The 115,648-nt window shown below is 43.6% G+C and overlaps 2 protein-coding genes across 4 annotated transcripts; both read right to left on the bottom strand.

Annotated features, from left to right (window-relative positions):
* Positions 1-2,830: 2,830 nt before the first annotated feature.
* Positions 2,831-74,480, bottom strand: LOC126543828 (armadillo-like helical domain-containing protein 3). Of its 3 annotated transcripts, none has more exons than XM_055061295.1 (25): positions 74,258-74,480; positions 73,684-73,792; positions 73,559-73,615; positions 73,437-73,502; positions 73,253-73,333; positions 69,160-69,267; positions 66,365-66,457; positions 57,442-57,516; positions 57,277-57,363; positions 56,903-56,959; positions 55,885-55,928; positions 54,377-54,437; positions 53,541-53,593; positions 43,928-44,003; positions 42,556-42,631; positions 40,780-40,878; positions 39,275-39,333; positions 35,053-35,118; positions 33,224-33,354; positions 31,674-31,762; positions 25,116-25,325; positions 23,634-23,709; positions 18,130-18,208; positions 15,103-15,219; positions 2,831-6,413 (listed from the first exon to the last, which is right to left on the bottom strand). In XM_055061295.1, exons 2-25 carry the CDS (start codon positions 73,753-73,755, stop codon positions 6,321-6,323), a joined length of 2,025 nt encoding a protein of 674 aa, XP_054917270.1. In that variant the 5' UTR covers positions 73,756-73,792; positions 74,258-74,480; the 3' UTR covers positions 2,831-6,320. The 3 variants fall into 3 exon arrangements, with proteins under 3 accessions (XP_054917270.1, XP_050046906.1, XP_054917271.1); XM_050190949.2 differs by having other exon boundaries at positions 74,262-74,480; XM_055061296.1 differs by lacking the exons at positions 2,831-6,413; positions 15,103-15,219; positions 18,130-18,208 and having other exon boundaries at positions 23,633-23,709; positions 25,099-25,325.
* Positions 74,481-80,818: 6,338 nt separating this feature from the next.
* Positions 80,819-114,029, bottom strand: LOC126543830 (uncharacterized). Its single transcript, XM_055061293.1, has 5 exons — positions 113,804-114,029; positions 112,236-112,349; positions 108,532-109,636; positions 98,003-98,461; positions 80,819-81,163 (listed from the first exon to the last, which is right to left on the bottom strand). Exons 2-5 carry the CDS (start codon positions 112,319-112,321, stop codon positions 80,957-80,959), a joined length of 1,857 nt encoding a protein of 618 aa, XP_054917268.1. The 5' UTR covers positions 112,322-112,349; positions 113,804-114,029; the 3' UTR covers positions 80,819-80,956.
* Between the last annotated feature and the right edge of the window lie 1,619 nt (positions 114,030-115,648).

Below are 115,648 nucleotides of genomic sequence, written 5' to 3'. Positions count from 1 at the left end.
CGTGCGTGTTCTAAGGCATCCTGATCTCACTTCGAAAAGTAATGAGCTTCCCTTTGAGTTATAAATTATTTCCCGATTTCGTTTTTTCTTCTTAAGTAGTTACCCATAGCATGTTTCTTTTCCATTGCCGCCACCCATGAGATTATCTCGGCCTCTCTGACTTTCTGCTCGACGTTCTTTGTTGCCATGTTGCTCATCATACCGGTCGCATACTTGCTAGTAAGCTTCCTAGTTATTTTCCTCCACTGTGAATCGATGTTTTTCGTGTATAAATATCTGAACACTCTCCCAGCCCATTCATTTTCTGCCATAAATCTCTATCGTGATTCATAATCAAATTTACTATGAGCTCTCCTCACTTTAAAGCTTGTGAAAAACTACCTTTGGTGCACTCACGTGGTGAAAGCATGATAAAAGATAGGATATCCAATCACGTGACCTCCTATTCGTGTACGCGGCTCGTCGGTGTTTTTTTTTTTTTTTTTAATATTGAAATGCAATAAATCTTTTTTTTCCACTACAAGTTTTTTCTGTAACTTACAATACACAGCTAAATCTTCATTGTTACGAGTAGAAAAGTGCCGTCATGTCGTCGAGTAGAAAAGTGCCTCCGATATCGGGCAGGGCACGCTGACGTGCTGCAGCCCATTCTCGGAGCCCTAGAGGCACTGCGAGAAATTGCACCCAGGGCCAAAAGAGGGCATCACATTGCCACTAGCTATAGGGGTTCAGAAAGTTTGGTTATGGAAATTCATTGTGGGCTTTTTTTCTTCTTTTTTTTTCTTTAACATAGGTAGGACATTAGGCAATATAATAAGAGCTTGGTGGCGCAACCCACCACCCCGTTCCAAAGGGGACGCTCATAGCATCCATCCATCCTAAGCTAGCACTAGGGCTATTTTGTTTACCTACACTTCGTGCAGAATTGTGTAGACGAGTGTAGTGGCGGACAGAGGCTACAATGTCGTGTGCTGCACTTGGGTCGTTGGGCTGCAGCCAATCGGAGCAGACAGCACGTCGTCTTCTGCATCAGAAGACGAAAAGTGCCCGACTCTGCACTTCTCCTGACTTTGCACTTACTGGCTGCGTATATGCCTTGCCTGAAACTAAATGCCAATGTACGAGTTTCCTTTCATCAACAAATTAGACAAACTACACCTAAATATATCACAAATGTGCTGTGCATGAAGACAACTTCCCCTCAAGACAACGTACAATACAGCGCAATCTGAAACAGCCTGCACCAACCATAAGATAATTTTATCTTCCTGGAAGATTAGCTCACCTTCATCTGTGAGCATGGTTACCCCAGCACTACGCTACCACCTTTGCAGCTAATAGTCACTATCGTCACTATATCAGTGCAGACAGTACGAAACAAAATGGCACCACGTGTTTTCAACGCCAACCTGCTTGTTTGTCACCTGCTGCCTACACTCATCGAAACCGCAGTGTGGAAAGTAGTTTTCATGCAACACTACAGCTATAAAAAGTGGCTTCGTGTAAGTGGGCGGAGCTACACTTTTGTACACCAAGTACACCAAGTAAGAAAAATGGCGACTTCCTACACTAGCTAAACTCGTGTAGCCAGTGTAGGTAAAAAAATAGCCCTACTTGTATTTACAGCCGCCACAGGTGCACCAACTTATGACAGCAGCATTTAATTTTTGCAAGTGAAAAAGTCAAAATGCAGATGGTTAATGAAACTTGCACTCAGTCCTGCGAAAGCCATCCATCACTGTGCTTTTTCCAAATTGCAAAGCAGGCTATTGGCCGCGAGATCGAGCGGGGTCGCTGCCTGGCAGACACTGGCTGAACCCCGATAGTGTGGATGGCAAGTCGCATCGTCTGCTGGCCGCTACTTGTTTACATGTGCGCGTATGGTGCACACATCCGTTAAAGTCTGTTTGTTCCATGGTTGTAGCACAGTCATAAATAGTGGTATTTTTTTGACGATGCAAAGACTAATTTGGCTTTGTGCGGTAGTTGTTGCACTGCAATAAAATCAGTAACTGTATGTGTCAAGTGCACGAAGTGCGATTGTCGCGCCCTCTGTTCACCACAGTCATTAAAAAGTTGTTGCTGTATTGCGATTCAAGCCCTTCACAAAAAAAAATTTGGCATCATTTTTAACAAATAAAGTAATCGTTGCTATACTTAAACCCAACGCTTTATCAACTCTTTGTAGCATTGTGTTGATCATCGCACAATGTTCGTGATACCATGAAACGTAAATGAGGTGGCACGAGATCAGCTAGCAGTAGGAAAGAAAATCTGAAGCGCTTTTATGAACCGAGCAAATGTCTGCATGATCTAATCATGCAGACATTTGCTTGGGCGTATTTTCACTTCAACCCTACAGCGACGTATTTCAGCAGACTTGGCTTCCCACATAACCACGAGATCAGTGACATCACCATTCCCAAGCAAATCACTTGAAACACAAACCAAGGAAGCGAGCAAAGCAAAGTGAGCAACGAAATGATCATGTGCTGCCTGTATGTGCGCGACCGCACCAGTGGAGTTGTTCACGTGCTGCCCATGTGCAGCGTTACTGCGCAGGAGCAGTTCATCCCATAATACAGCTAGGGTGGCTACCGGCGTGGCGAGGTGCGTGGTGATCACATGTCATGACGCAGTCGCTTGCGCTCAACCGATTTTCACTCCGTCTGCACTCTGCCTTTGTTTTCTGACACAACTCAACACCACCCCACGAAGAACCACTGCACCTCCTGTACAATGCTTTCACATTAAACAAGGTGCCCATAGAAAGACCTACTATATGAAGTTTACAATATAAATAAGCATAATAAAGAAACTTGCCACCATAGTTTGCAAAATAGCACTTTTTACTGGAGCAAGTAAATGACGCGAGTAGCCACAACTACAAAAGCAAAACATGGTCGCCCTATTCAGAACAGCATTACATTCAGATGGTCTGTGCGTCATAAGACTGCTAAGCATGAATAGAGAGGTGTTTATTTGCAAAGCCAGACTACCATAAAGAACAAAAGCAATGACGCACACATGACATGTTTCAGGTAAGGAACAATGTCTTGCATCACAAAAACAACATTCTATTCATATTAGCAGGACACCTCAACTGTACACAGAAATCTAATAATATAAAGCATCTGCCACAGAGTGAGATGTCCCTGGAACTAAGCAATAAATTGTTTTGCTATCTAGGATTCTGTTTCAACACCTAAGCTTTCAAGCAAGAACAGCACAAATGGAAATATATCAAGGATGGCATAATGGCACTTCAAAGGATCAAACACTAACTGATATCACTGTTATGCACAAGGAAAGCACCTAGCTTTAAGCAATGTTTGTGTTGGGGAAAAAAACGCACTGCCACATTTCATGCTGTTGACTAAATGCTTATTGCTTTATGAGTGATGAAAAAAGAACCAAAGTAATGAACTAAATTGCCAAATTACTTGAAGCCAATAAATGCATAAGTGGCAATGTTCTGACTGCTGTGTGGTCAATAAGCACACAAAGAACAATGCAAAAAAAGAGCTTCAATACTAACAACCTTGCAAAACAGCCACTAAGCCAGTGTTAAAAATTGGTTGTCTGTTTAATGTAAGTCAATAAATACAAAAAAAACAAGTACATGTTATAAGAAACATTTACAATAAGAACATATGCACATCAAACAAAACAAATTTCACTTCTTGTTCACCATAAAAAATTGCCACTTAAGATGCCATGAAAAAATTCACTTTGCCGGAAACCACAAAGGTAAAAACTTGAATTTTTTCATGGTAAGAAAAGCCAACCAGGTGTGAAAAACCAGAAGGTCAATTGTATACTACCCTGTCAAATGGTTTTAGGCAAGGATGTTAACTGATATAACAGATACATCCTCAATGCAGCCTCCCTCCCAAAGAAACTTGCTCAACCTCTAAAATTGTAAGCAACATGCATACATTACTGTCTCTCTCACCTGGGCCTTATTGCCTCAAAGAATACCATGAATTCACTGCACCAACTAACCCTAACAAACAAGCCCTGCAATATAACAGCCTGTTTCACCACAAGGTACAGAAGTGACAAAAATGAAAAATAATGCTCCACTGTAGATAATAAGAGCCTCTATTCGTTGTAAATATTTAATGAGCATGACCGGTTATTTTTTAATTTGAATACAAAATTTACATCCTTCAAATCTTGAACCCATACTCAGGTCTTGACAAAATTCATTTCTCAATAAAAAAATTCACCTACCAGCCGAAAAGTAAGGTGCATGAGGCCATCAAAGGTCATTTAGTGAACTGCCTGTTTTAACACCGAGCATCTGTCATTTAATATTATACAGTATCTGTGTACATTGTGCCTCTTAACAAAGAAAACATAAGGTGAAATCTGCACAATTATTTCATTTTAGAAATGCAATAATGAACTTAAGAAAGAAAATAGGCAAATATGGCCTATTATGGCTAGTGTTAATGCCCTCATTTCCTGTCACATAAGTGTATTGTTGTTTTTTTTATTTTAATATCCTCTTTCCTTTGATTCTCTTTCTTTTAACACAGCAGTTCATTCCTTTACTGCCTCGCAAAACAACTAAAAGTATACAGAACGAGACCGTAATGCAACCATATTAAAATTAGCATGTGGCACTCAACTCACAGTGCTCCCCTTAATAACCTGGCTGGTTATGGCATTCTGCACGCAAGGGCAGGTTATGCAGGGGCAGTGAAATGAACCAGCTGCCTTTTTATTTGTGCATTAAAATTACTATTCCTATACAAAGCGAAAAACTAATAAATGAGACAAGTTGGCAGCTGTCTCTGAAAGGTGCCCACCAGCCTCAAAGGGAATAGAAAGGACACATAAAGAAAAAGAGTAAACAAAAAATATTGAGAGGAAAGGGAGGAACATGCCAGCTAGAGGCACCAGAGAATAATTGAATGAGTACGAATGGCGACAACACAACAGCGAACAAGACTGCAAGGACAACATGAAACTACTGCACTTGTCCAGTTTTCTTTGCTCTCACATTGTCTTGTATGAAGTGACTAGCCCAGCAATGTGCATTGTTAAGTGACCCTTTTATGCTTATAATGCATTTCATCACAGTTCATGATGTGCTTGAAATGTTCTTGAATGATCTGGTGTCAATATTATCATGCGCTGAAAATAAGCACAAGCTGGACCAACCACATGGGTAACAATTAGACTAAATAATGCTACATTTCTTGCTTCACTGCTTACTAAGTACGGAACAATGATAGCCTTATTGCTTAAAACGATGTTCAATATTTAGAACACTGATCGAGCAGCTTACATATAAGTGAAATTTTGAGGCAAGAATATTGCCAGATAAAAAAATTAGAGAAAGGTAAATAAGAAAGATACACAACTAATTTGCTTAATTAAGCAACCGTGGCATTCATACTAAAATTGCATTCAAGAAATTAAAGTTTAAATTACCACTAGGGTGTATAATTTTGCAACGTTTGGGATGTTTTCGTTCAAATATACTTTTGTAAAAAGAAATGAAAAGCAACACTTAAGATTCCTCCTTTTAAGTATTTATGTAGTAAATGTCAATGTTAAAATATTATGAAGTTCACTGAAAGTGGCTACCTGTGGCTTCGAGCATCTCTTTCCTGCTATTCTTTTGAAGGTGGGCAATACTTTTGGCAGCAAAAACCATTGGTTATCACATCGAAGATCCACAACACATGTAATTTTCATCAAAATTTTAGATGTCATGTGGACATGGCTGTTTCACTTTAACCTATAGCAACCTGTAGTGTCTTTGTGCATTATTTTATAATTGTTCAATAATGATATACAGCACTGTCCTCATGACAAAACCTTTTTCGGCCAGCATGCTACTTTAACTTGCTCCACTTTTTTCACTAGTCCTATGGCAACATACAAAGGTTCATGAAGTATGCCCATTAACTTCATTATACTCATGAAGAACACAACAAAAGAGCTTGCCTGCAGCTTTATGGCCAGAAAAAAGTATGCTATGAGGTCCTCTCACTCCCATTTTTCTTCATACAGATGAAAGTTTAGGTGCATGACTTACTGCACTATAGGTGCAAAAAGCAGTAAACGACCAGTTATATATATGTCATCGTATGCTGAATTAAGCACACATCTTACACCACCGGTTGAAGCTTAGACTGTTGCCACATGCATAGATGGTGTCGCTAAGTTTTTGGTTTGGTCCAATTGCCACTATTCGGCTCACATATTCTTCCAAATTCAATCTAGGCTCTTCCCCACCTGAGCACAAATGCAAACATGGTCTGGACGCTGGAGATAAGTCCTAAATAATTGAAAAATTTATTCTAGGCTATGGTAGAGAACTCCTTCAAGACGCTGTCCTGGCCCAAACCAGACAGTGTAAGTTTCTGCCTGAAGTCCGAGACCACATTTCGAATCTGTGAGAGAAAAAAGAAAGTGTAATGACTCAGGTTAACTGTTTCATAATTTGTTCACAATTTTATTTTTGTTCACAGTGAAATACAGTAACGCTTATCACAGAACCACATAGCTATGGTTGGTTGTATGGGTTTATAGGGACACTAATAGGGAATACATTCATACCTTGATATAACAAAGTTCTACTTGCAGTACAAAACTTAATTAGATCCCTAATTTCATGAGGTCGAGGTTTATGTGCTGGAGCAATAAAGATTACCTGACATGTTCCTAGAAGAGTACTGGTAGACAGCATCTTGTCAATAAGCACCCAGGAAGAGAATCCCACAAGAAAGTAAATAATTTTGGCACCAAAAGCACTGGCATGTGCAGAGGATATTGTATGGAGAGCAAAGCTTCTACACAGACAATGCCTACTGCTAGCAGTTGCTATCGCATTGTGCCATGCGTACACATGTATCACTTCATCACAGCCCACCAACAGTAGGAACTTATTTTGTTTGTTTAGAATGGTGTAGTCAGTCGTGATTCTAAGATCAATGTAACATTGTCCATCCACTCGCATACCAGCCAACCTGTGAAGTTTGCAATTAGTAAAAGTCTCACAGACACGACACGTAAAAGAGCAAAATAGCACACAGTTCTTTAAAAGTTTGCCCTAAGCACACACTTTATGTAGGGTGTATACACACATTATTAACAATGATTTAGTACCTTTACACACAGCACACAAGCAGCTGCAAACTTTAAACAGCACAAACTGACAAGTAACACACTGCTTTTTAGATCACAGTGACATTTTCACCAACTTAGCTGCTGTCGATTTTATCTGCTCCAGAAACTTCTCTGAATAACCTTACTCCAAGTGGGTACCCTTCTGGTGTCCTATTACAATCAGACTCTCCACGGTATGGTCAGAGAACAAGTGAAACTTTATGACAAACAGAATACATCTTTTGTAAAGCATGATGAAACATTAATAAAATCGTAGAATGAGCCTGAATTAGTAGACTTCATGGAATTTTCAGGAGAGTTGACAGATTATGCATTATATTCATTTACAATAATGACATGGTGCAATGATACCACGATAATACACATTCCCTTCATTGTCACTAAGGTGCTCTTACGCTCATTTCCAGCAGGAATTTTTCTGTCCCAACTGGCTATTGGCACAGTTGAGAGCATGTGTACTTAATATATTACAATTAAATAAATTTCATTTGATTTCAATATGCTGTGAGGTCATGAGCATGAATGGAGCACATCCAGTGCTGTTTCCATACTGGCACGACTGACAGCATGGCAGTTCCCTCTTTCACTCAACAGTCAGTGTTTTTCACCGCTTGCCAGCAACATGCATACACTAAAGGATAAACACTAATGATAAACTCATTGTTGAGCATTATTTTTTTTCTGTTGCTTGTCACAAATGCTGCAGGCACATGCACGCAATGGTGTGGACTTTATTAACCCTTTTACTGCTGGGTTTTTTCCCTGACTACTTCTCACCGCTGGCAGATTCTTTTTTTTCCATGTTAATTCAGTGGACATTTTCATGCTACACAGAAGCCAGTTCCTTGTCATCGCTTTCGTATGAGTCACAAAACAGTTAATAAATTTCGTTTATGCTGCTGGCGAAATTTCGCCTGTAAAACATGCTTAGCCATTGGACGTCTAAGCTTTGCAGAAAAGCCAGCCCCTCAGGCACGCGGGGCGCGGGTTTGCGAACAGCGAGGGTGCACTGTTATGCACACCAAGAGTAGAAAGGGGCCACTGTCTGTGCTTCCAAAATGCGTAATACTCAGTATAAATAAAGACTTTTGTATTTTGATGCCTGGTTTGGTAGAGCTCTCGTGACTGGAAAACTACAGCACATGCCAGATCGCACGAGAAAAATAACCCCGTGCCTTCTACAATGCTGCGCGTCATCTGCTTTTTAGCTTCATTGAAAGGGAAAAAAATAGAGCAGCTTTGAATTGCTTTTGCGCTGGTTTACATGTTAATGACACATTCGCAACTAGTTTTCCAAGCTTAAAATGAATCAGTTGCTATTTAACAAGTACTTTAAAAAATGCATTTATCGAAACCATTACAAACCTGGAGCGAGAAGACGATCAACGCAGGAAAGGTACAAAAAATGCTTCATTCATTGTTTTAAATAAATACCCTTGGTTTATGTAGCATAAGATCTATATGATTTTTCTGTGTGTGTTTTCCCAAACTTGTTTTCAAGAATGTGATAGGTGTTCCTTTTCCGTTCCAGAAGGAGACACAATCAAGCTGGTCAGAAGCCTGGTGGTCAGCACAGTCACATACTTGCTCCCGTACCACAACATGACCAAGCACGAAAAAGAACAGACAGAAACGCCACTGAGGAAAGCGTATAAGACGGCGCTACATCTGCCAAGAAACACGCCCAACGATAAACTGTAACAGATGGGCCTAAGCAACACCTTCGAAGAACTCGCGGAAGCGCAGCTCAATGCACAGATCGCCAGGCTCCAGCAGACTGCCACTGGCCGCAAGCTCCTAGAAAGAATAGGGCATAACACAGACGGAATAGAGGATCGGGCAGCTAGCATCCCAGACAGCGTTCGCCAGACACTGGAGATTAGCCCCCTACAGAGAAACATGGACCCAAATCTCCATGCCGCCAGAAGGCAGGCACGAGCAGATTACGTGGAACGAAACCTAGCCACACTAGAAAACACAGTGTACACAGACGCGGCCGTATACCCATGGGACCGCAACACTAGAATGTTTAGAGTCGCTGCAGCAGTGGTAAACAACATGGGAGAACCAATTAGCTGCGCGACCCTGAGAAACTGCACAGTAACGGAGGGGGAAGAAGTCGCCGTAGCTCTAGCGGCGGCTGAAGGTTACCGCAGGAACAAATCTCTGATAATTCTAACAGACTCCAAAGCAACATGCAGGAACTACATACAAGGCAGACTTAGTAAGGAAGCACTGAGAATCCTCCTCGAAACAGAGCCTCCTAACAAAAACATAAAACATAGGATCTTCTGGATGACGGCACACACCGGGATAGAGGGCAACTCAAGGGTGGACAGCCTATTTCTCAAACTCACGCACCGAGCAGGGCAGTCGGAAACCCTAGAGGCCCCCTTAAAGGGACACTAAAGGTTACCCGAAAGTCAAGTTAAAGTGATAAAGGAATGTTCTAGAACGTCTAAGGCGTCAGTATAATTGCGAACAGAGCTTTAGTAACCGAGAAATTGAGGTAAATGCACGACACGATTTGAGACCCCCCAGCGACATTCCGGTACTAGCCCGATGACGAAAGCACTCCTCATCATAATTTATGTCACTAGTACTCAACTACTCGTATTAAAAAGATCATTTCATTAGATTATAAGACGGAAGAAAATGCTACTTGTCTACTTCTATTCGATTCTAAGAAAAAATAATATTTTGCCGTTACCCTTGAATAGTATGGGTGATCGAAAGGTTTCGTTTTCGCTAGACTCTGCGCGCTCGACTTTGCACCGTGCGCGCTTTGGAGTTTCAGTTGTTTCTTTATCGCGTCGTGCTGCGGTGGTCCTGCTGGCTTGCGAAACTTGCATTTGGAACATGCAGCAAGAATGCCACGTCCATGTGATGTCGTGGGATGCGTGAACGGTCCGCGGAACTTGGCCAAGGGCAGTTGCAGCGGCGAATCCAACGTTACTTATCACTGTGTGCCAACGAGTGATCCTCTCCGTTCGAAGTGGTTAAGTGCCGTACCTCTGCCACAGTGCGCTGGCAAAGAGCCAAAAAATCACGTAGTGTGCTCGCTGCACTTTCGTCCAGAGGATTACGAGTTCAACGCCGACTTACTGAAGTCATGTGAAGTGCCTTTCAAAGCAGGCCGTCGTCGTAGTAGTACGCAACGACGCCGGCAGTGCGAGCCCTCAACAGCAGGTCACGTTCATCAGTGCTTAAATCGCTGAACTCGAGCCCAGCATCGCGAGCTAATGTCTCGTTGTCAGGGTCATCCATTGCAACGAGCGTCGAAGTTGGCGTCATAAAATAAAGAACCAGCTTATCGTCGTGCGCTTTCCCTTCCGCTAGCCACCATAGTTCCGCTTTCGCGCTGCTGTTGGCTCTGGCGTCATAAAATAAAGAACCAGCTTATCGTCGTGCGCTTTCCCTTCCGCTAGCCACCATAGTTCCGCTTTCGCGCTGCTGTTGGCTCTGTCTTGGCTCTTTCTGGCCGCGCGTTTGCGTTTTGCGCAGAAAAGCTGTAGCGCCGTCTGCGGGCTCGCCGTTTTACTCACCGACAGCGCAACGTCACTATGAGACCATGACGTCAATACTCCTCGATTGGAGGGCGGGTGATTTGAACTGCGCTAGAGGTACGCGGACGCTTCAGAACGCATTTTCTCTTAAAATAAGTCTCTTCTTAGCACGAAACAAGCGTTTCGAGGTTTCTGGGATGGTATTTCAACAGTCCACATTGACTTAATATTAACCTTTAGTGTCCCTTTAACGGTGGAGCCAACATATGCAGAAATACTTAATCACTACAGAGGAAGGAGACTTAAATACCCCCCACCCCACACATCGCTCACACAACACAAGGCAGTCAGCTGGCGAAGACTGCAAGCAGGCACGTTCTTCAACCTGCACGCACTACAAAAAATGTTTCCTACCCAGTACAGGGATACATGTCCGTGGTGCGCGGCAACCCCCACGTTATACCACATCACGTGGGAATGCAAGCGTAATTTCGCATTCCATAAAGTAAATAACCCAAGTGCGGAACAATGGGAGGGTCTGCTCACCAGCAGCGAGCTCGCAGCCCAACGGGCAATTGTGCAGCACGCCTGCGAGGCAGCAAGACTCAGCGGTGCCCTGGAGTAGGGGCGCTGACCTTGTGAAGCGGCCAGGACTCAAGACATGAAGACACCGGCCCACCGCCAATCTCTCCGAGATATAGAGCAGTAAAGTTTTTTCATTCCATTCCGTTTCCGTTCCTTCTCACACTTTTTTTTCACAGCAACACAGTACATGAACACGCCTGCCACTAACAGTAGGAACCAGACTTTGGTAAACTTTCCTCGTCGTAAATTCACTTTGGAGCAAAACAAAACACCATGGAACAAATACACAGGATGTTTGTTTGTAGCGGTGCGTCGCCGCAGGATCCTGTTTTCAGGCGACGCATAGCGCAGTGTCAGCGATGCTCGCTGCAATCTTTTGTCACTGGATCACGGCTCAGAATAAACGCATGCGGCCCCAATGGTGCATCGTAAGCTCGGAATAATATTTCCGCCGGAATGGTAGACCACCATGATCAGTTTGGGAATTCACTCTGACAAGGGGCAGACGCACACAACTGACGCGACTTGACCCAGTTCCAAGCGTGGGCGGCCATCTCCTCATCAGAGGAGTTACCGGCCGTCCGGCTCGTGACATCAGTCTAGAGTGCACACCCATTGGTGGAGGCTCGTGTGCATCTGCCTTGGAGGAGTAAACGCCCCTACATGTGACCTCCAATTATGGTGGCACCTATATCTCGGAGGCCACGACGCCAGCCTATACGGCGGGCCCTCAGAGCTGGCACTTGTCACCATGGTTGCTACACTGTTCATTTCTTTTAGAATGCTGCCGCACCTGGTTTCTTGTACTTGTGGAATAAAGACACAGATATTGGCCGTGCCAGCAAGCATGGCTTTATGCATATATAAGCACTGTTGTATAAGAAGCACCAATGCAAATTTTGAAAAAAAGAAAAGAATGTCTCTTATACACCGGACAGTACGGTAGTACCGTATTTACTCTAATCTATCGCGTGCTTTTTTCCAATAAAATGGGTCCAAAAATTGCGTGCGTGTTAGAATCGAGTACGACCCTAAATCTGCATTACCATATCGCCATCGGCATTTCAAAATTACCACCTCATGCGCGCTTCGAGCCTAGCTGCCGTAGCTTTCTCCATGTGCCGTAGTATGATAGTATGTGTGCTTAGGCAATGCTTCCTTTGGCTTAGGTTAGTGTACCGTCTGTCTGCCCGTTTTCTGCGTTAGCTCAATCAGCATGGAATTGCCGACTGCAAAGACATGCCAAGTTCACCACGATGCCACAATTAAAAGGAAAGCGATCACGTGTGCGGAGACGGATGGAAATCGGGCTGCATCACAGGCATTCCAAGTTCCCGAAACTTGCATGCAGGACTGGCACAAACAGGAGAGGCGTTCTAGACCGGCAACTGCTACGTATGGCGCGGCCGCGCGGCCCCTATCTTGAAAGCGATCTGCGGAGATAAGAGCCTACGCATCTAGACACACCACGCTGTGTTCTCGTCGCTTATTTCGCGTAGACGCGAGCAGCCGCACGAAGGTCAATTTCCTCACTTCTGCTACCACACTTCCTCACTCCAGCGTTTAAAGAGTTTCCGCGGTCACTGAGTGAGACGTGTTCATGTTTGCTTGTGCGTGCGTGACACCATGCTTGCTAATTTAGTTAGTAAGCGAATGTTAGGAGTTTCTGCAGCCAATAAAACTAGTATCCTTACTTTTCGTATAGCTGTACTAATTTGCTATCGTAATCGATGCTTCGCCTTTCGGGCAAAACTGGGACTTTTTATTTATCAAAGCTTTAGTACATTGGGAGTAAATTTTTTGTTTTTTCCAAGTGAGAGAAAGTTGTATTTCTCTATGAAAGAATCAGTGCGCGGTACTGTAAAAGACTTTTCTTTCTTTAGGTCATGGCAAACGGGTGCACGTTACAATCGAGGGTGCGTTAGGATCGAGTAAATACGGTATGTGTTCCTTAGTTATACAGATGTGCAACTGCCGTCTCATGTTACAGTACAAGCACCGAGATGCCTATTAAGTGTACTGGCAGCCCTTCAGAGCTATTTTCGACTTGGTCGTCGCAATTAGAGCCCTTGAGGGCAATAAAAGGTATGGGTTGTTTTTTTTTCCGGATGTTTTCACAGTCCCTAGGGAGTGCAAAAGTCAGACATTGGCTGATTAGTAATTACATACACAACTCAAGCAAATCAGTGCAGGCGAGGCCTGCTTAAATCTGCACATCCCCAAATAACCTTACAACTAACAATGAACAGCTGGTTTTCGAAGCAATTGGCATTTGTGGGCCTGCTCTCTCACTACCAAAACGCTACTTCTATAACAGAGTTCAACTTGTTTCCATTTCCAACGCTTATTCTCGACAGCGAATTACTAACGTTGGTGTGCCCCAGGCATCTATCCTGGGGCCACTTCTGTTTTTGGTTTATATTAATGATTTACCTAACTGTCTTTCTTCCGCAAAATGCATTCTGTACGCAGATGACACCACTATATTCACATTTCATAAAGATATCTCACCTCTCGTTAATAAGTTAAATGCTGACTTAGAAAATATCCTAAGGTGGTGTAATGTTAACATGTTATCTATTATAGCAACTAAGACTAAATTTGTTGTATTCTCTTCTCATCAGCGAAACATACCATCCATTCCACCTATCACTTTCGGTTCTCATCGCCTTCCTCCAAGTTCATGTTAATCTTTTCTTGGTATTCTACTTGATTGTAATTTGAAATATCACAATCATATTGCTCACATAAAAAAGAAAATAGCTTATGGTATACGCATCTTAATTAAAACACTCCCTTACTTCACACGTGCCACATTACTCTCACTTTACCACTCTTTTGTCCACTCTCACATTACTTATGGCATAATATGTTGGGGTAACACCTATAATACTCGTACTGCATCTCTCCAAACAGTTCAGAACTGAGCCATCAGAATAATTACTTACAGCCCCCGCTTTTCTAATGCCACTTCCCTACTACACGAGAATAACATACTTACCATATCTGGACTCACTAAATACAACCTAGGTATATTTTTCTACAGATTTGTGAATAATGAGCTACCATCGATCCCATTTTCGCCTTCTAACCTGATGATTCATAGTACCACCAGATTTGCGTTGAATAACAATTTTCTTTTACCAAGAATCCATACTAACTATGGTAAACAGACTGTAGAATTCTCTTCCATATCAATATGGAACACCCTTCCTTTCACAATGAAAAACGCAAGATCTTTATCACATTTTAAAAGAGAACTAAAAATGCATTTTTTATTGACAGATTAACGACAAGGATTACTGTAGTCGGTCATTGTTCGCTTTTTTTTTTCTCTTTTTCTTTTTCCTCTTTTTTTCTTTTGTTGTAAATAAACTGCTGGCATTTTGTTCCCGCACAATTTTGCTGCTACCATGGGATATGCTAAACCTTGTTATTTTTTGTAATCAATCCTGTATTTTGTTCTGTAACCATTCTTTTCTTGTTGCTTGTATACTTCCTTATTATATGCTATTGTTGCTTTTGGATGTTAACTACAATAACTGTTCTTGTACAGGAGGTCCCGATACAGTCTTTGACTATGGGACCTCCTTCTGTATACTAAGTACTTGTAATGTGACCCAACTTCTAATAATAAATTTTGATTCTGAATTTTGATTCTGAAAAAAGAGCTCAGGAACAAGTTAAGCAATCCTATTTACCCTGCGTTTAACCTGTTTAATCTAGTGTAACCGAAATCGAGCCATTTTATTAATGCATACAATGTAAACATTATGAAGGCTTCCCATCCTTACACAATCTGCATGATGACAGAAACAAGCGCACCCACACAAACATACAGAGGCAAAAAAACTCAACTCACCATCAGGGTGAAAAATGGAGACTCTTTTGGTTTTTCCGAGTACTTTTCGTACTGGTCAAGATTGTCATGAAGTTTTAGTGTCAACGTGTCATAGTTGCTTCTCACAACATCCAAAACCTGCAAGGTAGTAAAACATGCGTTATCTAGCATCATCTGATCACAGAGAAAAATGTCAATTTATAAAGCACTCTTCACTGGCTTTTTATGAATAATGCTCAGGTTGTTGTTTTTTGTCATTTTTGCTTGTAACCCTAACAAGGGCTTGGCTTTATACAAGTCTCACTGCATTAAAGGAACACCATAACAAAGTTAAGATTGACTGGTAAGTTACATACCAGGAATACCAAATAGGTATGATGTAGTAGAATACCATACCATACCTACTTCTTCCACTGCTTGCGGTACAATACCACCAGCAGAGGAAGTGCAAGCTAAACAAGGAGTGTAAAATCGAAATACAGGTAGAAACACCATGTTGAAACTCCCACACCAGCTCCAGTGTGATCATGAATTTTGGTAGCACGCTTCTTTAGTTTAGCTGAGCATGCCTTAGTAAAGAAGGAGTATACATATTGCCTTTGAAAGTAAACAAATATGTAGCCTAGCAGCTGTTCATAGCTTTTTCTGCATGAAAACAGGCAGAATGCTAAAAAATGCAGCAAAATTCGTGAGGCCACACCAATGTCATTGGTGCCACGGCACAAAATTCAATCTGAGAAAGTTTGGTCTCCACTTTCCCAGCTAATATTCAACCTATCTGTCCCGAACAATAGAGCTTTTCACAATACATTACCTGTCTAGACTGATTTAATGCTTCTCTTTAATGTCACTTTTAAAAGGACAATTATTAAATGAAGCACTCAGGGTACTATCCTACCAAAGACATAACTAAAGCTTGAAAAATTACCGCAGTACATGTAGCTGTGTGCATTAATTCTCGAAAACATTTGCTATACTGATAGAGACATTGATCACCTTGAGATAACTATAGGCAGAATGGTTTGTTTTTATCTAATGTAGTGTAGGCATTCTTGCAGGCGACAAAAAATTCCTCAACAGCAATATGAGGAAGGGCAGTATTAGGCCTAAATGAAAGCAAATTGGTCTTGAGACAGCAAAAGGTCAGCAGTAATGCTGTATCGTCTCAGATGCAACAAGGTGAACGCCTTTCTTTTCACCATTATTATTTATTTATTTATTTATTTATTTATTTATTTATTTTTGTGTACATGATCAAGAGCAAGTAGCAAGGGCAAATCTGGTTCAAAGTAGAAGCATTGCATGCTGCCACCATGTTGCCTCATTAACTACACACGCCACATAAAAACCGCAATGCTACATCCAAATTAGTATAGTGTGCTTATGGTATCTGTCAGACTCCCTTTCTGCAAGCATGCGAGAGTGAGCCGAGAAGGATGGTGGCTTGATGCACGCCCAATGTTGGAGGTCACGTGATAGTATATAGTACTTAAGTACTAGCACATCTCCTCCTATAGCACATCTCCTCCTCTAGTCCAGCCAAGTGTCACCCGCACCCTATCTTGGCAGAAATGTCCAGCAGGTGCACATTCTTTGCGCATGCTTCCTGCTGGAGGTCACGTAATGTCAAGTTTCGGAGACGCGTTGAACAGCGAGGCAGTACAAGCATTAATTCCCCTTTGTGCTCTCCATCACAGTGAGTGTTTGCAGTCATACAGTAAGATCTGGTCTTGCTTGCTTGTGCATGAGTGACAGCATGCTTGATAATTAATTAATAAGCGAATGCTTGCTGCAGTTTGTACGGCCGATAAAACTATGAACCCTACTTTGTGTAGTTGTGTAATACTTTGCTATCGCTATCAATGCTTTGCCTTTCGGATGAAACTGCAACTTATATAGCACACACATGGGCTCTGCATATGCTATACTAAAACTGCCTACCTAATATGCACCCAACTCCAACCATATCCAAAAGCACCATCTCCACACTTGCTGATTTAGGATTTCACAACACAGGTAGCAGTCGCCCAATGGCTATTCGAGTGGCTAAATAGGTGGTGGTCAGTTGTGATCACTGCCTCAGCTCCATATTTCTTGCAGTAATAACTGTTATTTGGCTACACTGGGACAAAGCACCACTCTGGGACTGAAATCTCATTTCTCAGGATCCCTCAACTGCTGTGATTGCAGTGGCTGTCATATTTTAGAACCGTCAGAAGAAGGGCACCCCCAACGCACACTCTTTGTTCATTCTTTTAATGGCCTTTGGAGATTCAGTGCTACTAGGTGCTGCAAGAGCGCACAGCCCTAGTGGCATCATGGTGAATGGATACAAAAGGAATAATGCATCACCAGGGTCGGGACCTGTTGGACAGGGATTCAGGACTGCTATTTCACCACAGGCTGATGCTATCATAACTACCTACTGCCACATGACATACCAAATTTGCTCAGTATTGTGGTAGCATGATAATGTCAATTCCAGCAATTTTGACATCCGAAGACTGTTCCAATTGATGAACTTTATTAATAAATAAATTAAGATATCAGTGTTTACAGACCTTCATGCTTGCAGAGTACCATCACTAAACACAACAGAAATACAGGGTATTTGGTACAGATTCTATAACTTATAAAATCAACTTGGAAAATTATCATCAGCAGAGTTTTAACATAGTGGAAGCATAGTGCAGGAATATGCCAGACCATATGGATGTGGACAGCACTGCTAGTGTCAACGTATTGTGATGCTATGTTTAAAGAAAATGCTCGGAACTTTTAGTTGCATGATTGACTACATTCCATTTATCTGCTACTGTACATGTGTTGGCAGTTGCACTATCATCATAATAGTATTTTTTAATGTTTTTCTGCTCCCCATTGACTTGAGTTGTGAAACACAAGCATACTTCTAGAATATACCTGTAATGCTTCGGGGAATAATGTACAAAGTCACATTACACTGCTGCTAATCCTTGAGCTCCTTGGCTGTAGTGGTGTGTTTACAAAGCATAGAATGCAGCAACAGTATGCAATTTTTTACCACACCTGTTTTTCCGTCAGTGCTGACATGTGGTTGGCTGCAGACCAAGAATCAATTTTTGGTGTGAAGTGGTTCACAATTGCCCTGCACAAATACACGCAAGAGAATGGCGATGCATGGTGATGGATTGTCAACACAGTGAAAACTTGTAAAACGAAACACGTTCCAGAGTTCATTCAGAATCCAAAGTCAGGAATCCAAGTTCATTGTCAAACAGTTCTTTTTTATAATGTTGCTCGAGAGAGGAAGAAAAGAAAGGAAAAAAAGAAAAGATACAAGCTACTAGATAAGAATACCTCAGAACCAAGATATAGCAAAGCTGTAGTGCTTTCACACAGGAACATCACTAAACCACAAGTTTTGTGAAATCAAGGCTTCCACATTTATCACTGTAAATAGTACTAGTGCTCCCCACTTTCAATACTCTCTTTTTAGCAAATATACTGGAATCCTGAATATGCACTCCATATTTTTGCCATGACCCAAAGTCCACATTAGTGCACCATGAAAAACATCATCACCAATAATGCAAAGTGTGCTACGAGTTTTCATTAAAAAAGAGATTAGATACAATGCACGTAAATTTTGGTATAGCATTGCAACCTTTGAGACTTCTTCTGTAGCAGTGAAATCCAGGAGGCCATGGTGAAAGGAATAACTGTTCAACAGGACAAATTATTCATGATTCGAATGCTAGGTCTCCTAAAGCTGAATTATTTGACTAGAAACTGCTCAATTAAAATTTAAAACTGGACCTTTAACATCATTACTATAGACACAAATGCCTTTTTTTGTTTCCTGGAAACTGCATTTTGCTAGCTTAGATTACTGTTTTTCTCTGGGTGGCAGCATACAGGGACCATAAAAAAAAAAAACTTAGGTTGTCAGTCCAAGCTTCATTCGTCTACTATTAGAGTTAAACCTCAAAATAATGAAACCAGTGAAATCAGTAATTTGCTTTGTTATATTGAAATATGTTGAAATTCAACCTTTTATTTATTTATTTATTTATTTATTTATTTATTTATTTATTGATTGATAAATACCTTAAAGAGCCCTCATGGGACACTGTGCAAGGGGGGGCACTACAGTAAATACATACATAAAGATCAAAATACATTAACACTTTAACAAAGTAAAACATCGATTAGTGCAGAAAGATGCAAACAAACCCAAAAACTTAATAACATACACTATAAAAGCAAGGGACTAACAATAGCATTCAAAATGAAAGAACAAGAATGAAAATGCAACAATGAACAAAAAAGCAATTTTAAATCAACGGGAACAGTACTACGGATTTGCAAAAGATAAAAAATAATTACAGGGTTTTATGTGCCAAAACCACGATGTGATTATGAGGCACTGTCTATGGGGGGCTATTGAAATTCTGACCACCTGGGTTTCTTTAACGTGCACCTAAATCTAAGCACATAGGTGCTTTCGTACTTCGCTCCCACCGAAATGCGATCGCCATGGATTTGACAAAAGGTCATTTTCACATTAAAAAGAAAGAAAACAAGACGGAATTATTGGCAACAGCACTATAGGCAAGGGCAATGGTGAAAGTGGCAAATGCAAAACATCAGATTTTGGAGCACAAATATTTTTTAAGATTATCGCAAAACTTTGCGTGATCTAGCTCTGATACAAGGTTATCCGGAAGGTCATTCTACAAACAGATAGCTGGTGGAAGAGCCAATAAGTTAAAAGCATCAGTATCACCGTACATGCGCGCCAAGCTCAATTAAGTTGTTACGCAGTCTGCGTGAAGTTTGATGAGTGATTAAGGTGTACAGAGGATGTCATACTGGTGTGATGAATTTGTGGAATACTGATAAAACAGCAATGTCACAACAAGTAATTAATAGCTGAAGTTAAATGCCTTGTTTAATTTCTATGGTGGATGAGTATCTGAAGTTATGCACAATGAACCAACTGGGTTTGTTCTGAATGGCTTCTAACATGTTGATAAGATATTGTTGATATGGTGACCAAATTAAGGAGGTGCATTCAGTTGAGGATGAATTAAAGCGAGATAAGCCAGTTTACATACACTGGAGGGAGCATTGTGTAGATTACGGCATAGATAACCTAATGACCTTGATGCGTTAGCACAGACCGAATCAATATGTGAAGGCCAAGAAAGATTTGGGGTTAGGTTTGTGCATAGGTACTTGTACTGCGTAGTATGTTCCACAATGTTGTTACCAATTTTACAGAGGCCACTAGAGCTATGAAGTTTATGGCTAAAGGTGACTAGCTTGCACTTGGAAACATTTAAAGTCATTAGCCAGGTCTTACGCCACTCACCAATACATTGTTCAAGGTTCTCTTGAAGGGCAAGATTGTCACTAGTGTTGTAGATTGGATGGTAAATAATACTATCATAATGCGCATACAAGATGATATGTTGCCAGGCAAGTCATTAATATAGATGAGAAAAAGTAAGGGACCTAGAACGCTGCCTTGTGATACCCCAGAGGAAAAATAACAAATTGATGAAGAATAATTGTTTACTACAGTAAATTGCTGTCGTTTTGTTAAAAAATTACAAAGGCCATTTAGCGTAAGTGAGCTTAGTCTTAGTAATGATAGTTTTAATATCAAGCAGCAGTGAGCTATACAATCAAAGGCCTTAGCAGAGTGAAGGAATGTGCAATCTCACTGTACATCACTGTTCATGTTAAAATGCAGGTCAGTAGTAAACTCGAAGAATCGAGTCTCGCAAGAAAAACCCTTTCAGAACCTATGCTGTCAGAAACAAAAATGTTACACTCTAGATGAGCGTAACTATGAGAAGCTACGATATGCTAAAGCAATTTGCAACAAATGCATGTCAAGAAAATGGGGCGATAGTTTCCAGGTGAGTTCTTATTTCCATTCTTATGGACTGGCACCACCTTCGCTATCTCCCAGTCAGAACGTAACTTTCCAGTAATTAACAACTGCCAAAAGATGTGGAATAAAATTATGTTTGAGAGTGATGTAGTATTCTTTAAAATTTTTGAGTTGATATTGTCAATACTAGAAGAACAAGACATCTTAAGGTTTTCCATGATTTTGGAAATACTTTGGACTGTGACATCAATGTGTGCCATGTAAGAGTAATCTTGCTCGAGAATTTCGGGAAGATGGTCATCTTCACTAGTGAAAACAGACGAAAAGAATGAGTTAAAAGCATATGGAGAATCCGTGTCGGGAGCAGATGTGTTATTTTCATGATGCAAGGAAATGCACTTACTGTCGCTATCAGGACTTATTACTTTCCAAGCTTCTTTGGATTAATCTTAAGGAGTGATGGGAAGGGAAGTCTTGAGAAATATACTCTTCCTTGGCAGCAGCAATTTCATAACAGTATGTCTTATGGCATTCCTCATACTTATCCCGAGCAGACAGCGAACGAGAATTTTTCGCTGTCTTATAAAGCCGCATCTATCTTTTTCTGAGTCAGTGCAGAGCATTGTTAACCCACCGATTAGTTTTACCATTAGTTACAGTTATCAAAGGGATGTGCTTTTCTAGTAATCTTGACATCTTATTTTTTAAAAGAACCCAGTTTTTTTCTACTGAGCAACTGAAAAAAGAAGGTAATAACAAGCTATCAAAAAGGGAAGTAAATTCTGTGTTAATGGGGTTGTAGTTGGCTTTATTATAATCGCTTATTTGCTTTGAGTGAGTTCCCGCAAACGGTGGCTGTATAGCAACAGTTACTTGTCGTAACTTGTGGTCACTAAACCCATTCAAATAATCTACGTGGCCAATTGTTTCAGGTACAGTTGTTATAAGGTCTTAAGGTCATAAGGTATCTTAAGGTCATAAGGTGAGTAATAACTTGGGAAAAATTAAAGTCTAATGTGAAGTTGCAAATAAGTGCAGTCACCGATGGATGATTCTTACACGAAAGGGGCCGCAAAATTTTTCTAATTATCGGGCACTGATAAAAATGAAATTTGAATGAGAAAAAAAAATCATTTTGTTGAGTTTGAGAGTCAGCGACGAAAGATATGGTTCCATGCCGTGTCAACGATATCTTCACATCAGCGGTATGAAGCGAAGCCAGCCACACTTCCGTATCCACCCTGTGCCAGTGGCTGATAGTGTCGCCCACAGTGGGACAATGCTATTACGAAAAGTGCCAGCAGTGGTGAGAAAATGCTTCGTCTGCCTCTCGCTTCAACACATCTCTGAAACTCTAGATTACATGACCTCCAACACTAAACGTGCAGGAAGACAGCACACGATGCCACGCCATCTCAGCTCACCCAGTCTTTGCATAAGTGACAGGTTACCGCTAAAACAGAATTCATGGGCTGCGTATATGCTCAGCCACACTCACAGCCATGCGCAGCCACGGCCGTGCCAGAAAAGGATATGCGTGCCAACTTGTGAATAGTGAAATACTTTGTTACATCGAGAATTTTGTTATATTAAAGTGAGTTATATCGAGGTTTAACTGTACATCCTATCTCGGTACTACTATATTTTTATGACAAAAGAATTCAATTTTCAGGAAATACAAGAACCTAAGTTGAAATAATTTCAATAAAATAATTTCTCAATAATAGTGGCTGAAACTAGGACACTAGAGAACAGTCACAACTTAAGCTTTGAAATGGAATTTTACTTGAATTGCGATCTGTAACATTACATTCTTAGCTACTAATTCCTTACCAGCTAACATATGCAATGAAAGATGCCACATTATAACCCCAACACAAGCTTCATCCAGATAGGCAAAGCTGGAGCAGCTTTGTCCAAACTGAGGCCCACCTGTGTCTTGGTTAGGTTATGCATCTTTATCAAATTCAAAGAGAGCTTGATTACAGGAGAAGGCCAGCACTAGACAGTGAAGGACACCAAAGGTTTCAAAAGCCAGCCCATTGTATAGCCAGAAGTTCATAAAGAAATTTGTCACAAAAGTACAACTTTCAAAGCAATCTGCAGTCTGAGTAATCAGAAAGAAGAGAAAGTTGTTCATTGTAAGACAGAGGTTTCTGTCAATGTGCATTCCATTACCACTTACACATTACTCTAAAGGAGGATGGGCAGCCAAAGTGAGATGCCATCATCGCACTGACGAACAGCACTGCTAGCGGCAGCAGTGCACATGTGTTCGGCATGTTCCTGTTCTCTGTCCATTTTTTTCCCCCCAATACTTTGGTGATTCTAATGACTTACAAACTAGCCAATCTTCAATCTTGGTCTATTTCACAGTTTGGCGTGACATGAACCAGCGGCGGTGGCCGCCGGTGCACGTGTAAGGCCGGTGGTGACGGCGAGTACGAACATGCCATTGTGTTGGCATTCGCTGTCGATGCAGAGCCTATTCAATGCATATTCAATGCCTACATCTATGCCTATTGGGAATGCATTAATGATGAAGAGAACAATGGGAAAAAAAGGGGGGGGGGAATACATAAAAAAAGTGGTTGTCATGGGAATTTACAGGTAACACACTAAAAACATTTAAGGCACTGTATAACTGTGTAGGGAACATCATTCTCACCTGACATTTACCAAATGATTCGAAAGTTTGGCTGCAGAGTCCTTCCACTGGCTGTCTCCAGTTGTGTAACGTAGTGCTGAAAATGTTTGCAGATACATGTTCAAGCAGAAACAATGACAGAACTCATCTAGGACCGCAGAACAGAACTGTGTCAAAGGGTTAAGGGCTCTCAAACAACATTTTGCATGTCTTTGTAGATACTCTGAACAAAAAGATGTACACATCAGGATTTCATGGCAGATCAAAAGGTCATAAATCTGTATTTAGATGTTTGTAAAGCAGTAAGAAAAAAGTAAGAATTTTAAATGCACTATCACAATAAATATTGTTGTAGTTTGCGGCTGTCTATGGAATGTTCTTCTCTTGCTTTTGTTTTATGATGAACCTGCATAAAATGAATTCATGATTCACAATGAAAAAAAGTGTTATTCATAAGTTGAAATAGTTAAACCTCGATATAACGAACTTCAATATATTGAATTTCTCAGTATAATAAGTAACTTTTTACAACTTCTTGTCCATGGAACATAATGTATTTCGAACCTCAATATAATGAAGTGTGTTTATACACGATTTAATATAACAATTCTCTGCCACCACGAAGGAATACTGAGACAATAAGTGGAAACTTCCATGGACACAGATGGTCAAATGAATGAAGTGCATGCCTCCACTTGCAAGCACACCTCACAAGTCGCACAGCGCAGGGCAACCACCGATGTCAGTAGCGTCATGTTCGGTATAAAGTCCAAGTGTGATAAAATCATGCTTGGACTTTATTGGACATTATCAATATTTATACAGCTTAATTAATAATCAAGCACAGTACAAGAATAAGGTGCTGTAAATGTGAAGCTTTAAATGCACTATATGCATCCTCCAAGTAATGATCCTTAAAAATAGAGGTGCATGAATAGCAATTTCTGAAACCAAATCAAATTCGAATCGAGTAGTGGTAGAATAAAATTGAATCAAATATTAAACACCTTTCAACAGTTTTCAAATAATGAACAGCCACATTTTCAATATAAGACTATGTTCACATTCTAGTATATTTACTTCTTTCTGTCATTACATTGCGCATTACAAAACATCATTTATTAAAAGTTCAAATGGAGCATTATTAAAACATAGGTGGTTTATTCACAGACTCAGGACTGACTGGCAAATGTAAATGATAGTGGTTTAGCAAGAAAAGTCTGGCTGCGTAAGCGGCAAAGCATGCTCCACTGCATAACTTCTCATGTCTAATGTCACTATGGGCGCTCAGATGCAATTTATCAAACTTTGGCTTCAACTTTATGTTTTTATTGTGCTCAGTTGACATTTTGAAATATTCTAGAACTACACGAAAATTGTATTTACATATAGTGGCTGCTCAGTCTGAAAACAGAATCAAACAAGACAATAAGACCATAACGGTCGATTCGTTATGTGAAAGTTTTGAATGTTCGCACACCCCTACCTGAAATAATTACGTACCCATTGAGTACATGCTGTCAAAGACCTGGTGCATACGGATGACCTCATAGTAGAGTTCATCATAGCTCCCAGGTGAAGGCAGGAAGGTGTCTCCATATGTAATGAAAAGGTTGAAGATGTTCACCACTTGACTAGCCAACTGGAAGATGTCATGTTTCTTGACAAAGTCTGACTCTCGGCTCAGCAGGAACTTGAGTAGGCTGATCAGTGCTGCAAATATAAACAACCACATATGCACCACCAGGGAAGATAGTACTACACACTTCAGGACACAGTCACAAAACCTACAGAAACAAAAAAAAAATCCAGGTCACTGACATAAGGAAAAGACATAAATGCACTCTGAGGTTTTATATGCTAAAACCACATTATGATTATGAGGCATGCCACAGAGGGGGACTCCGGATTAATTTTGATCACCTGGGATTCTTAACTTGCACCCAATGCATGGTACATGGGCATTTTTGCATTTCACCCCCATCAAAATGCAGCCGTTGTGCCAAGATTTGATGCTACACCCTTGGACTTAGAAACGCTACGTCAATACAGCAAGTGCACATAAGGGAAAGAACAAGCTCATCGCATTTTTGAAGAATCATCCATAAAAATTCACCAACAATTACGATACTCCCTAATGCAAAATTTGAGTGTAGCTCTACACCTGTTTTCATTTCGCAATATACTGAGGCTTCGCACCGATCACCGCACCAACTGGCGGGGCTGCAACGCGTGGTGCTATACAGGGTGTCCCAACTATCATGTACTAAGATTTAAAGATATGCAAATTCCATGCAGCTGGACAGAACTAAGGTAATGTTCTTTGCCGTCACTTGAAGATACTCAGATTATTTCTTGCATTCCACCTAATTACATAATTAGTCTTAATTAATTAATCAGCTTCTCAAATATTATAATTAGATGAAAAGTGACCATGACAAAATTGTAGAGCAACATGAAGAAGCCGCGATACAGATTTATGTTGCTCAGTACGTGCTATGTAGGTGTTTTTTGGAACACGAAAGAAGCCCCTGCATACTTGCAATATGTGCCGTAAAGTAATTAATTAAGAAGTGCAAAACCTAAATTCCCGCTGTCCATCACAGCGGGCCTTTACATGTTCCGACACAATATAGCGGTGCAGCCAGACATATCCCCACCCTGTACGAAGCGTGGCATCGAGGCACCCCAATTGATTCTTATTTCGAGTAAATCCTACTTGGCCTCATGTCAGTTACCGAGGGAATTAGATATGTTTATTACGACTGCATGCAAGTGGCGATGTTTAATTCTATCCCTGATAAATGTTGTATATTATTAGAAGAGTTTTCTTTTTTTCATGAGTTGTTAGTGTTGCCTAGTGTAAAGAGAGCAATCCTGAGACACTTATCCTTCACGTGCATTTCACATGCTATTAATAAAGGACTCTGCTGAAGGGATCACCGACATCTGCAGGTTTTTTTTCAAGCTCAAGAAAGCAGGCAAAGCAATTTGAAAGAAGTGGAACATACAGCAAAATAGTATTCATTCTCTAGGCACCTGTCGTGGTTGCTTAGTGGCTATGGTGTTGGGCTGCTAAGCACGAAGTCGCAAGATCGGATCCCAGCCACGGCGGCCACATTTCGATGGGGGCAAAATGCGAAAACACCAATGTACTTAGATTTAAGTGAACGTTAAAGAACCCCAGGTGGTCCAAATTATTCTGGAACCCCCAATATGATGTGCCTCATAATCAAATCATGGTTTTGGCACGGTATGATTATGAGGCATAACCCATAATTTAATTTTTTTTATTTATTCATTTTCTCAGCATAGGCTGTCCATGCCATTAGAAATAATGGTAAGTTCGCTACCTCCTTCTCTTTAAGAAATATAATAAACTTTGTACTGTGTACATACTTAAATATGTTGTGTTTGTGCATGGTGTTCACAGTGAAATTTTTTTTTTTTAATGTTGAAGTGAGGTAGCCGCCGCTGGTGCTTCTAATGCGCTTGTCCTCCTATTATTTATAGAAATAAAGTGAAAGTATGAATTAAAAGCGATGCATGTCCGCACCAATAATGATGCAGTAAGCTTTTAGCCACAATAAAATTTTAAGTGAAAAGCCGCCCCCGTAGTCAGCACCTATGTAAACTTGTATGGCAGCCTATCGTTCCCGACCCTGTTCATAGACGCACATCCGGTCTTTTCTTTCTTTTTCTTTATTTTTTTTTAGCTTTCAACAGCCCATCACAAGATTAGCTATGGTATTACACAACGGGCATGAAGGGATCATGGCTGGTTGCATGCATTTGCGCGGATGTCGGATGAAGAGGAGGAGGAGGGGGAGCTTCGCACGAACTTACCGTGATCCTGCAGAATCCAAAATATATTACAGGTGGCAAAACTTTCTATGCAATAAATAAAGAATTGCCGCAAGACAGAGGCCCACTATTAAACTGAAAACCTCATTGATATTCACTACAAAGGAATGTTACTAACTTATTAGTTTCAGAAGGAAAAACAGCACTTGATTCTATTCAACAGCAATTGACAAAAAAATCTTTTCTAGACCTTCATATATGGGGGCAACTCACAAAGTATTTGCCCCTATTTTTTTTTTATTTAGCCACATTACGGCTGTAAATGCAAAGCCAACATATCCATTCTCAGCGGTGGACCGTTCTTGGACCAGCCCAGCCTTGTCTGCTGGTAGCTCTGCGGCACGACACTGCTGTCAGTTGTTAACGGCAGTTGTGCTTCACACGTCTATGGTGTACGAGCAGCAAAGTGTGGCAATCAGATCTGCTGACAAGCTCTGGTCATTTCACCGGGAGTGTCTGGACCACCCGCCATACAGTCCAGACCTCGCCCCTAGAGGTTTCCATGTTTCCAGTTTGCTGAAGAAGTTCCCGGCAGGACAGCAATTCACGTGCAACGATGAAGACAAGACAGCAGTCCGAGGGTGGCTCCCCACAGTGAGCCGGACGAATTCTACCACAGGGGCATATCAAATTTAGTGCTGCGATGGGATAAATGTCTGAACCGGTGTGGGGAATGTGTGGGAAAATATTGTAAGGTACGTAGAATAGTATATGTATACTTGTACTGCATGCACCTTATTTTGGCTAATAAAAAATAGGCGCAAAGACTTTCTGATTCGCCCTCATACATATTATAACTGAGCTGTAATCGGTGCTAGCATACTAATTTTGTGTTCCCTTTAATAAGAGTAGACCTTACTGTATATTTTGATTTTGATGTACCTATGTTATAGATAGCTTGGTACATTTGTTATGCAATGCTAGGAAACTGCCGAGCATGTGCGGCAAAGTATGTTTTCTTGCCCAAAATTTGTAAGCTTTGAATTTTGTGAAAGCTTTTTTGATATTCGATATTCAATTCCATATTCGGTTTTTCTTTTTCTTTTTCTTGATTCGATTCAATAATCAATTCGAAATCTATTATTTGGCGTTCGCACAGCCCTAGTATTTACTGAAAAATCAATCAATTATATTTGTGTGTGTACGTTGCTGACTAAAGGGGTGGCGAGACTTGCCAAACAGTGCTATGACACTACTTTCCTCTTGCCCCCTTCAGTTTTTGTACAAAGTGGAAATGAATTGAAATTGAATTTAAGCTAGTAAACTTACTTTTCATATGTCCAAAATTTTCATTATGCCCAAATATATAGTAGTACTGAAACAATAGAGCCTGCATGGGGAAAAGGGTATGCTAGTTTGGCATATTCTTGCTGCTTAAGACAACTAGTAACTCAGTCAGAAATTTCTGCAACCTCTGTTGTGAGAGATGTACTCTCTGCTAGAGGTGGCATCACTGCTGTACAGTACTTGATTTGCTATTTCATTCAAACGATGTTAACCCTTTGAGGGTCGATTTTTTTCGCCATATGCGACTGCCCAGGGTCGATTTCTTCTTTTTTTTTTTCAGATTTCAATTCTTCTTAGGGACTTATTTCGAAAAAAATTTACCATCATTTTTTAAGGTGACCGTAAAGTGAGAAAAAAATGTTTTGCGTTGGTATATATGTACTCTTCATTCATGAATAACAACAAAGAAGGAAATCAACTTATAAGAATTAAAAATTTGACGCATTATTATACACATGTTCAAGGCTTTGAAAATGCGCACACGAGAATATTTCGCAAGACTCACCTGTTCCTGCTCTTACACTAATATGTACATCCATAGCATAATCGAACTGCGTAGGTGAGCGCACTCAAGAAAAATGTGTGGTTGTGTGCCCGTCAAAAAAGCAAAGCCTGTGACAAGCTTCTGCTATTCGTCATCTTATCGCTAACCAGAGGCAATTAAGTTCTCGCGAGTGTCCAAAAAAAAAAAGAAGCAACCGAAACGCATGCACGGCGGCATCCTTCCTATGCGCACCTTTGTGAGCACTAAACGAGCGAGAAACAAGTGGTAGCCCTTTGAGCGATTAGTAACGAGGTAGCCATCAGTTTTGCAAGCGTAAAAAGCCGAAACCACCCGCGGAACAAAACCCAACCCGCCGCCCGCCTGCGCGCGCGTACCAATGCATGAGTGGTAGTATATAGACGCACGGGAGCAAACCAGCTCTAAAACAAACCATGCAACGAAAACCGAGAGAGGGAGGTGCGCGAAAAAAGTTCCCTGTATTCCCACATAGTGGAAGCACATGATAGAAAAGAAAAGGTTAGGAAATTGGCATGCTTTTTAAACGTACAGACGGCGCCGTAAATATACGGCATCAACTACTTTTGGACTTGTTCGCGCCGTCGTATATTTACATCATTGACCCTCAACGGGTTAATGCTTGCACCATGTTTGCATCTACAAATCTGGCAGTTTGGGTCAGCTGAGACTCGAGGATTTCAATAGTGAAATAAAATATCCTTTCGCTGCTTTATGTGACTCATATTCGGTGTAAGCAATCTTTGTTCACAGAGAAAATAAGTGGTATAGCACCCTGAAACAATTAAAATCCAACTCCGGTGAAACCATCTTGAGAATTTCAAAGAAAATCAATATTTTTGTTTACAGTAACATGCTATTCAACCGACACAAACTTTCAATCTACAAATATGTCAGAAATTGTGTACTTTTCTAACTTTGTACAAACAATCTACAATTATGGTATAACCCCGTTGATGCATTCCCATAACGTGTGTTATCCCGGCGCCAACGTTCACAATCGAGAGCACAAAAAATGACCCAATAGAGTTACGCCCATTTTTTACCGGTACATACGTTCCCGGAAAACACAACTTTTCGGCACCAACGTTCAGTACGTCGCTAAACTGCGATCGTACGATACATTTTCGGGCCGCTAGATCCCATGTAAACAAGAAAATGCGCGAGGCGCGCGCGATGAAAAACAGTATATAGCTGCCCGCCACGGCAGCTTCACCGCAATACTCGCCGCCCGCCCATCCCACATGAAAATGCCGGCGCGCGCTCAGTTTCTGGTTTCGGTACCAGCAAATCCCTAGGGTCTCGCACGCGGCATTCACGGCTACCGCCGCCAATCCTATTGCGATAAGAGTCTTCGTCTATCTGTTTCAGAGCGTGGTGCCGTCGGAAGGGTAGCGTACGCTTTTAATAGGCGATAACCGAAACGCACCGCTATTCCCTGCTGCAGACTGCGATCGTACAGGTTTTCCGGCCGCTAGATCCCATGTGAACAAGAAAAAACGCGAGGCGCGCGTGGTCGAGAACAGTATATAGCCTTCCGTCTCGCGTGAAAACAACGGCGTGCACTCAGTTTCGTATTTCGGTACCAGCAAATCTCCGCCCGGGTCGTCACACGCCGCATTCACAGCTATCGCCGCCAAACCTATCGCGATAAGCATCTTCAGCTATCTGTTTTACAGCGCGTGGTGCGTAGTGCCATTGGTAGCGCACTGCAAGCTTTTATTTAGGCGATAATCCAAACGCGCCGCCGTTCCCTGCCGCAGGCAGCGCGAAGGTATTACGTTTAGCTTCGGCGGCATCCTGTGTCACCCGCCAGCTCGATTTCGTTTCGGTTTCCCGTCGCTCTCTTAAAACACCACACAATAGTAAAACAACAAAACGCGTCTCGGGCTGCTGAAGCACCACCAACTTGACACGCGTCGGTGTCTGGTGCCGCAACGATCTGTGCGCGACGCTTTGTATTACGTATATGTCAACAACAGTCGAGTCTGTCAAATTTTTTTCGTTACTTCGGATCGTACGTTTTCCCGGTTAGTATGTTTTTTCTCGCAGTTTTTCACAAAACTTATGAACGAGGTTCTATTGTATTCCCAATAGCACCATTTCAATATTTTACATGTTACTTATACACTATTTAAATTTAACAATTAATAATGACACGTGTACTTACACGTGTAAATAAGAGTGAAGAAGCCCGTACTAGATCTACTAGAATTACAGGCATACCGAACACCACTATGAAACAACAGTACCATAATCAAAATGCCTCCTTCCAAAGGAAGTGACAGCGCTTGTAAAGCTAACCTATTTAATGCAAGGCTGACAGCTGTTGTTATTAAAACTTGAGCGAAAAGCACACCATAGTGCGGTCAGAGCTCAAAGCAACTTACATGTCCACAACTCCTTCCAGCTGTACTGAAGCCGCACTCGACACTTCTTCTGGTAGCAAAGTAGCCGGTGAATTATACCTAAGCACCGCCTGCATAAAAACAATAATTTTTAACAGAAACCGAATGTATTTATACAAATCATAAGCTGGTAAGTTAGTCTGCAATTATTCGAGTCCGTTGTTATTCATACCCTGCTTCTCAACAAGATATGATGATATGGTAACTTCATTCATGTTGCCTTGAATTCACATGTGCAAATACTTGTGATACCAAACAAACATCCTAAAACCCTCTGACTTTTGGCAAAAAGCTCTCACAGACAAAACTGTGCATGGAATATGTGCCCCTCTAACGTGGTGAAGAAATAGTGCAAACACGAAACAACAGCTACGACACAGCACTAACATTTATTGCGGTGACCGCAATCTATACATAAGCCAAAACACAATAAAATGTGGCTAAAGAGTAGGAAAACAAACCAATACCACCCATGAGAACATGTCATCTGCTGTTAATCCTTCAGATAGGAAAACTCTTTTTTCGAAACAAATGACTGACGGCACGTTTATAAATGATGACCTCTTCCTGGTAAGTTTCTCCGCTATGTTAAGTCACCAACTAGATTTCACTAACTTATCAAATGACCAACTTTGCAATACTTTTTTGACCACTTCCGCAAGCCTCATGCTTCAGCTTTCACAATGACACATAGTTTTTGAGGGAACACATTCACATCCAAACGCAGGTTCTTGTGCTTCTCTCTTATTTGAGTGTGCGTATAATAAAAGCACACTGACTTACGTTTTTTAATGTCTGCATTTCCACTGCCTAATTCAGTGTAGTATGTTGTTCCCAATTCACTGCTCCCATGATATCATGGAAGCAGATTACACCTGGCAGGGATTCAGCAACGCCACAAGAAAGTACTACATGCAATAAAGTGAATGTGTTGGCTAGTTTTTAAGCATCTTGAATTAGGAAACATTGCAAAAGACTAGGACACAAAAGAGGCACAAGGCAACCACACATAGTACTGTTCTTTTTTTGCTTTAATTAATTACTACATGCAATATCTAGAGTGATACTGTAGGCTCGCTATTGCACCTTTTTACAGCACAACTTCTTAACACGGACAGGCAAAAGAACACAGGACAAGTACTGCATTCAGCACTTGTCCCATGTCCTTTCACCTGTCCATGTTTAGAAGTTGTGTAAAAAGAGGGAGCGGTACCAACTCGCTCAATTTAAAATCCGATTAGGTTCCCTGTTGCATGCAGGAAAGTAACTTTTAGGACCAGGAGCTCACGAAACCATTTTCTACAAGCTGGGAGTGCTTATGTACTATGTTTAAGATGTGCTGCAGTGCCCTTTAACAGTAATATTGAACACACATACAGAACACAAGTTTTCCCTTTTCCAAAATCTTTGATTTACTACCTCCATTGTACAACACTGGAGGAATACACAATGGCAGCAGTTACCCGACTAGTTATAACAATCACACACAATGCTGCAGGTGTACCCCATAAGAGGAGTTTAAAAAAACCTACTGGTAGAGGTCAATCAGCAGGTTCTTTTTCATATGGCTGAAGATAAACTCCACCATGAGGTCCAAGAGTGCACAGGCTAGGGGACGAGAATGAACATCTCGCAGAGGTGTCACCTTACGATGACGCATGGGCTGTCAACCAAGAGAGGATGCAGTTTAGATAGAAATTATCTGTTTGTGCTGGTGTCTCTAAGACACAAGCCACATTTCACACTACATTGATGTTTTCAGATTTCTTTAAATGCTGTCAGCAGTGCAACTATTGTATGGTGCATCAGTGCATACATGTGTTTGTTTATGTTAGCAAAGGCACAAATTAGAGGAGACCCCCTCACAGACTTTACAATGTTCCAAGACATTGTTTTAAACCCCATGACAGCTGCCCTAGTGTTTTTGCTCATAGTCTGTCTGCAAGCACAGTCACAGCTCAAAGTGCAGCAGTGCTGAACAAAACGCCTCCTACTGTGATTGCGAACATCAATATTATAGCACAGAAAATACTGTTATGCATGCAGCATACATTTACATGAAGGTGATGTGTGCTGACAAAAGTTCCCAGGGCACCTGCAATATGTGGCATCCCCCCTCCTAACTGGCAACTGCTCAATGAATATATCGATATAAAAGTAAGACACAGTAGGGATGAAAGTAGCTTATTTTGTGCACACACGCCTTCGCAGAAATTCAGCATGGAAGGACGCAAGGGGACGATATTTGTGGTTTCCTGCCAGCAAAACTGCCTTCCACAATCAGTCTTAGTAATCATCAAATCTGTCACGACATCTGTCAATAACATATTCCACATATTTCGATATCTGTCAACAAGTTTTCACCATAGCGAACACCTTTCTTGCTGAAATGTTGGCTACATGGACAAGAAGAACAGTCACTATGAAGTATGGTAGTTGCAAGCCACACATTGGTCAATATGCTTGTAGCATGCCTACGCCTGTGAGGGGAGATTCGGCTCCGAGTCTCACCAGGCCTGAATGCGGAACAAATATTTGTACTAACAAGGTTGTGTCAGGACTCCCTAAATTTTTTTAAAATGTAGGACAGTCCCAAAAATTCTGATATAGTTAGCAACCTTAACTTTATAAGCAAGCATATGAAGGCTGCACTTGAAGGAAATTCTGGAGATTCAAGACAATCTTTTACTGGTCGCTGTCACACTATCCCTAAGAGCTTGATCCGTAGAGGGCCGAGCAACTCTGAAACAAGTCTGCAATTTCATGGGATAAAAGGTGCTAAAGGCAGTTCCACCACATATATGTGCTAAGGTATAGAACACTTTATAGGGGGCACAAGACCACTAGTAGTTCAATTAATGTGCTGGCATATGGAATATGACGTAAAGTTAAGGTTACAACACTTCTACACTTTTGCAAGTGGTTTCCAATAAAGTATTTGCACTGTTTAATACATGCAATAATTCAAAATGCCCAGGCCAAATATAAACAAGCTTGGCAGTAGTTAGTATAGTTTCTAGCCCTTGTGGAACAGATCCACCATGTGTAAATTCCAGATGTGAATCCACAACGAATACAAAATTCCCTACATTTGTTGTTTCTCACAACACTATTGATACATTTTGATAACATGTTTTAAAACAACATCTGAAGGCATACAGATAATTACTTGTGCCATTCATTCATAATGACAGCATTAAAGAATGAGGCAGTGATCTGTGCAACATTTATTTGCAAATAAGCACGAGCAAAATATGTATGGTCCCAAGTTTTTTTTTTTTTTTTCATCCATGCTCAGCGAACAGTACGGCTGCAAACTGTTTCACCAGAGGTACAATTTAAAAAATACATCTAGGCATACCATTCTATGCAGCTGAACCTTGAAGACCATGTTGACATCATGCATCATGGAATTGGCATACTGATCCTAAAAGAAAAACACATCAAAGAATAAAAGAAATGGACAGAACATGCTTGATAACAAAAGTTGCAGTTTCGTCTGAAAAGTAAAGCATCGATTGCGATAGCAAATTATTAGACAGCTATACAAAGTAAGGATAATAGTTTTATCGGCCGTACAAACTCGTAAATATTCACTTACTAACTAAATTAACAAGCACGGTGTCATGCATGCATAAGCAAACATGCACATATCTCACTCGATGACCGTGGACATTCACTGTCAAAATGCTGGCGTGAGAAAGCACAGGGCAGTAGCACGCGAATTGACCTTCAGGCTGCCTCTCGCTTCAATGGACGCAATCAAAATGCACCCTTAGCTATCACCACTCGGACCACTTCAATCCCATCACAGATCGCTTTCAAGATAGGGCCCGCCTAGCTGCACCATACGCAGACGCCGCCAGAGTAGACCCGCTCCCCACTTGGTACCTTGAGCGCAATGTCAGACAGCGCGCTTCCTCGGCCCATTCCTCCTTCGCACGCACAGGATCAAGCCGCCATTGTCAGCTCACGTTCACATATTTTCACTCACACATACAGTATACGGTGTGTGGCCACAATGTTATCGCACTTGGACTATATACGGAACCTCACGGCATCGCTGACGGTGCAAATGTGCCTGGAATGTCCTCATAATTGCTATCGCAATAAAAGCAGAAGATATGCTACGCCTCTCAGTAGAAGAATGACCCATTATAATGAGAAATGCAGATTACAGTAAAAGGGACCCAGCAACAACTTTTGGGGAATATTATCTTCTCTTAAAGCTGCCATTTTTGGAAAGTATTAGCAAATACAACGAAAATTGTGCACAAGAATGCAAGTTGTCCAAAATGCAACCTAATAACATGCTTTCAACTCAAATATCATGGGCTTCCACTCTCGCATTTTCTCTCCTGGTGGAACCTGTGGTCTCCTCGCTACGCTCACAGCACGCACGCTCTGATATCGTGCGCCGGATGACCACCGCGGGTTTGAGCACTCCGAGCCGCCATGTATACAGGGCGCCACATCCACACCTGCTCTGGCCCGCTCCGTGTGCCAATGCGCCACTGCGCACGTGCACGCCTCACTAGCCCCGTCTAGGGGAAAGTGAGACCGCATGCGGAGCAAGGGAGACCCTAGGCTAAGCACTCGGGAAGGAAGAAATACCATTTATTAAGCTGGGATTCGATACAAACACCAGTTTTATCAACACGTCCAAATCTAAATCTAATTGCAACACAATACACAGCCAAATGGTTGCAGGTGACCGCTAGCGGCACACCGTGACAGAGAGAACAAAGAACAAAGAACCAAGCAGTAAGAGGCTGCCTATTCTTCGGTCAACGCCTGCCATCATGCGCCCCACAGCAGAGAAAATGGAAATAGAAAGAAATGATAGACGAACAGACAGGGGCACGATCGGAAGACACTGTCTCAGGTCATCGAGACGATGGAAGAGTGCGCGCGCCCGCCAAGGCCGGGGCCCCGCCGAGCCAAAGTAACTATCGGCCAGCCGCGGACAAAGGGGGCCGCCGTCGGCAGAGAGGAACACGTACGCACCTTCAGATGCCCTGATGTGGTCTCTCCGGGCCCCGTCCTGCGTGCGCATACCAGGAGCACACGCAGGCAGGGCCCGAATCCCGCCAAAATGTCGGCCAATGGGTGAAGCCCGTTGACCTTCCCGTGGGCGGAATGACAGCAAAGTGACAGCGTTTTGTGACCAGCTGCCACCCCGTCCAGGCAAGGAGGAGAGGGACACGGAGCCCCCAGAAATGCAATGCAACGGCTCCACACAACCACCGCGAGAGCCCGAAACCCCACAAACTTTGCCATGGAGAAAATAATAGCATCATATTGCATATGTATAGAGGAAGATAGTGTGCTGACAGCAGACTTGCAAGCATGAGCATGCGCCACTCAGAGGTGCATGAACTGAATTGAGACACCACCTATCTTTTTTGGCAATCTCTGTGTAACATTGAAAGCAGGTAAATAGTTGCAAATGGCATTAAAGCAATTTGCAGGAGTGAAGCTAGAGTGCAAGTGTAAGTCAGCGAAGAGTACATCATTACTCGTACGTGACAAATTACGTGTAATGAATTACTCATAATTTATTATATCTCTTGGTAGTTTTGTAATTAAACAATTACATTATTTACTCTGTAAAGCTTACTGTAATTCAATTACCTTTTGAGTAACAATAACATGTAATTGGTTACTTTTTGGTAAGACAAGCCATAACAGGTGACACAATTTTGAAAACCTGAATTTGGTGGGCCCGATAGCGGCTTGATAGCGAAGGCCATTAGGATATTAATGCCAAGATATCACCGAGGATGATTTCTGCAGCTTTTAATTAGCACAACCAAGAGGTCCTTCTTCAAGTCCCAGCAACAATGAAGTGCTGTGCATCAAAGAGGAACCAGATACTCAGTATTGACAATCTTGTGTGCAAGACATCCGCACATTACAACACAGCCCTGCCTCTGAGACTGCCCATCGAGCCAATTGTCAGTATCGCTGCTGATGTATTCACAACGAAAACTAGATAAGATGACCAATGACATTTTTAAAAAGCAATTGTTTGTAAATATATGTAATGTAGAAGGGCTGCAGAGGACGTACTAATTATGCCAGGCCAGCTCGTCCTGTTTATGGCATCTGTACTTTATAAAAGTTTGGAGGAAAGTAATGTAAAATTAATCAATTACTTTTGAGTAATTCCTCAGTTACCTTTGTGGGACAGTAATTGGTAACTGTAATCAATTATATATATTAAAGAAGTAATTGTAATTGTAATCGGTTACTTTTTTTTTGTAACATGTACAAGACTGCATACAGCATGCATACAGTAGCAAATTCTGATTCTTCACTGGAATTATCTGAATGTCCAAAGAGTAGGTGTCAGCTGGAACTGCTATGAGTTCAGCAAAGCTGCCTCTGCTCACTCACCAGACAGGCCCACATGAGAGCAGACATAAAATACACCTGTTTGCCCACTGGTTGTCATGCCACAGATGATGTCACACCAACTTATTTCTTATGAAACAGTTTGTCACTAAGTATAACATATTTCTGTTCACAAAATGGAGCTACATACAGCCTTTTATAATGCAAGGCAGCACTACCAAGTACAAGAAATCGCACCAACATATAAGTACTAGTTTGGATTGATACTGCAAAGCTGGGTTCCTTGCCTTCTTCACGAGAAAATTGCTCATTTCACCTCCCAAAGTTGAGAGTGCAGTTTGCACACAAGTGTGACCAGTACACAAGTCTATGCAGTATTTTTAGCAATCAAGCAAATTAGTGAGTGGAACATTGCTGATACATTCCCAATTTATATGCCCATTGGGTTTATGCATGTTTTTTTTTTTTAACAATTAACCCCTTCCGTGCCATACTACTCTCCAGAATTCTTACCAAAGAATGGCCAATTTATTTTTAAAGACCTCAAATGCCAACATGTTTTACTTCCTCAGAAAGCATACATTTGCTTCTGCTTGATCTGTCTCTATCTATTAAAACTATGACTAAGCAATGAGACAAAACTAGGCACTTCCATGGCATTGCTAGAAAATGCAACATATTGTTGACGAGCTGAACTCTTTCTTGGATGTTTTTGCCAGAAACAAGTGGACGACCCCAGCTCATCCAAGGCACGGACGGGGTTTATACGTTCCTGGGTAACATGATTTCCGAAAAAATATGCTCGCCATTTTACCGGTTTTTAGTAAAATTTTGCATCCCGATAGACAAAAAACACCTTAACATACGAACATACCAAGTCTCGACAGTTGTAGCACAGCATGGCAAAGCAGGCATGGCAAAGTTTCAGGATACTGCGAAAGCCTTTCTCAAAGATGAACTTCAAATGACCAGCAAATAAACAATGCACAGTGATTCATCTAGGCAGTCCTTTCGACTACTCAAGTGCAGCACATACCACATAAATGTCACAACAGAGATAAGTAATATGAGAGGATGCAAGATTCAGAATACACCATCTTTTGCTTATCCTTAGGCCAAGCCTTACCTGCAGTGAAGGAATAACTTTTTTCAGACTGTACTATTCATGCATAACTTACAATAACAGTAGCATAAGCAAAATAACTAGCAAAAAAGCAAGCACTCACTTCAGTGATGCAGGTAAGAATGATGAACCCAAGCTTAGTCGTGTTTGCATTGGCTTCAACTGAAAGGAAAAAAATTTAACAACATATACTTGAAGAGTGTGCCAGGTAACAAATAACCAGAAAATCATACGCATTCTATAATAGCAGCAGCCATCACACTATGGTTAAGTGAGATGCAAAATTTCATAAGCTGTGTACTCATGTTACATCTGCATTTTCCCATTCATAATTGCAAAACCAAAAATCTGTTTAAACACAGTCCTTGCCCCTCAACGATGCCATTTTCCATACTTACCATGCACAAACATCAAGTCATTACATGCTACTCCAATCCCACACTATATAACAGTCAAAAAGAGGCAAGTGCTTGGGTCCTTGTATGGATGGCTTCCAAGAGCTTTCAATAGAGGTTTGTATCTATGGTAAGTAAATTTTCCAGAAACTGCATTCCTTTATTACAAGAAAGCCAAGCTGAACAAAGTCGTAAACAATTACAGTCTCATAACAGAAACATTCAAAATATTGGCAGCGCTACTGCATAAGTGCAAAAAACACCTCATTTGAAAGTTTCTTGCACAGGACATTCTGGTGCTGTAGAGCACCACAACATTACAAGCATATCAAATTTAGGACAACACAAAACTGTCCTGTGTAGACCCTTCCGTATTTAATCAGTTGGTGCTATAATTCATACTCGCTAATCGTAATATCACTCTGCCAGATAATGCTGCAGAAAATAAAAATAACACAAAAGAATACTGTATTGTGAGAGATGGGATAATGTTCGCCTCGTAAATATTCTTCTGCTGCTGGGCAAATGTTGTGTAGACAAAGCATTTCATTCAAGGAAAAGAGGAGTTTCTTGGAAAACCAGAAAAGTCATCTTCCTACTGGCAACTTCAGAATTCATTACTCGTGCTCACAACAATGTCCAAATAAAAAAAGATGGCTACAACATCCAGGTTCACGGCGGCTTTTTTACTTGGTGCTGTTGGCGCTCGAATTAGATGGAGTCGCAAGCAGCTTGCTGAGGAGGCAATAGGGCCTCATTAACTCATTATAACAATACAGCCTCATGCTTTGAGTAGTCAATTGAATCACTTTGGCCCTGAAATCTGCTAGCTTCCTGGTTAACTCAGATGGTAGAGTTCACCGCCCCAAAAGGAAGTTGGTCCCAAGTTCAATTCCTTTAATCAACTTCACTAATGTGCCAACATACTAAACTATTCGGAGCTCCGTCGTAGCAATAAAGCAAATGAGCAATGTAAGAAGTACCACAACTACAAAACAAAGCAAGGCTCTGATTACAAGTTGAAGAACGAACTATGACGGCATTGCTGCTGAGCAGCCAGCAGCTACTAAGCATATACCATGCCCATGCAGAAAAGGTCATTAAATAGGCACAGCAGCTGGGTATTGTCCTCATGACAAATGTCACAGCTAAAGTGATACTTCTATGAACCAGTTACCAGTACATTTGCAATGGTCCTGCAAACTGGACCCACCTTTTGTTTTTTGCATTACAATGGAACAGAACTCCAGGAATGTGACAAGCAGGTTGGATGGCGGCTGATCCATGGTATTGACATCAACAGGGACTAGGTCTGCACGTATACAAAGCGAAAAGAATTCGGCAGAGACACCTAAGACTGCTTACATGTGGGAATGCAAAAGCATCGTACCGTTTGTAGACTTTGGAATGTCATGAACACGCTCATTGCATGCACTAGGCACACCTTTAGTCAGCCAGAACCATGGAGCTACTGTAGCATCAGGGAAGCATCCTCGTCTCACACCCCGGAGGCCCGGGTTCAATTCCCACCCAGACCAAAATGTGCTGAATTTTCTTTGCAAAGTAATTAATTTACTTTGTTTGCAGGAACCTCCCTGAAAAATTTGGCATCCATCCGAGCATTCTTTTATAAGTTTTTACGCTTTGCGCCATCAGCCAATTTTGGTACCATCTTTTGGTCACGCCGATGCGGACAGATTTTTGTGTAACGGGGCATATAATACGTTCACTTTAAAAAAGCAATCAATTACATGTAACAGTTCTTGCAAGAGAGACTGCAAACAAGTAAATGGGCTATCTATTCTATCTGTCTAAAATTGCTCATGTATACCATGATTTGGGTGCATGTTAAAGAACTCCCAGATTGTGAAAAATCAATCCTGAGCCCTTCACTATGGCATTCCTCAGAGCCCACAGTACATCTTCGGGATTTTAAGCCCCATAATTTAATATCTTGTGCTACTTAAGAAAGTAAAGGGGGCATTCAGTAAATTACATCACTGAAATTCACCACTAATTCAAATGCCTAACATTATGACGGAGCGGCAAGGAATCAATAAAGCTGGCAAGAGGAAGCTGAAAGAGGTCTTCATTCTACAGTAGGCATGATAGGGTTGTTGCTATGATTATAACAATATTCAAGCTTATTCAAGGTTGTTGCTATGATTACAACAATATTCAAGCTTGTACTAGCTTTCCCAATATGCTAACATATTCCATTCAAGCATCAAAAATGCTTCTTTCCATGGGTTTCTTCCACAGCTGGTTTTAGACTATAATGACAATGCATAAACCAATATGGCAATAGTCAAACGCACTTATATTGCACTAGTAAATAGGTGCCCCCGAATTAGATATCGCATGTAATTCAATATAAAAGTTTTATGAAAGTTGACCAGGAAAAATATATCGATTTGGCAAGGTCATTTTTCTTATTTTTTTACGGAACTCACGAAGTAAGGATAGGCACGCTGATTACCTATTAGCGGAATGTCCCGACGTCATAAGTCCCACATCCATAGACCAACACAGGCAGGCTCTCAAATGCAGCAATGGCTGATGTACTCGTAAGTATTTTAATATATTCTTCCAGCTGTTGGCACAGCATGGCTTGGTGCACGGCCATGATGCGAGAAATTCGTGTACATCACGCGCAATGCACGCTACCAGTGAAATTAAAGGTTTGTTTATTTGTACTTCCTCAATGATAAGCATGCTAGCTGCCTATGCACACAGGAAAGTCAACTTGTAGACACATTCGGCACTGCGCAGGTTTGATCTGTAAGGTGTATGCGCAATTTACATTATATACATATTAACAATGTACAGAAATTTTTCTATATAATGGATAAGCTGGTGTAACTGGGTTCAATATAACTGGGTTTGACTGTACAGCTATCATAACAAATACTGAACAGGCGATGATAAACTGCAACATGTGCCCTCCACAAGGGAAGGGGTTACTAGAATGCATTAGCAACTGGCTCACCATGTGGCGAGTGTTCCGTAGGAGATGCAGCACCGCTGGTTGGGGCAGATGCAGTTGCACAAGACTCTGTCTGAGACTGAGCCAACAAAACAAGAGTTCAATAATAACTGGAAAGCAAAACATAGAAAGAAGCCCAAGCCAACCCCACCTCTCGACCCCATAGATGCATGCACAGTGGAATAATAATAATAATATATGGGGTTTTACGTGCCAAAACCACTTTCTGATTATGGGGCACGCCGTAGTGGAGGACTCCGGAAATTTCGACCACCTGGGGTTCTTTAACGTGCACCTAAATCTAAGTACACGGGTGTTTTCGCATTTCGCCCCCATCGAAATGCGGCCGCCGTGGCTGGGATTCGATCCCGCGACCTCGTGCTCAGCAGCCCAACACCATAGCCACTGAGCAACCGCGGCGGGTGCATGCACAGTGGAGGACAGAGGGGCCATTGCCCCCCTTAGCCTGCTTAGAGCAGGCGTCACTAATCGAGTGTGACCCCTGCATAGTTGCTAGTTCCCTGTTTCATGGCTGACTTAGACCCTTTAATGACTGACTTTGCCTTTTGTTAAACAGGGTATTTCACTGTCTACCAGCTATGCTTCGATCATTCAGCATTAGTCAAAAGAATGCAACGCTTTTGCTTTTAAATAGGTGAGGACAGAATGCAAAAGTGCTAGAACTATTAGTCAATTATCCACCTGTATTAGCATCCTGAGTTGAGAACGCCTACAGTTGAGAACGCCTTGATAAGCACAATCTTTAAGTGTCTTTATGCTAAGGAGAGTTCTGAAAAGAAACCTACACTACTATGATGATGCATCATCATCATCATAAAAACTTTATTGTAAGACTGAGGAGTTTGGAGCACGACCCGGGCCCCCGCACGACCCCACTGCACTCAAGCGTTTATGTTGCTTCGCTCCATAACGCCGGCAGCCCGATCAGTAGCCATGGTGATGCAACAATCAACACCTTGTGGATCTTCCTAGTACAAGATGAGAAAGCAGTTAGTATTGTTTCTTTCCACCAGTTTATATAATAGTGCCTGGTCCATGGCTGCAGGCCACTTCAAATAACCTGTGGATAAAATACATATTGCACAACAGCCTAGCACATTGAAATGTAGAATTATGATAAGCAATTGTTCCATGGTAGCTTTTCATTGCTCGTTGAACGTCTGCAAAATATCCCAGGGTGGATAGCATGCCATAAGGAATGTGGAAATGGGGGGTGGGGGGAGGCACTGCAAGGTATCTTAATGAAAAGCACTGCATTCTCTTAGGTACCGTCCCACCCTAAACTAAAGAAAAAAAAAAAGATGCCGTATTTCAACGTCTACCCAAGTAAAAAATAGGAAGTACAGTGCCTCACATTTGTCAGGATCGTTATGAAGTTCCTGTTTAAGTGAACAGCCTCATACAGGGCAAGAAGAACAGCATCATCGCTCCTGAATGAAATAAAGAAGTACACCAAAATTAACAACACACTTTACATCACCAACAAACAAATTTCAACTGGTATAAAAATCAGAAACAGCAAGGTTGTAAAAGCTAAAATAGTTTGGTATATCCAAATAAGTTAAAGAAGTTAAACTGACTTAAGCAGTTTCTCAACTAGAGAAAGAGCTACTTAGCAAAAGCATGTCAACCACAGCATGACCAACTATGCTTAGGTTTTATTGGGTTTTCATATGCCAACAGTGCTCTATGTCACCCTTTCTTTGTTCTTTTTTTTCTTCCTTTAAAATCTTGTTTGCTGCAAACCTGAAGCGTCATGCACCAACCAGCCTCTCCATTTATTCTCATCAATGAAAAGAGATCCCGCATGGCATGGTCTCCAAGATTAGCTCCAGCCAATCAAATGACCTCCTCACATTGTCTCCCGTGAGATGGACATTTAAGACGGGGAGTACGCATGCATGAACACTCTCTGCTGTGTGCTGCTGCATCATAATGTGACATGTGTGACAGTCGTGCCTGGCACAAACAGACCAGTTTCGCAACTGACAATAATTCAGAAACATTTGCTCTGGCAGCCCTTTGCAGTTTTACATTAAAATGTCGAATAGCGAAAAAGAAAGAAAATCAGATGCAGTAACAACATTAGACACGAAATGAGCATGAAACGAAACAAGAAGTAGACGTAAGATGCATCAAACATGCAACAGAAAAACTTGTTAACCATTCACAAAGGCTTGTAGCAGTGTGTGCCGAGTTTCCACATTGTTCAGTTCAGTTTGTTATATTTTACAGCGAAGCTGAAAGTGGCTAGGGTTCCAAGTATTTCTTGTGTGCGTCAACAAAAACTATCATTATCAATGGCTCATACCCCCGTAAACAAGGAAAAAATGCAATGGCTCATAGCCCCATAAGGCAGAGGCTGCAAGAACTCATCATAGTGAAGCGAACAGTGCTTACATTCTTTCCAATCACGCATACAACATAGAGAACAGCAAAACACTGTCATCATCAATGGCTCATAGCCCCGTAAGGTTAATGGCTACAACATGTATGCACATTTGTCCTCTTGACTTGCAAGAGGACAATGACCGTGACTGTGGGGATGGATGTCTGTGCCATATAAACGAAAGACAGAATTGTGATATCCATTGCGCATATATCTCCAGGCACACCCAAGTGTGATATTGAGAAGTTCATGACCACGCACTTTGCATGGGTGATCCGTGATAACACTACCCCGGTGATCATCATTGGAGACTTTAATGTGAAATTTCAAAACCAGACAAGAAATGGTTCACTCAGTTTGTTCTAGAAAAGTTTAGTTTGAAGTGTCACACAAATCAATATGATAAGCAAAATTAAATTATGGGGTTTTACGTGCCAAAACCACTTTCTGGTTATGAGGCACGCCGTAGTGGAGGGCTCCGGAAATTTCGACCACCTGGGGTTCTTTAACGTGCACCTAAATCTAAGTACACAGGTGTTTTCGCATTTCGCCCCCATCGGAATGCGGCCGCCGCGGCCGGGATTTGATCCCGTGACCTCGTGCTCAGCAGCCCAACACCATAGCCACTGAGCAACCACGGCGGGATGATAAGCAAAATGAGAACAAGGTAAAAGCGAGAGCCAACGTTTTGACAAGCGGAATTGTCTTTTTCAAGACCTTGAAAAAGACAAGTCCACAGGTAGAAGTGTTGGCTCCCGCTTTTACCTTGTTCTCATTTTGCTCATCGTCTTGAATTTCCATCTCCCACCTTCCCTGTGTTTTTCCTGGACACTAATCCAAGTCACTCAACTACTCAACAATAGTTGTGTAAAGATTTAACTTTGACCAAGATTCTGTGTAAGGTTGTAACCAAACCAATCAGTATATATCCCAGTAATCGCAAAGCTGCCGTGACTGCCATTACCAAATGATGAAAATAAATACATTTACCCTTGTCTAACCCTGTGTGATATGCTACAGCTTCGCTGGTCATCCACCTTCACAGAGTGGAATAGCTCCTCAATTTTTATTACTTTAAAGACCTCCGAGAAAGGGCATTACATAAGGGGTAGTTAAATAATCATTTACATAAACATAACACTGAACCACGTTAAGTAATGCACAAATACAAGTGTTGCTTATACAATACATCATCATCATCATCATCATCATCATCAGCCTGTTTTATGTCCCCTGCAGGATGAAGGCCTTAACTGCGATCTCCAATTACCCCTGTCCTGCGCCAACCGACTCCAACTAGCGCACGCGAATTTCCTAATTTCATCGTCCCACCTAGTTTTCTGCCGTCCTCGACTGCGTTTCCCTTCTCTTGGCACCCACCCTGTAACCGTAATGGTCCACCAGTAAGCTAACCTACGCATTACATCACCTGTCCAGCTCCATTTTTTTCTGATAATGTCAATTAGCATATCGGCTATCACCGTTTGCTCTCGGATCCAAACCGCTTTCTTCCAGTCTTTTTAACGTTACGCCTAACATTCTTCGTTCCATCGCTCTTTGCGCGGTCATTAACTTGTTCTCAAGCTTTTTTGTCAGTCTCTAAGTTCCTGCCCCATATGTCAGCACCGATAATATGCACTGATTGTACACCTTACTTTTCAATAATAATGGTAAGCTTCCAGTCTGGAGCTGGCAATGACTGCCGTATGCGATCCAACCCATTTTTATTCTTCTGTGAATTTCCTTCTCATGATCAGGGTTCCCTGTGATTAAGTGACCTAGGTAAACGTACTCCTTCACAGACTCTAGAGGCCGACTGGTGATCCTGAACTCTTGTTCCTTTGCCCGGCTATTTATCAATATCTTTGTCTTCTGCATATTAATCTTCAATCCCACTCTTACACTCTCTCTGTTAAGGTCTTCAATCATTTGTTGTAACTCGTCTGCATTGGTGCCGAATAGAACAATGTCATCGGCAAACCGAATGCTGCCGAGATATTCGCCGTCAATCTTTAATTCTAAGCCTTCCCAGTTTAATAGCTAGAATACTTCTTCCAAGCAAGCAGTGAATAGCATTGGAGAGATTGTGTCTCTTTGTCTGACCCCTTTCTTTATAGGTATCTTCCTACTTTTCTGGTGGAGAATTAACGTAGCTGTGAAATCTCTGTAGATACTTTCCAAGATATTTACGTAAGCGTCCTGTACTCCTTGATTACGTAATACCTCTGCGACTGCTGGTATCTTGACTGAATCAAATGCCTTTTCGTAAGCTATGAAAGCCATATAGGGAGGCTGATTGCACTCTGCGGATTTCACGATAGCCTGATTGATGACATAGATACATTGCATTGTAGAGTATTCCTTCCTGAAGGAAGCCTGTTCCCTTGGTTGACTGAAGTCCAGTGTTGCCCTTATTCTATTGGAGATTATTTTGGTAAATATTTTATATAATACTGGGAGTAAGCTAATGGGCCTATACTTTTTCAATTCTTTAATATCTCCCTTTTTGTAGATTAGTATGATGTTTGCATTCTTCCAGTTTTCTGGGGCCCTTGCAGTCGATACACTTTGTATAAATAGCCGCCAATTTCCCAAGCCTTATGTCTCCTCCATCTTTCATTAAATTCACTGTTATGCCATCTTCTCCTGCCACTCTTCCTCGTTTCATGTCTTGCAAGGCCCTTCTGACCTCATCGCTAGTTATAGGAGGAATTTCTGTATCCTGTTCATTACTGTTTCTAATTGAGGTATCCTGACTCCTCTGGGTACTGTACAGGTCAGTATAGAATTCTTCCGCTGCTTTTACTATATCTTCGAGATTGCTGATATTACCCTGCTTATCTTTTAGTCAATGCAGTAGGTCATTATTATACACTGTTACGTTTGATAGGAAAAAAACATAACAATAACAATGAACCATCTTAAAAGGATCATGAACCACTCCTCAGGCTTGGGGAAAAAAACACAATCTGCAGATAGCATATGGTGTTGTGAACATCTTAGCCAAATTTTGCAACCCTGTGCGGTACAAGGAGCTCACAGGCAGAGCACGACTCTCTTTCAAACAAAGCAATGTCATAGCCATCGGGTCTCGCAGATTTCGATTAGTTTTGAACACTCAACTAGCCTCAAACCACGCGAAACTTAGAGGGACCCAAAACGATTTTCACGATTCTGTACAAACGTACTGAGTCATTAGGGTAGGTCTTTCTGATCATTAATTGATGCATCTAAGTGTGCCACGTAATGTCTGTAATTTATTACACGGTTTTAAATATGTACATCGCTTTCGACCACACCACGCCACTCAGATACCGAGTTTTCAATCGCCCCTGAGCAGTTGACGTGAAATGACCATATGACGCCAGTAGGGCAAACTATCCGACTGGCTGCCCAGGGCTCATCATCAATCATTTTTCCAACTTTATGACGAACAAATGTTGTTCGTAATAGTTGGAATGTTAGTTCATTTGTTTCCATAAAAAAGAATGTAACAGAAAGAGAATGCACAAGGACAATTTATCACTACGCTGAAGACTTCCAGCACATGGCAAGTGTCATCTGCTTGTGTTACAACGTGCTCCGTGTTGACGAGAGCTCCGTGGTCAGTGTTCGTCTCGATCTTCCTTTTCGAGAGCACCATGGTTTGCCCTTGTTACGTTGTGGGCTGCAAACGTTGAGACTGGCAAAATGTCAACCTGCAACATTGTGTCCCTCTCAAGGCAGCAGACGAGCGAAGTGGCTGCAGCACATCGGACTGTCGGTATCCGATTGGTGCCAGAATTTGCGTGCTTACAGCCGTTACATTAAGCCGGAGGACTACTACCACAACAGTGTTTGGCATGTCTGGCATGTCAGCCCAAGCGGACTGGGCCTGGGCTTTCAAGGGATGAGCGGAGGCACAAACATGAACAGTCTGCATGGTGCAGCAAGCTGGTGGCACAGAGCTCAACCAAACAAAGAACTAATATAGCAGTAACGAAGTGTATACTACTTTGCTTCTGGTGTAAATTTTTGGTAGGAACGTAATCGTTAACACGTTGTTTTTCTAAATGTTTAAAATAGTAGCGATAGTAGTATGGAGGTGCTTTAGTTTATGGCTCCACCCATCCGTCTAAACACCCAGCTCGCCTGTGGTTACTGGAGTACTGGACACACTCAATGTGCACTCTGCGGCGCGCCTAGAGCCAACTTCCATCACATAATGTTTTTATGCCCTGAGCTCCAGCCACCCTCCAAGTGGCAACTCACTGACGTCAAGGGATGGGGGACCGCAGTGTCTAGCTCCAACCTAGCCGACCAAATACGGCTGGTGGACTGGGCTCTGAGGGTCACCGAGGGCCACAAACTCCTGGACACCCTACACGCGCCCGAGCCCCCTCACAACTAATGATGTAAAAAGGCTCAAGTAATGAATGTTTACCACCACCACCACCTCAGCGCTGCGACAGAATGCTCATAATGCACGATGCTTCAATAGCTCTCGCTTGGGATCGGCTGCCAGGTGGCTGGCAGAGAGAATAGAGAGGCTTTGCACGCTGGCTCAAGACAACCGGAAGTAGATAACACGACGTCCCATCATGACGCAGAGCCAGTGAAGGCGGAGCTTAGCCCCAATCACTAGGCAAACGAGCTGAGGAGAAAATGCATGGCTATGGAGGAGAGTAACTTGTAATCGTCCATAGCACTCTTAAAGGGCCCCTCACCAGGCCCCATAGCAAATTTTGGTTATACGCTGGTAAGTTGTTACAGGTCCTCTAGGGAGCATTCTTCCGCAAAAATTTGCGGAAGAATTTGACACACTCTCCACTCACCCCGTCTAGCCTCCGCAAGCGAAATTCCTTCCCTGCCTCCTCCCATAGCGAACCTCGAGGATCGCATGACGCATACGTCACGGGCCCCGCCTTCATTTTTTTTTCTCCTCGCTTTTTCGCAGCGTGGCACAATCCCGCTGACGGCGTCACGCGCAGCTGTTGCGATTGTTTCGTTTCACGCAGCGCACAATTTTCCGCATTGTGTATGAGGACACCTGATAGCAATATAAGTGCTACACGAATACTGAGGCAGACACAAATGGATCACAGAGCATGATCCCGCTCTGGAACACGGTAGAAGATGACCTAGTTTCAGTGTCTGCGCGTGTGACTGCATGACGTGGGAACAAGCAGATGAAGGTGTTGCCTTGAATAATTCTCGAAGTCACGCGTCATCATGACCGACGCACAGTGCAAACATGTGTAAGTAGGCGCACTAGCACGTGCGCGTCATCCTTGGGCTTGGAGCGCGGTGGCCGCGAGGAGAAGGGAAAACAGCGTTCGGTTTGAAATTTCAGATCTTTCCGCAGCATGTATCGATGTAATACTTTGGAGACACGATCATTATCACGTGATGTATGCTCTGCACTTGTCAGCTCAAGATGGCCAGACCTGGTGAAAGGCCCTCTAAGATGAGATGCTTCACCAGATTATGGTGCGAGTGATTTACTGTAGCTGTACCCTACGCATCTACAAAATTTGCCCAAACCGGTTCAAGGACCCTTGAAGGTCAGCCCACACGTAAGCTTGCCAGCGCATGCATATCCTAGCTAAACGCCTTGGCAGACATCGTTTCGTAGTCAGCTATTGATAGCGCTTCAAAATGCCTATTTTAATGTGGTTACTATATGTCGGTCAAGTTGGGGCAGGACGGAGCCAGTCCACACCACATAGCATGGCTGTACTGGAGCACATGAGCTCGAGCATGCACTCCAGGCCTGTCATGCACATAGCAAATGTGCTATACTGGCTATACGCACTACAGTTACCACAGTTGCATGTAGCTGCATCTGCTGTGCAGCATAGATACCGCGGCCACCATGGGGTGTCGCGACTAGCCCACTCGCTTAGGGTTCCTCGATAACCGTCTCACCCACTGGAGAGGAGGTGTGCATTGAGGCACCCTAGCTCACTGCGCTCACTACAGCTTGCTGAAAACGACCGAATGCTCCGAGTGGTCTCTGTGGCTGACATAGCTTCAGGTGCATGGCAAGCTGGCCCGAGCACCAACAACACACTGGAGCAGGTTGTCTGCCTCCTACGTTGCACACCTTAAAGGTGGGTAGCCCTCATAGTCAAAGCTCGTTATATTGGGAATCCTTTCAATGCGAATCCACAGTGCAGCATCCAGCGCTTACCCGATGTGGGCACAGCCGACATACTTTCACTAGCAAACATAAAGACAATGTTTTGTTCACCCTCGGAAATTGTGTGATTGCCATAGTGATAAGTACGAAAGAAAATGTAGTACTTTCCACTCGGTGCAAGAAAACACAGCCATGCGTAGCTATCTGGTACACTGTAGCACAGAAAGGGATGAGATACACTGAACTCAACCGTAAGTTGAGGGATAGCCTCTGAGTTTGGTGCGTCGTAGGTACCAAAATTGGATGTAGTGGCATCTACGTTAACCAAAATCAAATTTGACCTGCCAACCACAGTGACGTTCAGTAGACGGAGCGTTGTGGGCACTACCCACTCCACCATAGCCTTTACAGTGCAAGGCAATGAACATGGAGAGGGAGCACTGCAACAGGGATCAAAGGCGATCTTTGATCGCCAATAACTCCGCTTCTGCTGAACGCAGTGAATCACTTTTCCCTGCAAAGTATTTCTAGAATAGTCTATTATCACTTCAAACACTCTTCTTGACTTCTATAAAAAAGTATTTCAGGGCACCTTTAAGCAATACAAAAATACAAGAAAGTGTTACTTATACAATGCAGTAAGCTATTGTTATCCACTCTAAAGTTCGAGGTATTATGTCAGACGTTGCAAAAATAAAGATGAGCAGGTGATGGCAACGATTTCTTTGGGAAGGCCGTTCGAGTCTGTGGCAGTTCGAAAAAAGAATGGTGAGAAAGTAGTGGTTCGCACACATGGACACAAGACTTGCTACGGGTGCAATGTAAGCTGGTTGAGTAAAAGCACTGAAAACTTGTGCTAGAGCGACAGGCTAGCATTGTGGCAATGATAGCCAAGGGGTGATAGACCGCATTGCGATTTTAGTGATGTAACGCTTGTCATATGAATACCAAGAATGATGAACCTAGCCGCGCGATTCTGAACCAATTCCAGTGCATCGATGAAGTATGCTTGATGTGGATGCCAGACAGCTTATGCATATTTCAATTCTGGTCAAACAAGTGGTTGATATGCGATTAATTTTACGTGCTGTGAAGCGTGGCAAAAATTACGCTGTAGAAAACCTGAGGTTTTGTTAGAAGCTAACATAACGTTTGTGACATGAGTACGCCAGTGCAAATCATTACACACAGTGACACCTAAGCATTTACACCATTGCACTAATTCCAGGGGTGTGCTATCCTTTTCGTAAGGAAACACGAGAGGGTTAAGGCTTCGAGAAAATGACATTATTTCACATTTTTTGGCATTAAGAGCCATTAACCAAGTGTTACACCATTTTAATATGTTAGAGGAATCACCCTGTAAAGTTATTTGATCAGATATATTCTGTACATTGCGATAAATAACGCTATCATTTGCAAACAAGCAAAAATTATTAGACACATGTAATGGTAGATTATTAATACATATTAGGACTATACAGCCCTATACAGCTTCTATTTTACACGGAAGCTGTATGTGGCAGTGTGGTCAGTCTAATATGTCATCCATAGAACAGCCACCAATGCAGCTTGCACTGGAGCCCCAGAGCAGCCACATGACCACAGCATCAATGAGAACATGTAGCCGGATATCAGCATTAGTAGAGCCAGCGCAGCATATAGGAACATGTGTCCAATATAGCAGAGAGTAGAGTACAAGTACTAAGCTCAGATATATAGTGAAGCATTTGCAAAGTCTTGGGTGGATTTTGAGCAGTGGCAAACAAGACACTTAGGACTTCCAACGAGTGTGAGAAGTCCCTCAAGCAGCTTCACTGTCTGTAGCTCAGATTTGCATACAACTGTGAAGTCTTCTTTTATGATTCAGTCACTCACATAGAAGTAATAGGTAATGTGTTGTCTCACTGTCAAATTCTCGTCAAATGCTGTCTCATTTTCGTAACATCTTGAATGACCCGCCTTCTTCCATCACACTAACAGTGCAAGGACAAAGATTATTTTCTCTCTTTTATTTGTTCACATGGTTAGCGGCTCATTTTTTTTCCTCTCCTCGCCAACAAGGGCCCACACAGCCTGGGTCCACATCTGCAGATGATTTTAGCTTTCGGCAGTGTGCTTCCTTGCAGTGAACCAGAATGAAAGGAAGCACAACTTGAACCTCAGTGACTGGAACAACAGCTGAGGCAAGAATCGGTTAAACTAAAGGTTTTCAGGTCATCACATACTGCAGCAAGCATGTCTGCGATTCAGGCAAACACGCATCACCCATTTGTTAACATATTAATGTGTTATTTGTGTATGGATTATATACCTAGAAGGTACAGTCTCAAATTTAAGAAGAAATAGGGCAGCTCACACACAAGCTTATATGGTGTGTGTTTGCTCTTGTGCATGTACATGTTTTTAAGCATGTAGGCAAAAATGTGTGACAGCACAGAAAGACAATTAACAAACCTTCCGGAGTCTTTCATGGGTGCTCCCTCATCAGTAAGGAACATGGTGCCAACCTGAAACAAGAATGTGAATAGCTATAAGAACGCTACATGTCTGAGGAAACAAAAGGCAATATAAACTCAGATTTCTTTGCATTCTAGAAATCTGCAAGACTTTAATGAAATAAAAGTGATGTTCCATGCAGCTGTTCTTGCTGGCATGAATGAAGTGCCAGATGTGTGCTGCAATTTTTTTTCCAACAAGGTTTGTTACAGTGCATACTATAAAATGTGCCTAAATAAATGCATGCAGACCTGCTTCATACAGAAACTGCAGCAAGGCATTATGGAACACTCTGGAGAACAAAGAAACTGAGGATTGCTGACACACTGCTGACATACCGATGTGTGAGACTAATACCACAATTTCTTTGTGCTGTAGTGAACAGATGCAGTTAGGTATTGCTGTTAGTGGAGCTAAAATGGTTGCAGCTTTATGTCTGAGTATCCTCTTTTTTTTTTTGCATTGTCTCTTGAAATAAAGTCAATTTAAAGATAGCGCTCATCCTGTTCCCCTTGTCTTTTTAAAATTATCAAGTTTAAGTGTAAATGTCTGAAGGGACCCAGACACTTACATCAGGCCTGTGTACATGACCCCACACTAGCCGCCAAATGGCTTCATGTACACTTTGGCTATGTGTCTGCTGGCCTGGGAACATTTTTAACAGATAGCACACTTCACCACTGCACAGAATGTGTTCAACATCACTGACTTGAATCGCAATATTTCACTCACTGCCAGCTCTACAACAAAACCACACCAGCTATGACTATTTTACTAGAAAGCTTTAAACTTACAAAGTTGGTTACTGTAGACAAGAGACCAGCTTGAGGCTCAGCTTGTTCTTGCAGAAATTGTCTGAAATGCACACATTTCAACTAATAGCACAGTTTCGGAAAAACGTTTCAGAAGCAGCTAACACAACATAAGTAATCATGCACAGTAGTACAACCTCATGCAAACTACAAAGGTAACTCCCTTTAAACAAATTGCACAGTGCTATAACCTCATATAAGACATTGAGCTAACACTTTCTTAAACAAATGCCACCTATGCAGCACAAGCAGAATTTGCATTAAATTTTGCAGTACCATTGCCTGCAAAAGTTTATGGGACATGGGATTCACGAAAAAGCTGAATTCCTGCTACGACTGGGCACATGACCAAAATTTGAAGCTTCAATCTGTAATAGGTGTCGCGACCTACACAGTGGTTTATCAAATTAAACACCCTATGTTGCAACAGAGCAGAAACTTGGCATTTGTCGTGGAAACCGTGTTCTGTAAACATTTGCGGATGACTGTACATCCTTGTAAATTTTTAACAATTTCATCTATGCATCAAACTGTTATTCAGTCAGCACCGAGTGTCAGCACAGGGGCAAAAAATGCTTGTGCTGAAAGTGCTAAACAGTGTAGTTGTCTACCATGCTACTCCTCTGACAACGCACAATCCTTGCTGCTTATCAGCTCATAGTTTTACCTGTATACCCAGATAACTGGAAAAAGAAAAGCATGCACACTACCACTTAACTATGACACTAGTGCAAAAGAAAAGCATGCACTTTACCACTTAACTATGACACTAGTGCAAAAGAAAAGCATGCACACTACCACTTAACTATGACACTAGTGCAAAAGAAAAGCATGCACACTACCACTTAACTATGACACTAGTGCAAAAGAAAAGCACGCACACAACCACTTAACTATGACACTAGTGCAAAAGAAAAACATGCACACTACCACTTAACTATGACACTAGTGCAAAAGAAAAGCATGCACACTACCACTTAGCTATGACACTAGTGCAAAAGAAAAGCATGCACACTACCACTTAACTATGACACTAGTGCAAAAGAAAAGCATGCACACTACCACTTAACTATGACACTAGTGCAAAAGAAAAGCATGCACACTACCACTTAACTGTGACACTAGTGCAAAAGAAAAGCATGCACACTACCACTTAGCTATGACACTAACAGCAAATTGCAACCTCTGGTACACTTTCACAGAGTTGGCAGGCATGGTTGCACATAACTGCTTGCCTTCAAGGTGACAAGCATGAAGGATAGTAGCACATTCAAGAGAACAGCCTTCACAGAAAAGGGTCTGTGTTATGTGCTCTGCACATGTGCACCAGCTTCACCAACACTATGACCGTGCTCAATTAAAGGGCGCAGAGCAGCAAGCCACCAATCTTCACACAAAACATTTGAAGAAAACACAAAGATGCACAAGAACCATGTTTTCCAGCTTCCATGCTGGGACACCAGAAAACAATTGACTGTAACGTTTCTCACCGATTGAATTCAGCAAGGGCAGTGGATACAACCATTCCATACCCCTGAAACAAGTAATGGTCATTTTAAGAAAACCACTAAGAGTTTTTGACCACAGAGGAAGTGAGGTTTCCACCCCTTCATCTCGCATTTCAGCAATGCTTGAACGCTGATCTTATGTTGTGAAATGCATAGGCAGGCACTCAGAGAAATTTTCAGACACGAGAGCAATGAAAAAACTGGGTTTACTAGGTAATTGTTTAGAACATCAGCATGCATAGAGAGGGGCATGCATTAGGTTGCGCATATAAGTGCAGAGTGCACACCACAATTCTCGTTTGCGTGCTTTAGCTATGAGTAAATTGAGCTCTTAAAATTTTTGGGAACACTTGCACAATGGTTAAAATCTACTGGCAACATCACAAAGTTTTATGGCAAGGCACTCCTACAGTAGGCAACCTGATATCAAGCAGTCACATGCAGTTTACAGCAGCAGTATCCTCTTCAACTGGGGCTTTAACAATCTCATTATACCTACCAAGACGGCAGAGATAAAGTCCCACTAAATTGCAATACCCTGGTCATCTTTAATGCAAGAAGCAATAAGCACCAAAGTATACAGACTAGATTCATATTACAAAGTCAGTTAACAGAATGTCGACCAAAATGATGTTGTTGAAGGGGTTAGACGTTTCGGCTCCCACACAGAAGACTAGTTCAAGGTGAGCATTCTATTTGGCTTCTACACGGAAGCCTTGTTCTGAGTGAACAAGGCTTTGGTGCGGATGCTAAAACATCTAATTCCTTTGACATAATCATTTTGGTCCGCGTTTTATTAACTGTATTTCTAATATGAATCTACTTCCCGACCAGACAAGATGTCATCCAATTATTGATTTATACAGACTACAGTCTATGAAACTTAAAAAACTGTAGGACCTACACTTAACAATGGCTAAATAACAAAAACATATCTATCTCAATAAAGTGTCTTGTGCAACCTGGAAATGTTTTGCCCCCAAACACCTGCAATACTTACATTCAATGCCAGTTCATTGTCCACAATAGAAAGCTTCACAATGTAAGGGTTGGCTGCCTACACAGAAAAAAACCAAAGGGTGTCATTTCAAGTGGATGAACCAGGTTCGTGCTTATACCTTTCATAATGAACTGTTTTGAAAATTTATGTATTACCTCCCAAATTTAATTCATGTGATCTGGTTTTTACCACATCCTAATATATTTGTCCCACTATAACTTTATTCTGTTTGCTGGACAATGTGCATCATAGGCAAGGCAGGGTAAACGCCATCAAGGATATTACTCTACCCTTGGCACTGCTACTCAGCAGTATGGCCCGCTTATAGGATACACCAAAATGATATTTTTTAAAGGTGACAGCAAAGTGCTCACCTCATACTTTCTATAGCTCACAAGAATTGTCAAGACCAAGACCGCATCATAGCCACAGTGTGCTCGAGAATGCTTGTCTGCAAGCAGCTGTAATAAGAAAGCACCACTGTTAAACAGAAGTCACGAGGTAAAACTATGCTTAAGAAAGATTGATGCCAACTGTACCTGTAGAATGGCTTCAAAAACACAGTTCATCATGACATACTCCAGCAGCGTGTTATTGCTAACATTTTCAGTAGCCTGGAAAATATTGAAAACCGAGAAACACACAATCATTCCAGTGGTGTCACAGCTAAAATCCAGTTGTGTGCACTGGCTTCTAACAATCTACTAAAATGTAAAATAGAAGGTAAGCATACACCCATAATTAGGAACTGCTCCAGCCACAGAAACAGCAACCCACAAATATAACACAGGACGTCTTTTACTTACACCTATTAAAGCCGAAAATTATTCAGTTACCTATCAGAAATCAGTTATCAAAGAACTACAAGATGACTGATGGAAAGGAGCACACTTTGTCAACCTTGAGTTAACCCTTTCAGGTGCCAACTAATTCTGATGATTTAAAACTTGATTTTACCACATTTCTTACATCTTCAGCTTCATTAAAAACGTACAGCTCCAGAATAGAATAAGAATTTTAAGATTTTCTGTGAGTTTTGTCAAGTTTACAGAATGTGAATTCCATGTGAAAACTCACTACAGGAAAACATCAGATATGAGAACATCCATTATTTCATGTCTAGCAGGCTTAAAAAGCACCTATCCAGCCACTAGAAAATTACACCTGGTGCAACACACTGTGAAAAACAATGAAAGAAGTGAACCCGCTGCATACAACATAGTCGCACCAAACAAAAATACCCAACCATCTACCTTCACCTCATTTTACTAAAACACACATTTTATTCATGCTTGTAGCATGATTCCAATCAGAAGTGTTTTAAGATGTATGTGACACATTTTAAATATAATTACTTTTATCAATGCTGTTGGTGCACACAATTGAATGCACAGCACCTTAAAGGGTTGAACAAATTTTACCAAAGCAGTCACTCTGAATATGAAAAACTAGGCGTCAAATAATCTCACATTGGTGGTAGTATAAACCACAGATACGTGCTTTTTAAAGGGCTAACAGTGCACTTAATAAAATGCAGCTAATGTCACTTAACTCATAAAGAGCTATGCTCAGTTTCAAAGCACAATTATCTTTACACATCTCCACATATAACAAAGTGTTTGGAAGGTGTTTTAGAACTGTCACTTAACTCATAAAAAGCTATGCTCAGTTTCAAAGCACAATTATCTTTACACATCTCCACATATAATAAAACGTTTAGAAGATGTTTTAAAACTATCACTTTGGCTCATGTCAGCTGCACATCAGACAATTAAAACAGAGCACTTTTCCAGTACCCTCACTTGGGACCATAGCGTGGGTGAAATGCATAGAAGCTTGTGCATACTGATGGCCAAATAAATAAAAATATATACGTGTTACCTGAATGCATAAAACTTTTGCTGGACAATTGTTCTTAATTTTAACCCAGTTTACATAAGCTCACTTGGTTTGGTGAATGACGACAAAGAAAAACAAACTGATTACTACTGCTACAGAAGAAAGCAATTGAGGTTATAGCAAATACTCCTTTTCATTCTGATATTCAGGAGATCTTGGATAGCTATTGCATAATTAAAATCAATCACTTCCATAACTACCACCTTACACATTTATACCTCACAGCTAGGGTCCCATGTTTTCGGTAAATACTGTAAATACTGTCTATATTAACCCTTACTTCACAAAACCAAGGCACTTGCTGGTTAAATTTTTTAGTGCACAGAAGACCTAGAAATGGGAAGGAAATGAGCGACCATTCAAAACAAAAATTATAAACTCCAAATTTTGAATAACTCAAAAGAAAAAAATAATAAACAACGGTAAACACCAAATTCTTCTGAAAAAATTAACACCGAAGAACTTCGTCAAGTTCTAATGCTGAATTTCATCAAAAATAAACACTGAATATGCAGAATCCTACTCGTATAATAAAGATTACTCAATTTACTTTGGCTTGTCAATGCTAAAAAATTATTCATCTACATGTTGTCCAGAAACCTGTCTTTCCTCTACTCATATTTATTTGCGATCTATAACTGAAGCTTTTTCACTCGTTCATAGATCCTCAAAGAACTATGCTACTGACTGCCATAGAAAACAATGCACAATATCATTCTCTCATCCAATCCTGTCACTGATTGTGTATGATGACAATTGTTTCCAAAAGTTTTTTTATGCATCACAATTATTTTATGCTCATAATTTATGCAGCATAACCTTCTTGGCACTATTTCATTGTGCAGAGAAAATGCTCTCTGAATGTATCTTTCTTCTTAAATATGACCAGGAACCTTATATCTGCTGGTGTATTGATTTCACAATGAGCCTTCTGTGAATATACGGGGATTCACCTCATCCAAGCACCTTATAAATGTATTTTTAAGTAGGTGCACCTTGCTTTTGTTTAAAAAAAATATTTGATCAGATCTGATTAACATCCATATACAGTCTCTGCTAATAGTTAAATGCCATACATGCTTAAATGTTATACAATTTTATTTTCTATAACTGCCAGCCTGAACAAGCACATTGTGTTATAGCAGAATTACGGTCCTAACATCATGGCAGTCATTGTTTTCCCCAATCATGCACATTAAGGAAGATTTCCTTCTAAAGCACTTATTAAAATAGGTTAAAAAAAGGAAAAGGTGTGTCAGCAACCACTAAACTGATTTCGATGAGACTCGTTAGATATAAAAGAGAATGTCAGGTGTCACAATTAGAAAACGTCTAACAAAACATCAAGTTTACAAATTTGCAATGCCATATTAAAAACGAATATTACATTACTGTGAACTGAGTCAATTAGGTCCTTTAAAGCAGAAAAAACAGTTATGTTGCACAGTGCTCTGAAGTATGCTACTAACTTTAAAAAATTAATTCTTGCATTTTACATGCCAAAACCACGGTTTGATAATGAAGCCCACCGTAGTGATGGACTATGGATTCATTTTGACCACCTGGGGTTCTTTAATGTGCACCCAACGCACGGTACACAGGTGCTTTTGCACTGCTACTAATTTGTGAAGATGACTCTTGTAGAACTTATCCCAACAACACATAAGCGTAAACATGTCGTATTTGTGTGCTCTTGACACTCTAATAGATGCTGTTCCCAGAATTTGAATAACCATTTTCAGTGCAGGGTATGAAATGTAAACTTTGTGCAGTATTCTTTTTTTTTCGGTCATTTTTGGCAATTTTTGCTACAAGAAAACAATTGACACCTTCAATCAAAATTTCTTTCATATCAGTTCAGTGACTGCCGAAGAACATCTCTACCTTTTACATGCAATGCATGGGGCACGGGGTAATTGGCGTTCGCCCTGAACTAGAGCTACTCTCTTAAAATGCAATAGGCTCAGCCACTCAGCGGCTAAGCCTTACAGGAAAGCTAACTTCTCAATGGCAGGAGGCATGACTACAGTCTGTAGCAGGTCAAGAAAGCAGCAGCAAATGATTGTCAAAGCGAACATGAATATGCGCCCCAGCTAATCACCCCTCATCCAGGCCTCCCTCTCCTAACTTATTCTTTGTACCTATGTCCCTCCTTCACTTTCCTCAGATGTTTCCTTGTCGCAAAACTCCTCATCCTGTTGTGGGAGCTTATTGTGTCTGGTGTGAGTGATGTCAATGCCTCTTTTAACTAGATGCCTGGTAAATGGCTCACTCTCCCACTGTAGTCACCCAGCCATGCAGTTATGTGTCTTCACTAGGTGGTGGCACTAGGCTCTGACACTGTCTCATGCAGTGCTTCAATGGGTCGAGATGGCCCACAGCAGAGCGCGGTATGCAGCACATGGCTTCTAGCTCAACGTTTAGGGCATTAAAGTTAAATTATCTGCGCTGGTTTTATGTGCAGTATAACTGGAATCATAAACAATGTGCAGCAGCAGCATGGCACTGAGCTGAAAGCAGCGGTTCTGCATTAGGTCTCTGCGGCGCCACCATTGAAATAAACGAGATGCAAGATGTTTTAGTTGGTCAAAATAAGGGGCAAATTATGATAGATGTATAGGTAACATTTAAAGTGTGAGGTTTAATTAGGGTCATTGCAATAAATTACATATTTATGCACTCTGAAGCATTATAAGAGTTGTTTAATTATTATAAACGCTGAAAAATTTTGCTGGATGCCCTGCGAGAAGTACAAATGCCACCAAGATTGAATTTAGATATTATATGGAAAACATTATGGCAGATCACAACATGAAGCTAGATTGTGTGGTTCAATTACACCCTTTGTAAAAGAATCCCTTTAGCAAATGCTAGGAAGTGTTATATACAGCCTTTTTCGGCTATTTCGCAGCTTGAAATATTGCCAGTCGCTACGTTTGCAGCCCACAATGCAACAAATGCGAATCATGGTGCTCGCAAAAAAACTGAGACAGACACTGACCGCGGAGCTCGCGTCAACACGGAGCACCTTGTAACACAAGCAGACGACACTTGCTGTGTGCCAGAAGTACTTAAGTGTAGTGAGAAATTGTTCTTGTGCATTCTCTTTCTGTTACTTTCTTTTTATAGAAACAAATGAACTAACATTCTAACTATTACTAAGAACATCTGTTCACCATATAGTTGAAAAAATTGTCGATGACACGCCCTGGGCAGCCAATCAGATAGATCACCCTACTAGCGTCATTGGGCAATTTACGTCAAATGATTAGGGGCGGCTGAAAATTCAACCGAGCGGTGTGGTGTGATCGGCAGCGATGTACATTTTTATAACCTTATAATAAATTACACACTTTACGCAGAGCACTTAGACACATCAATTAATGATCAGAAGCACCTACTCCAATGACTCAGTACATTTGTACAAAATCGTCAAAATCATTTCAGAGTCCCTTTAAGTGCAATGTGTGGCTTAACTTCACCATTTCTGGCTTAATTAGGAGCTTTACATGTAAATACAGGACCTTCTTTTCTTTTTACTGTTTTTTAGTATGATATATATTTTCATGCGCACGCTACATGCAACATTCGGATTACGTGTCACTGGTGCCTTCAGTGGACTAAACGAAGTAGTTTGATTATATTCGGCTAAAATTAGAATAAGGCTACAGGTAACGTGTGAGCACAGTTCAAAATGTGCATTAATAACTGCCTTTGGAATAAATTCATTACACAAGCACTTCAAAGCATATTAAGTGTGACTTACGAGCAGTGCAGAATTTAGACCATTGCCCAGGGAGAACTGTAAATGCCACCCAGATAAAGTTTAGCGAAAATGGGGAGAACTTTATGGCAAATCAGCATTCAAAGTTAAAGGAGTATGGTTAAATCACAACCTTTGCAAAAGAACATCATTTAGGAAGTGCCTGAAAGCAGCGTAATAGGGGCAAGGATTAAAACGGACAACATACAGTAGAACCTCGTTCACATGTTTTGGAAAAAACCGCGAGAAAAGACGTACTAACCGGGAAAACATACGATCTGAAGTCACGAAAAAATTTCGACAGACTCAACTACTGTTGACATCTGCATAATGCAAAGCGTCCCATGGAGCGTTGCAGCAGGCGACGTCGACGCGCGTCGAGCTGGTGATGCTCCGGCAGCCCGAGACGCATTTTGTTTTCCTATTGCGTGGTGTTTAAGAGGGCGACGGGAAACCGAAACAAAATCGAGTTGGTGGCCGACGCCAGATGCTGTCGAAACGAAATGCGATGCCCACATCGCGCCACCTGCAGCACGGGACGGCTGCACCTTTCAATTATCGCCTACTAAAAGCGTGCAGTACGCTACCAATGGCACTACGCACAACGTGCTGTAAAACGGATAGGTGCAGATGCTTATCGCAATAGGTTTGGTGGCGATAGCTGTGAATGTAGCGTGCGACGACCCGGCCGAAGATTTGCTGGTACCGGAATAAGAAACTGTGCGCGCCGTCGTTTTCATGTGAGACAGGCGGCTATATACTGTTCTCAATCCCACATGCCTTGCACCTTTTCTTGTTCACATGGGATCTAGCAGCCGGAAAACGTGTACGAACGTAGTCTGCAGCAGGAAACGGCGGTGCGTTTCGGTTATCGCCAATTAAAGGCGTGTGCTACGCTTCTGACAGCACCACACGCTGTGAAACAGATAGGCAAATATGCTTATCGCAATAGGATTGGCAGTGATAGCTGTGAATGCTGAGTGCGTGCGACGACCTCAAAGAAAATGTGCTGGTACCGAAATAAGAAACTGAGTGCGCGCCAGCGTTTTCACATGAGACGGGCGTGCGAATATTGCGGTGAAGCTGCTGCGGTGGGCAGCTATGTACTGTTCTCACTCGCGCATTTTCTTGTTTACCTGGGATCTAGCTGCTGGAAAACGTATCATATGATCACATTTTGGCAATGTACTAAACGTTGGTGCCAAAAAATTTTGTTCTCCAGGAACCTACTAGCAGGTAAAAAATGAGCATAACTCTATTGGGTCATTTTTCGTGTTTTCGATTGCGAATGTAGGCGCCGGGAAAACGCACGTAACAGGAACATATCAACGAGGTTCTACTGTATATACGCGGGCAGCATTTTAAAGTGTTTGACTTAACTACAGGCAGCTTAAGTTCTTAGTGCAACTGCTCAAAAGAAACACACAAGTCTGCTATCCTTCCCCATATGTCTTGTGGCAAATCCTCTAGAAAAATTTTCTCAGAATGTCTGCTGTCCTTGCGTATACTGTGGCATGCAGCAACACTGCATAACTGCAAGGTTTAGCAGAAGTCTAAACAAGGAAGCTAAACTTGAAATGTTAGGCTACAAGTCGACTTCTTGCAGAAGAGAATGTTACCAAATGCACAACTGAGCACACTGCGGTCCCGCACTACCTCAGCATGGTCAGAGTCGAGCCTGAGTGTAGTGTCAGACAACAGCGCCTCTAGCAGCTGCTTCTGTTGCACGGTAAAGGGCAGTAGGAGAGGGCTTGGCAGCACTGCCACCGTCCACGTGACATGCATCTAGTTAGAGTAGGTGTTGGTGATACACATGTCGGTGAAAGGATCCATCATGCCACTCAGCCTTTCCTGGTACATCTCGGTGGTGGCACACGTCCACAAACAAAAGATGGGGTACTTTGTACACAAGGTTAATTAGACTGCATTCTTTATCCCCTTTTAAAATGACCCATTTGTGCTGTGGAAATGTCTTCTTAGTCTGCACATTTGGTGTTTTTGGCTGTTCATGCACAGCACATGACAGTGGCATGCTCATAGTTTACAACAACCAGGGCACTTCCTCTTTGTGTCCAGGGATGAAGAGCTGGTATGTCACATTACTTGGGAGGAGCAACCCCTGCATTCTTTACTTGTCTCTGATTAGGGGTGAAACGAATGGGCCTTTTATTAATTTATTTACAATCCTGCTTTTGCCCGGAGGCATTACAGTAGGGGGGGTGGTAAACGACACAAATAGCCTTGAATGTGCCTAAAAACCTTCACAGACGGGCTCTGTCATGCTGCATTCAACAAAAATCAACAACAAAAATATCAATCAAACAACAAAAAGTACAAGAAAAGGCAAAAAAATTACGCCAGGAGCTGCAAAAGGTGCTTCAGCATAAAAAAACAAGCTAGTATTGCAAGAACATAGCACTAGATGTGCTGGAAGGCTACTCCATTACCTGAATGTGTATAGAAAAAATTAATCTTGATAAAGTACAACAGGCCATTTCTTTTATCTTTGAAGGGTGATCATGATGCAGTGATATGTATGTAGGAGCATGAGATGAAGGTAGTTACCTTTTCAAACTGCACTTCATCTTAGGAGTATATCCCTTAAGAAAGTTAGACGAAGAAATGCACGTTGTGTTGATAAGTCACGCTAACTAAGCTGTTACTTTATTTCTGTGATGCTACTCAAGGGTTGGTACTGCTTTGTTGCAAATTTTACCGCATGGTTTTGAATGATTTCTAAGTGCTTTTACGGTACTTTAATATGCGAGCACTTGCAAGCACATTCAAAAATGGGACAAATGTTAGTTATGTAAATAAATTCCCTAACAACCTGAGGGGCATGTTTAAGTTTCGCTTATAAGAATCAAGACTCAACCGGATCTAGTGGCTACAGTATCTATGTGGGTTTGCCATGTAAGGCTCGAGGAAAATATTACGACTAAGTATGTTGTATGGTTAACTTACGTAATTCTTTCATTACGGAAACAATACCCCGAGCTCATAACACTCCGTTTGCGACTGAAGCATATGTATTTGCGCAATGAATTGTTTAATATCATGAGCCATTTGTCGCACCATGAACAGATTTGGTTTAAATCAGGCTGTAAAGTAGTTATATCAGAGTAATCCCTAATCTCACAGCATACAACACAATCATCTGCATGTGAGGTAACATTACAGCCAACATCATTAATGTAAAATGTAAACCAGAAATAAAAGTGGACCCAGCACAGATCCCTGAGGAAAGGCAGAAGTAACTGGAACAGAGTCAGAATTTAGCACAAAAGGAGTCCAAGTGCACTAAAAAGCTGATCTCGGGACTTTAGATCCAATGGTTCAATCCACTGCAGTGATATGCGTGCATACAACCTCACTGTGCACACACCTGGCACCATTTTACAGCCTTTTATGATCCCATTAGGACATTCTAGCACAACAGTGCAATTGGTAATCCACCGCCGTAATGTCTGCACACAAAGGACCCCGCATAAGTGCGCGTGGTCCCACGGTCAGACGCACTGCAGTAGCAGATTGTCCATCATGTCATGCAAAGAATTTCAAGTCCAGAGATAAGGCAGCATTAGGCATCATTAATTCTTATTATAATCAAGTATGTGTGTTCCCTTTATTTTAAGCCAGCTACCAGAAGGCTCTTTCATATTACTTTCATAGCCATGTTATTTTTACACAAATAAGATACCAATACAAAGGTACAATTGTCTTACACAGTCTAGAAGAATCACACAAGTAGAAAAAGTCCTATCAACTCAAGCAAAAAGAATCTGTAAGCACACACTTACTGTTACAAGCACGAGCAGAAACCGGAGGACCAAAGATTTAAGGCTGTGAGTGTAATCACCTTCCAGAAAGCCACGGATCAATTCAATCAGTTCCTATATGACAAAAAAGAAAGTGAAACCAAGAAAAATAATTACAGCACTTAACATACCTGTAGTTTGCCCACATTTCCTTTACATAGAAATTCCATTTAAGCCAGAGGGTCGATGACAATAAAACTACATCATTCATTGACACTTTTACATTATGTTTGGCTGGGTATGAAGGTTATCAAGCATCATCTGCATCAATAGAGGCATAGAAAATAGCCTAAACCAGTGTTTTTCAGTGTGGGACCTTTGCGGGACATTTTGGTATGCGTCCCTCCAAGACTTTTAGTTTAAGGTACGGGAACACAAACACAAGGAAGCTTTATTGAGCGTAATGTTAAAAACTAATTTTCCTCAAAGAGAAAATGCAGCAGCCGTGGAATCTTCCACTTCCAGATCCAGTGACCGAGCATGATGCAACACATTCGCGATGACGAGCTCCACAAGCACCAGCCCAGATTTCTAGACGTCGTAATTTGTGCAGGGTTCATTCGCAGCTTGTTACTCTGATCTCTTCAAGGGTTTGCGGTGATAATTGCATTGTGTGATTACAGTCCGAAAAAATTTTCTTATTTTCTCAGGCATCATATTATAGAGATGAGCAGAAGTACCATATTACTGCATCATTGGTAAGCATCTCTTAGTCCACAACATGAGTAAAATCGCACTTGAGGAACTATTCCTAAAAGCATCCTCTGCCCACAAGTGGAGTCCGCTGCTGCTCTTGTCGGCGCTGAGAACAATGCTGCTTTAGGCCCCGATGATTTATAGTTCAGAGCGAAGAAATAAGTGCACTTGTTGATCTTCTCTGAAGCAGAAATACTGCCCCTATTTGGTGCAGACTCCGCTTATTCACCATCAAAGATGAGCTTCCGCTAACCATGCTGCTCACCTTTTCATCATAGAAGCTTCAACATATGTTAGAGATATGCTGAACTCAAACACATGTTAACAGAGACCTGTATCACCTTATTGCATAAACTGATGGCTACAGATTACAGTTTTTCATTCTGCGTGCTATTTGTTGCGTGCCGTCTGCCACAAGTACCAGACGACATGCACCGCTGAGAACTGTTGTACTGAACACAGCACCACTTTTGCATCATGATGCGGAGAAGTAGCAAACTATGCTCCAGACGGGTCAGTCGGCACACCTACTCCTCTAGCCACCATAATCCTGTTGTTGCTATGCCGACACATCCCGTTAGGCCAACAGGCACCGGAATCGCAGAACTATCTCCCAAATTAGACTTACTATGCGCTCATAACTAACGTTTCAGGTGAGTTTACAGAAGGTGAAAGCTCATTTCAATAGTTCCTGGCAATCAACACGAGTGAGAATGTAGCCATCACAAGAATTCACGCTGAAGTGAGAGCCATAGGTGCTGCCATATTGAACAACGCTATTTCTTAACGTGCGTAAACATTAGATATCTGCACTCGCGCCGCACTTCGAAGTGTATAATCTATCCTGCACCATCTGAGCATGCGTGAGGTGCGTGGGCACGAGCTTTCGTGTACCGGCACATATACGTGTAGTTAGGCCTTAAAGCAATCAAAGCTAGACTAAAGTTTTCTGTCAGTACTCCTTTAGCCAAGCAATGCTGTCCTCATGGATAATTAAAGGATAGGTATGCAAAGGTTCCTGTGGACATTTAGGTTCCAGGCATAGCAAAAGTACCAGTGCCACCCTGTTTGCAACAACCAAAAGCCATTAGAGCCTGCTATGCCTGTTAATCGTGCCATCTGTGTCCAAAGGAAGAGCACTAACTGAGCAATACTGCATCACGATACAAATTTACTTGCTACATAAGTACACATGTGCCAACGCAGCTCCATCATTGTGTTCCCCAACCTGCAAACCTCACTCTTCTAGGCATTGATCCTGACCCTTCAGTGTTCTTACAGAAAAACTAAGCACCACAATATAACTGTAAAGTAGCTAACTTACTGGACATCACATTTGTCTGCAAACTCTGGCCACTGTTCTCCTTCATTGTCCTGCTCCAGTGTTCAAATACCTGCCTCCCCAATTGTGCTGCTTTGAGGTTCTCAAAACCTGCCCGCTCTAGGAGAGCTCCATTAAATTAGGCATTTAAGCGCTTATTTAGGCTTTCAATCAACCAATGCACCTTTTTTTAGCATATTTTCTGAGCATGTGTTCATTACAGTACTGCTATGTTTAGAATGCACAGAGTCATATTACAAAAAAAGTACTTTAATGCGCTGGTCATAAGAATTTTGTACATTCAGATGTATTTGTGAAACTCTTCTTGAAGCTGATAAACTTGATGCAGTTTTCTAGATGCAGTGTGATCTCGATTTTAAGTGGAATACGTGCATTCAGACCACAGTACACCAGGGACATCTGCACTTGAAACAGCTGCACAATTGCTAAACAATAACAAATAGTCATCTACAACCCTAAAAGCCTTAAAAGGCTCCGAATCTTTGGGCCTAAAAGAAACTTAACCAATAAATTGCAGAAACAAAGAAGGTTCGGGAAAACAATGTGCGGTCTCCGTTTCTGTCTTGTTGATAAATAAGTGGCTTTCTGAGCAGAAACATAGGTAAACTTTAAAGATCATATAACTTTTGTTAGTGATACTGGAATAGAGGTATGTGAAACATAGTAATTTCACCTAAAATTTCACAACTCACTGTATATGATAAAAGAGACCAAAAATAAAGCTGTTTTAAAAGCCTACCTGCATTGTTGCTTCAGCCATATCAAATCCAATGAGGAGATTGATGATGTCAAAGCCATAGTCGCCATGAGATTTCTTGTAGACACCTTGAATAAGGGCACACAGTGTCTGGCAAAAATAACAACTAAAATTAATGTGTTGCACCAAATTTCACAACTACAAAAAAGTACAGCATCCAAGTAACTGTGGAAATTAGCTAACATACACCCCACAACTCGTCAGTGCACATAAACATGTTAAGCAAATGAAATAGTAAAATTTATTTCATTATCTATGTATAATGTCACAGAGAAGTTCTCAGTGCTCCTATTCACCCACTGTAGAGTGCCATTAGAGCAAAACACAATGCGGTCTGTACTTTAGCTGCGCACTTCAGTGTAGCTAATATAGGAGTAATAGGCACAGGCTCAACATAGCAAGCATTCTGCAACTACCCAAATGCATTAGTTTTGTTCAACTCTGCGATCTCTTTTTTATCCCCCTTTTCTCACGAACAGCTGCAATACAGCAGGTGGATGAACATAGTGCTGTCCCGTTTTCTTCTGTATTCCATTTTTACGCCTTTTTTTCATGATGACTCCTCACCAACTAGTTCACCTTTATATCACACTAAGGATCCACATGACGGTGTATGTGCTATAAGAATTTTTAAAAACATTACTGCTTCATGTTCAAGTCATAAGCATCAAATATAAATGCTTGAAGAAAACGAGTAACAGCACTGGACAACCGGACGTGACTGAAACAAATGAAGCGCTTCGTCTGTCTCAGTCACATTACGTTGTCCAGCGCTGTTACTCGTTTTCTTCAGACATGCACCAACCAGCCCAAACAGGCACATTATTGCATTACAAATGCTCGACATATTTCATTCTCCCATATCCAGAAACATAGTAGCCTGACAGTTGGTCTTGTAAATCATTCAATCCAATCTAGCCTGCGACCACACAAGCACACCCAGTCAGATTAAGTGTTAATTTTTTACACACATACTACTGAGATAATCCTGGTACAATGGTGCATAACATTCCTTGCATACTAGAGGTAAAACATTGTTCTTTAGCTCATTCAGCCACTCGCAACAATCATGACATTGGAAAGAATGTTATCAAGACCATTATGACTATGACCATTATGGTTATGACTAGACTATTATGGTTATGAAGAGTTCGGCAGTGGTGCAACACGGTCACCGGCATTGACTTTCCTGCTTTTTGCAGGTAAGCAAAGTTTTCTGTACGTGTTTTTCATGCCTATTTCCTTTCACACTGCTGCCAAACACAGCTGTTGTACTGGTGGTTGCTTTTTTTGTTTGTGTGCGTTACCAGTTGTCAGGTGTGTTACCAGCATCATTTCTAAGAAATGCCGCCCCCAAAGGGAAAACGCGAGGATACAGAGGACTTCAGTTCACAACAAGAGTTGATAAATTTCAAAACGGAGGTTCTTGCTGAATTCAAAGTGCTTAAGAAAAGTGTTCAGTACTGTAGCGATACCTGTGATACAGTGGCCGAATGTCACAGGGATGTCAAAGAACTTATGAAAGAAATTAAGTGGCTTAAGACTAGCAACCAAGCTCTGCAGGAGTAAAACAGCAGGTTAACCAACCGAATCAAAGACCTCGAACACTATTCTTGAACAAACAACATTGAAATTAAGGGCGTCCCTGCAGACTATGAGCCACTTGAAGCCGTCACCAAGTTGGCTGAATTTGTCAGTCTGTGACCGAAAGTAACATTGATATTTGTCATAAAGTACCAACCGCAAAGGGAAATAAAAACATTGTCGTGCGGTTTGTGAGGCAAGAAAAGCATAATGCAGTCCTTACGAAAGCAAAGAAAATGCGGATCATGACTGCTGTGCTGGGGCACGGGAAAGCACGTACTGTGTACATAAACGAGCATCTCACCCAAAAAAACAAGCAGATACTCGGTGCTGTGAGAGCAAAAAAGAGGCAGGTGGGGTGGAAGCATGTACGGACCAAGGACCGGAAAGTCTTCACACGTGCTTCGACGTGTGAAGACTTTCACACGTCGAAGTGGTGGTCGAAGAAGTGGTCTGAGACATTCTCAGACCACTTCTTTTCATTGTTTACATGAATGATCTTTTTTCGACCGCTGAAAATATCAAAAGGATAGGATATGCAGACGATACCAACATATTTTTCAGGGGCACAAATCCAGACACTCTCGTAAATTGTGCAAACATTGTGTTCCAGGATACTGCAAACTGGTATGATAGAAACTATTTAAGAATCAATGCTTAAAAAACACAAGCTATCATGTTTCGCCCAAAGCATAAGGCCCTAATATTTGAAAATAGGTTGTACATAAAAAAATGAAGAAATAAAAATTTTAAATGAGGTTAAAATACTAGGAGTTATATTTTCAGAAAGCCTACTTTGGAACAAACATGCCGAATGTCATTGCAGAAAGCTAAACAGAATAATGGGACTGTTACATAGACACCGACATGTCTTGCCTACCATTGTGAAATGAACTGTGTATAACTCACTTTTTCTTTCTACACTAAATTATTGTCACCTAGTCTGGGCAACAACATCAAAACAAAACATCACTAAACTAAAATTATGTCAAAAACGAGCAATTCGTGCTGTAGCTAATCTTTCCTCCAAAGAACACACGTCTAAATATTTTTACAAATACAAATTAATACCGGTTGAATTCATTTATTCATTTCGTCTAGCATGCATGTACAGAACTACGTTGAGAAGAGGAAGTGTTGATTATGTAAATTTGTTTAATCTAAATCGTTGCGAAATTCCCTATAACACAAGACATGCAGACATTTGGTTAACACGTTTTTGTAGTACTAATTATGGACAGCAATCCACATCCTACTGCATTGCTGACCTTCTAAACATATAGATAAACCATAACAAGACATATAGTTAAACCCCAACTATGAGTGGTACAAACCCGGATACTATGTCTTCTCGTTCCTTTCTCACTTACTTCCTTTTGCAAAATCTTGTTGTGTAATTCTTGTACTTGTATTTGAATATTGTATACATATCAGTACACATAAGCATGTGTATTTCTACCTATGTATACATATATGCCCATATACGTATGTCGTCTATGTATATAAAGTTTCATGTGCCTGATGCATTCGTTTTTGTTTTCATTTTCATTTTAGCTGCATTGCCACAGCTTATTTCCTGAAATTATTTGGTATGTACCTCTCTGATACCATTTTTCATTTCCTTGTGCTAGATAAAAAAAAAAAAAGAAAACCAATTTACTGCCTATGCATCCATGTTACTGCATTGGACGTTTCTTTTTTCTTTACACTTTCTGTAAAGTGCCTAGACTTACGTTAAGCTGTCATGTACCTATGTTACTGCTGCACACTGTTGAATTGTACCATAGGGGGCCGGACTTGGTGAAGCTGCAGCAATGCCGCTTTTTACCGCCCCCCCCCTCCACTTTTTCTCTTTGTTGAGAGATGAAATAAAGTTTGATTTGATTTGATTTTTGGCGCAGAGGGAAACAATGTCAGGTTAAGTGGCAAGACGCTAGCAAGAAAGTTCTTGGAGCCAAGAGGCTGGAGTGGGAAACGGTACAGCGCGAGAGACTATGGCTAAGTGATGACACCTACCTGCAGTAAAGCATCATTACATTAATAAACCCTGTAGAAGCAAACCCTGTAGAAGTCACATGAAACAGTAGAAATGGTAGAAGTCACAACAGAAAATTGTCTGCATCAATATGCAGTAAAGCACTTTAAAGTTAACTGCCACTGTTCAATATCACTGCTCACAATCACACTCAGCTTTTGTAAATGAAATTAAAACCCAAAACATGAGGAGGCACCAAAAAAAAAAAAGGCAAACGGCATTTCTTTTCTCATTTTCATTATCCCGTTACATGTTCGACCCACAACAATTACTGCCTTTTTTATGTCACCGGTGCCGTCACATTCTGCTTCCTCCAACCAGCTTTAAACTACAGCAGTTTAAGCACATACATTGCCTAGCCTGCTCTAGTAGTTAAAAAACTAATTTTGTGTTCTCAGTAATACCAGCACAATATATTCATAACTGCAAATGAACTTTTTCTACTTAGAGCCTTACCTGCAAAGCATTCACTACTCGTATACGATGGTCACTTCGCAAGGCTTGTACGCAGTGATAAAAGAGGTTGTTTATTGTATCCTGCAAACAAAACATAGAAAACGATTAAAGCAGCGCCGAGTAAACGACTAAAGCTGACCCTTAAAGTAGTTATTGTTCTCTTTCTCTTTATTATTTAGTTTACCTTGAGTCTGACGAGATCTTCCCCTGACAGGTTGTCAAACTGTTGTTGTATAAAGTTCACATTGACCTAGAGACAAACAATTGGTTACTAAACTGTAGCGACAACAGGCGACTTTCTTTTACCTTTAACAAGAACAGTTCGTCCCAAAAATTTTGATTATTCGCTGAAGGATCGACGCCCTGGATAGAAGAATACAATTGGTTTACACGACAGGGACACAAATACATCATCCAATTGCAGCACTTGCCTTGAAAAATCCTTCGTAGATCTGAACAAACTTTTCTTTCAGCGGCTGTCTAGATGCTTGTTTGGCGATCATGATGTCCTAAACTGAAAACCAGGCCCTCATGGAGGAACTGCGGAGGAAACAAGTGAACGATGTGGTGTCGCGCTTGTGGTGCCGTCTTCTCGTCTCGTCTACGTTTTGCGCTGTTAACACCAGAAGTGAACGATAAAGCTCATTTTTACTAGTTTGCTTTGACAGGCGTTACAACGCTGTGAACTTTAACGGTTACAGAATTATAGTTTACGCACTGCCAACAGTTATCGCTGTCAAATAAGTCAAAGAACTAAAAACGTTTTACAACTACTGCTCAAAGAACGCAAGCGCCTCAAAAAAAATGAGCACTGAAGTATATGGTCTCACTGTGCGCCACTTTTGTAAGGTTAGTACGGCAGGATAAATTTTGTATGTAAACCTTTATTTTCTATCAGACCCAGGGGATTCACAGTTAAAACCGACGAAATATAGACACAGGAACAGATGTTGAGATTTCGTTAAGAACACTGCTTTTCGCATGGCCCCCCGTGTAGATACATACGCACGATTGGCTTTCGCGACAATGTGTACACTTGTCAGTACTCTTCAGCTTTTGGATCACATTTTCGTTAACAGTCGAGGTCGTTTCAATCACAATATGGAGCAACGGCAAAGAGTGTAGCGCTTCTCCTTTTTCTTCGAAACCGTACTACCACCGAAAGCTACCGATTCACCAGATTCACCGCAAAGGAAGCACGAGCATGAGCTTCCGGACCGGCCATAGACAGCCGTTGTTGCCAGCTGAGGCTTGCAACATGGCCAAGTAGTTCGTGTTTCGCAAATAATTGGTTTCGTTTTCGCGTTCTGTCTGCTTCCTGCATACAGCGAAGCCGTAAAAGCTTAGTGCATAACTCTACACGGCAGCTGAATTGAATCGAGCTATTTTACTGATTAAATCAGTAGATTCAACACAGCTATCGATGAATATAGCAGGATGGAAAGTGAGAGTGCTAGAAATTGATACTTACTAGTGGTAGATATGTGTTTAGTTTATCTGAAGTGATATGCCTTGCAAACTCACCTGCTACAATTCGTAAATTGCAATATGTGCCGTAAAGTAAGTAATTAATAAGATAATTAGTGAATTTTAATTAGTTGAATATGTATTTTGATTTCTCGTGTACGTAATATCCACCTCCCTGAAAAATTCACCGATGATTACAATACTCCCTGTTGCGAAATTTGAGAGCAGCTCTATACGTGTTTTCGTTTCGCGATATATATATATATACCAGACGAAAAGCAGTTCTGGGTCCGGGTAAATATATATATATATATATATATATATATATATATATATATATATATATATATATATATATATATATATATATATATATATATATATACAGCCGTAATATTTACCGGGAAACGTTTGAGCCAAGGCAAGCTTTCTGGTTCCTTCCTTTTTCCCGGATGGCCGGTGCCACCGCCGCCGCGGAACCCGCCGTGGTTGCTCAGTGGCTATGGTGTTGGGCTGCTGAGCACGCGGTCGCGGGATCGAATCCCGGCCACGGCGGCCGCATTTCGATGGGGGCGAAAACACCCGTGTACTTAGATTTAGGTGCACGTTAAAGAACCTCAGGTGCTCGAAATTTCCGGAGTCCTCCACTACGGCGTGCCTCGTAATCAGAAAGTGGTTTTGGCACGTAAAACTATGGTGTTCTAGATAGTAAAACCCCATATTTTTCTTTTTCACCGCTGCCGTGGATGGATGAATGGATGGATGTTATGAGCGTCCCCTTTGGAATGCTTGGAATGCTATTTCGTTATGTTGATGATTACCTGATTTTCTGCAATAGGGAAGAATTCGATTCCGCTGCTACTTCAGTAAGTGAGCAATTTCAACTTTATGGAGGAGGATTAAAGTTTACCAAGGAATTTCCTCAGCGACGCGTAATTCAGTTTCTAGACATTTCCTTGGTCTTCGAACAAGATCGCGTTTGTTGGCAGTACTCCCCAAGATCTTCGAAGCCGTTGCTAAATTTTCAATCCAAGCATTCCAAAGTAGTAAAAAACGGAATTGCCATGATGTACCTTAAGTCTTCTCTCACCAGATCCTGAATGCACAAAATGAGCGCCAGTTTTAATGCACAGGTCCGGCGCCTACCAGAATCAGGTTATCCTAGCGTAGCAGTGGCTACTGTGGCTGAACGCCTAAAGAAGTCGATTTTGAGGGGGTATGGACGTGATTACAGAAATCAGTATAATAGCAAAAAAAGAGTAGTGGCTATTCCGTACATTCATTCAGTATCGCACAGGCTTAAAAAAGTTGCAATTAGATATGATGTTAATGTTGCTTTCACTACTCCCAATAAGCTAGGTACAGGGTCTGTTCTGCTAGTAGGACTCATTTTTTTTTCCAATTTATTCGTGGGAATAGTACAAATGATTAGAATTTTTCAGAGTAGCACCCTTCCGCATCTACACACTGCTGCCAACGAGTTTTTCAGTTTTCGTACGCCTCCAGGAACGCCTGGACCGGAATGCTGTTTAGATCCCTCGTCACGGCCTGTTGAACCGCCTCTACCGATTCGTGATGGTTCCCCTTGAGCGTCGATTTTATTCTCGGGAATAGAAAAAATTCTGGCAGGGCCAAGTCCGGGCTGTAGGGGTGCTGAGGTAGCATTGCCACCTTGTGCTAGGCAAGATACTCCACGAAGCGGAACGCTGTGTGGCTCGACGCGTTGTCATGGTGCAGCCGCCAATTGTTGGCGATGGCTGGGCGGACACGAACAATGCGTTTTCGCAGCCTTTTGAGGACTGCCACTTAAAAAAACTGCATTAACTGTTTGTCCGGGTGGCACGAACTCTTTGTGGATGACTCCATGTCGATCAAAAAAGCAAATGAGCATGGACTTGTGCTTGGATTTGCTCATTCATGCTTTCTTGGGGCGTGGGGAAGAAGGGGTGTGCCATTCTGAGCTCTGGCGCTTGCTCTCCGAGTCGTAATCAAACACCCACGTCTCGTCACCGGTCACTACCTTGTCCAAAAAGTCGTGGTCCTCATTCACATGATGAAGAAGATCCTGGCAGATCGCTTTCCAGTTGGTCTTTTGCTCCTCTGACAGCACTCGTGGCACGAACTTCGCGCACAATTTCCTCATGGCTTAGTTTTCTGTCACGATCTCAAAAACTTGGGTTTGAGGAATGCTGAAGTCATCAGCAATCATTCTGATACTCATTGTACGATCAATAAATTTTTCATTCGCGGCACATTTTCGTTGGTCTTCCTGGTCGAAGGGCGTCCGGAGCGGTCGTCGTCTTCCACTCTTTCCCTACCTGCTCGGAACAGCTTGTGCCACTCAAAAACACCTGATCTACCCATGGCAGCATCACCGTAGACCTCCTTAATCATGTCGTGAGTCTCCTTGCCCGTTTTACCAAGCCTTACACAAAATTTGATCGCGTATCGCTGATCCAGTAAGCGCTCCATGATTCTCCGTGACGAGGCGTTTCGAGAGGGGTTCACAGTACAAGCGACCTGCTCTCTTCAACGGCCAAGAGCCGACTGCCGATTTTTCCCAGCGTTCCCAATATCCCCCTTCACCGATCCTGCGCGCGCAGACCGCCTCTCGTCCACCCGTTCGCTCAGGAAAAAACCAGTCCTACTACTTTCAGAACAGACTCTGTAAGATATGCGCTGCCGTGCAGAGGAAAAAGGAGCAGGTAAAAGGCAAAAAAAAAAAAAAAAGAACAGATATTTGTCCTGTGAAGCGCAATCAGAACAGTTTTACTGACTGTCGTATTGGTGTGGTTTATTAAGTTCCCTTTAGCTGTGGCCAGTTCTGCGTAGGTCAAACGGGGCGGTGTATCAATCAGAGGCTAATGGAACATAAAAGGTCGTTAACCGGTGGATCGCCTTCTAATCTTTCCCTACATTGCCAAGGTTGTAAATGCACGCCAGAGTTAGATGAATGCGCGATATTGTACAGGCACAAGAAAGAAGACACGCGTCTTATGGTAGAGGCATAGCATATCTATAATGGTGGAAGTGCGTGCGTGAGTCAGCCTTCGATTACTTTACATAAGGAAGAGATTAAGTGCCTTAACAGCTATCTCTCACGTAGACCGGCACATGTACCCGACTTACACGTGGTGATACCATTCCAGAGCTTGCGCAGATTAGTTTTGTGTCTTCTTTCTTCTTTTCGCCTCAGTGCTCCCTTCAGTTGATAGTCGGCGTTCGTGTTGTCCACTTCTCTTGTGTACTGCCTGCACGCCTCACCTTCTTGCATAATAAATACAGATGTCTATTTTCCGCCTTAGCTATTTCTATGCACTGGGTAAGCACGAACAGGCTAAGCGCCTACCATTTCTGAACCCATTCTGAAGTTCTCCTAGTATTCTATTACTTTCTACCCATGACTGCATTTTTAATTTCACCGCCTGCATCGCCAGCCTATATATAACTGATGTTATCGTAATTGGTCGGAAGGATTTTATGTTTGTCTTATCGCCTTTCTCTTTATAAATCAAATTAATTTTACTCTGTTTCCAGCTGTGCGGAATTTGCTTATTTGTTATGACTGCCTCCAATGCTTTTATCAGCGTTTCCTTGCTCCTTGGGCGAAGTTCATTAATTAACTTGATTGGAATTTCATCTATCCCTGCGGACGTGCATTTTGGAAAATTTGCTTCCGCCTTTTTCCAGTTAAGATTGGTCAGTTCTAAACTGTTTTCTATTGTGCTATCCTGTGTTGCTCCCTCATTAGGGGCGATTACCCTATCTTCTTTCCTAACTGACTCTGCTATAACTGAACCAATGTAGTTCACAGCGTCATCTCCCTCTAAACAATTTCCCTCGGCATCGTAAATCTGTTCCTGATTTCTGTGATTCGCTTTACCCAGCCAGCTTTCGTGTCCGCGCATAGGGTTTCACCCCAATGCGCGGACGTGAGCGCCATATGGTGGTGCTTCAAGGTGGCTTCCTCCGCTTTCCTCCTCACGCTTCCGCTGCACCCTCATCCTCCGCTTTCCTCCTCACGCTTCTCGCTCTCGCCGTCCTTTCATCCCCCACTGCGCTCCGCTCTTTCATCCTTCGCTGTACTCGTTCGTTCGGTTACGCCGAGGTACGATGGTGAGGCACGCCGACACTCAACGCAGGAACCGGCGCCTAAGAGCTGCGCTCCAATAATCCAGCTCAAGGACTAGAATTACGTTATTTGCAACAGGCGATTTTTTTTAAATCCCGGAAACTTCAAAATAATCACCCCGTATCTAACTTTCATCGGGCGAGGACGAAAGCGCGCGCGGCGAGCCTTTCTTCCGCCCTGGCTTATGCGAGCCGGCGCGGCGCTGCTTCAATGTGTTGCCGTCGCATGCTGCGGAACGATTTGGAGATGTTTTAGCTCGTTCTCCGTGAAATTTATGCGATGTCACTTGATACAAGGTCGTCAAACAACCACTGTGTAGGGTTTAGGTTCAGCAGTAGCCACACTATTAGAAAATTTATCTTGGCTGCGCAAACATGCGACGCGCATCATGATGTGTTGTGAATTATGGAGTATATCAATTTTCACTCGACGAAGAGAACCGTCGTCTGTGAACTGCCAGCATGAACTGGAAAATCTGCTCACTGTCTGATCGCTTGACAGGGGAACTAAAACATAGAAGTGCTATTCAAAACTATTTTATTCGTGGGTAGAAACCTCGTTAGCAAGTAAAACTCTTGCTTGGGCTAGTTGGTTCATGCTTGAAGTAGGTAAAGGCAAGGCGCAGAAGACCAGGACTTAGGAAGAAGAACACAAACGACGGCGCCCGTCTTGTCGTTTGTGTTCTTCTTCCTAAGTCCGGGTCTTCTGCGCCTTGCCTTTACCTACCTCGTTAGCAAACAGGGTAGTCGTGCAATGTATCTGTACACATAGCAATTTGAATGCTTTTCAAATTAAATAGCGCAATTTATTCCGCAGCAGAACGGTACCCACGTCACAAGTTTCAGAACTAGTCATTGCTGCTAAGCCACAGCTTAGAATTACAGCGAGAATGCTACAACAACATCACATTTGTGAAACGGATTTGAAGAAATACAGAAGTCTGCACATCGCGCTGGGTGCTCCATCCCCCTCAACAGCAGCAGGAAATCCAGCCATGCCGATTTAAATCACTTCAGTACGTCTCACAGAACAATTTCCCACGTAGAAACGCCACGTCATGCTAAAGAGACCACGCGAGCGCGCAAAAAAAAAAAAAAAAAAACCACCAGAAATTGCCGCTGAACGTATACCATGGCATACTACAGGGAGAAGCCAGCATGCCAACTGCCCATAGATGGCGCCCCTGCCTGTGCAATATGGCGGTGCCCATAGGAAAAAAAAAAAAAAAAAAAACGAGGATCGACCTATTTAGGAGGGCCGGGCTATACGTACACACTGCGAAGCCGAAATCTCAATGTAACATCACAAGCACTGGCTGATGCCACACTTCACTCGCAAGATAGTGCGGAGAACCATTAAGTTTGTCGCATCTTTCTCACGGACTCAAATGGGTGCCATCTTACGATGACATTACTTTCGTCAGGAAGTCTCGGACATAGGCACAAATATCCTGTGCCAAAAATAGCGAGGCTGGCGGACTTTCAGTAATAGCTAAATTCTTGATCGTGCTATATTCCCCCGCTTCGGCAATTTCTACCCTGACAAGTCCGTTTGACGCCCTGCTGCTTGTCATTAGGAAAAAATAAAATTGCTGCTCCGACGATCTTCCTCCGCGCAGAGTAGGCACACAGCAGCAAACAATATCTTACTTCGCGGCGCACATGCCGGCACACAGTGAGACAAGAAGTGGCGGTACCGTCATTGGTCTATGAATTACATTTTTCTCTCCTACGTCTATAGGTGAAACAACAAGCACTTTGAACACAAGCCCTTCCATACGAATCGTCGAAACTATAGACTACATAGAACAACATTAACTACATAATTTGTAGTTTCTTTAACATTGAATTTGCACCACCAAGGGATACAACCCAACCATCAATGCAATCTTCCTTTTGCTCTGAGTCGCGTGCCCTAGGAAGTTATGAAGAGCAGCATAACTCAAGAGCTCACTTCTCGAAGCGTGATTGTTCGTGTATGCCCAATTTATTCCGTTCATGGCTTGTCTTTAACTACAATTTTTTTTTTTTTTCGGTGGGAAATTTCAGCTTGGATTTCTTTCTTTTTGTTATCGTTTCTCTAGTTGTGGGAGTGGCAATAAGCCGTTAGATCTTGCTCCGCGACTTGGAAAGATGCGCCAGGATACCGATGTCGTCAATTTTCCAGGTTTCATTGGCACAAAACCGCTGCAGCTGGGCCTCTATGTTGCTGCAGCCTTCCTCGAGGCGCGACGGCAGCGCGGCGATGCACTCGTCCAGCTTAGTCCTGTCGCTGCACCCAGCGCGCATGCGCTCCGCTGCCTCGAGGGCCTCCTGCGCAAGCGAGAGAAAACACTCGCGAACACCGTCACATCTGGGCAGATGCGCTGGGGAGACAGAGAGAGAGAGAAAAAAAGAAAAGAACGGAAACAACGCGACACCCCACACTTCAAGACAATGCGCGATGTACAACACTTTTTTTTTTTTGTAGACCTTTCAGTTTCGACTTGTGGCGCAGCCGTATCGAAAAGCTGGGCCTTTAATACAGCCTTTTGTGACTGTTTTTGGCTCCAATTTAGCTCGCTAGTGCAACGCCGGATGCGTGTGTATTTCTCTGGGCCGCAATGCTGATCGATCGCGTTAGAATATACCGCTTCAACGGAGCGACGGTCCGTAGAGCTATCTATATATGGTCGCATAGGATGCGACGTAAAAATTTAAACAAACAAACGGAACGCTTCACGTCAAAGAAAGTTTACAAAAGTATACATTTGAAGTTTAACCTACATATGTCGACGACGTTAAATTGTAGTCTACACGCAGCAACTCCGGCGAACACTGAATGAATATTCAACTATGCATACGTGGTGGTATAACGCGTTAATGTATCGGTCTGCAATGTTCTCCTAGGAAAATGCAACACACGCTTGTATTAAATGAAAGACGGAAGGACGCATGAAATCTCGGCCAGTTAAACCTGTAGCAATGACCCCATAGCCATAAAAACATTTATCAAGATCCTAGGCTTTACTGTATAAGATGACGGGTAAGCTGAGCATTGGCTTAAAAAACGCTAAACTTAAATAAATCAAATCTCTCACGTGAATAGTCGGATAACTAATAGCAATGAATAAAAGAGTAAGAATTACAGAACCGCCGAGGCAGTCACACTGCTCCCTGCATGACACTATAAGGCCAAACAAAGCAAGGGGGAAACAATCGGCATCCAAGTCCGAAAAGCAACGAGGGCATTACTCGACACAAAAATTGTACATGAACGATAGAATCAGCGTACACGCATCGGTTAACAGCAACGACTCCAAACACCCGAACAAGGAAGAAAAATCTTCGAGCTGGCGCCAATACCGGGGGAAAAAGTTCGGCAGCATGTTACACTCCTGTAATACGCGAAGGCGACAGCCTGCTGCACCCTTGGTAATGAATTAAGTTATACGATCGAAGGGGTCAAACTTCTTGCAATACATAGCGAGCCGCAGTGGTTCGTACACGTGTGGTGCTTAAGGTCGACTTCCTCAACGACACAAGCGAGCACTTCATGCACTACCTAAAGGTGCAGCATGCTTGTCGCCAGTAAGTGTTCCAATGTGTAACACAAGCCGAACACAATTACGATGCATCCTCTTAGCAAGGGAAAGCAGCGCTCGCGGTCGAACACCTTGCTCCCGCCGCATCGCACGTCGCAACTCGTTTATCTCTTGGCCAGCACCCTCGGACGTAGTAATTCCGAGGCCTACATCGCAATACGCTAGGCCCCGGGCGAGCGTCCTCCATCGCCAGCTCTCTCACTCCGCAGTCCACTGTCGCCACAACCACCGCCGCCGCCGGGTGGCGTCAGCGATGCAACACCTGTTTTAAATGTTTTAAAGTGGAGCTTTTTTCGCCACTTTCCCACTGCTGCTGCTGCTGTCTGGCACGCCGCGTCGGGGGGTGGTTCGGGACCGTGGCAGTGAAGAGACGCGAGAAACTCGTTTGGACACTGGTGCTAACAGCGCAAAACGTAGAAGGGACACGAGAGGAGAAGACGATACCACAAGCGCTGTTTGGACCGCACAGCGTTGAATGTGCACAATGTCCTCTGGAACTCCCTAGGCGGCGCCACAGCTGTAATTATCCGCGAGATCCGTGACCTCCCGCAAGCGCTTACCTTGCTACTAAGGTGCAAGTCCACAGGGAAGCTAGAAACAACAGAATAGAGGAGGGAGGAGAGGAGGCGGAGGAGGGGTATAACCGACGCAGTCACAGAACGATAATAGAGAGGTTTAGCTTGTCCGGTATTCGGGTAAACGCAAACCAAGTGTATTTTACTTTACTGCGATGGTGCAATTTTTGGCAGTGCCGAAAATTTACGCCAGCAGCGAAGTAGAATACACTTCATTAAGGCAATATTAACTGTTTTTGTCTGTTTGAGCTCTGAGCCACCAGGTAGCTGCACCATGCAGGACGCTCACGTTTAATTACGCCACCACCCCAACGTCCCCGCCAGCGTTTACCCGATTACCGGACACGCTAAACCTCTCAAATAACAGCCTTGCCACTCTTCGCTCCCAGTTCTCTTACAAATACAACAAGGGGGGGGGGGGGGGGGGAGGCATAAGTGGTGACGTGAGAAGGCAAGGAAACGCTACTACTATAGACACGAAAGCGGTTGCGGGGAAAGTGGATGAACTTAAGTTCAAGGTACGGTACGGTGCGTTTCTGCTATTTCTGAAAGATAAACACCATGCAAATATGTCAAGCGGACAACTTACGCTGGGCGTGCAAAACAGAGCCGCAATTAAAACGCCTCTTTCTCTTCACAATCACGCTCTCTCTCTCTCGTACGGTCTAGGCGACACTGCGGAAGTGGTTACACGTCAAATCAACACTTCTGTGCACGCCGCGGTAGCTTTGCGGCTATGACATTGCTCGACGTCGCGGGTTTGATTCAGACCGCGGCAGCCGCATTTCGGCGGGGGCGAAATATAAAATGTCCGAGCACTTAGATTTAGGGACACGTTGAGGAACACCACATTGCCAAAATTAATCAGGAATCCGCCACTACGGCCTGCCTCATAATCCGATTGTGGGTTTGGCACGTACAGCCCCATAACCCAATTCAAGTTTAATGCTTCTGCCACGATGCGATGTGCGTGTGAGGCAATGACAATACTCAACCCTATCAGAAGTTATAAAATATGGCGCACAACAATGCCTCAAGCAAACACCTCTCCCTCCGTGCTTTATGTACTACGCAGACAAGCAGCAGTGATGCACGCAAGGTATTGTTTAACATCAACTCCTTACTCTCGTGTTGGACAAAATGTTGAAAAAATGAAACATTCGCCGTCAACATCACCGTTAACTACCGTCAGTCAAAGCAAACAACACAGAAAGTTTCGCTTGCATAGATTCCCACAGTGCGTGGGATCTGCATAATTTTCCTTCTTTTTTCTGTCTGCGCGCGCCGCTCGTTCCTCTTCAACCACCTCTCGCAGGAAGACGGCCACGTTTTCTTTTTGCATCGCTCGACTAGACGCCACGTTTTCTTTTTTCTTCAAGGCCATCACGCAAGGCCTATTCAAATACATGTAAAACGCAAGAACGTTTTTCTGAAATAACCCCTGGACCTATTCTGATGAAATTGGTTGGATTTGAGAGAAAGTTAAATCCTAGTGACTGTTGGGAGCGGAATCTCTATTTAGGGCCTGAATTCTGTTAAAAGAATTTTCAAAAATTCGAAAGTTCGAAAGAAATGGGAGGATGAAGTTTACAAATTAATAACTTCGCTTCAAGAAGGGATATCACGGTTCTGTAAACGGCATCCGTTAGATAATTTAAAGCGGACAAATTCTTTATGTCAATTTACATGTTACGTGAATTTGTTACGTTGTGTACAAGGGTTCTGTAAAAGCTGTATTTCCATATTAGTAAATGATTTGAGATTCATGTGTAACAAATTAGTTTTTCCCACTTTACATGTACTGTTAAATGCAATTCACAGAATTGCGATATCATGTTAAATTGATGAGTTACCGAGTTGTAAACTTGATAGTTTCGTATTTTTGAAATGTTAAATTTTTGCCTATTTTTTTTTAAATTGACGACCTAAATAAATCGAAAATTTGATACCAACATCACTAGATTTTAGGTTTTTCTTTTAAATGCAACAAACCTCATCAAATTTGGTGCAGTGGTTGCCGAGAAAAACGAATTCTCCTTTTACATGTATCTATATAGGAGCACCCGAGCTAAAGCTTCCTCTTAAAGATTACACCCAGAAAGAAAGGCACTTGAAAAACCACGAGACAAACCATACCAGCCTCAGACGAGACACGTATGAGGCAGTAATCGTCATGAAATCGCAAACCGGTACACTCAACACAGAAAGGTACAAGAATTATTTCTATGTAGACTGCACACTCTAAGAAGAGATTACACCCTTTGGCGTGCCCCTTCTGCCACACAACGATAATCGTCATCTGCCTTGATGCGTTTCCTTTCGTTATCGCTGCGAGCCTGGAACTTTCCGGTAACGAACGGCACGCGCGTTATCAGCATAGAACAGTTTACACCCTTTGGAGTGCCCCTTCTGATAACGCGCGTGCCGTTCGTTACCGGAAAGTTCCGGGCTCGCAGCGATAACGAAAGGAAACGCATCAAGGCAGATGACGATTATTGTTGTGTGGCAGAAGGGGCACGCCAAAGGGTGTAATCTCTTCTTAGAGTGCAAGGTACACTTAAATGTTCAAAGTGCGGAGCAACTCTCCCGCCCATGCCGTCGTCCGACTCATCCATGCTAAGGACGTTGTTGAAGGGAGGAACATGCTCTCAACGACAACGAGGAGTACCGGGTTTATTTACAATAGAGAGTTTTAGAATAGGGGCCCCAATAGTTTGGGGCCCCAAAGAGCTTTGCGGGTGTTAGCATTGGGCACGCAGGAGTAGAGGGCTTTAGAATAGGGCTTTGCGTTTGCGGATAGCGTCTTGCGCTGACAGCGCCACTACGGCGTCAAAGAAAAGCTATTAGAAATAATTAAATAAAATATACCACTTTATGATAAGAATAGTAATTTTGACTTTCGTGTTCTCACATTTAATAACAATTTAGAGGTTATTCTGTAAGCAGCAAAGAATTTGTTGCACTTAGTTTTGAGTAACCAACTTTGCGTGCCTTCATCAGCCAAGCTAAGCCGTCTTAGGCCTACGAGCCATAATATCCACAATCGAATTCGGAATCAGCGGCGTCTAATGAATCAATCTTCATAACACACGCTATAGTTGAGAGAAAGCGATAACCGCAGTCACTTCTCCTAGCTTGCGAACTTCACGCATTACCACGAATCGAGTCAAGTTTGGTGTTAGGTTAGAGCCGCCGCTTCGATGGGTGCTGCCATGTTCGCTTACGCAAATCATTTGGGGCAACTTTTGGGGCTCCCGCTAAACCAGCGAAATAGCGTGCCCGATGCACAACCCAAACGCAGTTTGCGTGTCGCGCATGCGCAGTGGCTTCAACGCTATTTCTTTGGGGCCCCAAAACGTTTGGGCTAAAGCTCTCTAATATCTACGTGAATAGTGGAGAACGTTACATGTCATCAGTCTAGCATAACTGAAGCGAAGTACACCGAGGAGCCGAAAAACTTCGCTTAAACCCTCTCGGTCCCAACAAACTGGGCATGATGCAAGTTGCGCAAGCAGGCAGCTTGTTACGGCGGGAACTGCCCAGCGCTAGGCGTTATCCGCAACGCAATCGTGCATGGCGAATCCCGCACGTCTTCCGCTACAGGGCGTCCAGAAAAGGCACAAAATAGAATCGTCGTTTTCCAAGCAGGGATATGCGTAGTAAAGTATTACTTATGTGGTCACTATACTAAGAAAGAAAATTAAGCCTCAGCTATAGTTCTAGTCGACTTTCCAGCGTGCAGTCGATAGCCCCTCTGTCCTCCCTAAATCCCTAGGCCAGGGAAAACTGCCGCCTCCCTTCGTCCAATCGGAGCGTCCAAAGTCGTCGAACGAAATAGCGTCGAGGGCGAGGGTTCACACAATTACTGCCGCACCTTTTTTCACTGAACACACAGAAAGGAGGGAGGCTTTGTAGACGGGGATTGCCACGCTTGACTCAAGCTGGCGCGTCTTGGTTGCTGGGATGACCCCGCAGTTAGGTGGAGCGTCTGTCAAATTTCCGTGGCGGTTACTGGAGTCCGTGAGGGAACGCCTTAGAACACGTTTTTCCGGGAGTTTTCTTGCTTCCATTGGTCCATGAAGGCGACAGTGAACCAACAAACAATACCGTGTCCGCCAAACGTGTCTCGCCTTGCGAGCGCCGCAGCTCTGTCCGAGGGCGACGCATTGTTAGCTTCCCGAAGCGATTCGTCGCAGTGGGGCGGGAAAGGCTAGAAGGTCACTTACTCCCGCTGGCCGATCGTAACACCAGTCGTCCAACATAGAAGCGTATTTCGCAACACAACTCGTGTCGCGAAATATCGTAGATGTAGCTTCTTTCTTCATTCTTTCCTTCTTAGCGCGGGAACATTAGCACCTTTAAAGAACAAATTTAGTGCTTATTTTTATATTAGTACACGTTGTACAATTAACGGGGAAAACTATGGGCGCCATTTCTCGCGCATAAAAAATTTTAAGCAACGCTTGGTAGCGTGGGGCAGGGTTTGCAATGCTATTATGCCATTAAAGGGAAGCTGAAACGGTTTTCAAATTCCATGACTTGCTGGGATTGGGAAGAACAGACCTATTAATTTACGGTTCTGCAATCTCTTTCTTCTTTTTGTTAATATAAGGGGCGGAAATCGCTTTCTAAATCCCCCTCGCGGACACGCCCCCGTCGCTTCCCGGAGTGCCGAGTGAGGGGCAGCCGGAGGAGAGAACCGGTGAGAGTGACGTCATTCCCGGGGAGCGTGCCGTGTTAAGAACGGCCCAGCTGAGGTGCAAGTGATGCCAGCCAGTTGCGACGACGGCGGCGTCAACTTTCAAGGAACGCCACCGTTACGCTCTAGCCTCGTCGCCGTTGTGACTGAATGAATTCTACGAAGCAGGCTTTGTGCTGCAACACGACACCGCCAACCGGGTCGGCCGCGAGCGGGGGAGTTGCCGCGGAAACGTCCTCGGGAACCCCTTCCCACGCGCCGACCAAGACGCAGGACAATGGCTAGCCGGTCGCACTGCGAGGGTCAGCTCCGAGTTCTACGAAGTCCATGTGACGTCGGTTCCGGACCGGACCGTGAACCTCTGTGTGTGTGGGTGCGTGTGTGTGTGTAAGCCGTCCCGGAGAGAGGCAGCGTGTTTACAATGACTGGACGAACGTTTCCGTCCCCTTGGAATCAAGGGGGGGACCGAGTGTTTATAAACCGCTGTTGTGCGGACGCTCGACACACTCTCTCAAGCAGTCTCGTTAGACTGATGTACTCTCTCAAGCAGTCATGTTAGACTGACGTACTTTATGTCGCAGTCATGCTAGACTGATGAACTGCATGTAAATACTGTAAATAAACCCATATTCCTCGTTCTCGATGAGAAGCAGTCCTTCCCTTCATCAACGTCCTCAGCGTGGATAAGTTGGACGACGGCATGGGCCAGCTACCTTCTAATTCATGCCGGACTCCAATATTGACAACGGGTTACGAGCGATGGGATCGAGCCCCCAATCCTGACAACTGGCTGATAGCGGTGAGATGAACTTTGCGACGTGGTGCTGTGTCTGCGGTGAGTGCTTGGTTCTTGCTTTGACTCTCTAGGCTTGAGTTTGTGGTTGTTCTGTTTAGAACACTAGGGAAGCTAGATTGTTGAGTGTTAGCTAGGTTGTGTTTTCCTAGCTAGATTTAGAGAGCAGGATCAAGGCAGTAAAGCAGCAATAATGGAGTTAAGGACACTGCTGAGAGACGAATTTTAATTGTTAATTGTTGGTGAGGAACTGGGCCTAGATGTACGCAAGGAAATGCTAATCGGAATTATTGGAGCTAATTTCCGAACAGGCCAGTGAGGAAGAAATTGAAATGGGATTGGAACTTCTAAAAAAGAGAGAGAAACGGGAAAGAGAAAGAGAAGAACGGGACAGAGAAAAACGAGAGATAGAGGAACGCGATAAAGATCGCGAGTTAAGAAAAATGCAACTGGAACTTGAAAGCAAACGTTTGGAGTTGTCTCAAGGATGTGAAGGGGCTCTGGGACGATCAAGTGAGCAGAATCATACCGCATGGACCGGCTATTAAAGCCATTTGAGGTCGGGACCGACATAGGCTTGTTCCTAAGCAATTCTGAAAGGACTTGCGAGAAGATGAACTTCGGCCCGAGTACATGGCCACAGCGGTTGCTATCTATGTTGCCGTGTGAGGCAGCGGAAGTAATCGCCAGACTGAGTACACAGGATGCATATGATTATGCGAAAGTCAAGGCTAGTCTCCTGACGAAATACCGCCTTTCAGCCGAAGCTTTTCGGCAAAGGTTTAGGAGCACAGGCAAGAAAGATAGCGAGGGGTATCCGGAGTTTGCATACGGCTTAAAGGCCAACGTAGTCGAGTGGCTGAAAAGCGCGGAAGCGTACGACAGCCGAGACATGATCATTGAATGCATGTGTCTAGAGCAGTTTTACAAAAGCATCCCCCAAGCTGTGAAACTGTGGGTGCAAGACAGAGGGAATGTAAACACTGTGGAAAGGGCGGCTGAATTTGCCGAAGAGTACGCAACGCGTAGAAAGTTGAACGCAGAGGACGGAAACTGGGACGGTCGAAATGGACCGCGGAAACCATTTCCGTTCAAAAAGGGTTCGCAGACTAGACGATCGGAGCCTGTAGACGTGGAGGAAAAGCCGGCAGAAAAGAGCGAGGAGAAACTTGACGGAGAAACTGCACAAAAAGAAAAGAAAATTCGAATTTTTTAGACCTATTCGCTGTTATAAATGCCACAAACTGGGACATATAGCTGTAAACTGCGGGAAGCCTAGCGTAGTTTTCTCCTACGTGGAGGAAAAAGACGAGAATATGGAACTTTTAAGTCCATATCTTCACGACCTGCAAGTTAATGGCAAACCATGCCGAGCGCTAAGAGACAGTGCCGCCACGATGGACATTGTCCATCCGTCTTACGTGACGGTATACAGATGACTTCACCGGAGAAGTAGCAAAGATCAAACAGGTTGTGGAAGAACACAGCGTCTGTCTGCCCATGGCCAAAGTCAAAATCAGTGGACCATTCGGGGAGCTAGAGACTGAGGCTGCAGTTTCCAAATTTTTATCACTGCAGTACCATTACATCTTTTCGAATCGTTCGAATCAGTTACTGCGTGACAAAGGGCTTAAACTGGGAGAGGGCATAGTACAGGCATTGACGCGAGGCCAAGCTCGTAAGATCGCGTCGCTTTCGGCTGAAAATGCAAAAGTTGCTCCAGCGGAAGCAGAAAAGGGGATAACTTCAATACCCGAATCCGAGCTAGGCTCGAGGGACGAAAAATCAGTCGAGGAGAGCCTGCCAGCTGACCAGCTCAATGAGAGCGTATCACTATAGAGTGTCAAAGTTCAAGCCTGCAGGAAGAGCAAGCTGACGCAAACGCAAGCGAGACAGGGTCGTTATTATCACCGGCCTCAAAGAACTTTGATCAGCTCTTACGTGTGGATAGAGAGTCACTGGCAGCCGAGCAAAAGAATGATGAGAGCTTAGCTAAATTACATCACACAGCTAAAGAAGGCATTGCTAGGCGCAACGTGACGATACATGAGAGAGGAGGATTGTTGTATCGGCACTACAGAGATCGAAAGGGTAGGATTTTAGATCAGTTAGTCGTACCTACTAAGTATAGGGAGGACCTTTTGAGTCTCTGTCATGGAAATGAGTGGTCCGGCCACCTAGGCATAAACAAATCAAAGGAAAGATTGCTTATGGAATACTACTGGCCTGGCTGTTTCAAAGACGTAGAAAACTTTGTAAGATCATGCGACGCCTGCCAGCGCTCTGGTAAACCAGGAGAGACATGGAAAGCTCCACTAAAGGTAGCGCCCTTAATAACAGAGCCTTTCAGACGACTTGTAATAGACACGGTAGGGCCTCTACCAAAAACAAAATCAGGTTATAGGTACTTGTTTACCATGCTGTGTCCAGCTACAAAGTTTCCAGAAGCAATCCCTCTGAAAGAGCTCAGCTCCACCGAAGTAGTAGACGCGCTTTTGACAGTGTTTGCACGAGTTGGGTTTCCAGCCGAAATTCAGGCGGATCAAGGGTCAGTATTCACGAGCGCACGACTTCTACATTCTTGCAAAAGTGCGGGGTAAAGTTAATACACAGTTCTGTCTGTCACCCTCAGTCAAACAGTGTAGAGAGGTGGCATTCAGTGCTTAAGCGAGTTTTGCGTGCGCTCTGTTACGAGCACAAGGAGGACTGGGAGAACTGTCTGCCGGCAACTTTGTTTGCTTTGCGAACGGTTCCACACGATGCGACAGGGTTCTCGCCAGCAGAACTAGTGTATGGGAGCACACTCCGTTCTCCACTGAGAATGTTAAGAGAGATGTGGGAGGAAAAAGGGGAGAGTCCAACAGTGGTTGAATACGTGCTAAATCTGCTGAAACGGCTAAGCGCAACCCAAGAACTATAGTCGAAAAGAACATGGGAGTAGCTCAAAAGAACGCCAAATTCTATTACGACAAGAACGCGAGGCTTCGTACGTTTAACGCCGGAGACCAGGTAATGATCCTCAAACCTTCCAGAAAGAACAAACTTGAAGGTCACTGGGACGGGCCCGTTAAAGTGTTGCACAAGCTTTCAGATACTAACTATGGTCTGAAAATGCCCGGTCGCAGAAAAGAGGTGAGGATGTATCACTGCAATTTGATGAAGCCGTATGTAGAGCGGAGCGGAGTCGTTAACTATACCCTCAAAGAGCAGGATGGCACTAGTACCAAGTTTAAGGAGTATAAGGCGACCTCCAACTCTCAAATCGGCCTAGAAGAAGTAGTAAAACATTCGGTAAGCTCGCACGCTCTTAGACCCGAACAGCTAAATGAGCTAAAAGGGGTGTTAGGGGAATATCTCGACAGCTTCAGCGATCGGCCGGGTAGAACCGAACTAATAACGCATGAAATAGAGCTGACATCAACCGAACCCGTAAGATCAAAGCCTTACAGGGTGTCTCCAAGACAGAGAGAAATTATGGAGGCAGAGATACAGCGCATGCTAGAGTTGGGAGTTATTGAGCCCGCTGAGAATGGCTACACGTCACCGCTAATACTGGTAGAAACCCTTAACAAGGACCCTCGTCCGTGTGTTGACTACAGGAAGTTAAATTCCATCACTAGGTATCAGCTGTACCCGATACCCAACATTGAGGAACGAATTGAAAGAGTTAGCGCTGCGAAATACATTTCAACTATAGATCTCGTGCGGGGGTACTGCATGGCAGGTTCCCCTTTCAGAAAGTGCCAGCCGCTATGCCGCATTCATCTCACCTGTAGGCACTTTTCGCCCTCTCGCACTCAGCTTCGGGCTGAAGAACGCGCCGTTTAGCTTCTCTAAGTTGATAGATATTGTCCTAAAAGACTTGCAGGAGTTCGCATTGCCATATCTTGATGATGTAGCAATTTTTTCGGACAGCTGGGAACAGCATGTATCGCACCTCAAACAGGTGTTCTCACGGTTGAGGGAAGCCGGCTTAACTATGAAAGCGGAAAAGTGTAGATTTGGGTGTTCGCAGGTAACTTATCTGGGCCATATTGTCGGCCAGGGCACGAGACGGCCGGCCGAGCTGAAAATAGCTACGATTGGAGAATTTTCTCAGCCGCGCACGAAAACAGACCTTCGTTCATTTTTGGGACTTGTGGGGTACTATCAACGGTACATTCCGGATTACTCGCAAATGGCAAGTCCATTAACGGAGGCTGGGATAAGTAGCGTACACTGGGATAAGGACAAAGAGAACGCTTTCCAAAGTTTGAAAGCGCTATTGGTTTCTCGTCCTGTGCTTCGCGCGCCAGACTACACAAAGGAATTGATAGTTCAATGCGACGCAAGCGACAGAGGTATGGGCGTGGTACTTAGTCAGGTCGGCGACGATAACGAGGAGCATCCTATCCTCTATGCCAGCCGTAAACTAAATGTCAGAGAGGAAGCCTAGAGCGCTTCAGAGAAGGAATGCGCTTGTTTAGTTTGGGCCGCCCAGAAGTTGTCGTGTTACTTGTACGGAGCGAAGTTCATCTTCGAGACCGACCACTGTCCTCTGACGTGGCTCAATCAAATGTCACATAAAAATGTCCGCTTGCTCCGATGGAGCCTCACTCTCCAAGAGTACAGCTTCTCCGTTAGATATAAGAAGGGAAAGTTGCATAGCAACGCGGATGGTTTGAGCAGGATAATTTGAATTCTGCGTTTGAGGATCCCACCTAAATTTTAGGGTTACTAGTGTTAATTTTGTTAAAGAAAATCCCCTCTCATTTAGCAGGATTCCCTCCATGATTGCTGAATTTGTCAGCACGAAATGGCTTCAAAAATTGGAATAGCGAAATGCAGCATTTCTTGTTTCTGCACTCATGTTTTCTTTGAAGCATAGCGGGTCTAAAGTGAGAGCCATTGTACGTCATCTCGGCGCAGAGCCGTGTTGTGGGGTTCATTTTGCAGTTGCCTGTCCTTGTTGGATGTTTTGGGGCGGTGACATCATTACACAAGTGGTTACTGCGAGTCAAGACATCACCCCCTGGCCACCAGCCGTTCTCTTCCTGCCCAACGGTTATCAGCGCTGGACAGTCGAGACTTTCCGGGCCATGGAGGCGCTGTTAAGAACGGCCCAGCTGAGGTGCAAGTGTTGCCAGCCAGTTGCGACGACGGGGGCGTCAACTTTCAAGGAACGCCACCGTTACGCTCTAGCCTCGTCGCCGTTGTGACTGAATGAGTTCGACGAAGCAGGCTTTGTGCCGCAACGCGACACCGCCAACCGGGTCGGTCGCGAGCGGGGGAGTTGCCGCAGGAACGTCGTCGGGGACCCCTTCCCATGCGCCGACCAAGACGCAGGAGAATGGCTACCCGGTCGCGCTGCGGGGGTCAGCTCCGAGCTCTACGAAGTCCGTGTGACGTCGGTTCCGGACCGGACCGTGAACCTGTGTGTGTGTAAGCCGTCCCGGAGAGAGGCAGCGTGTTTACAATGACTGGACGAACGTTTCCGTCCCCTTGGAATCAAGGGGGGGACCGAGTGTTTATAAACCGCTGTTGTGCGGATGCTCGACACACTCTCTCAAGCAGTCGTGTTGGACTGGGGCCATATTCTGTAGCGGTTCGCTTTGGAACCGGTTCGGTCTGGCTGTTGCCATTGGTCGGCGCTTCGTTGTCGTCATCCCTGGTGGGCGGGACGACAAATTTTGTTGACGTCACACAGGTTGTCAATCATCTGGAAAGGAGCCGGTTTCCTGCTACGAGAGGAACCGTGGAGAAGTGGTTCGCTCGAGGGTCGCGCGCAGTGGCGAGCATGATGTCGAGGGTTGCTAGGGCAACCGTGGCTGCCGGCTAGTCTCGCGCCAGCTGACGAGCCGGCGCCTACACGAGACGAGACAGAGACGGCAATGGCGGCTCCTTTGGTTGTGCTGCTGGCGAGCGCCGAAAGACAACGACGCGACGAGAGGCAACGGCGCGACGCGTTCGGCATGGCCGAAGAAGAGTTTCGAAGGCATTTTAGGCTCTCCAAAGACATAGTGCGACGTCTTTGCGATGAGCTGGAAGAAGATGTCGGACCTCAAAGATTTCGTGGTGTCGACACTACGATGAAAGTGCTGTGCGCGCTGCGGTTTTTTGCCACCGGGAGCTTTCAACAGTGCGTCGGGAATGAAGAAGCGATTGCACTGTCGCAGCCTTCGGTCAGCAGGATCATTACAGCCGTCGCCAAGGCCATTACGGTTGTGGGCAAAGAAAAAGGATGGGTTAGATTCTCATCCACGGCGCAACAGAAAGCCGCCGTCAGCTGCTGGCCCAACACACGCGACGCATTTGCTAGGTAGGGTTGCTCCTCGACAAATGAATACCTTCCTCACCAATCATTCTTTTAGGCGACTATAACTATCCGAACATCACGTGGTCGGATGGACTTCCATTGCTTAACCCATTCTCGTCGCACTGTCAGGATTTCTTAGACATGTGTGCGTGCTTTAATTTCATACAGATGGAAACTAAGCTAACCAGAATCGCCGCAGGTACATCTAGTACATTAGACCTTATTTTGCCTACACACCCACATCTCATCTTAACACTTACGTACTCGCCTGGTTTTAGCGACCATTCGCTGCTTCATTATGACATTAACATGTCCTTTTCCCGTCACACTAAACAAAAGAAATTTATCCGCGACTACAAAAAAGCTAATTTTGATATTGTTAATCAGAAACTGTGCACATATCTTGACGTATACGTCATTGATTTTGATTCACGGAATGTCGAAGAAAACTGGGTTTTATTTCGTAATAAAGTCGGGCAGCTTATCACTGCTTACGTTCCTCTGAGACGCATTCAGTGCAATAAAGCGTCACCTTGGTTTACCAAAGAGCTAAAGCGTCTTTCCAATAAAAAAGAGCGTTTGTGTTATTCAACAAAGTTACGAAGAACAGAAAACCCCTAGGAAGTATATCGAAACGTTGCAACCGAGTACTGCGTAGCACTCTGTCATGCCAAAGATTATTACGCTACTAACCCTCTCCCAGCCCTTTTACTATAGGTAGTCCTAAAGCGTTTCGGAGAAGCGTAAATGTGACGGAAACCAGTATTATTTCTCTTAATATTTCTGAAAATGAACCTATACCACCCGAAGAATGCGCCTCAGTGTTTAACAATGTTCTTTTTTAGATAATTTTTTTTTCATGTCGAGTTGATTGTGTTAAAAATGTATCACATGATGGTTATCCTTTGATGTCCCCTATCTTGATCGAACACTCTGGAATATTTAATGGAATATTATTTAATAGACTCGCTAAGGCTTTCTTCGTCTTGTGGAACTGATAGTATCAACTCTAAATTTCTAAAACGGACTAACCATTACTCATTTTTGTTTTTTGCTGAATTCTTCCAGCAGTCGCTTGATCATGGTATCCTTCCTTTTGATTGGAAGATTGGAAAGGTGGTTCCTGTTTCCACAAAACATTCTCCATTAAATTATCGAGCCATTTCGCTAACAAGTATCCCTTGCAAGCTGATGGAGCACATATTGTACAGTGTACAGTGTACAGTATTTAATTCTTTAAAATTAAATTATTTCTTTACGTCATCACAACACGGCTCCAGGCGTTCGTTTTCTTCTGATTTCTTTTCACTCACCGCTTGCACTCTACACTATCGACAACAATTCGACTGCGCCTTTCTAGACTTCTCGAAGGCTTTTGATACGGTGTCTCATGTGTTGCTGATGCAGAGAGTTTCCTCTTTGAACCTTGACAATTATGTACAATACTTACTTGGCTCGACCACTTGAACGATTCGCCCTTAACTAACGTAACTTCAGGAGTTACGCAGGGCTCTGTTTTAGGTCCATTACTTTCTCTAATAAGCATTAACAACTTGCCTGGTTGTATGTTATCTTCAGTTCACCTATACGCCGATGGCTGTGTACTGTATAGTGAGATTCGTGATGATAAGGACCAGGAAATTCTACAGACTGATCTAAATAACATCGCCGCTTCGTGTGAAAACTGCCAAATGGAACTAAACACCAAGAAATGCAAGCTGATGACTGCTACTAGACGCGACGTGCGTGTACCTGCATACATGCTTATCCACGTCCAGCTGGAACATGTTTCATCCTACCATTTTTAAGTGTAACTATATCATCTGACTTAGCCTGGAAATGTCACACTGACTCCACAGTCAATAACGCAAATCGTATGTTAGACTACTTTCCGCGAAACTTTTGCAAATCCCCGTCATCACTGAAACTTCTACTGTATAAAACACTACTTCGATCTAAGTTGGAAAACGCTGCTGCTATTTGTGTCCCTTACAATGCTACTCTGGTTATTTCTTTTGAAGTGGCTCAGAACAATTCCACTTCATTCCTTCAATCAAATTACGATCTTACTTTTAGCATAACTTTTATGAAAAACAACTTGTACCTACCATCTTTATCATTGCGCAGAAATACTTTTCGCTTATGCTCTTTTCATAAAGTATTTCATCATATCCTTATCAGTGAGCTCATTTTAGCACCTACTTATCTGTTATCTCGAGTTGAGCACCGTCATAAAGTAAGTGGCACTTTTTGTCACACAAACAGATTTTTGTATTTATTTATTCCACATACAATGGACGACTGGAACCACCTTCCTAATGATATCGTGTCAATCGAAGACAATGCACTTTTGCGCCGAACCTTTGCTTTTTTTCAACTGTGACCACGTGACGCCATGCGCGTATTTTTCCTTTCATTCAGTTCAGATGTTGCTACGTTTATATAATTTGAATTTCGTAGTATTCTCGTCATTTGAATTCTTAATGGTTACGTCCACTGCACATGTCGCTGGCATTATATGTCGCTTGCATTATATAAATTTGTTGTAATCGTAATTGTTGTTTTACGCATGTACCCCCTCCCCTCTGTAATGCCTTGGCGCTTGAGGGTATGCGAAATAAATAAATAAATAAATAAATAAATAAATAAATAAATAAATAAATAAACCAAAAGTCCTCAGCAAGCACGCCGTCGTTAGGTTATAGGGTAGGGTTTTCAAACACACGGAACCGCATGCGTCCCGCGACCACGATCTTGATCGTTTTCACCCGCCATTCTCCTTAAAGTTTAACCAAGCGCAAACCAATACTTTAGGTATACCATGAAACGCCATTAAGCAGCTCTCAGGGATCCATGTACTACGTATATGGCCAGGTATGCAGGATTGAGTTTGAGAGCCCTGTAACTTGAAGGTAGTGACAGCTTGTTACACGTGAAAGTTCTTTAGAAACAGACGTATACTTATATTGCATCGCAAAACAAGTGCAGCTCAGAAAGACGGGGACAGAGGTATATAGACACACACCTATCCTTGTCCCGGTCTCTTGCGCTGTGCTTGTTTTGCGATGAATTACGAACATATCAAGCCTCTACCCTTGTCAGCTTTATATTCCATCTCAGCTGACTGCCAGGATCACTGCCGCGCCAAGAGTAAATAGTGAAATGCACCAATCGGATGCGCGCAGGTTCAAAACTCGCTGGCTCACCTGACGTATGTCACCGGCAGCTATCCGGAGACGGCCGAGCCATTCCGTCACGTGGGATCGAAAAATCACCACGTAATTCTCGGGAACGGCTCGCTCTTTACGCAAGTCCCGAAGCATGGTCAGGAGGTCGACCTTCAGTGCCTCGAATCCGTTTTGAACGACTCGTAGCCTAGTGGGCTTGACTCCCACCGGAGCCAGGTGCTCGGTCAGAGAACGCAGGAGCTTCTCGCAGGCGCGGCTCGTTTGCCAGGCGCACGTGCTGGTGTTGGCCTCGAAGAGGGCAAAGTGGCGCAGCAGGCAACAAGCCTGCTCATAGCGCTCCAAGCAGCTGGCGGCCCCCTGGTAGAGGCGACTCAGCGACGCCTGCTCCGTGGTTGCCCTTTCCTGGCGCGTCAGCAGGTCCCCCAGCGCGAACACGCTCTGCTCCACGCTGTGCGCTAGCGCCAGCCAGTTCTTGTACTGAACGAAAGGGAAATAAGCGAACGAAGGCATGGCTCGACATGGTACGCAGCACACCTGCGTGTGCAGTCATATACACTACATACGCCTTATCGACAACTTCCGAGGGGGTTCAAAAAAGGCGCGCTTTTCACCAACGCTTCGGGCCGCGTCACTGCATTTCTTGCGCCGCGCTCACCAGTCGCGTTGCTAGAGGTCAGTTACTATCCCGCCTATTGTTATCGTGGCGATGATGTATTTCTTCTTGCGGTGTCGTGGCCCTCAAGTTGTAAGTCATTTAATTGTGTTTGTGCGGTCGCTGTGTACTTGTGGCGTCCTTTATTGCTATAGCGGGAGACGCAAAGGCCAAACCTCAGGAGGAAAAACTAAAATTTATGTCCGCGCTGGGATTCAAAAGATTGAAGCTAGCAACTGAAACCTTTTGGAGGCTCTGAACAAGGTACTTCATCTTCATATTGAAGTACAAAGTGGCCAGCAGGCACTCACTAAAAGAGTAGCAGACCTAGAAGCTAAAGTTGAGACGTTGTTCTCGAGACAATCCGCGTCTAACTACGATGACGCCTTTTAGAAACTGTGAATCCTTGATGCAACGAATCCTCGAAACCTATGAGAAAGTCTGCCTCTGGCAACGCACTTTCCTTCCTTGCCTAAAGATGCAAACTTTACAGAAATGCTGAGTCGAGTTAACATCCTTAAGTCAAGAATTGACGCAATGAATACGCCGGCAGGTTTCGCTCGCCTGTATAACATATCGGTAATGCAGGACAAGATCGATTATTTGGAAAATCGATCGCGAAGATCTAACACCTTGTTTTATGCCATTGCAGACAATGACGAATTTGAAAACTTAGAATCTTCCGAGCGTGTCATCACTGAGTTTTGCAGAAATCAACTCGACTTTGCTGTCACCACCATTGCCAGAGCTCATCGAGTTGGCCGTTTCGTTGTTGAAAAAAGCCAATCAATCAAAGCAATGCTTTACAACAAAAAATAAGTCGAGTCTATTTTGTACCGCGGCTTCAAATGGCAAATTACGAACTTTATCATCGGACGTGACTATTCAGAGGCTGAACGTGATCAGCGACGTAGGCTATGGCAGTTCTCCAGGACGATAAAGAAGGACAGGGACCTAGTGCGTCTTGTCTTTAATAAGCTGTTCGTGAACGATCAGGGTTTCGTGTGAGGTGTGAATGCCAATAATCCTGTACCTATTCCAAATCGTTCCTCAATATGAAATTCTCCCTTGCTTTCTTCAACCTCGCGCATTGCATCTTGCCTGTCAACGCACCTGCGCTGTCCCTACAAAAGTTCGGATAATTTTGCACCGTCTTTCTTGTACACCAATATTCGAAGCATTCTGCCTAAATCTTTTGCCCTGTCATCACTTGTAGATTCATGCTCTGCATCTATCGTGTCTCTGACTGAAACGTGCTGAACGAAACGGTATCTGATAGCTCGATCTTAACTAGTTGGCCTGAGTTCAATTTTTTTTCGCTACGGTAGAATACTGCGAAGAGGAGGTGGTGTCCTTATCGCAATAAAAAGGACTTTCTTTCTTCACCAATTCATATTGATTCTTTTCTTGAGTACGTGTGGGTATGACCTAAGTGCGGCGCTACTCAAATAATTGTACGCCCTCCTGATATGCAGGCAGGTTCTGTGACTGAATTTAACCGCTTAGTAAGTCGTGTGACCATGCAATTAAGAATATTACTAATTTTCGGAGACCTGAACTTTCCAGAAATATGCTAGCCCATGCAATCTGTTTCATCAGGTCACACGAAAGCGCATTCATTTCTTCAAACATGCCTTGACTTTTCCCTTAGCCAACTTAGCAGCCAGCCCACTCGAAGCTCATCAACATCATCAAATGTACTCGATTTAATATTAACAAATGATGCTCATATTATTTCAACCATAACCCACCTTCCTGTTCTCTCTGATCATGATATTATAACCGGTAACCTTAACAGTCTACTAAACAAGCGCCAAAGTATTTCTGAACAAATACGATGCTACAGCAGGGCAAATTTTACAGCAATCAATTCTGAACTGGAAGAGGCGTTTCCAGCCCTCGTTCCGCTCGGACGTGTTTTTCCGTAGCTCCGGATTTTCACCCCGTTTGCTGGTTTTTTTCGAACTCTGTTGTTTATGGACGGCTTTGGCGGTTCGTAATTACTACTGGCGCCTATCTACAGGGTCCGTCGTCATCTACACCCTCCTGCTGCGTCGTCCAACTCGAGTTCTTGCGCGGCTTCGCGAGTGCGAGTGCCCCCGCGGCACTCGCCGCGTCGGCGCGGAGCATCCAAGCTGCTGTCCGCTGCGTCGAGGGAGCGGAACATTACCGATGCAACTGCCATCCAAGCCAGGAACGTCTCCTTCGTGGGGACAAGTGCAACGTGTGAAGGCGGTACCCTGAGCATGGATACCACCAACATGGAGCAGAACAGCCCTGCTGTCGTGGCGCACACCTCATCCAAGAGAACGAAGGAAGCTACTGGCCTCCCATCGGATGAAAATGTAGCTCCAGCAGCCCCGAAAAGACCTCGCTCATCACAAGGCCTGCCCGCACGACCGACACGCACGTCTCCTGAGTCGCCAACGACATCGTGGTACAAAGTGGTTATCAAGCCTCGTGCTAGATATGACATGTCCACTCTGCACAACCGTATCATTCAAGCGGCCCTGGACGCCTACCTCGAGACTTCCCGATTTCAAGGTATTGCTCTACACAAACCCACTAATACGGTCTCAGTATGGGTGTCTGCTATGGCACTAGTTTATAAACTCGAAGAACTGCAACAAACACAAGTCTCGGAAGAGTGTGTCCTTCCAGTCCAGGCGTACCTCGCCAGTGGTACAGATTTAAGACGCTACGTGGTTAATGGCGTTGACCTTGACGAAGAACCCGAGAGGCTCCTGCAGGAACTATCGTGTCCCACACACAAGGTCGTGGCTGCTCGCTACCTAGGCAGCGGTCGTACGTGCCTAATCACGCTTCAAGGTCCTAATTCCCCACCTGAATGTATCCTGTATTACGGCTGCGTACTGCGCCCGCGTCCGTTCAAGCCTTCCGTTGTGTACTGCTACTCTTGCTTTAGACAGGGACACATGAAATCATCCTGCCCCTACCCACCTAAGGATGACACCATGGAGCCTGAACCATCGGCATCGTTTAGATGCGGCCTATGCCAAACAAACGATCATGACATCACTTCCACGACGTGTCCTACGAAGTTGAAGGCCACCAAGAAGGCTCGACAACGCCATTCTCGACAGCCAGCAAGGACCCCTCGAGATTCATCAATGAAACAAGTCCCTGTGTACAACCGTTACGCCGTTCTGGCCTCGCTGGAAGAGGAAGCCAGCCAGGTGACAAAAGCAAGTACAGCGACAAGTGATGCTGCCACTCGTACCTATAGCGCAGCTGTTAGGTCGTCCACTTCACGACTGCAACGGGCATCACAATCGATAGAAGACACGCCGCTTCCTTTGGCAGACGAAGAGTTCGAGATCGACGCTCGCCTGGCCAACCTTGAAAAGGAAATCCAACGTCTCAAGGAACGCCGTACAGTGCTCCGGCGTCGTCATGACGCAGCGCGGCCGTCGCATTCGCCGTCGACGTCTAGTCCTGCTCATATGGCTAACCCGGCATCTGTGTCGAAGCCTCTTTCACCCCAAGAACTCCTGCGCTTCGTTGCGCAACAGCTCCAGCATCTCACCTCGGTTCTACTGGCCAATCTTAATCTATGATGGCTGCTACGTCTTCAAGTGTGCCAGAAGGCATCTTACAGTGGAACTGTCGCGGCATCGCGGGGAAGGTCGGAGAGCTGCGTCAGCGTCTCAGATATGGGAAGCTGCGTGTTTGGGCTCTACTGCTTCAAGAATCCAACGGCCTGCCACCCATTCCAGGATTTGTGGCATACTCATCGCCTTCAATGTTGGATCGCAGGAGTGCTACGCCCGATGTCCCTCCAGGAAAGGCTGTAGCGTATGTAAGATGCACTCTTCATCAGACTCGCGTTGATCTTTCATGGTGGTGTACTCTATGGCAAGAAGTCGTGACCGTATTGGTTCGTCTCCAACGCATGGACGTTATCATCGTTTCATACTATGCCCGCCCCTACAGCGGTCGTGCGGCTCGGTTGTGTCTCGGCTGGCTGGCGCATCTACGACAGAAACATCCTGGTTGCCCCATTATGGTCGCAGGAGATTTTAACGCGCCCCACACCACATGGGGATACGCTATTTCCAGTGCGCGTGGTACATGTGTGCTGGACACATTTATGGACGCCCAATTCACTCTGCTTAATACTGTGTCAGTGCCTACTCGTCGGCGAGACCACCCTCGCGCGCCGCCACACTCACCGGACTTATCTTGGTGGCTAGGAAGGACGACCGTCTCGTGGTCATGTGAACCCGACTGCTGGGGTAGCGACCATCATCCGATTCACCTTGGCTTATCTTCGGGAGGAACAGGCCGCCTCCGCCGACTATGTCGAGTGGTGGACTGGGATCGATACAGGGCGGTATCAGAAAGCAATGTATCCAACTTCATGGTGGACCCGTCCCATTGTCTTAAGGCGGCATTAGTTGAGGCGACACGTACGTCGTGGGTTGATGAATCGCGAACCGCTCCTGATTTGCAACTTCTGCGTCTCTGGGCGTCGCGCCGCCAAGCAGAACTTGCATCAGAACGGGACCCTGCATCAAATACCCTTCGCTTAGAGGCCCAACGCCTTACTGCAGTAGCTCGGCGCCATGAACACCGCTTAGAACGTGGCCGCTGGATGGACTGGTGCTGTTCTCTCGGACCTTCGTCGTCCAATGCCTCCATTTGGCGCACCTTCCGAGTAATGGAACGTGGTCGGCGCCCTCCAGAGCCCGCAGCCTGCGCCCTATTAGCATCGGGCCAGACACCAGCAGTATTCGCAGAAACTGTCGCCCACACCTTTTTTCCGGCTTTGGACACAGCACCGCCTCCCTTCGTTTTCAAAACTGCCTTCCCGCGGACGCAGGCACGCCGCCTACGCTCTCTGACATCGAGGGTATACAAGCTGCCTTCACTATGGCGGAATTTTTAGCGGCAATCGACCTGTCGAAGCCATGCAAGGCACCAGGACCGGATGGCATACCGTATGAACTTTATAAAAACACGGAAGGCAAGGTTCTCGAAGTGCTGTTGGGGGCCATAAACGAAGCTTGGGCTACAGGAGTCATTCCCGATTCTTGGCGGCATGCAGAAATGGTCCCTATTCCCAAACCCGGAAAACCCCAAGATAATATCGCTCATATGCGCCCGATAGCACTAACCTCAACGTTAAGCAAGCTGATGGAGCGTATGCTCGCGACACGTATTACATGGTGGCTCGAGCGGTACTCATGGTATCATCCTGGCCAAATCGGGTTCCGTGCTCATCTAGGCGCAGAGGATCGCCTTGCGTACCTATCTTCTATGGTTCTCATCGGAGGCCGCTCCCGAAGAATTCGCACAATTCTGGCAATGGATATTCGTAAAGCATACGACCATGTGAGTCACGAAGCAATTGTCGGAATTCTCCATTGGCTTCAGTTCCCTAGCCGTGTCAGCACATTCGTCGAAGCCTTCCTGTGCGCTCGCACCTTCTCCATTCGCCTGGCTGGCCAAGCAGCAGGTCAGTTCGTCGCACATCGGGGTGTCCCACAAGGATCTGTGCTCGCACCAGTCCTTTTCAATATTGCTCTCCTTCCACTAGCCTGGAAGCTAGCCACGATACATAACGCACAGTACATAATGTACGCAGATGACATCACTGTCTGGTCAGTTGATCCTGAAATCTGCCACCAAGAACAAGCCCTCCAAGAGGCCCTAAACATGACGCACAACTGGTGTGCTCAGATAGGCCTTGACATTTCCAAGGACAAGACGACGTACGTGTCAGTAGCGAACAAGTATGGGCGCCGTCTACTGGCACTCCGGCCTCTTCAGTTAACTCTGGATCAGCAACCATTACACGAGGCTTCAACTCTCCGTGTACTCGGCCTTGAAATGGATTGCTCCGGATCTGCGGGACCATGGGTCAAGAATGCAAAGCAACAGGCTGCAGAAACGATACAGTTGATACGTCGGATTGCGAAGAAATCTGGCGGAGCGAGCACCAACATGGCTCGCCTTCTTGTCCGTTCTGTATTGCAACCACGACTCGTCTACAGAGCCCAGTTTCATCATCTCACGAAGGCACAATGGGCTTGCCTTGAGGCCATTAATAACGAAGCTATGCGGGCCATAACGGGACTACCACGTCTCACTCCGTTGCCAACCCTACAGGCTGAGTCCCAACTCAACACTATTGACGAACTCGTACACCAACGTCGATGCGCGCGCGCCCTAAAGCCATCATATTTCGGCTCGGCTGCTTCACTGGCCCGGTACATGGAACACGAAATAGACAATCCAGCATCTACGAGACCCGATGTAGCTCCGTGCAAAAGGGTACAATTAAGTGACAATAAGCCTCTTGGTCGTCTGTATAGCCCGGTTCCTCGTCAGGCGAATGCCCATGTTTCCCGCCTTCACCGTGCCGATGACAATCAAGACGATGCGACTCTTGTAGCATACACTGATGCCAGTGTTAATGGCACCATAATTCACACAGCTCTCGTGTGTCCACTGATACCAGAGGCAGGCCAAACGTGCTCGTATGTTGCCGATCCTGCACCACCGGCCTACCTTGCCGAGCTTACTGCCATACGAGACGGCTTGGCCGCGTTGCTACCTACTGTTCAAGATGCTCGATACTCTCAACTCATCATTCGCACAAACTCGACTCAAGCCATCCACGACATACGTAGGATATCTCGGTCCACTCTATTCTCAGATAGCATTCACCGTCTTGCTGCCACTACGAATATCCTCATACGCGTCCAGTGGGTGCCTCGAGCAGCCCTGCAGGGTCTCCTTGAAGCAGATATGGCAACCCTCCCACAGATTACAACATACCCACTTCCACATTTCCCTGAAGACGCCTGTGGACGACTGATCCGGGAAAAGGAAGACCTCCGACGTACCACACGAGCTCTCATACCTCCGTGTGGGTCAGACCTCCCTGGTGGGTTAACCCGCCGAGAGGAGGTTACGTTAAGGAGGCTACGTGTCGGGGTCGCGCTCACCCCGTCTGTGACCGCTCTCTGGCCACAACAATACCATGGTCCTTACGGCTCACCGTGCCCATTTTGCAACACAGGAATCCAAAATGTGACAGTGACACACCTATTATGGACGTGCCCAGGACTTCATCTAAGCCGTCTCCGCCATCTCCGGGCAACAGGCCTCCGGCCTGGCCGCCCACCCGACCTTGAACGTTGGATTCATGGACCCCATCATCGTTCACTCCTAGATTTTTTGCACGAGTCGAACCTATTCGTGTATTTATGACATCTTTTGTATTATGCCTAAGGGCATGCTTTCGAATTAAAAAAAAAAATTCTGAACTCTTTCATTTTTCTGACCATTTCCTCGCTAGCCATTTAACGCGCACTGTTGAATAAAACTGGAATTTACTTGAAAACGTTTTGACTAACCCACTAGATAAGTTCATACCAGTACTATCCATAAAGAGCCGCAATAATGTACCGTGGTTTAATCTTAAACAAAAAAAAAAATATTGTACAGACAAGCAAAAAAGCACTGACTTTCTGATTCATGGAAGAGTTACAAAGTATGTGATAAAAAGTATCCGTTATTGCTCAGAACCACCCAACGCCATTTCTTTTAACTACAACCGGTTATCTATGCTTACTAAGAACCCTCTCAAATTCTGGCACGTCATTAACCCGAATGGTATTGTTAATATTAGCATCACAGGTGCTAACAATGTTTTTTTTTTGAAGAAGAGTGCGCTCAAATTTTTAACAATACTTTTGTATCAGTTGTTACTAACGAAGACATCGCCACATGCCCTAGCTTAAATTTTTTTATAGCTATGCATATGCCCGAGATAACCATCACGGAAGCTGGTATTATATCCCTGCTAAACAAATTAGAAATTTCATCTGCTTCGGATCACACTGGCGTCAACAATAAGACACTGAAAAGTACAAACCCTAGTGCATGTCCACTGTTCTGCGCACTTCTTTCACAATCATTAGCAACTGGTTCCATCCCAAATGACTGAAAAGATAGCTAAAGTCCGGTGATCAGTGTTTTCCTGCCAACTATCACCCCATTTCACTAACCAGTACTGCCTGTAAAATTCTAGAACACATTATACATTCTCAGGTCATTAACTACCTCGAAGAACATAACCTTATATTCAAACACAAGCACGGTTTTCGAAGAGGATATTCTTGTGACACGCAACTTGCCGGCTTCATCCATGATATTCGTTCTTCCATAGACGCGGGTTTGCAAGTAGATGTAATTTTTCTAGACTACTCAAAGGCTTTTGACCGCATTCCTCACCACCGGCTACTGACCAAATTGGAAAAGGTTAACATTCACCCTAACGTTCTAGCTTGGATAAAATATTTCTTATCAGCTCCCGTGCAATTCACCTCTGTTAATGACACTACCTCATCTTTCGGACACGTCACTTCTGGTGTCCCCCAGGGCAGTATGATTGAACCATCACTATTTTTAATCTATATTAACGATCTTCCATCTTCACTGTCATTCAGAATTAGACTGTTCGCCGATGATTCCGTCATATATCGTAACGTATTCATCATCACCGACCAGCTGACATTACAGTCCAACCTTAACACGACAAGTTCATGGTGCTCATCCTGGCTAATGCCACTTAACCGCAGCTAAAACAAAGGCTGCGTCATTTACAAACCGTGCTTCTCGTGTACCTTCGTCTTATGAATTATACGATAGCCCTATTGAACTGACATCAACGTACAAGTACCTTGGCATTCATGTACAATCTGACTTAACATGGGATTACCATATTAACACAACCCTTGCCTCCGCTAATCGTTCTCTCGGCCATGTTAAGTGCAATATTAGACAGGCGCCTATTCACCTTCGTAAACTTGCTTACACCACGTTAATCCGACCTAAAATTGAATATGCATCTGCCATCTGGGACCCTTATAAACACTGCATTATTAACGACATCGAATCCCTTCAAAACCGTGTTGTTCGCTTCATCTACTTGGAATACTCACTTTGCGCTAGAGCCACTGCTTTAAAAAATCATGCTAAATTGCAAGAGCTTTCGCATCACCGTAAACTTGCTCGCTTATCACTTTTCCATAAACTTTATAATCACAGATCCCTCCATGACTACTTTTTCCAGCAACCAGCAGCTATCTTTACTCGCCGGGACCATCCCAACAAAGTAAAACAGATAATGTGCCGCTCAAAGTATTATACGCTAATAATTCATGCCGCGTACATCAAAACATTGGAACCAGTTAGCATCACACATGGCTATAGAACCTAACATCAGCAGATTTCAAGACCTCATACATGATAACGTACATGCAACCATCCCTGATTAATATTCCTCTGGTTTGTTTTTCTCACAGTGTTAATTAACTCACTAGATTGTTTTCCTATACGTTTAATTGTATTCTGCACTTTTATTCAATTTACTTTATACTCTTGCTCTGTACTTTAACCGTTACCGAACTTTCTACCTTCGTTTGACTATGTTCCCGATTCGTTCTCCTTTATACAACCAATAACTCGAGCTATTACGCTTGTTTTTCATGTAACGTTTAAATATATATGCAATTTACATCCTTATTTTGTAACTATTCTGTGTTGCTTCTATTGGACTTCTCGTGTATTCTTTTTTAATGTATTATTTATATTGTATTACTCTCTGTTTTTAATTTTGTATACGCCTGCACTTATTTGTACCTGACCCCCCTATGTAATACGCTCAACCAGAGCGTCTTTAGGAGTAACTTGAATAAACAAAAATAAATAAATCAGGAAGTCAGGCGCCACGAATATGCTTACATTCTCCGAAACACTTGCTACCGTTATTTTATTTACCGCGCGCAAACGCGTTTATTTCCATAATAATGCGCACACTTATCATGCCTTATAAGGTGGCGATAGTGGAATGCATACTGACCCAATAAGTGGGGTTGGTCAACGGGAAGGGATCCGATGCCGGCGAGCTTCCGCCTTCGTCTGTCCGCGGCGCCTTCATCAGGTCCGTCTCGCGGCTCAAGTCGGCGATGATTCCCGCTTGCACAGCCTTCACCGTAGCCGGATCCAGCTCGACTCGAATAAAGTCGCTCTCGAGCAGGTCAGTTGCCACCATGACGCTGCACAGAATACGCGCCCACGACCCATAAAAAGTCTCGAGCGCAGTAATGTAGATATCAGTGACAGCGAGTCGTGTGTCCTGCGCCCACGTCCGCGCGAACGTGGCCAGCAGCTTGCCGATCGTGTCGTTCCAGGCCTTCAGCACCGTAGTCTTCGCCTGCAGCACGGCGGCGCTCGACACGCAGCGATCAGACATGAGAACCTCGTCCTGCAACTGCGACATCATCTCCGATTCCAGGCTTTCCCGCATTTCGCCCGTGCAGACGGTGAACAGCTTGTGCATGAGGAGTGCCTCAGAGGGAACCTGTTCCTCATCCACGAGCGACGTGAGGACCTTGAAAGACTTCTGGAATTCGGTACACGCACTCGTTATGTTAGCCTGCGACTCCTCAGCCTGCCGGATCCACGTTTCTATGAGTGAAGAATCTTGGCGGTTTTCTTTCAAAACAGTGAGAATATCCCGCAGAAGACCCAGGATGTCACTGACCCCCTTGTTCCAGGTAAGGCCGACTTCGTTACAGAAGTGACAGAAACAGGCAATGCAGCTGTTGATTGTGAGCTTCTTGTTTCCAGCTGATCTCTGGAAGGTCTGGCCTAGGAGATTTGGAGCGTGCCGGACGTGGCCGATGATCGCGTACAATATCTCGTTCCAGCAAGTGGTCAGCCGGAGGTGCATTGACTTGGAGTACAGCTGCAGGAAATCTTTGTTTTCGTGGGCAAGCAGGAAAGCACGAATGTCCTGTACTACGTGCAGCCACATCTGAATGACCTCCAAGTTCAGGGAGTGCACGGTGGAACAGTATATGTCGCTGAGAATCCTGCGCAGCTCGTCCGCGTTGTAGTTTTGAGAGATGGTCTTTACGAATGTAGATTCAAGGCCAGAATTGTCGACTGTTCGGTAATCCGACCTGCATGAGCAGCGTAATATAATGCAATTATGCCAAAAGTACCGCGCGCGACCAGCCGCGCGGTACTTTTTCGTATTTCGCGGGCTTTCTTTCAGGTTTAGAAAAGAACGTTTATGCAGCACTTGGTGAGCAACAGAAAGCTGGATCTGGAATTTTTCAGGATGATCTACAATTTTCTCATTGACACTTGTGCTGCGAATATTATATTCAAACAGTTGATAGATTAATAATTAATTATGTAGTTAGGTGAAATACAAAAATATAGTCTGACTTGCTCCACGTGACGGCAAACAATATTACCTTGATTCTGTCCAGCTACGTGGCACTTGCAAATATATTTAAACTTTGGCACAAGGTACGTGAAACGCTCAGTATAAGTGCTCTGCGCTGCAATGTGCGTAATACAGTACGCTCTCCCAGCTCCCCCCCCCCCCCCCTCCTTTGTCCTTAGTGCTGCAGCTGTATACTGAATAGCAGTGTTTTCTTATCTGGATTACGTGGCCGACGACAGAGTCCGAGGGAACTTAGTCTAGCCAGGGTGTCTAAAACACGCAGCCCAAAGAGCTTTGTCCATGGTCCCTGTGCCCCTCGGTGGTATTACTTTGCCACGCTCCCCGTCTCTCTAGGTTGAAGCGACGCACGTGAGACGCGTGTGCTATATGCCGAGTGTCCCAGGTAACTTGAGCCAAACCTTAAAAACCTGCAAATAGCACGTAGCTGGACAGAACCAAGACAATGTTGTTTGCTGTCGCTTGGAGATACATTATTCTTTGCCTCCCGCCTAATTACATAATTAGTCTTCATTAATTAATCAACTTCTCAAATATTATAATTAGATGAAAAGTTGTAGATGAGAAAATTGTAGAGCGACATGAAAAACTCCGAATGCAGCTTTCTGTCGCCTAATACGTGCTACATAGAAATATTTTTCTAAACATCAGATAAGCCCGAATGTATGTATAGATGGATGCTATGAGCGTCCCCCTTGGAACGGGTTCTTGGGTTGCGCCACCAAGCTCTTGTTATTATATTGCCTAATGCCCTACCTATCTTAAAAAAGAAAAAAAAAGGAAAGAAAAAACAAAACACGAAGAATTCCCATAACCAAACTTTCTGAACCCCTATTGTGAACTTTGCCTTTGTACGCCTCCGTTCTTTGTTGTTTCCCTAATTTTTTTCCACCAATCTTCCAATCGCCACTTACTAATCTCTACTGCGGACATGTTTACTTTTCCCCTGCTCTCGCTGAACCCAAGGGCTTCAAGGAGGCCAGAGGTGCGAAATCGACCGCTGGGCGGATATCTTCACATTCTAATAAAACGTACTCCATCTGTTCCCTAGCTTTACTGTAGCAAGCACATTCTTCTTCTTCTTTCTTATATCTCGCTTTATAAATGCGTGTTCTAAGGCATCCTGATCTCGCTTCGAAAAGTAATGAGCTTCCCTTTGAGTTATCATAAGTTGTTTCTTTCCTGATTTCGTTTTTTCCTCTTAAGTAGTTACTCATGAAAGGTTTCTTTTACATTGCCGCCACCCATGAGGTTATCTCAGCCTCTCCGCGAATACACGCAAAGTGCCGCGAGCGGCCAATCGCGCGTCAATTTTTTATGTATTTGCGGGCTTCTGTAATGCTTAGAAAAACACTTCTATGTAGCACGTATTGAGCAACAGAAAGCTGTGTCGGGAGTTTTGCATGTCGCTCTACAATTGTCTCATTGACACTTTTAATCTAATTATAATATGTGAGGAGCTGATTAATTAATTAAGTATAATTATATAATTAGGCAGAATGCAAAAGATAATCTTAGTATCTCCAAGCGACAGCAAACAAGATTACCTCGGTTCTGTCCAGCTACGTGGCATTTGAATATTTTTAAGATTTGGGTCAAGTTACGTGGGACACCCTACATAATGAATGCGTCCGATGCTTCAGTCAAGTTTGAAACCGCTGGTCTGGTTAGTCTGTAATCCCGCTAAAGTGAAGACAAGATAACTGACAAGAACGAAGCAGCAAACTATATAAATGACGTTTCAGTATCCGCGCATGCTACTATATAGTTCAGGTGAGGTTGGCGCACGTCGTCAGTTAACTAATGCGATGCGACCAACACTTGAAGAGCGACTGCAACATCGCTCCTTGTTCTCTTTTTTCTAACACATCGCGTGTTTTCAGCGCGACAATGTTATGTGACACCATGCGTCCCGTCAATAAAATGTGTGCGTTTGTCCATGTTTTAAGCAAGCCGTCACAAAAATGCCCTTCAAAAAACAATCATAATCAGCATCACCGACGCTCCCAGAGAAAATTACTAGCGCATCGTGTTCGTGCTGCGCAGGCTCGCGTGTTCAAAGCGAACGCTCCTTGGAAAGCATCGCAGGGAAATTGTGTTCGCCGCGAGCACTTGGCGCGATCTTGTAAACATGAAGCAGGCATGCGTTCCGCTTTGATGGACCTCCGGTGGCGAGCTTGTCCACACGCGCGCGTGAAATGTGGGGCGCCGTCCAAGACCATGCGGCGCACGTTGGTAAACACGCAGGGCGAAGGTCTTTGCCCTCTATCGGCCACGTGAGAGAGAGAGAGAGAGAAAAGGGGGCGTACGCGGTGTCGGCGACGGACGATGCCGCCGCCACGTCCTGGAGCCCAGGCGCCCTGGAGAGAGAGCTGCCGGCGTCCGACAGCGCCATCCTGGCTCCGCAATGGGGCCTGCTCAAACTGCACACCCAAAGAGCGTCGCTTCAGTGCGCGCTGTCTTCTTTCCAAGGGTGCGCGATGCACCGGCTCTCGACGTAACGCCTAAGACAACACCCTCCGAGGGTATTTCAAAGGTACACGAAAGGCACAGAGCTCAGAAACAACTGCGGTGACGCGCATGATGGCTTCGAGCAGGCCGTACTAGCGTATCGCTAACACAATGACGTCCATGACGCCCGTATACACTAGTCTATACTCCGCGACCATTCAAGTAATTAATGTTTCGGTAACGCCTTTGTTCGCAGTGAATTACAAAACAGGTTTTGCTTTAAAAAGAAAATGCAAATTCCCCTTAATTATCTGGATTTTTGAAGAGCGCATTAAATGTATCGAAAGAATTCCGCTGGAAACGGTTCTTGCTCGTAAGATCCTTTCTTTAATTCACGGTTAGCGCATGGAACAAACACCTTCTTTGTTCCCCCCCCCCCTCCTTTTCTTTTGTTGTTGTTTAGACAGCCAGCGTCTTTGCATAGTGGCAGTTGGTGCCGGGTATTTATCAGCATCATAGTCCACTCCTAAGCGAGTCACGAACCTGGGAAGCGGCGCATAATATACGCCCCATGCCTGTTGTCAACATATTCTAAATATGGAAACATCGCACAATAAGCGCTTTGCACAGCGAGCCATAAGAGCAACGCAATTTCCCTGGTACGCCGAAAACGAGTTGATGGCAAGACTATACATAGGCTCAAATGTTTTGTTCACCATATCCTGTCTTTATACATTTTTGATCCAACGTTGCATTCATTATGAGGCAAACGACTATTGCAAGCTGCGTGCGACATATGATATATTGCTTTACAAATACACTCAAGGTTTTCCATTCTGTCCCGTTATAAAATGTCGCAAAACGAAATTAAGCAAATTTTCTTAAGTAACCCTCAGCATAAGAAGATGTACTAACTGATGTGGTTTAAGGATCAAATAGAAACTCCGATAGCGTCGCTATCGATCCACATCCTGAAACTCGCCAAGATTGGTGCGCGCCTGGACATGCAATAAAGCTTCCATAAACAGCAAGCTTGTTTCGCAGCTTTTATGAGAATTGAATATATACTGCATTAACTGCATACTAGTATTAGCGCTGGACACAACAAGCTGCAAGCAAAATAAACCAGGCGTGTTACCGATCTTACTTAAGTCACTTGTATCTTGTCGAAGCGAATCATTGATAGCGCTGAGAAGCGACGTTTTGTTCATGACTTGGTCACGACTGCGCGCTCGTAGAGCGGAGACATTTTGCGTCAATACGAGATGGGGCTACGAATGCCGCACATCCGCAGTCCTGGACATTTTGACGGACCCCAAGGCCTTCACGTCATGGCGCCTCGTGCTGTGGCAGTGCTGTCTACCAATGCCCTCACAGCGCGATTGCGAGAGAAGAGCGAGAGGAAACGCTCGGTCTGTGTACTCACGGCTCGGTCCAAGCCAGGCGGGCATGCGCGCTCTAGAAGCCACGAGGCGCGGCCGCACGCCCTCCAACGCCAGCCCTTCGCAACGGGCCCCGCGCTGCTTCTCGACACATGGGAACACGGAGAAAGCCGACGTCATAAATTTCACCAAGCCGAGGGATATCTAGTTGTCCTTGAAATCAAAATGCCATACACAATAACAGAGGTTGGTCAAAGACTACGTACCTGCTCGCTTTCGTCTTCTTTCTCTTCTGTCCCTCCTAAAATGAGAAATATATCCACCACGCGGGCTGAGGTACGAAATACGTTCAGGGACACCACAGTCCTGAAGAGGGACAGAAACAGGACTGTATACTGTCTTTCCCTCGTTTGCACGGTTCGCACGTTGTGTCCTGCTATTACTTTATTGATAACTTTTTTTAGCATTACATACTCGGCTGTATTGCGGTCAAGTTGTTCGCTCAGACGGCCGTTGCTTTGTCCTGGTCAGGAAAGTATCCCTGGCAAATGTCTGGAAGTCTCTGAATGGCAGACGTCTTCATATAAACGCAAGAACGAGGACGTCACGAAGTGTCCGTAACATTATCACATCGTTAGAGGACGAACTCAGGCTAGTTCGTCGCATTGATTTCTAGATCGCTCCCGTAGCGCATCATTGTAATAAACTTGTAATCAACAAGATAGAAAGACCGATGGGTTGATCAATCACCCTTGTGTTGTTTTGGGTTGTTCATGATCAAATGGGTACAGCATCGCGCTGCTGCGCCGAAGGAACAGGGTTCGAACCAACTGTCGGATCAACTTGGGTCACTGGGTATGGGCCACTGGGTGTGGACCGCTAATGAACCTCTTTGACGCCAACTTGGGCCCACTGGGTAGGTGCCGCTGTTCAACTACAAAAGAAATTCTTTAAAAATTGTGTGGTACTGGGAGGAATGAATACCGCGACATATATGTTCAGACAATTTTGTCTGAATATATTTCCGCAAATATATGACCGCGAAGTCCGCGCATTGCGCGGACTTCGCAGCGGCGCCGCAAGATGGCGCCGCGTGTTCAGTGAGAAGCGTGAGAAAGCAACCCGGCTGCATACACGCCTCATACATAACGCGTCTCGGTGGCGGCAATGCGGTGTCTCTCTATTATATTTGTGGGATGGATTCTTCCGGAATTGTTTTTTTTTTTTTGTGTGGAGAAGAAGAATCAGTTGAACTAACCCACTCAGGTATGAAATGATTACATAGTTAGCAAGTTGTCCTTCGGCCACTTCTGCATTTATATTTCGGTTGTTGAGGCTAAGAGCACACTATGAGTGAACAAACTATAAATCAAATGATCCGAGATGCAGTTGCAACCGCGCATGCGCGAGGACATCCAAGTACTTGAGGTGCAGTGATTGGAGCAGTGATTCTTATTCATGAGTCACGATGGTCGGTCCCTCTAGTACAATGCTTCCGTTGGCCGATGCAGGCTAACCTTCGCGACGTTAGTACACTTGCAATTCCAGCCTTTTTTTTACTTGTTTTCGCCAGAAGTTGAATGGAAACTGAAGTGGTGTCGTATCCCGGAAAAGTTATGCTTCGCTACTTTGTATCAACTTGCTTGATTAATATCTGGCTCTTTCTCTGTGGAGTCCTTTCAAGGCCTTGGCGCATAGCCAAGCTCCTCGTGGTGAGGAAGGTTTGCCTCCGTCTAGAGAAAATACGTGCACTGATGTTTTCGTTTTTCTGGTAATAGGAAGTGAATTAATGTTTATGAGGAAGGCAAGGGGAAGTCGTATGACAATGTACAAACACATTCACGAGATTGTACTGTCATGTCCCATCGCTAATTGTTTATACGCACAGA

Source organism: Dermacentor andersoni, chromosome 1 (assembly GCF_023375885.2).
Source record: "Dermacentor andersoni chromosome 1, qqDerAnde1_hic_scaffold, whole genome shotgun sequence".
Lineage (NCBI taxonomy): Eukaryota > Metazoa > Arthropoda > Arachnida > Ixodida > Ixodidae > Dermacentor > Dermacentor andersoni.
The sequence above is the reverse complement of the archived record's forward strand: the minus strand, read 5'-3'. Positions and strand labels throughout refer to the sequence as shown.

What these genes read in the sequence shown, in the direction of transcription:
- LOC126543828 (XM_055061295.1), bottom strand. Translation starts at nt 73,755, where the DNA reads ATGATCGCCAAACAAGCATCTAGACAGCCGCTGAAAGAAAAGTTTGTT. An exon ending in CCCATGAAAGACTCCGGAAG is followed by an intron (nt 44,004 to 53,540) that starts GTTTGTTAATTG and finishes TATTTCATTCAG; the next exon opens with GAGCGATGATGCTGTTCTTC. An exon ending in CTCCATTTTTCACCCTGATG is followed by an intron (nt 6,414 to 15,102) that starts GTGAGTTGAGTT and finishes TTTCTCTCACAG; the next exon opens with ATTCGAAATGTGGTCTCGGA.
- LOC126543830 (XM_055061293.1), bottom strand. Translation starts at nt 112,321, where the DNA reads ATGGCGCTGTCGGACGCCGGCAGCTCTCTCTCCAGGGCGCCTGGGCTC. An exon ending in TGACCAACCCCACTTATTGG is followed by an intron (nt 98,462 to 108,531) that starts GTCAGTATGCAT and finishes CCTTTCGTTCAG; the next exon opens with TACAAGAACTGGCTGGCGCT. An exon ending in CTGCCGGTGACATACGTCAG is followed by an intron (nt 81,164 to 98,002) that starts GTGAGCCAGCGA and finishes TCGCTTGCGCAG; the next exon opens with GAGGCCCTCGAGGCAGCGGA.